Below are 132,765 nucleotides of genomic sequence, written 5' to 3' on the forward strand. Positions count from 1 at the left end.
AGCTGACGAGTTGTTGTCAGCCAGCGCCCTGGAAGCTCAGAGACCAGAAGGCATGTCAGCCTGTATCCAACCACTGGCGAACACCCAAAGTTTTCCGCAATCCGAGCTATCCGAATGCACGGATATCTCGACGAATATACCACGACATCGAAAGTTCTCAGTGTCACCAAAGTTTGTCAAAGACACCGCAAAGGTTGGGGTGAGCTCCTTTTGTGACTTTCTTTTGGGGAAGCCGTATAATCGTCTTCACTGGCGTTCTTCTGAGGTTGACACATGGCTAGTGTACAGTGGTGAACAACCTGTTACGAATCATAGACAAGAATCCGAGCAAGAATTGGCTAGATGCCAGTGATCCGTATTTAGATGCCGTAGTCGAAAGCATCCTTGGTCCACTTATCCATAGGACAGAACCAATTAACATCGTCGTTTCAGTGCGTTCGATTCATGGCAAGGACCCACAGTTCCAGCGCAAACACGTTGACAACATCGATATAAATATTGCCCATGATAGCACGAGATATTTGGTTCAGAGCGAACGGAAGTGGGCGCGAGAGTCGGACGAGAGCACAGACTACGACAGAATCCGCAGGCAATATCAGGAAAAACTGCATCCTTGAACACAGAAGCAACATTATTACTAATAACATGGGCTACACTTAGTCATTTCGACACAGGGCTTCCACATCAGGCGGTATGCTCAAATGGCGCTGGTTGGCCAGGTTGGCGAACTGCATCACTAGTCCAGCTTCCGCATGCCTGCAACGTGTTAGGGTGATATATTTAGCAGAGGCGAGGCTGGGACTTACCACGATATGTGACAATGAAAGGCCCAGACCTATATGACAACAAACAAGAGTGAATAACAAATGTCTTGCATTATAATCGAGTTGACTAACTCCAGGGTTATCCGCCGTGAATCTGAGCGCCATCCAAGAATACTTAGGTATAATCACTGTATCGCGTCTCATTGGAGATATATGGCTGAGTGCTTGACCAATATATCTCCCTGCTCCCCACTGCGTGTCATTGGAGTAAGAAGCTTGCCCTCGAAGGAAGAATCTGCAGCATTCCAAAACATACCCCGACGATGAAAAATGTATGCCCGTGTAAATGGAAAGGATGGTCCCCATCATCGAGGGAGTTGACGATGAGGTCTATTGTCTCCACACCTCGTGTTGACACAAGAAGCTGATCCGGGTGGTGGTATGACAGTGAATTTGCTACGCGGGAAATTTCAAGTAATGTTGAGGTGGATGTCAAAGGCTCCCACGAAGTACTTTTGGGGCAATCTCTCAATACCACAACAAAGTCAAAAGTGTAAAACTTGAGAGGCTCACTTATTGAAGAAGGAGCGATAATCTCCATTCACATCGTACTGCATGGAGACAGTTACACTGACCACCCTGGAGTTACAGAAAACAGTCTGAGCACTGCCCGACGATGATGAACGCCCACTGACTTAGTTGCTTTGGGAGCATCTAGTCTCCCAGCGGGTACAAAGTCTTTGTCGTCCGATAGCGACCTAGGGGACAACGGTGCGGGGGTCTCCGGAGGTTTAGTGCCAGCTGCCACACCATCATATCTAATCAAGTAAGCTCTGCCACTGCTCTGCATCAGAATTTGAATTACTCATACTCACCTCAATATCCCGAGAGTAGTGAGATTAAGATTTGGATTGTTATATCGTAGTGAATTCGTCTGAGGCGCCATTGGTCTTATAGTCACGTCTGAGAGGCGTACTTCATACTCACCTCCATCACTGCTCTGATCCAGTACGCAGAGGCTTTCCTGTCAAGGCTTACAACAGCGCTGTATCGCTGAGGTGACGGCATCAATATGCATTAGTACGGTAGAGTCAAAGGCCAACAATCTACAGATATGCACCTGGGCAATGCCCACAACAAGCCGCTCTGTGATCCTGGGCTCCACATCGACGCCATCGGCCTCGACAATACTCATGGAATGCTTGTCAATCGAGAATGCCATACTTGTCAGGCTCCCTGAGGAACAAGACACACCGCCATGCACTCCACAAATCAATGATTTGAGGCACCACCACAAGAGCAAGGATACGTACCAACGTTGATAACTCGAAAGCGGTACGATTTCCCCCCTTCTAATGGTAAAATGGGGTAATTAATGTCCGCATTTGAAGCACAATCGTTTATCTCGTTGATGACAGGCTGTTCCAGCTGACCGGGAGGTGATCGACTCGCGTCCCCGTCAACCGAAGACAAAAATCCTCCGCTTCGCCGCTCAGGGAGGGTCAAATCGGTGGCAGGAATGTAGGCGCATCTTGCCTGCGAAATACCGTTGATTACGCCACCGTCCGGAGATGGTTCGTCTCCAGGTTGGCCATCAATCCCAGTACCATACCGGAGAAACCGTTTCAAAAGGATTTCGGAACTGTGAAATGGGAAAAAATTGAGGTGCGTAACAGAGTTCAATCTCTATAAGTGAATAGTGAGAATTCGTGAAGTTGCGACGTACTAAGTCGAGTAATAATCCCCAATCATAACGACTACATCTTGGTCATAATGAACAGCACGGCGGAAAATTTCATGGGGCGAGTGCAAAATAAGTGCGCCGTACAAACCGTCTGTGCTCTGGTGCGGTGTCGTGGAATTAAGACAAGCGAGAGAATATAAAAACTTTGCCTTGCCTGCGTAGAGTAATGGGCATGCCACCAATATGTACCAACATTTTGAACGATGAAACTATAGGTGAATGTCCCCCCATTCGCAGGGATACCGCATTGCTGCATATGGTTCTCAACAGTAACCAGTGGGTGAAGGTATAGCACTTACGGTGATCGCATAGGTCCCATCAAAGTAGTTCGTCCCTAAAAATCCCACATTAGCGGCCATTGTGTCGCCTGAAGGCTCCGACCGGTGTACCATTCTGATACAGTCCATGCCAATGAATGGCCGTGACATTTCTCAGCAGATTCTTCACTTTAACCTGAACACATGCTCGTTACAGAGACATGAGGGATATGGATATATGGCTGCGCACGATGATACGATCACCAAGATTGGCTCGAATGGTGGGTCCCGGAGATTGACCGTTAACGACCAAAACAGGTTTCGGCATAGCTCCAGGTGAAGCCAGGACTTCCGATATTGCTGACAGAGACACGAGTCAATGGTTCATATCATCCCTTTCTTGAAATATTCATCCGTACTCCAATGGTAGACACGAATTGTGGGAGGTGCAGTATAGTTCCAAGCAGCATCAAGCAAGAACCGCCCGTCATCTCTTGACAGGTCTGGTTTCTTAGACGGGCCATTGTGGCCATGTTGATCATTACCTGACATCTCGTCACCATCCCTCGTATCTGTGGTCGTCCAGTCATGTCGTAACCCAAACCCAGTCCCAAAATGAATGTGCAAAACCAAAGCAAAGAACACGACAATAAAAATTAAGACAGAGCAAGTTTTTCGGATACTCCTGCGACCAGTCCCGGTATCAGAAAAGCCCTCTTCCCATGGCATGATCAATGATCAAGTTTGTAGTCTGCCCCAAGGGGTAGGCAGGTTAAGGGGGTCCAGTCGACTTGCATTCGAGTGTTGGATTGAATTTGATCCGGCCAAAGCCGACCAGCCCTTAGCCAGATCTCCAGAAGCGAGGGCTCGCAAGCATCTGACAATTGCCCGCTGGAAGGAAAAAGCCAACAGGAGAGCCAGTCACTGACCCGAATAAATGCACTTTAATTAGCACTCCATGCCTGATCACGAATTCAATTTAATTTATTGAGATCTAAGTAGAACTGACATGACATTGATTTTTCCGTCTTCAACCTGCATCGAAATGGTACAAAATGATGGCAAGGACAGCCGCATCAAGATCAGACGGGGGGGGGAGTTTACTTCCAATTGGTCTCGGAGCTATTCGCCGCGGAAGCCTTCTGACTGGACACATCCTCCTCGATCGAAGCGGACTGCAATGATAAGCCATCGTCAGTCATAGGCGCTGGATTTGAGCGTTTTTTAGAGGGGGAAAGACTTGGTCGGACTGCAGGGTCCGTTCCGTTGAAGGGCACACGAGGTGCGTGAGCAGGAACATTGAGTTCGTAGTGGTCTCGATGGGTCTCGGATTTGGTGGTGATGTTAATCGTTCCGGGGTTACCAACCTAAACGCATACATGAGCAGGAAGTAGCAAGTGAAACTGGAGGAAGATATGAACATTCACTCTTCGTTGGAACTCAACCTCAACAGGGTAACTAGATGATGTAGACCATTGGCGCCGCGCGTTCACTAAATTGATTTCGTTTCGCCGTTAGTCCTCCTGATGCATCTCGTACCGCACGTACAAGATGACATAAGACAGTTACAGTAAAGGAGACCGAGCGGGATATTGAGGATCAGATGTAGATTATTTGCCTAGGAAGAATCGGGGCGTCAAGCGACTTCTTAGTTGTTTGACAGGGGCAAATGATCTACTGACAAATCCCAACTGATTGTTGCCGAATTAGAGTGGCCATGATGGTGAGTGAGCAGCATTTCCGTAAGATTTTACACTTACATAAATCCCCAAATCCACACTCGCCCAAACTGCAGTAATGGCACCGGTTTGAAGTGTCACTAGGGAGGGTGGTTGAATTCCCCACAAATGATATCTCCGCGGAATCGAAAGAAGACTCACATCGAGAAACTCTGTCAATGATGTCGTCCGTGTACGCGAAGCCGGTTCTGTGAGTATGCTTGATCGCGATATCTATGGGGTAGGTAGGAAGGTCCACTAATCGATGTGAAATCACACCCACCAGATACCAGAAAAGGGAACCAGAAATCAGGAAGTCCGTCACAGGAGCAAGAACAAGCCATACAATAACAATGGCTAGAGTGGAGTGTCAGCGCTGACGTACTCACATCGCCCGAAGTCCGGTCTTTACATTGAAATCGCTGGAAATGAACGAACTCCTTCACCATTCCACAAGCAATACTTGTCCCCAAACCGCACACTGATACACGGTAAGTAAATTCAGCAGTGTTAGGAGTTCGTAGGAGAATGACCCACAGAATTGCACAAAGGCAGCAACGAAAATAAAACCAGCAACAATGTTCTGCCCCGTCAACCGCTTCACTCTCCTTTGAACACAATTTCGTCAAATTGCATGCCAAAAGACGTGACGCACACAGCGAGAAACGCACCATCCAAAGAAGGTTTGAACAGTGGTTGATAAAAGCACGGTCATCACTGGGTCTGATGGGGGGGGGGGGGTTGAATTGTGATAGTACGTTGTCGCTATGGTGGAGATACTGCAGTACCTGTATCGAAGACTATGTGCAACGGCAGGAGAAACGTTAGATTCCACACTTGATACCCGAACGAACAGCTCACCCCAAGTCGAAGTCTGAATAGCGATTGTGTTTCCTATCGCGAAAATGACATTTGGACTTCGCTCTCTAGCGAAAACCAGTACACAACATACCAAACTGCCGAATCCCTTAAATATGGGGACGCTTAGCTGTTCTACGAAAGCTTGCGACTAGAGGCATACGAACCATAGTTATATGTAAAGATAACGTCCATCACGGAATTCGTAACCCCACAAACGAATAGAAATGCAACCATGCCCTTAATCCAATGAGCATCTCTGACAGTACATGAGTGCCCGCAGCGGAGAAAACCAGGTCGAACTAACTCTTTCGAATTTCGAAAATATGTTTCTGCGACAATCCTCTGAGCCAAAACCACAGGGAGATAGTGGAAGCTTACTCACGCATCTGCATCAACATCGCACCGAGCTAAGAAATGATTACCGCTCAGAACGTCAGACATCCAAGATGAAGAACCAATCTGGAATCACAAGCCAAACGTTCAACCATGTTCCAATCAACATGGGCCCAACGAGCGTGTTGATTTCATGTGCTGAGATCCCAACAGGGGGCATAATCAAGAAAGCCCAAATGTAAAAGAGCGAGTATGAAAGTGAACGCAAGGAGGGGATGACACCGAGGACGAACAAAATTTTGATCACTTATAAGAAGGGGAAGCCAGTGACACCCGATAAGAACATTTTGGTCATTCATCATTTTTCCAGCATAAACACTGACGGCTATTCAACCGTCCAACTGGTGGTAACGTGCCCACTGTACTGTGTCCCATCAGTTTACCGCCATCCTGCGTGAACAGGCGGTTCATCAGCCAGCCATTCATGTAGAGATAAGCAGGCTCAGGGTAAACAAGAAGAATGCGTGGAGAACGACAATCACTATTGGAACCTATGCAGGAGAATAAGGAACAACTGTTCGGACTAGGCAAACGGAACCCTGAAACTCGAGGGAGGTGAGAAAACGTGATTGGATAGTGACCAGGGAATGCGTACAGTGGAATCCTTGTTGCCGTCTTTACCAAATCCAAAGTATTCAAAATAGACAGGATAAACGGCGACTCCAAAACGAGCCGGAACAAATATTCCTGGGGTGAGTGACTTGTATAGCCACATGTCAGGTTGCTCATCCGTGCAAGTCTCCAGTCGGGGTTATTAGGAAATCGTGGAGGCACGGGACCATAGTCATCATAGCGTTGTAGCGCTGGCACAGCGGCAGCGATTGCGGGCGCACTGTGAGGTCGACGTGGTTGGACTCCCCGCTTCAGCCGTCGTGACGCACGTCTCGTCTCTTGGGGAATGGGCCCTTGTCATGAGGAAGAGGAAGAGTCCTGATTCCGCTGCCACAACTGCCACAAGTCCGGAGGCGGAGGCGGAGGCGGCTGTCTTATTTTGCACCATATTTTGTCATCACATGTGGGTCCTTAGTTCATCTAATGTTATATGAGGGAATCTATTGACGGAAATGAAATGACAAATCATGGGAGCCCGAGAATCCATGTTACAGAAAAAGAACACGAATTAGGGTGCGTGATCAATCTCAAAGGCCTTATATATTTAGATCATCCAAGACCTAACATGCCAAATCATTACGGGTACACGGTCGTGGAGTGGATTCATGAAGGAATGAATCATTTCATAATGATACCCTGCCGGTAAATGAAGGGGAGCCGTGACCGTAGGGAGCCTTATCGAATCACAGGTTCGAATCCCAGGTATCTAGGCAACTTGGCCGTAAATATCAAGTTGCTGCGAGAAGGCTGTCTGTTGTGAGATCTAGTCAGGTGATGGCCCGGAGTTGGCGGCGTGGAGTTTACAGCCGGAGCACGAGGCAAGCCACCGTAGCAACTCGCGTTATGGGGTGAGGATACTCTGTCCAATAAGGAGCGTCCCCGGGACTCGCTCCATTCACCGCGCTTCATCCAATCACCATACGCAAAGAGAGGATTCGCATACGAGTAAGGAGGGTGTACTCTGCTCCAGGCGTTGTTCGGGACACTCATAGAAAGAAGCGGAATACGTCCAGTTGACCGAACAAAGTACCGTCGATCATTTTGGATATTGGCCTACCCATGAAGGAGTGAATTAGGAGGAAATGGACAAATAGTTCCTTGGTGGATCCAGCGTAGATGAATCGTGGTCAAACAGGCCGTTTTGACGAACGAGACTTCGTAAACCCCTCATACCGACGCGATAAGCCCTCGGCGGGCCGATCGAAACAACCAAACGTATCGATACGTTGACCCGCTAGATAGACGCGAACGCAGTCATAAGCGCATAAGTGATCGAGTAATCTTTCAGGCAGGAAATAGCAAGGCGTGCAAGCCACATACGGAGCTGCAGCTAGGATCTAATCGACGAACCCTACTCTTCATGTGATCCTTTATGGCCAAGACTGGCGAGAGTAAGAGCTTGCTACTCATATATATATATATATCTGTCTAGATGATCTTATGGAAGAATGCTTGCTTTCGTTCCTTGATCATAGGACGAAAGACCGAGCGTAACAGCAACAAGTTGAGGCCAACAGTGGTTGGTCCTCCTTTGGCTCGGGGCTCTGGTAGTCAGGGATTTCGCCAGCCAAATATTGAAAACTCGCGATATTGGACGTTCCCATGTCCCTAAAATGGCATGACATGAAGTTGTGGATAAGGTGACGACACATTGACTCGATCGAGCATAGCAACGTTATTCCAAGATGGACGTGTGCGATACAACCAAGGTGGGAAGTTGGAATCGCTCGAAACGGGGACGCACATGTGTGGATGTTTCCTAAAGAGAGGCTGGTCACCTGCCTAGATGTTTCCCATAGTACTTGCGCTCGTTCGTCGCTAGACCAATATTCTGGGCCAGAACGAGAAGCTGTGTCCACACGTGCATCGCTTCTGTAGCCAAATGCCGCGCGCCAACTACGCGAGCTCAGGGATTTAGTAGACGCTGGGATCCTGCCTAGCTCAGGAACCCATTGAAGGGTTGCTTCTCATTTATAGGGCAATTACCCACCTCTACCCTCCCCATCGTCGAGTGCCCAATGTTAGCCACGCTCATCCTACTGCTTGCGGCCCTCCCCAGTGTCGTCATTGCATCCTTGGCCATCCCTTGGGTACCGCCAGCGCCATGCCCGACTTGCTCATCTCCCAACTACGTCGGAAAAAACAGTACGTCTTGTTCAACATCATCCCTGTGTCTGCGGAGCATTGTTCTTCACTGATCAACCTGCGGCTGGACTAGATGGAACTTTGAAAAACGGGCGTTTCGTTAAAGGAAGAGCCTTTGAACGCGTCATCCAGATCTGGCTTGAGAACAGTGTGTCCCTGAATTGTTCTCTTGGCACTCTCAAGGCTTAGCATTACTCCTGGAATAGCTGACTATAACACCGCGGTCACTAGTCCTTTCTTCCAAACCCTTGTTAAGGAGGGTATCCTACTTTCTTCATACTTCGCGGTCACGCAGTACGTCCCGTTTCGTGCTTCTTCGTTATGTGACTGATTAACCATCCTCCGACTAGTCCGTCGGAGCCTAATTACATAGCGTCCATCTCTGGTGATTTCTATGGTTTGGCCGATGACAACGTATGTTGTTGCACACTCGTACATATGCCTTTGTTGACAACCGGCGCCACACTAGATCTATCATGTTCCGTCCAACATCTCGACTATCGTTGATCTCCTTGAGAAAAAGAAGGTTTCATGGGCCACCTACCAAGAGAACATGCCCACGGACGCTTACCTTCTCAACTATGCGTCCCATAACTATAAGTATGTGACTTCCTATCCCCCATCCCTGCGTCCCATTCACACCATCTGTCCTTTTTAATCCAGCACTGGCTCTGGCACATATGGCTACTATGTCCGCAAACACAATGGTCCTGTTATCCATGATGCCATCTCGAACACAACCTCGCGTGCGCACCGCATTCGTAATTTCAACGACTTTGCAGCGGATATAAATGCTAGCGCATTACCCCAATGGGTGTTTGTTACACCCAACATGGTGAATGATGGCCATGATACGACGATTGATTATATTAGTCAATGGTTGAAGTACTGGCTTGTTCCGCTATTGAAAAACAAAAAATTTAACGGTGGGCATGGGACGGATGGGACCCTTGTTGTCCTTACATTTGATGAAAATGAGTAAGTGTGTGATTTTTGAACCTCTTCATGGGAGTATTCTCATGATCCATGTCCTTTTGTGGCAGAGTTACACCGATCCGAATAAAGTCTTCACCCTTCTGCTGGGCTCAGCCATTCCGGCGCATCTGAAGGGCACAGTGTTAGTGATGGATTGAGTATTTTGTGTTTGTTCATCCCCATCTTATGTTCACATCCAGCGACCATACTTTCTACACACATTATTCCCTCCTCTCGACTGTTGAGGCAAACTGGCGTCTTGGTAACGTATGTCTATGCACAGTGGTGCTCACAAGTCGGTCTGACACCATGATAACTCTAGCTCGGACGCGGGGATACAAATCTCCCGTTGGCTAATGTCTTTGAGTACGTATCCCTTCTCCCCCAAGAGATCCATTTGTTAATAACCACGCCTCATCCCCTTTTCCCATGAAAATAGCTTTGTCGCCAAGCGAGCGAATGTCAAAAACGTACCTCCCCCCAATCCGCTCCCTCTCACAAACCTAACAGGGGTCTACCCCGGTCCGCTCAACCCGAGCGCATGGATCCCATTTGTTGCACCCGTTAAATCACACCGGTTTGGGCAAACTTATATTCGACCTGGGATGAATTTGAGTGTGACGAAGCACACGATTGGGCCACCGATCAACATTACATATGCGGTGAGTCCTTGTTTCCTTTGAATTTGAATACATGGAGGTATTGATCGTTCGAACTGGACGTTATTTAGGAGAATCCGTACGCTGGAACCGGGAACATCATTCCCTTGCACTAAACGGACATTTTTGTTGCTTATTTATTCTAGCGAAGGCGTAAGAAGAACGCGGTAACGCAAGGCACCCAGTCTGAAGACCTGGACGCTCTTCCAGCACTGGGGCTGCAGGTGCTGACATCAATACGGACTTTGAATTGTAGTATATTGCAACTACCTGTTACGTTGACGGTTGCACGAGTCGAACTTTGCTGCTCAGCAGCGAGAAGCTGGGAGGGTTCCTCAGACCGATCCCAAGAAACAATGTTGTATTTATTGCATTTTTGACTGTGGATGAGAGCCTGGGATATGAAACCTCATCAAAGAGGCTTCATATCATAACGTTACGTCCGATACTTAAGTTCAAACTGAGCCCTCACCCAAATGTGTTACATGCAAGGAATAACTCTGGTGCCTTGAGTCGGAGCGTTTCGGTCTCGTTGAAAGGTTTGCGATAGCCAGCACTGACTTAGATATCAACCTAGACCGACTCAAGGGTCCCCGCATGAACAGCAATAGCAGCACATGGAATATTGTAACCTTCCAGTTCAAGACACAATCTTCCTCAATATTTCATTTCTCGCTGTTAAAGCACCTTTTTTTGATCAGGATGTCCTGAAATTTCGGTATAAGAAATACACGAGTCAAGAAGACTCCAAGTTTTCGCTGGGGTCTGAGAAATAGCCTAACTGGTCTCGCATTGTATCGGCAAATTGGGACAACTCCGGGTCCGTCCAGCGCAAAGATCGGTTGAAGAGGGGGTATGTGGCAGACGTGTGTCCTCGGGCATTGATGCACCATCGATTGGGTTCCTCAAGTGAGTTGGACATATAACCTCCCCATAGATGTTGACGGGCACTCGGGTGTTGCACAGGGCTACGGGTAAGTTGCCTTCAATCCGAGGTCCAGCAAGCTGCGAATAAACAACGGAAGTAGATGCGTCAACATGCACGCTCGACTTCCAGCCGATGCAACTAAATCATTCTCTTTGGAATGGTTCGTCAAGAGATCCACAGTAGGTAACAATGGAACCATCAATACAGGGCTGTTGGAACGTGCACTGAAATGCGGCACCGCGGCACCGCGCCTTGCAGAGGGACTTGAAGGATAAGTCATCTATATGTTTGTTCATTTCGCTGAAGAACGCGTGGCTCAGCGTATGGGGGAGAAACCCGAGATCCTCGCCAAGGAAGGTGGTCAAGGACTTGTAAACAGGTATGTAGGAACTTGGTTGCTGTTGAACTGCCCTGCCCGGTCCCGCGCAAGGGTCAATAGAATGCGACTGATCAACTCGCCTTGATATCCTCGCTCGAGGACGGTTCTGTTGACTGTCAAATTGTCAACAACAACCCCGATAGCCTTCTAATGTACCTCCCACGATGCCATCAACTCCTTCATGGCGGGAATAGCTGGACTACCCAAACTCCTGCACTTTGCAATGATCTCTCCGGTGTATCCATCAGACACGAGCCTCGTGCCGTTGAACCCCTTCCTCATTGCATTATTGAGCCCCACAAAGCCCGCCTGTGTCTCTGAAGGAAATTTCTATCCGTGTCCAGAAGGTATATATAAGTAGCGTCCTGTCTGCATGCTCGGCGCACCTCCATGATGATTATGGATCTTCCCGAGGCTTCCCGGCTGGTGTTTATTCTTCACTTCTCGATTGTGCGGGACTCCAGCCCATTTGTATGCTTACACGAAGCCAGTTGCCTCCGTATGCTCCGGCCCACCCAAGCTGCTCCGTCATGAAATGTTCCCTTCCGCCAAGTGTAAGTCGTTCACCACGGACCTGCGCCTGGTGGTGGCACACCATGCATGGTCCTTAGGAAGCTGACAGTGGATCGTTCAGGAGGGGTTGAATATCAGAAAAATGGCCTGCTCGCTTGACGCAGATACATGTGGGATCAACTTGAAAACTTTCTCCTCCCTTTGTTCCTTCGAATCCACCTTTGAAACTTTGTTGTTTCCGATAACATGTTAACGACTTGTCAGGGAGCTACTTAACATGTTTCCATACTATCCCTCGTATTATTGTTAGTCCTATATATATGTGCTCTGATGACTTGGATCGCCTCACGTAACGTCACCACCTCAGGCATTGCGTTGAAGTTAGCTCGCGACTTCACTAGTGGGCAGTGCGGGGATTCAGCCAGGCTTTCCTGTAAGTGCCAAGGGGATATCTCTGGAGACGGGTCAAGGAGTGAGTTCCGTTACATTATGTGGAAGTATAAGTTAACCAGTGGGCCTGTCACAACAAGTGCCTTTCAGTCCATAGTCCTTCGCGGTGGGGTTTGATTCAGCGATAGGTTCAAGTTTAGCGCTACACAAACAAGAGGACCCCGAATCGGGGATATTCAGAAATGGAGCGAGGGGTTCCGTTATGTATGGAGTGGCCAGAAAGAACCCTTTTTTGGGCAAACTGAATTAGTTTCCCTCAACAATATTATTCAAGTCATCGACCCGAGGCGAGACAGCCCCACCGCACAGCGTTCCTCGTTGCCAAAGTCGTCTCCTGTCAGTTCCCATGGAACCTAGTCACCAAGCAATCTCAACGCACTCGAGGGACTCGAAGGATGAGATCAGCTTGGAGAGCCCCGAATATTTCCACATCAATGATTTGCCTGTGGAACTCTTGCGGGAAATATTCCTTACCTTGAAAGCCGGTTGGAATGGGCACTATTCTTCTGATGGCTGCACCGTGGCTCATGCGATAACAAAGATTTGTCACTTCTGGCGCTTCGTAGCACTGAACGAACCTCGACTATGGGCAACACTCATCATTAGATCCGAAGGTGGGAGTGGAAAAGGGAGGTAGCAGTGGTTTTCAGAGTGCTTGAAGAGATCCAAGGATGTGCACCTGGAGCTAATGGTGAATTTCGCAGGTCCTTCCGAGTCAATACATTCGAGAATTCACTTCGGATTTTGTGGTGGAGCATTTATCGGTGTCGTTGAACGGAAGTAATATCAGTACTCCCATCTTAAATGAGTACTCGTTGCATTTCCCTTCGAGTCGCTGACTCTGGTGGCTCTCTCCGGTCCCATTACCCAGCGAACTGAAAATTGCTGAGATAGTTTTGAGTGTGATGTCTCTCCAACACCTAGCTTACTGGCCAAGCCTTAGACCTACCAAAAGCGCCTAGTTTGCTACCTCGAGTTTATCACGCCAGATGCACCAGATCGAGCATTTATTTCCCTCGGGGTATTGTTATCGGGACGGCGGCAAAGGCAACACTTAATCTTTCAAGAGTCTGGAATTCAGCGTTATGATTCCCTCGGCCGGCCCAGTTTTAGGCACCCGGGCCCAAACATAATTCCCTCATTCATTCCTCCCAGCTCGAAGCTCTTATCCTCCGTGGTTGCAGGCCGATTTCCTCCCACATCGTGGCCCCGCGTCTTAAACACCTATCTTCTGCGCGCGGTTCACTGCTTGAAGTTTTGGACTTCTTTTCGCTCGATGACACAACAACGTCACAACATCGCGGAAGAAGGTCATTTTGCGGACCCTCATCTCTTTAGAAATTGAGGATGCCCCACGGATCTGTGCATGACCCAGCCATTACCCCATATGCTGGAATGCCTAGCACTTCATGTCATGGCAAAGGAGAGCATCAAGTTGCTGGAATTGCTATCCACTGCGAGTCCGCCAGATTCAGATCTCGCACATCTTTCCGTAGCCTCAGCATACATTGTCCCCATCTTCAGTCACGAGTGCTCTCGATCTCCGTAGAGCGAACTTCACAGATCAAACGCATCTGCTTAAACTGCTTGCTTGCCATCCGACCACGTCTCTCAAAGGCTGAAATCGTAATTGACGTGAGAGGGCACGGCGCCCGCCTGCTATATTATTTCCCCCTTTTACTAAGGATCTTCTGGAGGCGTTTCCAACTAGAAGTGTGGTTGTTCAGGATTACGGTATAAGATTTTTCGCGTTCAGGCAGCCAATCTTTTTAGAACCCATGAATAACCCCGATCCTAAGTGTTGAGCCATCGTTTCCATGCGTGCGCGATCGGAGGCCCACTTTCCTGTCGTGCAACCTCATACCACCAAATGATCGTAATAATTGGACGCTTCTTGGAACTGTATATATATATATACTAGACATAGTGATGCCCAGCAAAATCAGATGCGGTCCGGGTAGAGAAGGATGTTGCATTATGGAAGGAATGTAGAAATTAAGGACCAACTCTTCCAGGAGTCGAAAATCCATGCAAAGGAGTAGCAAAGGAGATAGAAATTGGTGACAAACTCAAAGACAACTATCGTGCAACTGGAGCCTCAGCTGAATGCATGCAGGCTCCAGGATACACTGGATCCCTTCAGTAGCCGCATGGAAAGTATTCTGACAAAGTTAAAGAGTTATCAGACGCCGGAGGACACGGGAAACGGAGATCGGGGAAGATGGCACATTGATAACAGCTGATCAGTGCAAATCCACAGTAGTAATTTAAAACAATCAGCTGTTTACATTCCCAGTGACCACATATCCGCGTCAATCCCAATGATTGTGAGATTGGAGAGCAGTTGAGTGTGTGGAATATCGTACCAGGTCACGTGGGGGTGAGGGATCGACGTAACCGACCCTTATATATAAGGGGGGTCTTTGTCCTCATCACCCATCCTGAAGTCCAGAACTGACCCGAGGTGCGACAGCCCCATCGCACAGCGTTCCTCATCTACTGTTAGTTCCCATGGAACCCAATCACCAAGCAATCCCAACACACTCGGAGGACTCGAAGGATGAGATCAGCTTGGAGAGCCGCAAATATTTCCATATCAATGATTTGCCTGTAGAACTCTTGCGGGAAATATTCGTTACCTTGAAAGCTGATTGGAATAGGTACTATTCTTCTGATGGCTGCACCGTGGCTCATGTGATAACAATGATTTGCCGCTTCTGGCGCTTCGTGGCACTGAGCGAACCTCGACTATGGGCAACATTCGTTATTAGATCCAAAGGTGGGAGTGAAGAAGGAGGTTGAAGTGGTTTTCAGAGTGCTTGAAGAGATCCAAGGATGTGCACCTGGAACTAATGGTGAACTTCGTGGGTGACAAGAGATATCCTAGTCGGCAATTTCGCAGACGTGTCAAGGAGATCGCAACACCCCATCTTCATCGTTGCACCTCCTTGTACATCATCGATTACGACTTTCGCCTTCCAAACGACTGGATCCCACTTCCCAACGAACTGAAATCGTTGAGAGATGTAGCGATAGTTTTGGATATTTCGCCCCTCCGGTTCCCACATCCTCCTCACCAAACCATGGATTTGGGCTTACCAAAGCGCTTTCGCTATCTTAAACTTTATACCCCGAGTCAATGCATTCCAGCATTCACTTCGGATTCCGTGATGGAGCATTTATCGGTGTCGTTGGGTGAAGATCAGATCAATACAGCCGCCAGCCTCCTACGCGATGTTGAACCTTTGAAGACTCTGGATTTCGAGCTTGCGACTTCCCCGAACCTGGATATTTCAGGCATCTTCCCTCGTTCATTTCCCCAGCTTGAGAATCTCATCCTCCGTGGTGGGAGGGTTTCCTCTCCCATCGTGGCCCCGCGTCTCAAACACCTATATTGCCAAACACCAAAAAGTTTAGGCCTCTTTCCACTCGATGACACAATAAAGGATTTCTGAAGGGCCTCATCTCCTTAGAGGTTAGAGCATCTAACCTGCCGCCCGATTGCCTCGTTCACTGTCACGCGCTGGAATGCCTAGGAGTTTACGTCACAGCGGACGAAAGTATCAGGATGCTGGAATCCCTACTTTCAACTGCGAGACCGCCAGGTCTAGATCTCTCGGCATACCACTGTCCCAATCTCCAGAGAATAATGTTCTCGATCCATCTAAGACCTGATCCTCAAGCAGTTGAATGTATTTCTAATCGAATCCTTGAACTCCTTGCTCTCCGACCGCGTCTCTCAAAGGTTGAAATCAGGATCCGCATAGGAACGCAGGACGCGTTGGATCTATCTCCCCTTACTAGGGATCTTCCGGAAGCCTTCCCAGCCAGAGTGGTTGTTTGGGGTCCTGATTCAACATTTGGCCGCTTCGACCCGCCAACCTTTTTAATAATAATTCTTCTGTTTTAGCGTCGAGCGCGTCGTTTCATGAAATTTCAGCTCTCGATCTCCGTAAAGCGTCATTCTCAGATCAAACGCATCTCTAACTGCTTGCCATCTGACCGCATCTCTGAAATCACAATTAACGTACACGAGTGCCCGCCTGCTAGATCTATCTCCCGGCCTCACAAAGGATCTTCTGGAGGTGTTTCCAACTAGAAGTTGTGGTTGTTCGGGATCACGGTATAAGGTTTTTCGCGTTCGATCAGGTAGCCAATCTTTTTTTAGAACCCATGAATAACCCCCCCCCGATCCAACTTCGGTGTTGGGCCGTCGTTTCCATGCGTGCGCGATATCGATGTTACTCCGAGGCCCACTTTCCCTGTTATGCAACTTCATAACACCGAATGATTGTAAAAATTAAACGTTTCTTGGGATTGTCACTGGACAATATGTACATAGTATATTCATGTTTGGAAAAAAAAATCCAACCAAGGCGTTCCTTTGAATCATTATCATTTTCTCTCTCCCCCCTAATTCTAGTTCCCAATTAAAAACCGACTGTCACCATGTTCATTCCAAGAAACCGGTATACGTCGATCGCCACGCTTCCTTCCCTCCTGTCTCGATGACGTCTTGTCATGATCAACGAACATTCGCATCAGTCCATATATCCAACAGACGGTACTTCCGTCAACAATTTACTCACTCCAGGACAAGGTATTATCCTATTAAAATCCCAGCCATCAACGACTTTCGCATCTCGGCTCATGGCTCTATACGTAGTAGCCGTAGCCACGGGTGTAAATAGAACGAAAGAAGGCGCTTGTTGGGCTAAACTCTGTTAATTTCCTTTTTCTTGGTTTCTTACTTTCCATCCTTGATCGAAGCAAGCCAAAGAAACGCTCATTGAAATCTTGTTCCGGGGCTCATGAGGCTGTGTCTGTATGCTGCATGGATAAGCGAGACAATCTTTGATCTGCTGCTATGTGCTCACCTCTCGAGCATCAGAGCCTTCCGTGACCGATCTGTCAACAGGAGAGATGCTGCAGGGAAACGGTGGCAAAGCTCTGACAAATGGGACAATCAGAGAAAGAGAGGACGAAGTTGGTGCTGATCAAGCTGTTTCAGATGCACAGGCTTTTCTTAAACGCAGGTAGGGATATTCAACCCCTTCCGACACTCCTCCTGGCCAGCTGTCAGCATAGAAACAGTGCCCATTTTCGATGGCACCAACATCGTATTCATGACTGACTGGGATGATGACGATATTGAGCTTGCACTGAATACAAGGATTTGACTTGTAGTGCTTTGCGGATGAACAGGCTCAATGAATGGCATAAGATTACTTTTTTTTCTTTTTCTTTCCTTTTCTGTTGCCAATTCGCATCATGTCATAATTATCCGATCAACTTGTATTGTTAAATGGTGCCTCTTTGTGTGCCCCCGACGGCGGTAAGGGTCTTCAGTCATCGGAGCCGATTGTTAGGAACCTGTATGATGGGTAGGTGCTTGGAAGGTGCTACAAGTACAGGTAACGTCTGATCATACACAAGACCTCCAAGTCCTCGACTCTGGAGAACTATCAGGGCTGTTCCGCGACCACAACAGGTATACGAGAACAGAAACGATGTTGGAGTACCGTTAGCGGGCGAGTTCCACGGTTCCGAGTGGTACTATGACACCTATGCAGGTATCCAGCGCAGCCGTTTGCTTATGTCGCAGGGAAACCGGTTGACCGGGCGTGAGAGGTCAAGCAGACCAGAAGGCAACTATTTGGGACATGGAAGGACGGGCCACACTTGCTGAGCAGCAGGACGCCAGTAGTTGCTCAAGGGGCCTATCAGACCAGCCCCAGGGAGTGTCGTTGCGTTCGATTGCCTTCACAATCTCAATCTCCCGTTTGAGCCAGTAGTATGGAGGGTGATCAAAGAGAATCTTCGTGATCCCACGCTGAGTTCAAATCGACGCAATCTTCTGGCGAACACCCCCACTCACTTGTATAGATGTACACCCAAAAGCGTAAACGTCACTATTTGTGGTGGGATGCGGATCCTTAGAGGCGTCTAACAATTCTGGTGCTAGGAATCGGAGCGTTCCCCCCCGGACAGAAGTTGTTAGCCCTGTCGGAAGTTCGTCAAGGATACAGGACAATCCGAAATCGCATAACTGTGCACGTCCCATGTCGTTAATTAGGATGTTGAGCTAGGCAATTCTGATCAGGGGCGTTTGCTTGGGCACTTTCTCAGCCTGGGACGTACTGGTTTAAGATCTGCATGAATGATAATAGGATTGCGACTGTGGAGGTATAACAGCCCCTGAGCTACGTCGGATACCTGCATTCATGCACACAGATCAACGGAAGCACGAAGCCGATTCTACATAAATTCTCACCAGCATTCCACGATCAGCAGCAGGGTTCTGCTGCAGGTACTTAACAACAGTGCCGTTCGCGCACCATTCCGACACCAGAGCAGCAGTAACTCCATAAACTTCGTGTTCTATCGCATAACCAATGAACCTAACGATATTGGGGTGTTTGAGACCTTTCCAGACCCTCATTTCTCTTCTTAGGTGCTGGAAAACACCGACACGGGTAACGTATCGCGGCTTGAAGAAATAAATAGACTTCACCTTTACAACCTTCCTGGTGTGTTCGATTACTGGCGCGAAATCACTAATAGGCGGACGGAGCATTTTATAACACACCTATGAGAAATCATGGATCGAGTCAGTCAGGAACGATCACAATGACGTACAGGAATTGGATCGACTCCAACGCGAGGTTTCCAATAGCTGCGGAACACTTCTGAGTACCCCCCTCTAGCAACTAGGTTGTGATCCCTTCTTGCAAATTGACCGCTGAGATTTTGGACATGGTGTTCCAGCCTGAGTTCCTCAATAAGAACAGACGCGGAGTCTGCGTGGGACGCAGACGATTTATGCTCGGGCATGGGTGGTGGTTGCGCTGGCGAGTCTATATGACTATGATTGCCTGGGCTGCCATTCGGCGCAGATGGCAAACTTTCGGCAGGGCTCCTTCTCTGCATTGCTACAAGTGCGTTCGTGCTGAAGCGAGCTACGGCCATGATTGTGGTGATCGTAATCCGCCATATACGCTGGGGATCGAAGTTCTCCCGAATAGCAATGGGAGTAGCACGCTCGGCTGAAGTCGAGGAAGACTCGTAATCCCCTTGGCGACTCATGGAATCTCCTGCTAACATAAGTGCGTTATTGAACTTTGTCTTCGTCTTTGTTAATTTACCACCGGTTGTGTCGATGTGGTTGCTTGAGCTGCCAGTTGATGGAGCTAGTGAACTTTCAACGAGGTCCCTTCTCTGTGCTGCCACAACTGCGTTCGCGCTGAAGCGACCAACAGCCATGATTTTGGTTATTGCATTCCGCCATGAACGCTGAGCATCGAAGTTCTCCCGGATACCAACCGGAGTACCATGCTCAATTGGTCCCATTTCAAGATCGTGATCTCCTCGGTGTTTCATGGAACTCACTGTCGCCATGGGAGTGTTGTTGGACTTCGATCTCGTCTTTGCTTTCATTAAGCTACCCGCAAAGTCGCCATCGGTAATAGCGACGTTATTAGGGCTACTTGAGCTATCATTTGGTGTCGAACTTCCAGTAGGGTGTCTCTGCCCTGAGACAAGTGCGTTAGCCCGGAAGGGACCTGTGGCCGTGACCCCAGCCGTCGCATTCCGCCACGAATGCCTGGATTCAAATCCTTCCCGATCACCTATACGACTCTCGTGCTCGAACGGCCGCATGTAGGGGTTGTGCTCTCTCCAGCGCCTAACAGTATCTTCTACCGTGATGATAAGAGGATCCGTTGGACTCCGCTTTCGTTTTCGCTCTCGCTCTCGCTAAACGCAAACTCACCAATGGTAGCACCGACGTGACTGCGGCCGCTTGAACCGCCATTTGATATAGGTTGCAGACTGCCGATATGGTTTCTTCTCTGTGCTGCGACCAATGCGTTCGCGTTGAAGCGACCTACGGCTATGATTTTGGTGATCGCATTCCGCCATGAACGCTGGGGATCGAAGATCCCCAAGGCATTCGTAGGAGTACCATTCTCGGGTGAAGCCATGGGGGCCTGCAATGTATTGTGCAAGCGGCAAATCCCCGACCATTTGTCATGTCAAGTTTATTGCAGCGCTAGCGCCAGGGGTATCTACTCCCTCTGGAGACTTCTGGGCGTGTGTGGGTCACTCCACTAGAAAGCCTGTTGCACTGAGGTAGTGAAGATTCGGCATAAGGGATGGTCTATGCCGCCCAGACCCACCGTAAGAAAGACCCAAGATCTGCTGTTGAGGAATATTGCATTAAATCAGCGGTCGTCCGATACTGGAACCAAGATACATGGGTTGAAGTGCATCACAACGTTCGGTATTGATCACGGCTTCAAACGGATGTCTTCCGGATCTGTGCACGCATTTATTCTTTCGTGAATATCTCATCATCTCATCATGCTATGGACCAAGCACCAATGGGCTTGATCGGCTGTATGATCCGTGATCAAACCACCCTTTTAGAACGACTCACTGCCTGTTGTTGCCAAATTTGTATACGATTGTTCAAGCACGGTTTGGTGGCAGCTCATATAGTCCGAGTGGCGCACGAAAGCCAGTCTAGAATAATATTCGGCAAGTCCCAGATGTGTCTACCCCACGCAGGGAATACAGAGCTCAGGCGAGTGTAGGGATAACGTTATTGAGAAACCCCTGATTTTTTCATAAGATCCATTCCACGACAACCTCATGGTACCGCGTTCAAGGTTCAAAGGGAAGAAACATGGGTACCCAAGATGATCGGCGGTATGCTCCACGCTAGGAGGAACTCTGTGGGTCGGACGGGCAGCGACCATGCAGCTGCTCGAACACCCGAGCCATCCGGTCCTGCGTTCGAGGAATGACAGGGAGGACCCAGATTCCTTCGGAAGCGAATGTTGGGTTCGGGAAGATAGCCTGAGCCGGGGAGACAAGTGAGGCACCAGAAGAGACAGAACCTGACTCTTGAGAGGATCCGCGTGTAGCTAACTAGATATTGCATGTTGAACTCCATTTAACGGTCGATGATCGGTAGAGACTTCATTTGAACAGTAGGGATCCGGTCCGACCGCCTCCATTTGGAATGAGGAACGATCACAAGGGAAATATAGGAATCATTATTGCCTTGGACGGCAAGCGACTTCAGAAGTCGCGACTTTTTGGAGCCTGGCATTATTCCCACGGGTGATATGTCACATGGTCAGCTTGTTAGTTCGTCGTCTACGATGTTGATTCTTGTGTTGGAAGTGGCAGCCTGATGCTGCGGGTGGCCAAGGACTGGCGGACCACGAGGTGCCCTATTTCCGACGTGGCGTCCTCGAGCCACACAAAGCTTTTTGCTACCGCGTAACCTTTCGTTGTTCATTGGGCGTTCTCTTTGCCTTATGTAGCGCCAGTGGCGTGATACCGCTTATGAGGTGTATACTTACTGGAGAGTAAGATATCTAACAAATATCGATATCTGCCCAGGCACCCGCCGATAGCATACCTCCGCTTTAGTAGAGGTTGCATGGGATCCTGCTTATAACATCTCATCCTTACGTTCCCGCTCGTCTTCAACGCCTCGCTGCAACTCAAAACCATCATTAATATGACCCCCTGGATCCTTCTTCATGGGTGCTGTGACTGCCTTGTTCAAGATTCGTTCCAGAATTCTTCATCACAAAACGTGGAACGAAACTCTGCCATACCTGTTATTGCTTCAAACCTGAGATAATTCCTTCACAGGATGGCATGAGTGCCTTACAGCATCTATGTCACTTGCATCTACATGCGTTTCGTAGCCATTTTGAGGTTTATGACAAAACGGATGGCATCTGGACTATTGCGCGCAATCGCACGCGCAGATATTTCCCACGGCTTTGTGGCATCTAGCCTCCTCCACATTTTGTCGTGTATGCATCGGTCATCGGGATGTGTCCTTTCCCTCCAAAAATGTGTGCTTATCAGTGGTTTCTCTTTCTCCCCTTGTAGGAACGATCTCCATGCCTTTGTTGGTGGGATCCAGGTTTTGTAGATGCCAAGCATGTAGCCCCGTCCGGATGAATAGAGGCATTAATCACGCTGGCGCATCTTTCTCTGATTGGATACCAAGTGAATTGAGTAATCGCCTTGTGTGGAGTGGCACGACCGGCCGTTTTTGGGGGGCTCGGATCTCAGCGGGGTGACGATTGGTTGGAGATAATTGTTTATAGATAGTTACACGCAGTTCCGAGTTGTGATCAAGCGACCAATATTACGGCGAGGTAGTCTCGTGGGTAGGGTCTGGGCATCTCTTTAGTTGCCGTTCACGATCCGAGTTACTGGACCAGATCAGACGGGCGCGTGTTCCTTAACGTGCCACTGGTGCTGGTGTTATGGATTGGTTTAATTGTCTTGATGGGGTGACCTGACTGCTTTTGCTTACGTTAATCGCTTCTCGTTGCATCCATGAAAAAGAGCGTGTTATCTAACGCATGTCCTCATATCATGTCAAGATGGCTTGCTTTTCTTCGCGACAGTGTCACTCGAGAAGTACCCATATATATTCATTTGCAGCTCGCCTCCACTAGTGACGAAACCGGCATTCATCCACTGTTATGAACCTAGGTTCTTCCCTCCGTTCTCGGGTGGTACTCCAAACCATTTGATTCTGAGGCTCCCATCTTAGTAAATGTCTTGCTTGCCTATTGGAATACTAGTTCCCATCGTCATATTGATGCGCGTGGCCCAGTCGTTGAACTACTCGCCCCGGGTGTACGGCCAGGAATAATGCAATGTCGTCTGGGTACAAGTTAATTAATACGGATCGTGTCACTGCATGGGGACTATGTTATCTCCCTGGCGGATCATTCTTACCTGAGAACTCTGAGTAATCTGACTGCTGTTGTGTAATTAGCAGCAGTAAATGAGCGGAGGAAATCTTGTTAGGACTTTGCATATTAAGCTGGCCTGGGTCATTGTTTTGTCCCTGTGACGGGCAGCAATCATTAATTTTTGATTCGCTTGCTCGATATATACGCGACGAAAAACATACTCAATAGTTGTCCTCTGTGTTTCTCATGGGAAATGACTAATGTCTAGTGGACAGTTCATTTGTGGTGGCTCTGTTTTTCGTGTCCACGCCATCTTTTCCCCCCCTCGTCCTTTCTCCTCAGTGTTCGTGCCCTAGATACGCAAAAAATTATTGTGCAAAACGAACAACAATGGATTTCGAACTGCTAGTGCGGCACTATTGCTCGGTATCCAAGATCGAGGTCACTAGTACTGTAAAACGCTCGAAGGCTCATGAGTGGGGCACTTGCCTCCACCAATTCATATGCTCCCTTACATAACCAATACTAATGCCCCGGAAGGGCAACTATGACGGAATTTATGTCAAGTAACCTGTCAACTGGGTTGTCGACACTTGCGCCACTGTATTTTTCTTTCCAATCCCTCACTCTCCTTTCAAGACTCTATTTTCGAGCAATTGGGTTTTCACTTCCCACGATCACTTGCCCTTCGGGGTCCCTCTCCTTAGCTCCACTTTCCTATTCCGCCCAAAGCTCGATCTTGAGGTCGAGATCGAGTCGATGACTGAATGGATATCAACACCATGGTATTAATGGATAAAAAAAAATGAATTCTGATGAGAAGACGAGGGGGAACCGTTCTTTCAAGTTGATTGGATGTTTGATCACCGGCGATTGGGCAGTATTTGGTCGTCTCCCGGCTTTTGCGGCGATGGACCCACACGAACACAATTGGTTATTGACCTAGTGAAGAAAAGCGCCCACAGCGTTCTTCCAGGCGAATCCCCATGGACTATCTATCTTTTTCAGATGCGATGGCATCTATGAGAGTGCATGCGCATACACGATGAGAATCTAGACCGTATCAGCACCGCGTTGATGCGCTGAATTCTTGTATTACGGTCAGTTACCCACCCCCATTTACTCCTCTGCAATGCCCCCCTTCTCCCAGGTACTTTTTGTTAAACAGATCGTTAACAGATATAGGCAATGCTTCTTTTCAACTGTTCGATATGCGTCTGTGCACAGGGTTGCTATCGTACGTAACGTTTCCACCGGCTCCTCCCCCTTTGAGGGTTCCCGATGCGAACCTCCCTCCTTAACGGGAGTGTCCACATGCGCCTGGAATGACCAGGCCACGGATGGGTGGTTGTTGGTCAGCGAAACGGTCTTTGTATTTGATATGTGTCTATTGATGTGGTCCCGCCGCTTTCGCATCAGTCCCTGAGCTATGATCACGCTAAGTGCGGGGGAGAGCGGGTGTACGTGGAACCGTTATCAGACGATGCTATCGCTATCCCTTTTCTCTTTTTTCACCGTCGTCGGGGATCCGATAACGGTTTATCTCTTTGCGGAGTGCGCTTAACACGGCCTCATCCCCGCCATTTGGATATGGTTGAGAAAAAAAAAACCACCACCCTTGAATGATCATTCGGTGATTAATACAGTGCAGAGTGAAACGAACATGAAAAGAGGTACACGGAGCTCCATGATGATCAGCCGGACCGAAATATCACAACGAGGAGCGTCGGAAATAGAAAGTAATACAGGGAGAAGGGGAATACAGGATCTGAGGCGTAAGGGATGTGAATACGGCGCTGTGGAATCGCATTAGGATTGATTAAGGCATTTCTAATCATCATGAGTATCAGTCAAGAGGTTCAAGGGTGTATTTCTGTACTGACCTCAACGAACCAAGAAGTGAAAATGAAAAGATTAGTTCACTTAGGTGGAGCTGGTACGACGGTGCTATCACGTCTCCGGCGTGCGGATGTATTGCCACTGGTGTTGGTGGTGTGGCCTGTGAGAGGGTTGGAAGCGGCATATCGAACCCGATTGGCAGCCTCGAGCTCAGCTTGTCGCCGTGCGTTTTCCCAAAGTCTGTGTTGGTCAAAGAGATCTTGTCAGTCACCCACGTTCCGCCGTCGGAAGGGACAAAGAAGATAGGGGATAACGTACTCTTGTGTGTATTCGTACACCGCTTGAGAATAATTGATCACTTTCTCCTCAGTTGTGTAGGCGGCTGGGTGTCTAGATGAAGCCCCGAGGTTGTTTGGGATACCCGTGGCCGATGAACGACTCGATGATGTAGTCGAGGAGTCGGATGAGGATGAAGAATCGCGCGAAGAGGTGGGAGGAAGTGAGGATGGGTTCTTAGACATTCTGGATGAGTTTAATCCGTGAACAGGTGTGTCGTTGATGAAGTCGATCGCGTTGGCAAAACAGAGCAAAGTCGATTTGGAGCGCCTGTAGGAGTTGCGAGTGAGGGGAGGATCTCAGAGATTTCAGAGTACACTAAATAGGCTCTTTGGTGGCGGTGCCTAACTGCAAGAGGGAGGTCTGATGAGCTGCTAGGCTAATCAATGGTTTGATTCTAGTGAGGAATGATTCGGATGGACCGTTTTGCATCTGCGTTTCTTCCATTCCTTGAACATGAGGATACTTACGGGATGGACCACATTTCAATCAACTAAAGGAAGTGCGGGATTAGCGGTGGGGTAGGAGGGGACAGTTGTATGCAGTTGGGTTTCGAAAAGTCGCTCGAATCGCAGCGGCAAGGGCATATCGGAACGCAGTTCATCAAAGAACATGATTGGAGGCCTGCGAAACCCGTCGCGTGGGACCGATTGTTACTAATACTAAAGCTGCCCATGCTGCATAGGACAACCGGAGCAGAAGCCGCTCTGCATTTACAATCCGGGTCCGCTGACACCAGGCATGTGCTTGGGCATGGCCTAGTACGGCGTGTTCGGCAAGAAATAGCCACCCGATGACTGATCATGGATGGGAGAAGCAGCTCTTGGAAGAGGATTGAAGGAAGCTGGGCCCAAAAGTTGGCCCGTTGTTAGCAGCCGTCCTCGAGGCTTACCAGAATGCTGGATACAGATCAACATATCGGATGCTGTGGTGCACAGTAACCGTATGGTTGACTGGTTTCGAGAAGATAAGATTGGGATATTTCCTCACGATCGTCCTGAGCATTGAGATTTGTCCGACAATGGAAGTGGCAATTTTGGGTTACCGCAAACCCACGTTGGGATTTAAATTGCTCATCATGTGACCAGTCACGCTCACAGATCCTCCCTCGTCTGTTCACATCCCACACGCTAATTTAGCAGTATACCCTCGTTACTTTGCCCCGTTCCCCTCCCGCCTTGTTTTCCCGTCGGACTCAGCAATCGCCCTTATAGACGCCCTCCAAGTTAACGCAACAATGATTATTCCGCACTCACTCCGTCGAAGCCCCCGTAACAAAAACCGCATAACGACCCCTATTCTTTCAACTTACAGTACGACGACAAACACACACTCCCTCAACAGTCTAGCTACGGCGAGCCTAAAGGCACCAAACTTGCCGAAATCGCCCAAGAAACGCGCCAGGAAGTCTATCAGTGAGATGCACAAGTCGGACTTATCAAGTCCTACATCCAGTGGAGGGGGCCCCGGTGAGTAACACGGTCCACAGCGTTCCCTGACGCGTCTCTTATGATCCTGACGATGCGACCCTATTTGAACTCAGCATCGCCCTTGAAAACATCGCTCCGAACGCGCAAATCCTCTCGCATGTCAATGGACGCGTCGATGAGGGCGAACTTGCTCGCATCTTCACCCCCCAACTTCTCAGCGAAGCCTGACGCGTATGATTCTTCCCCTCCCGCGACGCCTACGCCTGTTCTGTCGGGTTCTTACCCGGAACTCCACAAGGAGAGTTGTTCTGCACCGGGAGGCATGCCAATGCCTTCCCCCCTGAGATTCGACTTTACCTTTCCCAGTGACGACTCAAACCCCAGTGAAGGCGAAGCCGGTGAGTCATTTTACTGCACTCCCTAATTTTGATCGCGTGGCTTAATGATAAAACCCCTGACACGCTACGTCATAGTCAATCCGATCATTCAAGTCAGCGGCCCGACATCAAGCGTTAGTCAAGCATCGGATCCCCCATCATATCCCCAGACACGCTCTCAGACGCGTGCCAAACCGAATTTGAGTGTTCGCATTCCTCATCCCTCAGCGTTTTTTATCAGTCGTCGTTCTTCCAATTTCACCAAATCGAAGCACGGTACTCCAACCACAAGCAGATGCAGTACTCCCTGCCCTTCGCCCCTTCTTAATCCTCAGTTCAAGCATTTAATCCCCGTCTCTTCGGACCTGTCGCTCTCTGACTTGCCATCAGCCGCCGAACTTGGTTCTCGTGTTGCTAATACCCCTCGTTCCCTCACACCCCAGCTCCCAATAACGCCTTTGGAGCAAGTTATGCGTCCCCCGTCTGCTCCCCCTCCCTTGAACCCTGCTCCTGTCGTCCGTGCTCCACGGGGAAGGAAGGACATTGGGATGATGCCTGCTCCAGATGTCTTTACACCCATGGAACTCACATTCGCCAATGTCTCAGGGATGGAGGTTGAAGTGGACATTACCGTCTCGGGCGCCCTTCAATCACCCACTGAAATGGATATAGACGTTGACTTTGAGCCTTCTCTCCCTTGCGCCTCAAACGTCACGGATCGAGAACGTTCCGATCCCCATCCAAGATGGGGATCATCCCTGAAGAATAGCTCGCTTTCCTCTCTCCCTGAACGTTCAAAATCCTTCTCACACGCCTCGCGCAGTTCGACTCCCACTCAGATCCTGTCGACGCATTCCGTCCTTTCTCACACTCCTCACCATTCGCGTCTCGGGATTCCTTACTCGGGTCGTGCTCAGACCCCTCCTAGCAGCATGTACCTGTCTCCTCTCGCGTCGCCCTACGAAATCCCCTCGCCACCCTCGCACTCCCGCTCACATACGCTCGCTCAGTCCCCTTCCATGCCATTCATCAAGAAGCTGAGTGGCAGCAGCTCCTCTTCAGTCCACTTCTCGCCTAATCTTCGCGCGAGTGCAAGCGTTCGGCCCAGTCCGCTTGTGAGAAGCATGTCTCTCTCAGCGCTTGAGCAGGATATTGGTGAGGGAATGGGGATGATCAGACAGGAGATGGGATTGGGTCTCGGCTTGATTGTTGAAGGTGAAGGCGAGAGAACGCCGAATTTGAGCTCCGAGAGCGAGAAGGGGTATTTTGATTTGATAATGACAAACAGGGGGAGTACCTATGCCGAGGCAGAGCAGTAAAGGCCACATTGGTTATAAGCGTCTGTTTGGCGCTTCGGTTGTTGTAGCTCTGTTCATCGTCACTAGGCCTCATCGTCCACTGATTCCCAGCATTTTTAGCTTGTATTTTTCGTCTTCTCCCTTTTTGACTTTACTGAACCCTGGACTTAACTGACGTATTGGTTGGCAGAATCATTCTTCAAGTATTATTTTTATGGCCATCACTTCTCGCTCACTGGTTTACTGATCACAAAATTTTTCTGTACGTCTAGCAACGTTCCTAAGCGTCACGTTCACGGCGTACCTTGGTTTGGATTTCTTGTCTAACACCCAACGACCTTCATTTCCATTTCTCGCCCACTTTCAATGTTCTTATGTCATTCATTCCGGTTCCGCAAACGTTCACTCGTCTAATCTTTGTATTAACCGGCATTCTTTGCACCTATGTTTCTTTGTATCACATATGTATAACTACTATGATGAACAAGGTCGTGTGGAAGTGATGATAGATCGTCCACTATTCTTATGATCCCCAAAACGATTCTAAAATTATCCTGAGCATGATGATTCCTTTAGCTTGGCCCAAATTGTCTCTCGAGCTCTTCAACGATGTGCTTCACCATCTTGTGTCAAGATCACGTCAGTTCCCAGCGCACTGAAGTGAGACCACGGGGACATTTACGAGGTTCATTATTCTAACCCGCTCCTGAGCAGCTGCAAGCTGACGCTTCTCCTCCTTTTCTATGGCTAACCTCATGTGTTCATCGTCTGCTCGCTGTTGCTCCATATCCTGGTGTATCCGTACAGTCTTGAGGCATTGTTGCGCCAGTTGCACAACTTCTGGGCTAGGTTCTCGAGATGTAGTGCTCTGGGAGTTGCATAAAGGGGTGCATGAATATGAGTGGCATGTGTGAAGGCGGTATTAGGGGTGAAATAAACTTACGTCGAAACCTTGCGTTATAGTCATACTCCGTACACTGTCCATTCTGAGCATAGGTGGTACGTCGATGCGCGTCTTTAGAGGGATGGCGAGGGATGGTGTGGCAGTCATGGTTTTCTTCTTTAGGGGAGTGCGAGCGTGCGCGCAGCGGCGAATAAAAGTAACCCGGTTTACCCTAAGGAAGGGGGGTCAGGGACCAACTGCCGCATGCGCACATTGTTCCCGTAGAAATAACCCGCTGAAGAATGAGGAGTTTCATAATTCGACAGGTTCCGTCCAAAGCGGAAGATCGAATCAGAGCGGTTCAGACTCGCGGAACCCCTGAATCGGGCGGCAGCAATGGAGAAGGAGGGTTCTAGGCAGGTCCGCGGTGTGGGTGCGGCTATTCCACGGCTGTGTGGCGCTCGTCATTCGAGATCGCATCCGAGCGCAGCTGCAGCCAGGGAGTGGAAGAGCGGGCGATCGAGTAGAACCACCAGGATATTGTGGATGTTCAAACCAAAGCTTTGAAACAAAAGTGTGGCAGGGCGTGTGGAGCATATTAAGACCTCGCCACTCAAAAAAATGATGTTCTTCGGTGAGACAAGACACTTGATTGGGGAGGTGACATCCCTGACATGACAGCCTCTTTGCTTCCGGAGAACGCTCAAATTCATAATTGAGATTCGGCGCCTCAAAATCACTTGATGACTTCGCGGAAAGTCTATCCAGTGCATACCATATTTCGTCATGAGAAATTAGGCAGCAATCGTGCGATCCCTATCAGCGACGTTAGGCTTTATTGGGTGCGAAATGGTGCAACTGCATCCCTGGAGGACGTCGACGATCAGCCTCTGTATACTGACGAGAAAGAACTGCCCGAGTCGACGGCATGTGCTCAGGGACTGGTGGATGTGCCTATTCATTGGATCTCTCCGGCTGGAAGAGAAATCCTCTTCAATGACAATGTTCTCAGTCGATGGACGATTAAGGAGACCTCTGGCCTTCGCCTTTATGTCTCGTTCCGATACTGGATTTTTCATTTTCGAGGTGAGTTGTTAAGTATTATTTTCCCTTTACCCGTGCCTTATCCGATCTTAGATGATAGACACGGTTCGGAGGACTCCCTCATCCTTCATAGCAGGGAGTGTTATCCAGATTTCCAAGTTCGCAAATACAGAGTAATGAACATGGAGATTAATACGCTTTATGCGTCGCTCCCGTGCCTCAACCGGGCTGAAATTTTTAGTGCAATAAAAAACGTGTGCTTAAGAACGAGGGACGATGACATTAATCGAACACCTAAGTGGCTCATAGATGAGGCAGGCGCTTTCCATTTTATTCCACACCAGACCACTTTCAACGCTCTCATAGTTGTTTGATAGAAGAGAGCTTGGATTATCCCCAACGAGAGACGTTGTGGAGCTCCTCATCGCGTCCTATGCGTCTCACATTTCAAGATGGCTGAACTCAGATGTCCGACAAAAGCCACACTTTCCCAAGCGTGGCTTGTTTGATAATTGGACTAGGGACATGGCACCGTACATTCAGCGGAATGCAGGTAACAATGGTCGGCCTCGCCTTCCGGCTATTGTTTGGAGTCTAAGACATTGGATGGAAGAGCGCCGTTGGAATACAAGAGAAGTAAGTGATATGCACTAAATTTATTTGTGCTTGTGTGTCATTGCCAAGAGCTCCACAGCTCCAACGCATGGCTGACAGAGGTCCGTTTGTCCCTCAACGCCCACCGGGCAACCGACCAAAACCACGGAACCCGACCGCCCCCAGGGATGATGCCATCATCATTGATTCAGACGATGAAGCTGAGGCCAGAAGGGGCTCGCAAGGACCGGGACCATCGAATGTAGGCAAATGCGGTTTGACTTGGGAAGTTCCACTGACTGTGATCGAACAGGACGCTACAATGTATGAATTATTTGGGACACCATCACCATCACCAGGCCCAGATCCTAGAGTAACATTGCCCCCAGTTCCCGTGCCCCCTCCGACAGATCCTGAGACTCGGACGCGAAGGGCGAGTAACATCTATCAGTGGGAGTGCCGAAAACGACTTCCAAAGGTTGGACATTGAGAACCCTCAAGCTAACTTCTAAATGGTTGACGAGGAACTCCTTAAGCATCTACAACAGTGGTATGAAACCCCTCCATCGACATTGGGTCGCACCTGGTGGAAATGTCCGCTCCTCAATCTCGAGTTAGCACAAGTAGAGGCTCAATGCCACTTACGGCTAGACTTCACATCTAACCGATTCACAAATGATTTGTATGCTCTTCTTCATCCGACTACGGCCTCCCATCTTCGTACTGCCATCACCAACCCTCCTGGCTTCTTTGAAATGGATTTCTTGAAGAAAATCGGATACAATGTTTGGGATCGAGCACTTCAAGAAGTCACTCGACATCACAATCGGTGGCACCTCTGGGGCTATAGAGTTGGTGTACTCTACGAGTCTTCCGACTGGGTAGGTAACCGGCTAAGAGAAGCACTTGAGCTCGGCTTATCATATGCAGGGTAAAGGCGAAGAGTATGTGAAGCTCGAAGAGTTGTCAGAGGCTGAGTTGGCTCATGTTAAGTCACAGCTTAGTTGAGTGGTTGAAACATCGAAACAATCTTGCGTCCTGATGGTATTGCCTTGATAGAATCATGTACACTGTTCTACCGTGATGAGAACGATGACCAGGAAGTGATTGATGTTGTCCCGCGGTTACCAGCCAGTTTCTGGGACGTAAAGCATTCTGAGTGGAGTCGGATTTGATACGGGAAAAGAAATTCCAGACATGTAAAATTCAAATTGTACGTTACACGTTCGGGAAGCAGTTGTGTCAAGTTCAATGGTACGATGCGAGCGCCCTGAAAGACCCACGCGTGTCAAGCGATCGAGCGCGAGCGGATCGCCCAAAGTGCGGCGTCGAATGTGTCCACCCGCCGAAGCGTGTGACATTACAAGGCGCTTCAATGCATTAAACACGGTTCTGCGGTTTCTCGGCAACGTATCGCGGTTTTTGGGGGGCGTGTCGATCAAACAACTTAGTTTTTAAAGTCAGACATGGGGATTTTGTTGAGTAGCCGTAGCCTCGCTCGAAAACGAGGCCGGAGTCCGCTGCAGTGATCGCCCAACTAAGATTGATGCGCAGGACGGCGACCTCAAGGCGTAAGGCATGGGATGTGCACGGGGATCTGGTGGAGGGCTCGCGACGCCATGATCGATCGATCAATCCGCATGCCAATGCTTCTTGAATGCTCCCGAGGACTGCAAAGGAATTCAGCTTTGAACCTCACCTCCAAACGAAGGGTGCATGATTCTCCTTACTGTAACCCATATTGATGGCCCTAAACACATTATCCTATTTCTGCCTCGCTAACAATTGCGTGACAAGTCTGATCCGAGTCCAAGGTGAAATACAGTTGGCTTATGGAAGTTCGATGCAAGACTCGTGGTATCTAGCTCTCGCGACACAAGCTGGTAGCATAGCCCAGGCTTTCAACATGCATAACTATACAGGCAAGGAGAGATGACTCGACCATCAACCCCACTTCGTCTGTTTCCAAGAAACACAACACTGAGTTGAAAATTTCCAAAAATATGGAGATGTGCGGACCTCTGGATTGAGCTTGAACGCTTCGTAATCCTTCCGATTGAAGAAGCTTACTTCAGACTCGTTTTCTGCAAAGTCGTACAAAGGTTAGTTGCCTGTTACAATAAGCATTGACGCAAGGAACGGATGATGGGAGGAGAGGTGTGATCCATGCGTCATGAAGATCATGGCTCCACATGGGAGGGGAGAGAAAGATAGAAAGTGACGGGGAGACGATCATGAGAAGCTTTTTTGCGCAGAATAGGAGATGGATCAGGAATTGACAACGCGGACGATGTCGCGACAGTCGTGCGTACGAGTATAGGGAGCGAAGAAGGTCGGGTTTTGCACAGATGGGAAGATGCTAATCAGGGAGAAAGATGAAATGCACCTAGACCGTGTGATGCTAAAACTACGGTGTTATCATCCAATATCCAGTCGTCGTGGTCCAGATTAATAATCAGGTTTGCTGTCTATAAACACGCCCAGACAAGAGTAAGCACTTCGAAATTGCATGGAACGATATTGAAAAGTGCGATCGACTCAGGGGGTCTGGTAATACGGCACACCTTCGCACCATGAGCTTTTGTGTAAAGCTTGAGAGTGTCTGAGGCAAATCGCCAACGAGTGATGGGGACGCAGATGCGAGGGGCGTATGGTATGAGCTAGCAGCAACTAAATAGAGAAACCCGTTTCGCACCCAACTCCACGGTCTTGTAAGCTTTCCAGGCAGGTTGTGTCTTGATAGCTGTCATTGGGAACGGTGTGGGTTAATGGTTCCAAAGCACGGTCAGAGCCAAAGATGCACACTCTGCTTTACGCGCTCCTTGAGCTGGCCCACGGTGATCTCCTCAAGATTGACGTGGTGAAGTACGAGCGATTTCTCGGTACGATACGTGAAGCTCTTTATCACCCGAACTGTGATGGTTGCGTCTATTTGATGTGAGCAACAGGGGAGTGGAGTTTACGGAATGGCAAAGAGATGTGAGTGGTGTGAAGTAGTAAAGTATAGATATGCCATTGCCTGTGGGCGGTCGTATTTCTGTAGCCAGCGGCTCGTAATTCGTCTCAGTTGTCGCAGAGGTCATCGAGCAAGTGGCTGTACATGACACATGGAGCTCCATCAACTGAATGTCTTATTCTCGTCACTGTAGGCACAGTCCTACATAGTGCAAACATCCCATGGATCTGTTTCGTGCAATGGCTTGCATTGGGACCCAACTTTAGGTTGCGAACCCACACAATTATAGTCCACCTTCCATCCTCCCGAGGGCATTCTGGGCAGTGGCAGACCCATTCGCTTGACCCTCTTTGTTATTAATAAATTGGAAAGCGAATCCTGTTACCCCAAGATGGGCGCCACCTTCTGTATGGGCTTTCTGGCGAGCTTGGTCTGTAAGATGTCATTCCCTCCCTGATGGAGCACAACGTCTATCGAGGAATTTATATGCTACACGAGGGAATACTGTATGTTCCCAAATCCACTCAGTTAGTCGAACTGAAGTGATTCTAAGCTTCTCCGAGTGGCAGTCGTGCCTACTGCATCCTGGTGAATGTCGTGTCAGGGCCCTGACAGCTTAGAAACGCTCACATCTCGCATCGTTCCCAACAAATGTCGGACTTTCCGCAGACGGGAAGCAGCTGGATATCCAGAAGGCGTGACTAGGCAAGTCCCCACTGTGAGTTATGTATGAATACTTGGTGAAGCTGATCTGTCGCTCCGAACTCAGGTCATCATAATACCTGTAAATGTAGCAAGCCGTTGTGTCATTATTTATATATCTGGGTCCCTGCGACCATGATTCCTGGTCATGCTCATCGAATAATGGGATGCCTCTAAAAATAACTCAAGTTGAAGGATGGGCCACTACGATACATGCCACAGTATTGTACGGTACTAGCAGGTGAAAATTGAAAGCCAGGCATGAATAATAAAAGGAAAAAGATGCGTCGCGGATTTCGTGGCAAGTAGGAGTTGATGCAGAGCAAGTGTCCGGGTAATGACTAAATTACTGGTTGGCGCACTGCACCCGTGGTTCACCACCGTCTTCATCCATGCCGTCGTCAGTGTCACCGTTCAGCCCTCGTCTGGCCTGCTCCTTTTGCTGCCGAGCATCTAAATCTGACAATTCGACTTCTTCAATGTGTTTGGCCTTAGGTGTTGGTTGAATAGGCCTTCGAGGGGGGAGAGCGGCTTCTAAATGGGGAATGGCTGCAGGTGGAATATGCTCCGGGAACGCGACTTTGAGGTTGACGTAGAGATCGCCCATCTCGTGGTGCCGATACGAAGGCATTCCCTGACCCCGAATAACTTTAACCACACCTGGAGAGACGTCGTGTGGGTGTCTGATAGTCTGTAAACGGACAAATTGAAACGTTGCTACTCACCGTGTTGTAACACCTCTCCAGGAGGGATGACAACTTGCAACGCATGATCATCCAAGTGCTGTACACTGAACGAACCGCCGGCAAGCGCCGTCAGCAGATCCACTTCAGCTTCAATAAACAAATCATTTCCGTCGCGTCGGAAAACATCGTGCGGTTTTTCTTCCACGACGATGACGACATCCCCGGTAATCGTTCCGGGCTGCTCATCTGCGGCCTGAGAGAATGTAATCGTTTGGCCATTCTTCATTCCCTTGTCAATATTGACCTCGAGGAACGTCCGCTCGTTCACGACTTTCTTGCCGTTGCACTGCTTGCACCGGTCCCTGGGGTTGATCACTTCGCCCTTCCCTTCACATTCATTGCAAGGTTGCTGGATCTGCTGGATCATAGGTCCCAGCTGTCTCATAATGATCTTGACGCCCCGACCATTGCATCCATTGCAAGTTTTGACTGCGCCTTCCTTCCCACCTTTGCCATTGCACTTGGTGCAAATGACAGTTTTATTGAGGGCTAACTTCGTAGTTTTCCCCTTGTACAGGTCTTCTAGAGACACTGCAATGCGGTGCACCAGATCTTTGCCTTTTCGTGGCCCTTGCGACCGGCCGCCGCCGCCAAAAAACCCACCCGCGCCGCCGCCGAAGAGTTGTGAGAACAGGTCCTGTGGATCCATTCCACTCATTCCACCCTGCTCTGAGAGGCCTGCCTCACCAAGCCGGTCGTAGCTGTTGGTGGTGGCCAGCGCATCGCGAAAGTAGACAAAAGCGGTAAAAACCAGTGTCAATGGTAGTTCTGGTGACAAAGGAAGGAGCACCTACATCCCGCGTTTTTGAGCATCGGACAGAACCTCATAGGCATGGGTCACTTCTTTAAAGAGTTCAGGATCACCACCTTTGTCGGGATGTAGTCGCAGTGCCCTAAAAGTTGGATGGGATTACCAATAATGAGTGATGGTTGCCGACACGATTGCTTCAACGGCTGACAACGCACTTTTTACGATAAGCTTTCTTGAGATCTGCGTCGGAGGCATCAGGGGAGCATTCTAGTAGGTCGTAATACTTGCTGTTGAATGATACGCATACAGGAGAGCACGGATTATTTCTTCAAATCCTTGCAGAGGTGACCGAACTTACGTTTCTTTAACCATATTGCTCGAAGATTAATATATGAGGTGTAGGAGATATGGGAGTCTGGTGGTAGTGGTGGTTTGGAGCGGAGGAGTGACGAGGCGCTGCCAATACTTATGTACGGGGCCAGGGGAACCAAGTAGAACAGTGTAGAAGAAAGTTTCGGAAGCAACCGTTCCGTTTTCGGGAACTGATTCACCAGCAGGCGCTTGGGCGCTTGTTCAAAGAGATAATATAAGTAATGGGTGTCTCAGTTGCGTCATGATCAAAGGGCTCAGGATGAATCTCAAGTTTGCGTTGTGCCATCTAACCCAAATGGGTTGTCTACATGAGTTTGTAAAGGGATTTGTGCTAGCTAACTTCCCAATACAATCGAGTCCTGCATGCACAAACTATCAGAGGAAGCGAAAGCTTCTCCAATGCGAAGATTGGTGGATGCACCAACTTGTGTTGTAGAAAAGGAAAATCCTACGCTGCAAGCATGCCTCTCCCTAGCTCACGTACCCTCATGGACGGAACGTGGTTAGTACTCTGTTGTGCATAATACGACGAATGTTAAGCACACTTCTGTGAGAATGATAAACAGCAATGACAAGTGCCTCAGAATCTAAGCCGCGTAATCACTCATCACTCACCGTTTCTGCAATTCCCCTCACCTTCGCTTCGCGCTGAGATCATACTTCCATCTGCCTTCTGCCATTTCCATGACAGATCTTGGACGGTTCCAAGCTCAAGAGCTGTCATCCCATTGGACTTCGCACACAACAAAGCGATCCATGACACCGAGTACAGTTTTGGCTTTTTGGACGCATTTGATCGTCAGGTTGAGTGTGTGACCCATAGGTTTGATGTTAGGACAAAGTTTAATCCCGATGAAGATGGGTGTCTACCTGGAGAAATAATCGCACCAGGAAGGAGAGTGTCTTTGCACTGAGGTGCAGTCTAGCGACCCTTAGCGTTTGGGTGGACCAAAATGCGGATCGCAGAGTCCATAGTATTTGCTTTCGTTAGTTGTAATGGCGATGTCCTTCCAAGTAAGGGTCCTGGTCAAAATAAAATAAAATAGTTGGTGTAGCCCATCGAACCTTCCATGAGAAAGGAATTAACCGCAAGGGCATCAGTGTGGAGAGCTAAGGTGCTAAACATTGCGCCCGACAGCAAGGTCTGGGTAACACCAGCTCCCACGCTAGTCTTGGCTTTTTTGCGTCTGTGAATTCTTCTTGCAGTTGCACCGCTTGCATGGAACCGCCGCTCATCCAATCCCGAAAGTATGAGGCCCGCTCTGGGGCGGTGGCTACGGCCTTACAAAGAATATATTTGCCCCTGTGGATACCATCCAACCGCTCGCCCTCGTAGATATACTCTCAGGACTCCTGCAAGACCCGCTTATGGGCGGATTCGGTTTGGAAAACTCCTGGTATGGGAAGCTCCATTACATATCTTGTCACCAGAAGGAGGTTATTCTGTATATGAACACGCGTGATATTTGATTGTTTAAATGGGAAACGTGCCAAGGACAGCAGAATTTCTGAACCAGGTGGCATGCCCATTGCAGAGTATTTACCGAGTGCGAGCATCTACACCAGCCTTGGTGCGTGAATTGGCAATGCAAGTCTCAAATTCATTGGTTCACAATCGTCTCCTGCCACACTCCTGGGTATAATATTGACCTGAAGACTTCGAGACCCCCCAGGACAGATACACGAATTTCTCAGGACGCGCTTTCTTTCGGTGCATTCCCGCCCGTCGGAGATGGTTTAGGAGACATATGCATTAGGCGCACAAAGGCGATAATAAATATCACAAGCAAGGACCAAAGAGAAAGCGCTATGCATTGTCGTAACGTTGCCTTGCCTAAACATAAAAACTTCATCAAGATTTGCCCATGACAGCTGATCCAAGAATGCTTGCCCACCGTTTCCTTGACAATAGTTGCGTAGTCCATGTCCATGGACTGCTCTATCGGTCTAGCTTTACTAGCACCGATTCCAGCTCCAGCAGAATACAGAGCAGTTTTGCTTCAAACAGTGGGTAAGTGCCTCGTGGATAGGAAACAGCGACGAGTTCGTACATAGGATCCACCCTTCCTTCGCCGCTGAGGCCCAGACCAGTCCCGGCAGACCATCCCATCTTTTTGAGAAGCTTATTACCTACATTGTTTTCATCCTCCCCCGGATTCAGTGCTGGTGGCGGCGTCGATGCTTTGGGAGGTGGTGATGGTCCTTCGGCCTGTCTTCTCTTGCCATTGGGTGCTGCTCCCGAGTCAGTTGGAGAAACCGGTACATCTGGTTGACCATATATAACACGTCTCTCCAACGCACGGTCACGGTACTTTGGCGTAGAGGTGTCCGCATTGGTCGCGCCGGGTACATCAGTCTGACGGCTAGCTACGGCTTTCTTCTTGGCAGATTCGACAAGTGAAGTGTCGGCCAGATTTTTCTGTTAGTTTTGGAGTGCGTCGTTTTGGAGAACATTATGCAGAAATATTCAATGTGGGAAAAGAATGAGCAACAATTACGCGATGATGGAACGAGATATGCGAGCCTTGTGCAGGCCTGATTCGGCGTTGTGTCTCTTGAGCTGATCGAGACTCTTGAATTGGCGACTGCAGAGAAAGCAAGCGAGTTTCTTCAAATCGGCATATTCGAGGTTATCAACCACGGGCGATTTTCCCCTTTGGTCATCGTTAGAAGAGTTCGGTGGTGGAGCCTGTGGATGGTTCGGGGAAAGAGCAACGGTAAGAAGCTACACTTTCAGGCCTTCAACGGCACTATGAATGATCGAGTGATCACCAATGACGAAGGATCTGTTTCCTGAGCAACTTCAATCTTTGCTGCGGCTTGAAATGCATTCCACTTTGATATATCCTTAGCCACCTATGAAACGATGGTCGTGAGGCTGATATTACCGAAAAATAAATAAACGGGCGAGCGACTAACCTTTACGCTGCTCGCCATGGGAGCCACTTTGGCATATGAATTAGCTGTCAAAGAAGACGTTATCCCACACGGTCATTTCGAGTGCAACGAAGGCCCCTGACCTCGGTTTGCTGATTGACTATTGCCGTTAGCATCCCCAGGATCACCCTCTTCAGTAGGATCCTCCGAAAAACCCAATGCGCTCGCTAGTATACAACAAGTGAAATCAGATCTCACGGGAAAGTACAAGACACATACTTTTGGCAACGATTCCTGGGGGCTTGTCACCTCCACCGCCAGCCTTCATGCTCTTAAAGCTCAAAGTGATCGGAGCGCCGGTGCCTTTGAGAGCTGTTGGAGCAGGTGCCAGCTGAATTCCGGGGACAAGGCCTTCTGAAGTGATATTACGTCATGTACCGCACGATCCACATATGGCCATACCTGATGCTGTGGGATCCCTCGGTTTCTCCTTTTTCTTCTCTTTGAGCCTTTTGGGTTGTTGACTTGTGGGCTCCTCCACCTTGAAGGTAAGCTCGCTGACGCAGGCATTATCATCCCAATACTTGGCGATGCCGCCTTCCTGTCCTCCCATGGAAAGGGAGGCTTCCACACAGTTTTCGTCGCGATAGCCGCCCGGCTGGAGCATAGTGAAGGAATGAGGGTGTGCAAAGGAAGCGGCCACCGGTTTGTCGGAAATACGAAAACCGCTGGGAAACAACGTTGGAGACATCGTATTCGCCAGGACAATGGAAGCAGACTACGGAAAGGGGAGTTGACCGTGTCCTAGGACCCAATGGAACGAACAGGCGCACCTGAACATCAACAAACTCTACAAAAGCAACTCCCCGACTGATCTTGGAAATACGATCTTTTATGAGAATGATTCGTCTCATGCCCTTGGCAGACTGCCGTCCGGGACCCTCGGAACCACGTAACGCCTCCGCAATGGTATCTAACGTGCTGCCTATATCCATGTTTCGGAGAAGGATAACGGGGACATGGGCGCTTCCAATATCTCTGGTTCCATCAGTCGCTCCTTCAATAAGGCGGGGGCCACTCCGCCTCGGTGGCGCATCAGGATTTGCGCTCTGTGAATAATCAATTTTTACGCGCCGGGTGCGTGAATCGTCCGCGTTCAGAGGAGTTGATGAGACATGAGAAGGTGGTGGAAGAGTGATATAAGGGAAGTTTGGCTCCAAGAAACGCTGGGCTTCGTTTAGACTCAGAAATTGCGCAAAACCGAAAGATTTGGACATCCCTTGGACAAAAAGCGGTGAAAGAAATTCATCAGTCAGTGGAAGAACAATCTTACCTGTTCCCCTATCCCGGATGATAGTGACATTGGCGATCCCAAAGCCTGATCCAGTTAAGTATGCATGGAGCTGGTGACCGAGAAATCCGTTAGAACAATTTATAGACATTGCAATAATCAGGGGTGATTCAGACATCAGATTCTGTGAAGTCTGGGTCGAGTCCAAGGAAGATGACATGTTCACTGGGTTCACTTGCTACCATACGGGGACGGCGGTGGCCATAGGAGTCACGGTCGCGATGGGTGTGATCCTCATATCGTTCGTCATAACTTTGTTGGTTGGAAACTGAATAATGCTGTGACCGAAATTAGAACACTTTTCATGGTGGAGCGTTTGTCGAGGGTTACTCACTCCGTCACCATCTGTTTTTCTTCTTTTCCAATCCCCTTCACTACGTTGGTGCTCATAGCTATTTTGGCGCCAATCCCGGTCAGAACCGCCTCCGCGAGAGTTGTGATACCCATTCCCATCGTAGTCATCATAGGTCTGTTGTTCGTAACCGTCATGACCCCACTGGCGGTCCGACATAGTCGCAAGAAACGAAATCGAGAAGTGATAGAGAAACGAAGTTGTGGAGGAACTGGATTGACGGGAGAGTCCGAACTAAAGTCCGTTTTTGTCCGTTTCTTAACGCCGCAACCCCCAATTTACACCATGGCTGCAGGGAACAGTCGTATGTCCTCTCCCTCTTTTGGGCCTAGCACAGATAGACCAAACCCTCATTACAGCCATGCTCAGAGTCCGTACTACGCAACGTCGTTCGTGCCGTTGAAGAAGCTTATGTGGTTTCGTTTGTAGACAGACCCAGCCATTGAGCGCTGGGTCTCAATGGTAAGCACCTGCAAACGGACGTGCTATCCGTGGGTCTCCTCGTTAATGGCATTACAGCGTGAAAATGTCTATCAACACTTTAGGTTCACCCCAGTCAAGACCCGTCAGGTCGTCGGTCTCATGGTTATTGTCCCCGCATTTTGTGGCCTTCTCGCGTATGCAACAGACGTATGTGCCTTCACAATCTTCGAGCGTGGGCGTCGTGCTCAGTATGATACACTGTTCCAGAACAAGTTTGATTGGGCGGGGAAAAAGAAGAACGATTCGCTACTGCGGACACCTGCATCCTCACAAGACTGACATTGTTACACTATTCAAGCATTATAGAGTGTTTGTACGACGATGTCTGCTTCTAATTCTATATTCGTTTGCAGAGTTGGATGGCAACGTTGCACCCAAGCTCGATAACCGCTGACATCAATGCGTGTGCAGGTGCTCGTTGAGAATTTTCTGCCACCGCCGTACCCAAATGCTCCAATTCATCATCCCTTAGCTCCTTTATGAGATCTTTCAGCTGGCTGATTCCCTCATTGTTTGGCGAAATGGTTTCAAGCTGCTGGAGCTGGCTGTTGGAAGTTGATTCGACGTCAGGTGTCGCCTGGGGACCGTGATACCCCAAAATTATAAACTCACTGTTCGTAGTGCTCGCCAATGGCAGTCTCAACGGCTTCCGTGCATGCCATGGCTGCTTCTTTTCCCATGAGCGCTGTAACGGCACCAAGTCCGAAACCCGTTATTTTCGCCACTTCCATGAGCAATGTTGGCCGGGCTTGATACTCGATCTGAAGTTTGTCCATAACCCGTAGGTGTTTCTTTTCCTGATCCCACATTTCCTACGATAAACATTAAGCACATATTATCTCTACGAATGGAGCTGATGAATTGCCGAACTTGTATTATTGGTCCCAAAACCTGATCCTTGCCAAGAACAGCCATCTGGCCACGATATATCCAGTTTGCGGCAACCTCTCCCGCCTGGTCAACGCGTATGACTTCAGAAACGACATTGCGCCCGGCTTGAGACAATGCTTCATATCGTGGGACAATCCTTTGAGCAAGGTACATCGAAGATAGTTTATGTACACTTGATGGTCCTTCTTTCAGAGTCCTGAGAGATGCATGGAGAGTGTGGGGTGGTCTGGCCAGCATTGCAGCTGACGTTGCCATCTTTTAGGATTGTCGCCACGCTACCTCACTGTTCCGGGTCGCACAAGCCCAACATTTAGGCGAAACCGGAGCAGGCGTGGGAAATGCCGAGTTCGAAGTGAACTAACATTATACAACGAAAATAGTTCATAGTACCAATATTACGAACTAGCCAAGTGAGCAGCACGCTCACTAAGCAAGAACGCAACAAAGTCAGTTACACGTCTCACTAAATCTCGATATACAGGAAGGCAACGTCCAGAATATATGCAGAGAAAGAAGGTATAGAGATTTATGTGGTTCTGTAAGATGGTAGTAAAGGAGAATGACGGTGAGCGTAAGGAGCGGAGCAGGATAGCGATGGAACGCGATCTTTAGTTTGGGAAATCGAGTTAGATAGGTGACTAGCTTAATGTCCAAACGGACTCAGCGCCAGCCCATACTCACCGGAGAAACCCTGAAGAGGTGAGCAGGGAAGAGGAAGGAGTGCCTGTGCCGAGGGGAAAATGATCTACTAGAACGTGTGAAACTTTCCATCCGGTGGAGGCAACAGAGCCTGGTCGCCCACCTATGGAGGAGGCTCATCAGTGCTTGTAGAGCCAAAGTGAAAAAAAGCAGCCCACAATTGCGTCAAGGCACATCAACAAATGATGCAGCCCAACGAGCCACGATAGCTACTCTCCTGGTCAACAGGAGTAGAGTCGATAAGGCCATCGGTGTCGACACCGCAAATGACGTCAGAAAGATTGGAGAGGGTATGAGCAAATGCATCCATAGTTGGTCGAGTGGCAGAGTATATTCCCAAAGGTCTTCTAGCAGAACGTCCAATCCTTTATATGGGGCCGGCAATGGAAAATCCGGAATGCAACAAGTCAAGGTAACAAGGCACAAAGCTGGGCGCTATTTGAGCGGAAGAAGTATCCATCGAATAGTGGTGCCACTCGTTGCACTCCAAACATGCCCCCGGCCGGTAGAAAAACAACACAAACAAAGCGGAGTTGTATACGGACAAGACAACGAAGATCTATCTCTTGAGATAGAGCGGTGTGCCAAAAGCCTTTTCCAGGGCGACCATAGGGCACCGTCTGATCTACAAATAGCATGTGAGCCTGCGAGCACTCTCCCCAGCTCTTTGCGTTTCTTGTGCTGGACTCCTGCCCTAGAGGTAGCTTTGTTTGTTGAGCCCGTGCCCATGGTTTGCTTCAACACTGGTGTGCTTCCTCGGCAAACAAAGCACATATAGTGCTATTCCTCAGCTTGTGCTTCCACATGGATAGGCAACTCCGCGCCTGGTTGTTACTGTACTTGTGACAAAGAAGATTCGGACGGAATGTGTTGAGCGTCGTTTTGCCTTCCCAATCGTTACTAACGTCGTTAGGACCCATGACTACCGTTCACGTGACGTCAAGACCCGGGTGATCTTGTTGTTTTGATGCATGCCCCACGTAGCCAGTCGAATATGCTGCCGCATGCCCGCAGTGGACCTTGTTGTTACCTGTGATGGTAACTGTCTCTGCCCGCGAAACCGTGGCCAAGGGCTGGCGGCGCATTCTAGGCTCCAGTACTCCAGTATGCATACTCTCGACCGTGACATGCGTCTGTTTTTGGGCCATTCATGGGCAATTTCTTTGTCACTTGGTGTACAAAGCCTATGCGATCCCCCGCTTCTTGGGAAATGGATACCATGTACTAAGGTCCAACTCTGAGACCGCTCTGCGACTGCTGCTTGCTGGCGCTTGCACACGTAATCACTTCACAGGCTGCTAATCGACATGGCTTCGCTCGAGGATGGCGCTCTCATCAATGTTTCGATGATCGAAGATCTCCAGCGTTCTCGACGGAATGCGATCACCAAAATCAGTGCGATCTGATCGCAGCGCCCGAAAAGAACTCCAGCGGCATTGGCGGGTTTAGGTTCAATGTTCGCGAAAGCGAAAAATGAAAGCAAAGTCCCACGAACGCTCCCATCGTGACGGCAAGGGATTTCTTTAAGCGTCGGAGGGTGTACAACCCTACATAGCGCTGCTCGAGCACGAAAGTGGTATTGGGGTTCAGGAGAACTTCAATTCCTGCATGGAGGGATGCGATGGCCTGGGCAAAGACGAAAGCGAAGGTCCAACGACACCCCCACGACACTGCCTGCTGCAACACGAACACACTTATGGCAGCGCAGAGAAGGAGCTCTACCGAGAGTCTGCCATTACGTGGAATGGTGGCTGAAACAGCCGAATGGACTCGCTGGTGCAGATCCTCACACATCCTCGCCTAAATCGCCGAACGTCTCGCGTCCTGGCAGCCATCGTTCCCTCCTGAGCTGCCCGGCGAGAGCGTCATGGGTGGTTTTGGCAAACCATATTTGCGCTTTCTCGATGCAAAATAGGTCACCGTTCCTGTCAAAGTTTGGGTCCCAGTATGATGTTTCAATAGGACAACCAGTCACATGTGTGTTTATTGCCGTCACTAGTACAGTGCGTGTTGCAATGTTAAAAGGCCTGTAGATTGTAAACCGCAACGCAGTGACTTCCCAGTAATGCAGCGGAAGAACGGAGGTAGCAGGTAGCAATAGCATCAAAATTAGAACGAAATGGGGATCCCAATGAAGACCCAAGCCCAAACACAAAGCTAATGCAGAAGAAGAAAAAAGCAAAGTTAAGCATTCACTGAAAGTTTGAAATCTTTGAACCACACATATTGGTCGACAGGGGAAGCCCACGATGGGTCATGACCACCAAAGAATGTGCTAAAGAATATGCCAGAGAAACCGAAAGCAGGTTCTGGCTGGGGTAAGTTACTGCTTGCCGATGGAGCAGCTAGGTAGTTCTCTTGCGGAGAAATTGTGGAAATTGCTAGCGGGCCAGCGGAAGGAGTGGGAGCTAGCGAAAGAGGGAGGCCTGGCGATGACAATGAGCTTGGTGTAATGGCGGTGTAGGTGTCCAAAGCTACCGGGGAGAGAGTAGCTGTGGGGACAGAAGGACGAGGTGTAAGGCCGTCCACTTGGTGAATAGAGGATAAGGGGTGCGACATTGTTATTGATGAGGCAGGGCCCAATGACAGTAGCGCATTTGCTACGTCACCATTAAATGCAGCTGTGTCGCCATTAATATCTGACACCTGCCCTACCAAAAGGTGCGGCTGGCCGTTCTTCGACATATCAGAACTCGACGAAACCACATGAGTGAGGGGAGCAACCAGTACAGTAGCCTCCCCTCGCGCGGCATCCCGCTTCTGAGGCTGGGCTGAAGAACGACGAAGAATACTCCCAAGCAGTGCTCCACCTGGTGGGTCATTGTCAGAGGGCCTGGAACCGAGGACACCGCCAAGTAAACCACCTAGGAGGCCGCCGAGCACGTCCGCTGAAGTCGTTGGTGTTGCCGTAGGAGCGGGCTGAGGCTTCTGAGAGGCGTCGGGTGGTATCGTCTCTCGGATTGGAGAGGGAAATGAGGACGGCTTTACCTCAGGGAGCGGAGGCTGTTCAATACTGCCCTTCACGCCTCGATAAAATATTCCGTCTAATGTCAAGACACGGACACCGTTAGCATCCAGCGTGAAGCCGCCATCCTGAACCCCAGGAGTGTTAAGTCGGACTGTCTGCTTCAGGTGAGTCCATGCACCAGGCGTAAAGTTGAAGGATCCCCGAGCAAGGGACAACCCGTACTGGGGGTTGCACTCCGAAGTGTAAGGGGTGCTAGTGCATAGGTTTGGTCGTTGCTTAGACTTATCCACATACTTGAGGAGGAGATGAGCAAAGACAGATATGGGACACAGAGAAGGGACTCACAAGATAAAGCTCGCCCATTCCGTTCGCCCTCCACATGATCCTTGTGCTGAAGCATGTGTCCGCAACATTCCCTCCACTGCATCCCGTATGGCCGCCGAATAATCCAGGGAGTTTCCCACCCTTCATCCATAGGAAGTCATTCGGAAAGAAGGTGCTATACTCGAAGGTAACATTTGTGGCATTCAGCATCCCAGGAAGGGGGCTGGCGTAGAATTCAGCACCACCCTGGGGAAAGTTAGCGGGGTTTATTGAGTTTCTGGGATAAAAGAGCTGAAGAATGTGTGTATCGTTTGACCGTGAGGGAGAAACATGATCGGGAGTGGAAGCGGCTGTGGAGGCAGGGGAAGAAGTTGTGGCGGAGGCACTGAAAGGAATACCCCGAACAACTTGGACTTTGTCTTTTCCATTTGGGAACTTTGTGACGTTCCAACAATCAAGATCCGAGGACTCCGCCGGGGGGGTCCAGGTAGCCAAAGGAGTGGCCTGAGGTGTGGACGATGGAGATGGCGTTAATGACATTAAAGGCTCGGAAATAGAGGATTCCACAGGCGGAGGCATGACAGGCATTACCACTTCAGTGGTTCTGGGGGCAGCGATGGTGGTGAACGCTGTTGTAACATCTGTAATTATCGTGGGAGGAACAGGACCAATGGAGGGGGATTCAGAGTCGGAAGTGTAGGTTGAAGACTGGTCAGCCACGATAAATGGAGGGCTAGAGGGAGCGAACAGTGGTGTGAAGGCTGGAAAAGGCATGACTCTGGTGAATGTCATCATAGGCGGCACGGTGGTAGTAACAGTCAAAATCTCCAGATCTAGTGCAATTTTCCCAGGGAGAGGTGCCGCACGAGAGAAGTAGCCATAACCGACAAGAAGGAAAGTGATGAGATGAACCTCCATATTAAGGCTCCAAATCGTTTGCCGTTGTGAGCCTATAGCGATTGAAAGAGGAAAACGGTAGATGGGCAATTAGCAGTACATTATAAACCTCAATGGATTCTGACTACACTGCGAATTGCTCTCCGGTCGGAACTGCAATCCGTCAAATCAAGATTCAACTCATATATGTCTTACCAGGCGTGCCCGGGACCGAACACAACTGTGTCTTGGGTGTGATTTCCCATGAATTCCACCAAAGTAGTCATCATTGTTGCCGCGCTTACTTCCACTCGGTGACCTCGTTGTTTGGCTGCGAAATTACCCTCATCAGTGCATGAAGTCCCACCCAGGCGTTGCAGAGTACCTGGGATCGATATCCGCCCTTTGGCACCATTAACGCTATTCTTCCACTGTTGGGGATCGGGGATACTGGTGCCAGCAGAGCATGAGAGAGAAGTCAGAATGAAATCTCGGCTCAAACCACCTTTATTTGCATCCGACAACATACAATACAGATTGACTATCTTATCAACACCAACCTTATGATATAGGTTGACACGCACATTGGGGCAGCAGGCGAACGAGAAGCTGGCTATCATACGGCCGAAGACTAGTCTAATAGCATTGTGCAAGAACAGAACGGACACGACGAGCAGAGCGGCGTTGAGGGGCAAGTGCTAATTATTCTGAGCTATGAGGGGCCAAGCAGACCAGAAGCAACTATCTGAGACATTAAAGGGCGGGTCGCACTTGCTGAACAGCAAGAGGCTAGCAGTTGCTCTAGGGGCTTATCGGACCAGGCCCAAGGGGCAACTTGGTGTTCGATTGCCTTCAAAACTTCAACGTCCCTTTTCAGCCAATGGTATGGTGGATGATCAAAGAGAATCTTCGAGATGCCACGGTAAGTTCCGATCGACCTAAGGCACTCCCACTCACTTGTACACACGTGCACCCAAAAGCGTAAACGTCGCTCTTTGTAGTAGGATGAGAATCTTCCTCAGAGCTCTCTAATAACTCTGGCGCCAGGAATCGGAGTGTTCCTCCTTGATCAGAAGTTGTTTGCCCTGTCGGAAGACCGTCAAGGATACGGGATAGTCCGAAATCACACAATTGGGCACGCCCCGTGTCGTTGATTAGGATATTGAGCTATTCAACTCTGATCAGGAGCGCTTGTCTGGACACTTTTCGGCTGGGACGTACTGGTTTGAGATCTGCGTGGACAATAATAGCATCGTGATTATGGAGGTACAGTAGCCCCCGAGCTACGTCGGATACCTGTGTTCGTGCACATGTGTCGACCAACGTGCAAAGTCGATTCTATACAGATACTCACTAGCATCTCACGATCGGCAGCAGGATTCTGTTCCAGGTACTTCACAACATTCCCGTTGGCGCACCATTGCGACACCAGAGCAGCAGTAACTCCACCAACTTCGTGCTCTATTGCATAACCAATAAACTCAACAATATTGGGGTGTTTGAGATCTTTCCAGACCTTCATTTCTCTTCTCAGGTGCTGGAAACCAGTGTCATGGATAACGTAACGGGCATTGATGGTGTAATTAGGCCTCACCTTGACAACTTTCCTGGTGTGCTCAATTGCTGTCGCCAGACCGCTAATAGGTGGACGAAGCACTTTATAACATACCTATGAGAAATCATGAACTGGGTCAGCCGGAAACAATCACAATGACCTACAGGAATCAGATCGGCTCCATTGGGACGCCTCCAGTAGCTGCGGAACACTTCTGAGTACCCCCCTCTAGCAACTGGGTTGTGCTCCCTTTGTGGGAATTGGCCGCTGAGATCCTGGACAATGTGTTCTTGCCTTAGTTCCTCGATGAGAACGGATGCAGTGTCTGCTTGTTGCATGGACGCGGGTTGCACTGCTGAGTCCGACGATTTAGGCTCTAGCATGGTCGATGTATGAGGATCGAGTGTTTGCGCAGGTGAGTCTATATGACCGTGATTGCTTGAGTCACCACTCGATGCAGATGTCGAACTTTTGACAGAGCTCTCTCTGTGCACTGCTTCAAGTTCGTTTGCGTTGAAGCGCCCTCCTGCCATGATTTTGGTGACCGCATTTCGCCATAAACGCTGGGGTTCGAAGTTCTGCCGAACACCAATGGGAGTAGCACGCTCAATCGAAACCGTGGAAAACTCGTGATCCTTCTGGCGGTTCAGGGGATCTCCTGCTATCAAAAGAGCGCCGTTAGAATTTGTGTTCGTGTTTGCTCGCCATGGCTATTTTTAAGCTCACCACTGGCAGTGTCGATATGGTGGCTCGAGTTGCCATTTGATGCAGACAGTGAAGTCCCGAAGCGATCAGCGACCATGAGCTCAGTAATTGTATTCCTCCATGAACGCTGGGAATCGTTCTCCGGATTACTGATAGGAGCATCATGCCCGATTGACTCGGAGGCCGTAGGAGACCCGTAATCCCTCTGGCGATTCACAAGATCTTCTGCCATCATGAGGGCGTCGGTGGAGATTTTACTTTCGTCTTTGCCTGTTTCTGAACTCACTATTATTGGTGCTGGTGTGACTCTGACTGCTCGAGGTGTCATTTGACCTAGATAGCGAACTTCCACCAGGGCTCCTCGGCAATACTGCTATCGCTTTCGCGCTGAACCGACCTACATCCATTATTTTGATTGTTCCATTCTGCCATAAACGCTGTGGACTGAAGTTCTCCTTGATGCCATTGGTAGTATCTTGCTCAATTGGCGCCATTTCGTTTCCCTGACGTCTCATGGGGTCTTTTTCCATCATAAGAGCGTTGTTGGGCTTTGCTTTCGTCATTGCTTTCATTATGCTATCCGTAAATCCACCAACGGCAGTAGTGATGTAGCTGTGGCTGCCTGAGCCATCATTTGATGCAGGTCTTGAACCTTCGGTGGGATCCCTTCTCTGCACCGTGGAAAGTGTGCTCGCCTTGATGCGACCTTCAGCCGTGACCCCCGCCATCGTATTCCGCCATGAGGATTGAGAATCAAAGTTCTCCCGGATTCCAATACGACTTTCGTGCTCGAGCGGTGCTGTGTAGGTGTTGCACTCGTTCCAGTGCTTGATAGAGTCTCCTACCGTCGCGAAAGCGTTCGTTGAACTTTGCTTTCGCCAACACTACAACTAAACTCACTAACGGTATCAGCAGTGTCTCCGAAGCCGCCATTTGGTGCAGATTGCAGACTGCCAGTAGGGCTCCTTTTCTGTGCTGCGATCAGTGTATTCGCCTTGAAGCGGCCTACGTCTCTAATCCTGGTGATCGCATTCATGAGAGTACTATCTTCGGTTGAGGCCATGTCGATCGGGAGTCTGTAACGATGTATGCAAACGCTGGAAAGCGGCAGCCTAGGAGTGATCTCAGAGTTGGACCTATACTATCCCTCCGTAGCTCCAACGTTAAATATACACGCGCGCGCACAAAGATCTCAGATCGTTGTTAGAATCGACAAAGGGCACTCTGTATCCATTTCCCAATAAATGGAGGTTGGCAACGTCGCTTAGTTTTTGTATTGCCACGGTGAGGCCGCGGGGTAATAAGACGGTCCTGCCACCACCACCACTACCATCACGATGGATGCAAAGGTCCTTTTGGTCCGGATTATGTAACCTTCTATCGGTTCAACTGTTGACATCCCGGGATATCCCGGTGGTGCGGACAACGGCGCAGAAATTCTGGATCAAGCACAAAGGTCAAGTCTGACAGTGATTCATAGAAAGTCATCGCTATATTTTGACGCGTATGATTCGAGAGTCATAACCGGATTCAGCTTTGTCAACAATAGGAAGATTCTTGGTTGCAATGCACCATCAGTCAATAATCTCAAGAGCTTCTAGTATAGATGGGATGCAACGGATTTGTCGTCGTGCCCAAATTTGCACCTTTACTCCCAACCCGGGGATGGTCGGACGCAAAACAAACGTTGCGATATTGGGTCAAGCGCTTGGAGCGCACCAAATCATTTCTGCTTATCAGACAACCTTGACACTTAACTCCCCATGGCCCGCTTCGCCCCATTAATGGTGCTTTGCATCAAAACCCTCGGACATGAATCTCCTCATAGAGACGCCTGTCCCTGCTACTAGCTCCAACCCAAATGCCATACTTTCCCCTTGGAACTCCCCACCGCTGCTCAACACTGTTCCAAACGGCAAAACTATACCGACTCAAACACATCTTCACGAGGGTTGATTCGCCTTTTCGAAGGAAGACACTGTCAAAGTTGCGAAGTTGTTTAGGTGGAGAGTTGGATGAAGGCGAGGGGCTATGTATAACTGAGGGATCTGCGACGACATTGAAACAGTATTAGATTGCTAAAATTGTAGTTTGGGGGTCGGAAGGTATGAACGACGGACCTCAGTGCCATCCACGAGTCCAGTGTTAGTGAGCTCAAACGTGACTGTGATCCAATCGTTGTGTAGCCTTATGCGAGTTGGAATAGCTTCAGGATTAAGGTTCGCTGAACTGTTGAGTAAAAACACACCACGATGATAAGGACCGCTCAAGGCCAATGGGGCCCTGAGATTTGTCACCCAAGCCCCCACGCAAGTATACGATCGCCAGAGCGGAATAAGAGAACGAAGTATAGCTGAGTCCATATCCAAACTCGAACCGTGGCGTAATATTGTTCTACGGATCAATTTGTTAAAAATATAGTCCATTGTGTCAAAGTGCTGAGAAATTCGGGCACGCAGGGGTCGTACCTGGTCAAACCATCGATAGTCGATATACAATCCCTCAGTGTAATCGACATTATATCCGCTAGATATGTCAGCACTGTAGTCGGATGGAGACTTTGCGATTGTGTAAGGCAGCCGACCGGAGGGTTAACATCCCCCCACAAGATGTCAACGAGGGAGTTTCCAGCTTCTTGACCTTGAAGTCCAGCATGTACACTGCATAGTTGAGCCGATTGAGCCGAAGCGGGAACAGGATATAGAAAAGTGACCTACACCGCGGTAACATTCGGATGATCAATCCATAATTCCATGTTGATCGCCTAATCAAAAAGCGGGGCTCGGTACATGTTGTCAGTAAACCTCAAAAGTCTCACACGACTCACCCCAACGGCATGAATGATCACAACAGTGTTCTTGTTCTCCCCCGCCACGGCCTTTACAAGCTCGTTCCCACCATGCCATGCGTTCAAATCGTTCCTGTCACCTAGATTCCCCTCGACGAGAATATGTCCCTCACTTGCTTCACCTGAATCAGCGGTAATGAACACAAATGCGACATCCTTCCCAGATGAAGCATTTTTCGCTGCAATCAGATCAGCATCGCTTAGGCTTGAAAACACAGTGGCATTGATAGAGTTTGCCTTTGCGGTTATGGCGGAGAGCGGGTCGATGAGGTATGTAAAGTCGGCGGTACCTAGCGTGTTGACGACGGCCCTAGCAGTGAGCGACGGAATTTACGGAAAGAGTCTAAAGCTCACCACTTCCCCATCCAAGAGCCAAGATGCCAACATTACAGCGGCGTCCTAGACAACCTATGACATTTCAAGTCAATCTCTCCATTTCTAGACCCCTAACACCGCCCAGCCCGAACTCACTGTTAGGTCCCTCTGGATTAGGCCCCGCATCACTCCCAACAACCGCAATACTTCTCACGCTATTCCCCAATGGCAATTGGCTTCCATCATTCTTCAACAACACGGTACTAGCAGCCCCCATGCTCCTGATCAGCTTCTTATGATCACCCTGAACATCCATATGCTTTCCCTCGAAGAATTCCAACTATCAAAATTCACGCTAGGATAATCTCCACTGTCCTGTCCTTGCACATAGTACGCCGCCAGTATACGGGTTGCCATATCGTCGAGACGGGAGGTGGGTACCTGCCCTGTCTTGACTGCATTTACCAGTGCGGTTCCAAAGTACGAGGATTTTCCGCCGCGGGAGACTTCGCCTGGCATGACCATCTATTTTTGGACAAATCCAAGTAGGTAGTTCACCAGGAACAAATCAGTACAACTGGGATCCATTCTGGATGGCGACTTACGTCGAGCCCTTTGTTCACAGCAAGTGTTCCAAATTCATCCAAACGTGCCCACCAATCCGTCATGACATCTAAACCGGCGTTCCGCTCAGGGGCCTCGGGAGGGAAATAAATCGCAAACAAATAGGAAACTCACAGCCTTGAAATCCAAGCTCTGTTTTGAGCAGGTCATTGAGGACATGCTCATTTTCGCATGCGTAGGTTCCATTCACTTGGTTATATGAACACATGAACGAAACTACACCAGCTTGAATGGCTTTGAAGAATGGGTGGAGATAGATCTCATGTGTCTATGGAAGGGAAATGTACCCGTGAGGCGAGAATGTCATCAACCGTAAAGGAAGGAACATACAGTGCGATCATCAACATTAGAAGAGGATGACGTGCGATTTGTCTCTTGTTCACTAGGAAAATCCCAGTTTCAGCCTCATCCCACGATAAAAAAAAAGTAGATCGTACTTATTAATGTAATGCTTCACACTGTATCGGAAATGTCTCAATACAAATCTAACCCGAATCTAAAGAAAATTCACCAAGCTTGAAGTCCGTTAGCCTGCAATCCTTTCACAGTCTCGAAGCTGGCTTCCCCAGTGAGATATGGATCAGCTGTACAGCCCAGTAAATTATAAATCATTAGGAAGATATTCTTATCATGAAGAGCAACATACCTCCAAACGTTTCCCAGTTCCTCCCTGCTCTGGGAGACCGAACGATGTTGATATCAGGACCCAATGCGACATTCACACCCTTCCCTTTGAACTCAGCGCCCTAAATGGCAAGAATGTCACAAAATGAACAAGGATCGCTCAGTTGCACGGTGTGAACATACCATTGCAAGGCCACGAGCCCGCATCATAGTCCTATTGAACGTTGCAGCAATGTTGATTCCTCTAGATACGCGTTGCGTAAACGCATCAGAATCCCTTAAGTTGACGTCATATGAGTACGATTCCGGAATAACTCACGCCGGGAAGACGCTAACAAAATCCGCAAGCCGGACCCCGGTTGGGGAATCTTGCAAGCAAAGACCCGGGTAGTCGATGGATGGGACAGCGGGGGTGTTACCAACACAAGGACTGGAAAACCCAACATGGTATTGAAATGATTAGCTTATGGATGCATTGGGGCGCAACGTCGAGCTTCTCACCCCTTTTCCCTACCTACACCAGTGGCTATCATATATGAAGGTACAAAAAAAACATCAACAGGCTGGCACATGCGTACAACACTTAGTAACGAGCATACCAAGCGCAACTTTATCCTTCACAGACATACTTGCCACGACAGCTTTCGCCTTCACAATGGCAGCAGGCCAATCCCCGACATGCTTAGTACCGATAGGCGTGGGTGTAGTTCCGCCAGTATTTTGATTCCGAGTAAGCGCATGATGGTAGCGACTATTATGTTGGCGACTCGCTGTCAATGGGCCCAAGGCGGTGCGCGTAGATATAAATAACGCCATGGAGCATAGTGGACAAAATGGCTTGAGATGCCTTGCATGTATGGACGTACTTACCTTTCAAGAGAACGGCTTCAATGGAAGAGAAAATGAAGACTCCCAAAGACAGAGCACAAGAGCAGAGCAACAAGACAAGCAACTTTGCCATGATGGTGCTAAGAACGTGAAGGGGCCCCTCGTTCAGCAAGATAAAGGGGGTGCGTGAACGAAGAAGAAGTTTGCGAGCTAGGGTGGCTTCAAACCTGGAGGAAAATAGAGGCTGGTATCCTGCTTAGAGACAGAGTGTAAATAGAGTCGAGCTCTGAACGAAGATGCAGGGTTGGGTGATCTATGCCATCAGCGGGGGTAGTTTAGGGTGGATGTTTACACAACCTGGTCACGCGGTCAAGTGACAAAGCCCCTGTCAGACGAAGGTCAACGGTCTCAGGGACTGTACTACCCCTTAGCGGCGTCATTGCCGCACGGCTATCAGACCCCTATGCCATGTGTCTCAAGTATCCATTTTTGACGCTCGAGAAGTGAGTCAGTGCCAAGAGCATGATGTCTTTTTTTGTACTAGTCTGATTTGTTACCCCCCCGGTCGCGTGACGACACAACACTGCGGCTCTAATCTACATCGAGTTTACATGTGACGGTCATCAAGACGGGAAAATAACAAGGGCGGGTGTCATTGTTGGCCGGGCTTGCGAGGCGTTTGTTTACAGTGGGAGGTCCGTGTGTTTGATCGACGCGCTACTTGCCGACTCGCGGGAACTCTTCTGCGTTTTCTGCTCAAGCACTCAATAATTGAATAAAGCAAGCAGGCAATCAGTGCTGTAGTCATTGTTGGGGGGGGGGGGGGGGGGGGTAATCCAGCTCAGGACTGGGATATCACCACGGTATAGGGATGAACCGGATTAGCGTGCATTGATGTTGCCTTTGGCCAAGGCGCGCTCCCATGCATGCGTACCACCGTGGCCAATTGATGCAAGATCGAACCGCCGATGCCAATATTCTTATTCCCTATTTGCAGGCATCAGGAAAGCTCTTCCCCCGGCCCTGGCCACAAACAAAACAGATCACAAGCGGAACCCCTAGGACACTTATATACTTTCCGCGGCCCACTCCACCAATGATCCTCAGACATCAATCTCTCCATAGAGTCGCCTATCCCTACTACTAGCTCCAACCCAGACACCATACTTTCCCCTTGGAACCTCCCACCGATGCTCAATGCTTTTCCAAACGGCAAAACTATACCGACTTAAATACATCTTGGCAAGGCTTGATTCACCTTTTTGGAGGAAGACACTGTCAAAGTTGCGGAGTTGTTTAGGAGGTGAATTCGCCGAAGGCGGGGGACGATGTATAACTGAGGAATCTGCAGGACATACAATAATAAATTAGATCGTTAAACTAAGATTGGGGTGGCGGTATGAATCACAGACCTCAACACCGTCCACAGATCCAGTGTTAGTGAGCTCGAATGTAACTGTCATCCAATCGTCATGCAACCTTGTGCGTGCATGGTAGACGGACATTAGAATTAGCTTTCGCTGAACTGTCGAGTGAAACGCACCACGAAGATAAGGATGATCCAGGGCCAGTGGGAGCCTGAGGTTCGTTACCCAAACCCCCACCCAAGTATACGATCGCTAGAGCGGAATAAGAGAACGAAGTATAGCTGAGTCCGTATCCGAACTCGAACCGTGGCGCAATGTTACTCTACGACTCGTCACAATACGGCGTGTCAAAGTGCCTCAAAATTTGAGCAAGCAGAATTGTACCTTGTCAAACCATCGATAATCGATATACAAACCCTCAGTGTAATCAACGTTATACCCATTGGAGATATCGGCACTGTGATCAGATGGAGACTTCGCGATCGTGTACGGTAGCCGACCTGAGGGGTTAATATCCCCCCACAAGATGTCGACAAGGGAGTTCCCAGCCTCCTGACCCTGAAGTCCAGCATAGATGCTACGCAATTGAGCTGATTAAACCGAGGCAAGAGCACGATATAGGAAAAAAGACCTACACCCCGGTGACATTCGGATGATCGATCCATGCTTCCATGATAATCGCCTGCTCAAAGCAGTGCACCGTGCATGTTGTCAATGAATCTCTTAAAACCTCACACAACTCACCCCAACGGCATGAATGACCACGACCGTGTTCTTATTCACCCCCGCAACGGCCTTCACAAGCTCATCCCCACTATGCCATGCATTCAAATCATTCCTGTCGCCCGGATTCCCTTCAACGGTAATATATCCTTCACCCGAATCAGCGGTAATGAACACGAATGCCACATCCTTCCCGGATGAAACATTCTTCGCTGCACCCAGATCAGTATCGTTTAGGCTCGAAAACACGGTGGCGTTGATCGAGTTTGCTTTGCCGTTATAGCAGAGAGTGGGTCGACGAGGTATGGGAAGTTGGCGGTACCTAGTGTGTCGACGATGAGCCACGGAATTAATGAAGAGTCCAAGGCTTACCGCTTCCCCATCCAACAGCCAGAATGCCAACATCGCAACCACGTCCTGGACAACCTACAATATTGTTAATGTCTCCATCTCCCGCATCCCAACACCGCCTGCCCGGACTCACTGTTTGGTCCTTTTGGATTAGGCCCCGCATCACTCCCAACAACCGCAACACTCCTTACGTTATCCCCCAATGGCAATTGACTTCCAGCATTCTTCAACAGCACGGTGCTAGCAGCCCCAATGCTCCTAATCAGCTTCTTATGGTCACTCTGAACATCCACATGCTTTCCCCTCGATGAAGTCCAACTATCAAAATTCACGCTGGGATAATCATTGCCGTCTTGTCCTTGTACGTAGTATGCTGCTAGTATACGAGTTGCCATATCATCGAGACGGGAGGTGGGTACCTGCCCTGTCTTGACTGCGTTCACCAGTGCGGGCCCGAAGTAGGAGTGGTTTGCACTGGGAGAAGCTTCGCCTGGCATAACCATCTATTCAGATAAACCCAAATAGGGATATCAGCACAGCTGGAATCCAGTTTGATGGCGACTTACATCGAGTCCTTTGTTCGCGGCAAGAGTCCCAAATGTATCTAAACTCGCCCACCAATCCGTCATGACATCTAAACCGGAATCATCCCTTCTGCTCAGTACCTCACGGGGGCGAATAGATACTAAGCAAACAAGGACTCACACCCTTGAAACCCAAGCTCCCCTTTGAGCAGGTCGTTGAGTACATGCTCATTTTCGCAGGAGTAGGTTCCATTCACTCGGTTATATGAACACATGAATGCAACTACACCGGCTTGAACGGCTTTGAGAAAGGGGTGGAGGTAGATTTCATGCGTCTATGGACGGGGGAGGCATGGGGCGAGAACGTCAAGGAATGAACATACAATGAACATACAGTTCGATCATCAACGTTAGAGGATGACGACGAGCGATTCGTCTCCTGTTCACTAGGAAGACGCCAGTTTCGGCCTTATTCCACAATTGAAGGAACATAGATCATACTTATTAATATAATGCTTCACGCTGTGTAGGAAGTGTCTCAGCACAAGTGCAACACGAACACAAAATAATCGACTTCACCAGGCTTGAAGTCCATTAGCCTGCAATCCCGTAACAGTCTCGAAGCTGGCTTCCCCACTGAGGTACGGATCAGCTTAACAGTGAAGTGCAATGGAATCAACAAGAAGATACTCCCATCACGAAGAAAGAACAACACACCTCCGAACGTCTCCCAGTTCCTCCCCGCACGAGGAGACCGAACGATGTTGATATCAGGACCCAAGGCAACATTCACACCCTTCCCCTTGAACTCGACGCCCTAAATATCCGAGAAAAAGGAGAATGTCACGAAAAATCGCGTCGTTCCATGGTATGAACGCACCATCGCAAGGCCACGAGCCGCATCATAGTCCGATTGAACGTTGCTGCAATATTGATTCCCCTGAATATAAGGGAATGCGTCAGAATACTTCAAGTTGATGACATACGAGCGGCGATTCCGAAATAACTTACGCAGGAAAGACGCTAACGAGATCGGCAAAGCGAACTCCAGTTGGAGAATCTTGCAAGCAAAGACCTGGATAATTGATGGATGGGACAGCGGGTGTATTACCAACGCAAGGACTAATGAAACCAACACGCCAAGCAAGGGGTTGAAATGATTAAGTTGAGGGACGCGTTGGGACGCCAGCATCATTGAGTCCCTCACCCTTTTTTCCAACCTATCCCAGTAGCTGTCAAATTAAAATCAACAGAAGCTTGACACACGCGTGGTTATGCTTCGGAATAGGACGTACCAAGTGCAACTTTATCCTCTACGGACATATTTGCCACAACAGCTTTCGCCCTCACAATAGCCACAGGCCAATCTCCCGCACGCTTCCCATGACGAATACTCACAGGCATCGACGCAGTCCTGCCGGTATTACGATTCCAAACGAGCCCACGACGGTGATGACCATGCTGTTGATAATTCGCTGTGTTCAAGTGATAATAAATAACGCCATGAAGCAAAAAAAAGAGAATGGTCAGCAAATTCCGTCGGTTTAAAGAGCACTGCATACTTTGAACACAGAACCAAACGGACGTACATTTCAAATGAACGGCTTCCACAAAAGAGTGTACGAAAATCTCTAAAGCCAGAGCACAAGAGTAGAGTAACAAAACGAGAGACTTCATCGGCGATGACGAGAATGTTTAACGAACGTATTGAGAGAGAGGACAGCAAATGTGAGTGAGCCTTGGGAAAGCTTTTCTGGCCGGATACCTCGTTCAACGACGCCGAGGCGTGAATGAGACAGCCCGAACGGCAAAAGCCTCAACGGGCTCAACTCCACTGACCGGGTAGATCAGTGTCAACTCGGACCCAACCCTATTCCGAAGAAAAGAATTGAACCCTATTATTCTCTGAACGAAGCTCAGGGTTGATGGGCCATCAGCATCATTATGTAATATCATCCCGTTCTCTGCGGGGATTTTGCGGAGAGCTAGACGGGGACTCGCGATGATGTGAGAGCCGAATGGCTTCCCACGGTTTGGCACCTGGGCGGAGAAGCAATTCCGCGACTGGGTAATGTGTACGAATTTACAATTGAGCATCTTGTGTCAATGTATGGCGAACAATTATAAGTTGCATTTAGCGTAACACGCGCCAAGTTATTTTGACTCAAGAAACATAGCTCAAGGACCTTGCCACATTATTCTCCTACAAGTACCCTAAATCTCGATCGATCCAGAAAGCTTCCCGTCCCTGCTACTGGCCCCAATCCAAACACCATACGTTCCCCTCGGGATCTCCCACCTCTGGTTTGCCGCATTCCACACAGCAAAGCTGTATCGACTCAAACACATCCTCACAGGGCTCGAGGCGTATCTTGGAATGAAGACGCTATCGAACCCACGGAGTTGTTTGGGTGGTGAGTTGGACGAGTCGGGCGGGGCCAGATAAAGTTGGGGGATCTAACGAAATTGAAAGGAGGTTTTATTAAAAATCGGAGTTGGATGGACAATGCAGGACGAACGAACCTCTGTCCCGTCCACGGGCCAATATTGTTTACAGCGAACGTTACTACGATCCAATCGTCATGCAACCTAACGTAACACCAAGAGAACCAACTTCAATCGCCAGTTTGAACACCGCAGGAAAAGCACGTACCACCCAGATAAAGATGAACCCGGACCTGTAGGAGCCTCGTAACCATCATCGCCTCCAAGCTTATTAATAGCTAGCCCAGAATAAGCGAACGTCGTATAACTGAGCCCATACCCAAATGGAAACCTCGGGGAGATATTTTGCTGTTGAAAGAAATCGTCCCCATCAATATCAGTGTACCCCAATATCCTCATCAACGAGAGGGTCGGAAAACAGCGCTTACCTTATCGAACCACCTGTAATCAAGATATAACCCCTCAGTGTAATCGACATCATGATTCGTGCCAATATCAGCACTATAATCAGATGGAGACTTTGCGATGGTGTAAGGCAATCGGCCGGATGGGTTGACATCCCCCAAAGGATGTCGACGAGGGAGTTCCCAGCTTCTTGACCTTGAAGGCCTGCATGAATGCTAACAGACGTGAGAGGTTTATAAAGATAACAAAGCGAATTACGAGGGAAGCTTACACCGCCGTGACGTTAGGATGATCAATCCAAGCTTCCATGATGATGGCCTAATGAAAGTCACACTCAGCAAGCTTGTCACTGTCTATCTTTTCATGACAACTCACTCCAACAGCATGCACAACCACGATCGTGTTATTATTCACCCCTGCAACAGTGTTCACAAGCGCATCCCCACCGTGCCAAGCATACAAGTTATTCCTATCCCCCGGGTTCCCCTCAACGGTGAGGTAGCCCTCTCCTGAATCGGACGTTATGAACACTAGTGCAGCATCCTTGCCCATTGATGCGTTTCTCGCAGCAACAAGATCATAATCACTTAAACTGGACGCAACATTGGCACCGATGGATCTGGCTTTGGCAGTAATAGCAGATAAAGGGTCGACGAGATACGTAAAGTTGGCTGTACCTGAACACGGACAGAATCAATGGGTCTGGAAGTCAATAAACCCCTGCCACGTACCACTGCCCCATCCTATACCAAGAATCCCGATATTGCACGAGCGATCCGCACAATCTTCAGAAAAAAACCAGTTTACTCGACCTGACAGACACAAAGGTTATAAACATACTATTAGGTCCATCAGGATTAGGCCCAGCATCGCTCCCCACAAGTGCTAAACTCTTCACTCCATCCCCAAGCGGCAAAGCCCCACGGGAATTCTTGAGAAGAACGGTACTAGCGGCTCCAATTTTCCTTATTAAATTTCCGTGGTCTCCTCGTACATCCACGTGCTGCCCATTCGCTGGATTCCAACTATCAAAATTCACTGCTGGGTAAGCCTGATCTTGACCTTGTACATAGAAAGCTGCGAGAATTCGGGTGGCCATGTCGTCCAGGCGGGAGCTGGGACTTGTCCTGAATTGACGGCGTCGATGAGAGCGGGGCCGAAATAAGAGACATTGCCGCCGTAGAAAGATGCACCGGGCATAACCATCTATAAACCACGCAGAACACGAGAAGTGAGCGTGTGGGTCAGGCGAGTAGACAAATGCTTACGTCAAGACCTTGATTTGCGGCTAGAGTTTTGTACTTTTCCATATTGACCCACCAATCAGTGGTAACATCTAGGATTATCGCAACACCAATGCTTCCAGATCGTGAGATTACAAGTGGGGGATACTTACAACCTTGGAACCCAAGTTCAGTCTTGAGCAGGCCATTCAAAATATGATCGTTCTCGCAAGCCCAAGTCTCATCGACTTGGTTATACGAGCACATGACCGAGACAACGCCAGCCTGGACTGCTTTCAAGAATGGATGAAGGTAGATCTCATGTGTCTAAACAGGAAGAAGCTGAGCGATGAGCTTGGCAACAATGCAACGTAGTGTGACACACAGTGCGATCATCCACATTTGAAGATGATGATTGACGATTGGTCTCCTGTTCGCTGGAAGGAAACATTAGCTCGAACATACCACTTAGTTCAAGAAGTTAGTACATACTTGTTGATGAAATGCTTAGCACTGCAAAAATACCAGCAACCGTCAAGGAGCGGTCACTCAACCCAAACTCATCACCGCACTTACCAAGCTTGAAGCCCATTGGCTTGCAAACCCATAACGGTCTCGAAGCTGCCCTCCCCAGCAAGATACGGATCCGTTCCGAACATTTCCCAGTTCCTCCCTGCTCGAGGAGACCTGACCATATTCATTCCAGGTGCAAGCGCAACATTTACACCTTTAGCCTTGAATTCAGCGCCCTATTTATGCGTAGAGGGACAAGTGCACGCCGGCTTAGTGGAAGGGAAAAGAGGAAAACAAAAAGATGAGAAACGTACCAGAGCAAGAGCGCGGTCACGGATGAGGTTTCGATTGAACGTCGCAGCAGCATTGATCCCTCTGATAATTAAAATATACATTCCTCTAATTTGAACTCAAGGCCTTGAGAAATTGCAACTCACGCAGGAAACACGCTAATCAGGTCTGCAAACCGAACACCACCAGGTCCGTCTTGCAAGCAGAGGCCTGGGAAGTTGATAGATGGAATGGCAGCAATATTTCCAACGCATGGCCTGAAAAAGCAGAAAGAGCAAGGGTCGAATGTTGAATGGTGGATGTATGAACATCACTACTGACCCTTCCTGCCACCCAATACCAGTGGCTACAACGACGAACAGACGGAGTGGAAAATGAGTTATATTTCGAACATGGGAAATGGCTAGACATACCAAGGGCAACCTTATCCTCAGTGGACAGGGTGCTCACGACGCCCTTCGCCCTGTTGGTGGCAGCAGCCCACTTCCCGGGCGGGTTCGTACTGTCAGTTCGAGGAGTATTCAGCCTAGCAGGGCCGTGATGGCCACGGCGATAGTAAGCTGTAAGGAACGGCAACCGGGGCATGGCGCGTCACGTTGGGACCACGATCATTATAAACAAGTGAGCCACGGCGAGGTGGAGAGCGAGATAGGGTATCAACGTACGCTTATGTAAAGCGAAAACTGAAGTTGAAAGAATGGCAAGCGCGACGGAAAGCGCGAAAAAGAACGTGTTCATGGTTTAGGATAGGAAAAGAGTGTGAAGAGGCAAATGAGAGAAGGAAAGCCTTCCTATCAGTTCTTGGGCCTTGCTCGGACAGAGACGGTCGAGTGCAAGGAACTGGGGGAGGGTACGAGAGAAGGAGAATTTCCAAAGATTTGAGCTGTATTTATGTGATGAGCATAACTGAATTCCCACTCGAAGAAGCTCGAAGTCGAAGGAGCTACTCAATTTGACACAGAAACAATTGATGATTGTCTAAAACCATTATGTAAGCAATATGAATGGAATTAGCTCACGTGTGCACCGGATATTCCATCACTGACTGAGTGTTTTCGGTGAAACATTCTCAGGCTTGACTTGTCCGGATCCGATATTATTCAACTCAGCTTCAAATGAGTATGTAAAGAACCTCATTTCAAATTGCATGACAGGATTCTGTTTTTCTCGCACTTTACACATCAGCAGGATACACTAATGGCCATGGCCTGCTCGATTGTTGAATTTCGTATTTCCACACAGGGCTCCAGTGCATAACTGGGAGAGGTGACATCCCCCAGCCAACCGCTCATTAATCGAGAGCGGAACAATAATGAAGGCCTTCGCGCTTGCTGTTCTTCCGATTGCATCTTCGCTTGGTCCGCGCTGGCCATTGGACCCTCTTTCTGGCTGGGACGGACAATGTCCCTGCGGCCACTCTCAGGCTCAACCTCGACATCACGGTGCGTGTGAACAATATTAACGGGGCTGTAAACGTACGGCCCAGGCCCAGCATCTACCTGGATGACATGGAATGGCGAGTCATCGTGGGGACTTCAAGCACGACACTTTCCGATTCGGGCAGTAATTCGAAGAAGTGGATGCTGCGAGACTTGTGGATTCTGCAAGTGTCAGGGTCATATGTTGTTATCAGCCGGTGGTGAGAGTCTGAGCTCGATACCAAGTCAATTGTTAGATATCGTGCTCTAGTCAAGTCGCAGTCCCTTATGTACCTATTTGGGTGGCCAGAATATTACAAGGGCTTTCGTAAGTGCTGTCACAATCTTGTGTATCCGTGTCTTGCACAATACCGATTGAATGTATTGTGGTTCACTATTAAAACAGCTGAACAGTTGGAGCTACCTAGCAGGCTCAGCTGGTACCGGGCCAACCCATTACCGTTTGCCGAAGCTATATACTTCCCACTGTGGTATCATTTGACATTCAATCTCTTGACCTACGCTATTCGCTCTGATCAAATTCTGCTCTCAGGGGTGTTCGCGTGAGGGCGGCAGGACATTAATGTAAATCGACAACAGGATGAGAAGGCAAATGTTTGTTGTGCTGATTCATAATTTGAGCCCAAATCGACTTTGCTTCCATCCAATAATCACTTCTCCGAGAATCCCAGGGAGCCATGAAGAACGACAATCCGTGTAATGCCAGTTTCAGAGAAGGCGTTTGTTGTATGGACGCACCCAGCCTACCATCTCCTACCATACGCATGCAGAAATATTTCCCTCATGTGTGGCCATAGCGACAGATAATCACAGTGGAAAGTAACCCCGGTATATGGTATTGAGTTGCCCTACCAGCCTGTTAGGTAGCTCCGTTACTAGTTGACGGGTTAGCGATCCCATCCCGATGCGAGACTGGGATCTCCTATCAGATATTCGCAGTCTGACGAGGTGGGTATATATATAGTGTATTGGCGGGCAAATGCGCCGATGAATTGAATTGAAACTTGGCCATTGACATGACGTGGCTTGTGCCAAGAGGCTGGTAACTTGCCCAGAGGCAACACCACTTTTTTCAAGTCCTCGTCTGTCTCCTGTGTGTTTTGAACGCTATGATTTTTGTTGGAAAGCGGCTCGCATGTTGGGATAAATATAATGGGCCTGCATTTGATCAGTATGGTAGTTGTGCGTGTAGCTCCGGTGGTTTTCATGTGTGTTGGTCTGTGCGGTGCTGACACCGCGGGCCCCGACGGACGAGCTACTATACACGGCTTCTCAAATGGTTTCCTCACCCTGTGATGTTTGCCTGATGGACTCACGCGTCATTGATATTTTTATGTTTCTGGGGAAAATCGTATTAGACGATCTGTGGGAGCCATACAGCGATGGTTTGCGGAGACGCGAGGATCGTGGGCACTGGGAGGCCGTTGCTTTGTTCACTCTGGGTGGCAACAACATCCAGAAATTGTTACATATGGCATCAATGACGCATGCATCAACCAGTGGACCTCTCGGAGTATTGGCTCTGCCAGTCATTTCCCAGTCCAGTCACATACTAGCGGAACCGGTTCTTGCTCTCTCCAATTTGGCTCCTGGGCCCAGCCGGTCTCTGCCGATTTGGGCGCGTTTCATCTCAACGTATGGGTCACCTCTCCAAGTTCAGAATGGGGCGATTATATAACAACAAAGCAGCGACGCAAAGGTAGTCGAGAATCGAAGAGCGTGTGAGATGAGCCGCCGTTGGGAGGCGAACGGAGACCGAGTGGAGTTGAAACGAGATAGATCGGAAATGAGGTGCGATTTGGGTTCAATGACGCAGCTGCGTCGGACTGTATCGTTATGTGGTCAGCTACCCAATGCGCACGACTTAGCACTGCGCTGGTGATGGTCGAAATGTAATGTCTTTGATATAGAATTAGCCGTACAGAAGGTTCGGAATTAGTGCTGCGCTTTGAGTATGGAAGGCGTGCTAGGCTAGATCCACCGATCACGATTCCGTTCTGGTGTCATCACTGGGGTTATAACAGGTGTGCAGAGTGGGCCCCTAATCGTCCCTTCCGGGCTCAGATTACCATCAGTCTCGACAGCTGGTTGATCACCTTCAGCAGCTGGTGCCATATCCACCAGCCCCATCGTCAAGGCTGCACCTTCCCCTCCTAAGGGACGCGAAGGCGGAGATTGCCACCCGCTCAGTGGAGGAGGACTAAGGGGACCGACCGATAGTTCAGGGGCCCAGGTTGTAGTCCCGTGTAAGTGGCGCATGATTTGAAGGAGCTCTTCAAGGTGCTTTACGACATCTTCCATTAAAGCGTTTTCGGCTGGGAGACGCGCAGGAGGCAACGAAAAGTCTTCAAGTTGTATCATCTCAAGAGTTGCAGGAATTTATCATACCCAGAGCGTACGATGCGGCAAGAGTTCTGCGCGGTCTGTTTCGTGCAGAGCCATGCCTGGGAGCGTCTCTCGAGATTGAAGCTGTCCCATCGCTACCACCTGGGGAAGTGGCCCATGCACCTACACCCGTCAGCTGATACATTTGCATCGCCAAGTGCTTCTCTCGAATCAGAGCATCAAGCGCGTGTTGGGGTGAGGGCAAAAATTGAGGGAGGCTCTCTGACGTTTCGAATGCCATTTCGGACGCGTAGAGAGATACACAAATGCATGACACCTAGTCAAGGGTGAGTATTCGATTCTCATGGGATAATCCGGAGCAATCTGACATACAAGATCTTTTCTGTACGAGAATACATCAGTCACTGTTTCCTTTTTGGGGATGTTTTCTCTTATGCGCCGTAAACCGATGAAAAGGTCCAATATTCTGTGGAGTATAAAAATAATTTTCCTATAGGTTCGTAGAGGTTTCTGTGCAATTCGATCCAGATTCTCCCTACTACCATCGAAGGGGGAGGTACTTACAGGCAGCAAACTGATTTCCATCCACATCATATCAATTAGCGAATTTGCACGGAAGAGCGAATCATGTATGTCAGTCTCCAATTCAACCCAAAGCCTCGACTGCGACGCGCTACCCGGATCCATGGACAGAGTCAGCCTGTGCGGGAGTACCAAGCCTAAGAGTCCCATCGTTCGACAAAACAGCACGGCGTACTTAGTCAGTAAAATATATAGTTGAGTAAACTTCCGAAGAGTCTTAGCGGTCTGAGATTCGAACATGCGTCGACAATGCCGTGGGAACACAAAATGATTCACTAAGCTGTGAAAATGGATTAGGAATGTCTGAATATGTACAGCACACCTCGAGAACTCACACTGCAACTATAATACCTAGTGCAATTGCCATGGCTCGATTGACAGATATGGCTTTGGAGGAATGCATCAACATCAAAACTTCACACTCTAACAAGGGCCTATTATTCACGTACGAAGAATTGATCCGTGTGTGGCCTTGTTCCGGGTTGTAAATATAATTGGAGGTATCGTGATGGATGCGACCACTCCAATGGGAGCTACAGATGTCCGTAAGATCAGCCAAGAAATCGGGACTTCCGCAAGCTACTCAAATATAGCTTCTATAAGCAGTAGTCTGGCTAAGATGAACCAAAAAAATCACCGTATATAGTAGTACGAATGTATATGGAGTGCGATGAGCAATCAGCCATATCTACCATTTGGTTCTTATCAGACAATATTGTGAATAAACTGGGACTGGGAGACGCTTACCAGGCATGCCATGACAGCCCCAAGCAACGTCCCTAGAAGACGAAGTCCCCCGACTTGAATCGTGGCACCAGTGTTTGTTTCAAGAACGAAGATGTATGTCGCAACCATCTCAGCATCGACATGAGCACACACACCATGAAATATATATGCCCAATAACCTCTTACCCATTGAAGGTGATATTTACGGAACAAATGACTCGCTAACTATCCATTTAATAAGTCCACAATGTGGATAAAATTCATCTGTTGCTTGCCTTGATTGCTACTCGGCAAGAATGCTGGAAGGCTGAGTAGGAGGACTCCAATGCCATTCTTAAGCGCATATCGGAGGTTGCTGGAATGCTTGACACCGCGGATGGCGCGAGACAATCGCACGCGCGAGCCCGAAAGAGATGACCATCTATGCAGCACGTAGACCGGCATGCGCGCCAGTCGGGAAAAAAGCGACCAGTACTCCTGCTCACTGCCAAGTGTTCGATTCCTTGGAAGCGCAAATCCTTGATACTCTCCTTCGACCTCCATTTCATCACTGCGAGGGCTCGGTGGTATTGAACTTACAGCTCTTGCTGAGTGGAAGTGAAAACTGTAACCGAATTTTGGACGGAGATTTAGGATGTTGCCTTACCGATAGAATCTACTTTGGCTCCAGCATCGCTCCACTCAGCCGAGAGTGACTCGTTAAACCATCGACGCGTCAGTTTCGGGAGCCATAAACGACGTCGTTTGTGTTCCTGAAGCTTAATAGAGATGCCTCGCCCAATTCGGAGGATCAAGTCCGTATCCTCCGCGATCTATGCCCGCCGGGACGGTCCCAGGAGAGCAAACGGTCAGATAGGGTTAGTTCCGATGATATAACGTCCTCACTTTTATAATGGAAACTGCCAGAAGAGACACCGAGAAGAGTCCCTTGGAGAAGGGTTCAAGCGCATAGAGGGCTGCCACAGGGGGACCGGATCCACTCTTTGGGCTCTCTACCGAAGCTTGTGCTGTCCCGAGGTTCAATTTGAGCAGTCGAGCGGCATCTGCCAGCTCCCGCATCTGGATTGCATAGTCCTCCGGAGTCGGGATGGAGAGGGATGAATTGTCTTTGGATTGTTTAATGTCGAAAGCGTCTTTGATTGTGCGCTCCACTAGTATGAAGGAGGCGTAAATCTTTTCTGTAGTCACCGTGGAGGGGCCATCAAAGGACTCGTGGATTTGGGATTTTTCTGACGTAGATAAACGCATAGTCAAAGAAATGGTCTCTCCCCCTAGTCGCAACTGCATCGGAAAAGGACATATTTGCCGGCTGAATTGCTTACAAGATAATTCCGTCCGAATCCTATCAACTATGTTTGGAAAAGCCTGCAACTCCTTTACGTGGAGTCGACCGTATCGAGGTTCGAGAAAGGCGTGCGCATATGATCTACGCAAGCGGGACCCCAAGTCCAAAGCGTTGCCGTATGAACGATCGGAGAGATTTGTGGAGCCTTGCGGCCGAAATGCTCTTTCTACTCGTTCGGAGAGCGTGCTGCGCGTTGACTCCATGGCGCGGAGCAGTCGATGCGTGTATGATCGAGAAGATCCCCTAAGGAAGATGAGGGTAGAAAGCAAAGATGAAGATGCTGCCAGAGATGATATGATAACGAAGGTCGTCCAACTTGATGCCGGGACCTGTTCTCACGTCGTGAACCCCCATCCCTTGCCATGAATCAAACAACGCACACTTGTTTCTCCAATCCCATCCGTAAGTGAAAACACGGCAGTAATGGCTGCCATACGGCATGCCTGGGCTAGTCTGGGATACGCACTCTTGATGACACCAGCTGATAAAAACGTGTTAGACGTCCTGAACCTTACGGCATTATGCCATCCGCACCAGCTGTTGCACAGAGGAATAGAAAAGTTATAGGGATGGTGCGGGCGGACGCCGAGTCAGGGCCTCGCCTTCTGCTGGCTACAGAGGCTAATGTCTTCCCAACATTGCAGTGGACCACTGATAGACATATCGCAGTGAAATTGATGACTTTGACAGAGGAAAAGTTCACTCAGTATCATGTCCGTAGCGTCAATTAGACAATACTAACGAGATCCTTCGATGTGAGTCCCGATATTGGGCCCTGGAGGAAAGGCCAGCTCCCGGAAAGTCAAAATCAGAAACGCGGAAGATGCAGCGAGTGGCCTGTTGTTCTCGTTCGAAGAAATGACTGTGACTATAATCACGCAAATAAATGTTGTCAAAAGTCGTGCAAAGCCGTGTCTGGCCCGCTCTCCAGAGATGGAAGAGAAGAAAGCTCGACAGTTTCGTTTATTGATTAATCTCAGTCTCATCAGTCACGACCTATACAGCCACCTTTGGCACCTTACCACGAGCGGTGGGGCTGATTTAGAACGCAGGATGTTCTAGGGCCTAGGCAGGACTCCAGCCTCTATGACTAGCTGGAGCCAGCAGATGACATCACTACCTAATTTGTCGTTGTTGTACTCTATTTTGTTACCCCCGTCATCACCCAACAAAGACTTCCACCAGTACTGTATATTGTTGGGCCCTTAGGTCTGAGCAGCAACCATTAAGTCTCTGGCACAGCAGGACACAGATTACGCCCGTACTGCACAACGTCCACGACACATGATGTAAGCAGGCTAATGATTAGGGTGGCATACATATAGGGTGTTTAAGCTTCCACTGATGAAGAAATTTCGCTGAGGAAGCACATGCGAGACTTTTGGTGTGCCCATTCTGCTCTGGTATACCCTTGACCGGTGGTGGTGGGGTCGCGGGAGTTCGCCTCTCGCTTGCAGCCCCACTTCGGCAGTGCCAATACACTCGCAGAGTCGCAGCCCTCGAAAGCACCCTTACCCAAGAAGGCAATCTACGGACGTTCTGGACGTCCTCGGAATGCCTCCATTCTCAAGACCCGTTGAGAATGAGATTTCTACGATGTCATTGCTGTGGCTCTTGGCCCTCCTCCGCGGTATAGCTGGGGTTGCTAGCCTCAGACAGTTTATTGAGGGTTCGTCCCATGCTCTGCGCTTTGGCGCGGATTGCCGTGATGGACAATGAGCCATTCGATGTCATGTTGACGAACTCCAACCTCTTACTGTTCCTGCCCCGAGGCAAGAGTCCCTTACGCGATCCCGAAATGTTTCAAGTAATTTCATTCGTTGGTTGGGGTTCAGCTTGTTTGGTGGCCTATCAACCAGTCATCTACCAAAAAGGATGTGTTAAAACTCTTCTCATCTGCCAAACTACCTCGTCAAACATCATTTCAAAGTTCAACGATAAGATCTCCGACAGTTCTTGCGAGCGAGCTATCGCCCTCCCCCTCAGCGGTCGTCGTGCGGGCTTCGTCCATCAGCGTGAAAGCTTCCTGGAGCACTTCAGGCAATTCCGTGTATCCGCCAACCAGCTTCTCGAGCGTCCCTGTGCTCTTTGACAGTCCATACACAGAAACGACATCCACTTTACCCGCTTCGGTACTAGGAATCTTGAGTTTGTGGATGGGAAAGTCCGTCCTCGGATGGAAAATCCTCCACTGATTATTGTATCCTCCAGCTAGAGGGATCTTGTCGGAAGTAGCACGACTGAGAATCTGGTAGATGGCCCCTTTTTCCTCTTCTGAGTTAAGTTGGAAAACGCGTCCTTCAGTGTCTACGACGAAATCGGGAACGAAAAAGGCGGCGACGAGTTGCCGCGGATAAAGATGAGTGGAGCGAATGACGCCAGCTATGAGTGTTTCGCTAGAGGGCGTAAAGGTTCCTCGGGACGGGTGGGGATGGGAACGAGTATGCCACCCTGACAACCCTGACATTGGGAATAAGATGTTTTCTCAGATGAGGCAGATCCGCTACAAGATCAGGAATGGCCCGCAATCAGCACCGCAGGGACGACAGGAACAAGTATGAGAGCAACAAGCCGTTTGACTGACAATATTTCCTCTGGGAGGGAGTGACGAAGTGGTGTTAGTCAAGAGAGGTTGTTGGACTCCGTCCTTTAACGTTCCCAGAGGGCTCAAGATCGATACCGCTGTGTGTTACTAGGAAAGGGGACTGTGCCCTCCTGTAACTTGCGCTACCTCACGCGCTGCGGCTGTTATGATCGCGGCATTGCAGCCCGATCCTCTGAGTACGATATCACAGTGTCATTAGATATATTGTCATCCAGCTCTACACATCGTACTTATATACAGTTCTCCAATAAACCGTTGCAATGTTTTGCACTTTTGACTTCATGACCTTATAGCATGATGATAATGTATTCTAAAATTTCAAAAAAATGATCGAAACATGTGATAGTATCCCATTTAAATATGTATCAATTATGTAAGCAATATGTCCATTTTTGGTAATGTTATGTAATTTACAAACCACCCAGGTCATTGCAACGGAGTACATTTTTGGGAAGGGAAAATGGCATTAATTAATACTTTGTATAGCCACCTTTTGCTCTAACCACTGCCTCAATCCTCCTAGGCATACTCTCAATCAGATTCTGGCAAAATACTTGGATCTATCCTATCCCACTCCTCCTGGAAGCGATCCCACAGCCCCTGAACACTACTTGGAGGTTCTTCATATTCCCCAAGCTTCCTCTTCACATGATTCCAGAGATGCTCGATTGGATTGAGGTTTGGAGACTGTGAGGGCCACTTCATGACCTCAATACAGTGGTTATTGAACCAGTTTTGGGCTTTTTTGCTGGTGTGTTTGGGGTCATTGTCCTGTTGGAAGAGGACATGGGCTGGGTTTTTGTGATAATATGATATGATTTCCTATAGTTCCTCATCCAGAATTTGGCAGTACAGGTCCCCATCCATCTTCCCATCAATCTTGCATGCCATTCCAACCCCATCCCAGGTCATACAACCCCATACCATGATGGAACCTCCACCAAACTTTTTTGTGCCTTGCACCAACCTGTCAGTGAGAGGTGTCAGAAACTGTATTTGAGGTATTCACAGGAAGCAGAGCGGAGTATGGCAGCGTGAGTGGACACTTAGCTAATGAGCTACTCCATTGCTGTCAGAGACCAGATTTGAGATGAGGGAGAGTCTCCGTAGCAGAGGGCTTTGGCCTCAGCGACTTCTGCCAAGAGCACTGTGCCTAGTGACACGTCCGTGCCCTAACTTACTGACTGGCAATCAGAACCAAAGGGGGGTAACTCTAGTTGATTTTATTACTGGAGTGTAACCTATGTACAAGTTGGATATATATATAGTTACAGCGAAGATGGGTCCGCAATTGGTGGAGCCGAACAGAGCAGAGCTAACAGGGTTAAACATTAGCTGACTGAATATTACCGATGAGTCGGGTCGCGGGGTTAGCGGAAAGGCAGGTGATAACCCAGAAACAGAAAGGAGGGATAGGCCCGAAGGTGGGCTCTGCAGGGCAGGCGAGTGTATTGCCCAGCGGAGGCGGGAGTGCGCTAGCGGACATCGGAGCTGTCCGGAAGTCTTCAGGGCTCTGTACTTAGGGAGGCATAGGTAATAAATTGAAATGGGGGGGTGGTGACTATCGAGGGGTACCGAGAGGGTTGCAGAATACGGGAGCTCCGAGGTTAGTGAGGAAGGAGCGGAGTTAGACCAGAGGGGTCGGAGGGACCGGAAGTCGATGGCCGGGGATGGATATGACAGTTGCAAGGCATCGTGGTGGTTGGGACTTCGGCTTCAACAACTTGGCTGGAGCATTGCACCATGTGTTCTAGGCTGTCCCGTATTTCATGTTAGCGGGGGGTACCTTGCGGCAACATTGACTTAAGCGGAGATGGAACTGAGAGGCGAACTTAAGATGAGAGTACTTGGGGGGAATTCTAGTCGATATTCGAACTGAGGTACATCGACAGTAAACTACAAGTATAAATAGGAAAGGAGAACAGAGAAGGGGCTGGTCGGTCCGGCATGGGACAGGAGCGGGATGGTAAGTACAACAGAACTAAAAGAGTGATGAGGACCAGGGAAATGGAACAGAAGAAATGAATGGAACAGAGGACGGCGAAGTTGGGAGGCAGAATGAATAGGCCGACAATCTAGGTGCCAATATGGTGGCAGATCAGAATGTCAATATATGAATAAATCAAATGTCAATAAAGGAATAACCAAGTGTCAATAAAGGAATAAACCAAATGTCAATAAGGAGCGGATCAGTGGCGACCATATCAACCGCTAGTTAGTTAAGCGAATGAATAAGAATAAAATGGTATTGGCCAAATGGCTGAGGAACTCAAGTGGTGGCGGGAGAACGAAGGAGGCGCTGCTATGGGGCCGTAGAACGGGAACCACTATCGGCGCCGCTAAGTGATGGGCAATGGTGTGATTAATGGGCATGAGTAATGGGCGCAAGAATGGGGGTGCAGAAAGTGGTAGAAGGGTGGGGACTTTGCAGGGCCATGACAAGAGGCTCCCCCACCCGCTTCCACACCCATTTCCTCCCATCTGAGCCCAGACAATTCACCTTAGTCTCATCAGACCATACAACTCTCTGTCAGGGCACACCCGCCTGACCCGGCTCCACCCGGCCCAACCTGACCCGGTACCCCGCTGGTCCACCCTTCCTTACCTCCTCCCCCTTTTCCTTCTTCCCCCCTCATCCTCCCCTCCTCAGTTTCTCCTTATCTTACTTCTTCTTTATTCTCCCTTTATTCCACATGGACGACTTTCTCTGTATCATTGTACAATTGACCCATCTGCAGCGCGCCCACCATGCACCTGGCCCAGGCACCTCAGGCGACCTCCCGCTGTGCCCAGCACGCGCGCCTGCACCGGATACCCTCGGGATCTCCCACGGAGACACCCGGGTGGTTACGGCTGTGTGCGAGGGTGACGTGGCACCCGTCATGTGATCCAAGCCGCATGTATATAAACGAACCTGAAGTGGGAACCGAAGAAGTAGCCTTCTTCTCAACCTTCCACTTCAGGTAAGCAGTACAATATCTCTCCTTTAATGATAATAACAACCTTCCACTTCAGTCTAAGTGGCCAGGGACCACTGTCCCACATCGGGCCTGTCAGTACGCACGCCCGATCTGCCCCCCGCCAGGCTCTCGGTCCCGGACGCTATACCCGGACCCCCTCGACCCCGGACGAGTCCCTGACACTCTCTTCCAGTCCTCTAGAGTCCACTCCTTGTGGCTGAGGGCAAAATCCATCCTGTCCTCTTGTGATGCCTGGTGAGCATAGGCCTTTTTTTCTTCACCACTGCTTTCCAACCAGCTTTTTTGAGCCCTTTACATACAGTCTCAATGGAGAGGGATGTGTCATTGATGTTTCAGAGTATTTGGGTGACTTGGGATGAGTTGTCAGCCTTCCCAGAGTTGATGAGATGACAAGCTGGCGAATATCAGTATCAGAAAGCTTGGCTGGATGACCACCACTGGGCTTGGGAACATCAGAATGGTGTTTAGACCATAGGTGAGTGACAGTGGAGTAATGGTGGCCAGTAAGAACTGAGATTTGGTGAGCACTATGGCCAGAATCAATGAGGGAAAGGATTTGTTCAACTTTTGAAGTGGCTAAAGGGTGCATTTCAGATTTGGGGCCTTATCATGTGAAGTCCTCTGGTATTTATGCTTTATTAATGTCATTTTGTTTACTAGTGTGTCCAGTAAACAATATCACATGACATGTCACATGATATTCCTATTTTCTGTTCAGCCTGGGGGTACTCCAATAAACCATTGCAATGACCTGGGTAGTTTATAAATTACATAACATTACCAAAAATAAAAATATTGCTTACATAATTGGCAGATCTTTAGATGAGATACTTTCCCATGTTCTGAATATTTTTTTGAAAATTTCAAATACATTTTCATTGTGCTATAAGGTCATGAGTTGAAAAGTGAAAAACATTGCAACGGTTTATTGGAGAACTGTACATTTCTGTGTGGCACAAATGAACAAAGGCTAAAGCATTATGACAACGAAACTTCCCATAAAAGGGAACAATAACTGTAACAACAAGGACACTGGAATGCCACTTCAACACTTCCCCTCATTCGGATGACCATACATTCCTCCAATTTTCTTGGCAGGACATGTCAAAATCTTCATGAGTGCAGAGGCAGAAGTCATGTCAGGAACAGATAAACAAAGCAATGGGGCACAGGGCAGTTACAGAGGCTCAATCCTCAAGTGCCCAACATTCCAGCAAAATTTTGCAAGCCCAATGGCAGGACACTGGGTGGTTACAGAGGCTTCATCCTCAAGCACCCAGCTTGCAGGCCAACAACAGGGCACAGGGTGGTTACAGAGCCTATCCTCAAGCACCCAACTTGCAAGCCCAACAACAGGGTGCAGGGTGGTTACAGAGCTTTATCCTCAAGTGCCCAACATTCCAGTGAGATTTTCCAAGCCCAATGACAGGGCACAGGGTGGTTACAGAGCTGTCAGGGCACACACCCTGACTAGCCTGGACCTGGACCCGCATCCGGACCCGCTTCCACCCACCACGCTTCCTGCACGCACGCATGCTCTGTGCGCCACATGCTCCGGGCCCGGTTCCTACCCCTTCATGTGACTTCCGGGTATCCCCGGAAGTTTTGCTGATATTGTGGCCACTGTGGGAAGATGAGAAGTTAGCTTCGTTCTCATCTCCTTACCCACAGTAGAGTTGTGCCCTGGACAGGGCTGGTTACACTACAGGCTGTGGACCATAGGGGAGGGTCATGGGGACCCAGGAGTCATCCCCTGACAAGAGCCTATCCTTGTCAAAAACCCTGAACGAAGGCAATGTGCATGAGTCTGAATGCAGGCAGGGCTCAACTAGAGGGGATCCAAGAGCTCTGGTAGTGAACCAAAGCTTCTCCAGGAAGCCCAAGTCTGCTGGGTGGTACAAGAGGCTCTAAGAAGGATGTGGCCTCAGCGACTCGGAGGGAGCGCTGTGCCTCCGTTATGTCTCAGTTAGTCCTTTCATTTCATGTGTCTGAGGTATCTTGTAGGGAGGAGGTCAGGATTCACTCATAGAGGGACTTGGGGTAACTTTTAGTTGAGATTAGAACTGAGGTACAAAGGGTTCTAATCTACAGGTATATATAGAGGGTGGAAGAGAAGGACTTTAGTCAAAGTCTGAGTGATACTGACAAACACCAAAAGGTGCTGAATGATACCGAAAGGTACCAAATGGTCCCAAACGATATCCTTAATGGGGAACCGAGGTGTTGGGTTGAGGAGGGCGGAGTAGAAGGCCAGAGGATGAAATGGGAACAAGAAATGGGTAAGGGAAAGTTAGCTGACTGAATGGAAAGAAGACAACAGTCATACTACAAATGGAAGGTGTCTAATTTATGATGATGTGAACAGGATCACTGGAGGATGCAGGTAGCTCCGAAGCCGGAGTTACATATCCGAAGGATGTTGGGTGACTCCACTAAATGAAATGGGAGGGGGAACGGCTTAGAGATATGTCACACTATGTCGGAGATCCATCGGGAGGTCGGAGCAATCCAGAGTCTCTGAATGTTCTGACTTGGGGCCGAGCTTCTGGGATGGGAGTGGCCAAGGGTGAGTGTGCTGAAATCCAGGCTGGAGCTGAGACAGTTGGGGAGTAGGTGACGTTGGGAAGTGGGGGGGTATGGTGTAGGGGATGATGAGGTGGTTAGGAAGGTGTAGTGAGGTGTCAGGGCACACCCGCCTAACCCACCCCCACCCGGGCCCACCTCACCCGGTACCCCTTCTTCCACCCTGCACCCTTCCTTCATATCCCTTCCCCCTCTATCCCTCCCCCACTTCTATTTCTATTTCCCTTATATCCATGTATTATCGACCTGCCCGCGACACGCACACGACATGCCTAGCCCCGGACGGCTCTAGGGTGCAACCTAGTGCACGCGCATGCAGCATACACCCTTGGGATCCCCCATGGGGACACCTGGGTGACTGCGGCTGTATGCAGGGTGACGTGGCGGACCTCATGTGACCCAAGCTGCATGTATATAAACACACCTGGGGTGGGAACCGAAGAAGTAACCTTCTTCTCAACATTCCCACTTCAGTCTAAGTGGCCAGGGATCGCTGTCCCACATCGGGCCTGCCAGTACGCATGCCCGATCTACCCCCCGTGAGGTCCTTAGCACCGGACGCTACGCCCGGACTGCCTCGACCCCAGACGTGTCCCTGACATGAGGTGGGAGAGTGTGGGGTTGGGATTCCGGGACATGACAATCCTCAAGTGCCCAACTTTCAATCACAAGCCCACACAGAATAGTCCAGGGTTACAGGACACTCCAATTGGTGTGAGCAGGGCAGCATAATATGTCAGTGCATCATCCACAGCGCATTTCAGTTTTTTCTCTTCAGCAACATTGGGTTGCTACCAACTCTTCCCCTCAACCCGACATCTTGGCCTTTCCTACTTCAGCAATGTTGGGTTGCTATATCAACCCTTCCCCTCAACCCAATGTCCTGGCCTTTCTTGGCAACATTGGGTTGCTACTGTCATATCCATACCAACTCTGCCCAACCTCTGACCTACTCTGCCACTGATCCAGTTCACCCTCACCCTCACCTCCTGTCAGGGACACATCCAGGGTAGAGGGGGTCCAGATGTAGCACCCAGCAGAGGGGCCCTTGCAAGGTGTGAATCGGGCATGTGTACTGGTGGGTCCGGAATGGGACAACAGTCCCTGGCCACTCAGACTGAAGTTGTCATATCCATCCATGGCCATGGCCTTCCACTACCTCCAATCCTTCCAGATTACCTCTGCTCCTTCTTCACTAACCTCAGAGCCCCCATATTCTGCAATCACCTCTGACTCCCTTGATGGTCACCACCCCCTCTTTTCAATATATTACCTATGCCTCCCTAAGTACGGAGCCCTGAAGGCTTCTGGACAGCTCCGATGTCTGCTGGCACACTCCCACCCCCACTGGGCAATACACTTGCTTGCCCTGCAAGTCTACCTTCGGGCCTATCCCTCCTTTCTGTTTCTGGGTTATAGCCTGCCACTCTGCTAACCCCGTAACCCAACTCATTGGTAATATTCAATTGGCTAATGTTTAACTCTGTTAGCTCCGCTCTGCTCGGTCCTGCCATTCATGGGCCCACCTCACTGTAACTATATATACTTAACTTGTAGATAGGTTACACCCCAGTGATAAAATTGACTAGAGTTGATCCCCCCTTTTAGTTCTTGTTGCCAGTAAGTAAATTAGGGCATGGACGTGTAACTAGGCACAGCGCTCCTGGTCTGAGTTGCTGAGGCTGAAGCCCTCCATCATGGAGACAACTCCTTTGTCTCACTTCTGGTCTCTAACAGAAGTGGAAAAGGTGAATTGTTATTAATAGGGAAAACTATGCTACTTACCTGAAGTGGAAGAAGGTTACTTCTTTGGTTCCCACTTCAGGTACATTTATGTACATGTGGCTTGAGTCACATGATGGGTGCCATGTCATCCTTGGAGACAGCCATGGCCATCCGGGTGTCCCCATGGGGGATCCTGAGAGCATCTGCTGCAGGCGCTGTAGGAGAAATAATGGTCACCCTATGAAAACTCATTATGGAAATATGTCAGATAAACCACGAAAAGCCCCATACATCAAGTAGATATCAGAAAATAGAAGAACCTGAATTTTAACGAATTTTAACAAATTATTACGACTACATACGATAAATCAGAAGAAAGAAAATTAATAAAAATACTTCAAGCTTAGCACCAACATGATGGAATGCTCAGGGGAATTTATAGCGAATATTGAACAAGGGACTAGAACAATTGAGCAAGATTTGACTATAAAACCAACCAGAGAACCTCCACAGAAACTACTTTCCCATGCCCACACATGTAGCCAAGGCTGGAAGTACCATGGAACAAGGATTCCTTAGGAACCAATGCAAAATTCAAAGTCGTGTTTATAATAGGGAATGTAGATGTCTCCCAAACGGACCCAATGAAAGTAATTCAGGGAAAACTACCCATAAACGACGGAGATATGGCTGAAACTCTCAGAAAATGAGGACAGCGTTTAAAAGGCAAGCATGAAGAACAAGCAGTAACGACCGAGATGAGCTTGATGGCCCACTAGAAAGGAAGGGATCTATTCTTAATCCACCCAAATTTTCATAATAAAAGGTTCACGCATCAATGAGATATTCATTAATGGGATGAGCGACATCAAAGTCATGGCTCAGGGAAAAGACGATGTTCACGCAAGATCCATATTTAAAACACATAACGAAATTTACACGGAAAATATCATAAATTGGAAACTATCGTTATGCAAAGTTTCAGCCCAAATGGTCCAGCTGTTGTGAAGTTACACCAATGACGGGAATATAGAAATCTGCATCATGCTTAAAGATATGTGAGGGTGGCGATGCAAAGGGAACTGGCTGTCGGAACCAAGATCCACACTTCAGCAGATCGTGAAGACCAATTTCTGTCCAAATAAGGAAGACCCCAGTCAAAACAAAGCACAGAAAGTGTCATATCCATACAATCCTGACCTCCACTCCAGGCTCCTGGAACTCTGAAACTGACTCCGGAGCCCTACTTCCCTTTCCGTCACCTTCTCCTTGCCGACTCCCAAGAGGTTATCCCACCTCCAGCTCTGACATCACCTTCGGTCCGACTCCGGAACATTCCGGGTCTGACCCCAACCTTGACACCTTCCAGACGAGCATGCAACCCTATGCTCCCAACTCCAGACCTCCACTCTGGAATCCTGTTTGCATCCCTGTCTCCGGAACCTCTGGTCTTAGCTCCAACCTCGGACTTTGACCCCACCTCTGCTTATACCCATTGTATTGGTTAGCTCATTCCATTTCATTACCTTTGCCAATATTCCGGAGTTTAACTTCTGAGTTCGGACTTTCTGGACTTACTTCAGACCTTGCAACTATTGCATTGCTCCATTCAATTCCGCTATTCTCCCTCATTCCTATTTGGGCCGCTGCTTCCTTTCTATTCAGTCAGCTGGCCATTCCTGTCAGGGACGTGTCTGGGGTCGAGGGGGCCTGGGTATAGTGCCCGGCACTGAGGACCTTGCAGGGGGTAGATTGGGCATGTGTACTGGCAGGCCCAATATGGGACAGCTGTCCCTGGCCACTCAGACTGAAGTGGAAAAGGTGAATTGTTATTGAAAAGGGAAACTACACTAACTTACCTGAAGTGGAAAAGGTGAGAAGAAGGTTACTTCTTCGGTTCCCACTTCAGGTACATTTATGTACATGTGGCTTGAGTCACATGACGGATGCCACGTCATCCTTGGAGACAACTGCAGCCATCTGGGTGTCCCCGTGGGGGATCCTGAGGGCATCTGGTGCAGGCACATGTGCTGGGCACAGCGGGGAGCCATCTGGGGAGTCTGGGTCAGGCAGAGGGACTCAAGGGGACAGGTGTTGGCTATGTGTAGTGGTGGTCCTGTCGTGGGGTGAGCGTCCCTGACCACTTAGTCTGAAGTGGGAAGTTGGGTTATCATTAAAGGGGAAAAGCTATGGTACTTACCTGAAGTGGGAAGTTGAGAAGAAGGCTGCTTCTTCTGTTCCCACCCCAGGTGCTATTATATACATGTGGTCAGGGTCACGTGGAGGAAGCCACATCATCTCTGCACACAGCCGCACCTCCCCGGGTGTCTCCATGGGAGATCCCGGAGGTGGCCGCTCCGTAGGCGGGAGTGTGCGCGGCACGTGCGGCGATCAGGGGAGCAGGGTTAGGTATGTAGTGGTACATGGAGAAAAGGGAAATCGACTGTAGAATAGAAATAGAGAGAAAGGGGGAAAATGAGAAAGGAGAGATGGGAGGTGATAGCGGGGGAGGTGGAGTAGGACAGTACGGTGCGCAGTGCAGTGCAGGGTCAGGCAGGTGTGCCCTGACACTGTGGCACCAGCAGGAGTTGAGGACCTTCTCGAATTCATACTCTTCTCCTCCGTCTACAATTTTGGGGCCTGGGTGGGGGTCGGTGGGTTGTTCAGCGATCCCATCTGGGTGGTAGGGCCGGATGTTCATTACCAATACCACTGGGTGGACTCCCCTTTGTCGCACTGTGAGCTGGAGTTTGACAGCAGTGGGGGATACGACCTTGAGGATTTTGAAGGGGCCGGTCCATTTGTGGTCTAGCTTCTTGGTAGGGCGGTCTGTGGTGTAGTTTTGGGTGCTGAGCCAGACTTGATCGCCTTCTTTGTACTTGGGCGCTGTAGGAGAAATAACGGCCACACTATGGAAACCCATTATGGAAATATGCCAGATAAATCACAAAACCTCATATGACAAGTAGATATGAGAAAATAGAAGGACCTGAATTTTAACGAATTTTACGAATTTTTACGAATTATTATGACTATACACGATAAATCGAAAGAAAGAAAAATAGCAAAAATACTTCAAGCTTACCATCAATGAGATGGAATTCTCGGGGGAATTTATAGCAAATATTAAACCAAGAATTAGGACAATCGACCAAGATTTGACTATAAAAATAATCAGAGAACCTCCACGGAAACTACTTTCCCACATCCGCACACGTAGCCAAAGATGGAAGTACCACAGAACAAAGATTCCTCAGGAACTAATGCAAAAGTAAAAGTCGTGTTTATAATAGGAAATATAGATGTCCCCCAAACGGAACCAATGAGAGTAATTACAGGGGAAACTACCCATAAACGACGGAGATATGACTAAAACTCCTGAAAAACGAGGACAATGTCTAAAAGGCAAGCGCGAAGATTAACTAGTAACGACCGAGACAAGCTTGATAGCCCATTAGAAAGGAAGGGATCTAATCTTAATCCTCCCAAAGTTTCATAATAAAAGGATCATGCGTTAATGAGATATCCAATAACGGCAATAGCGACATCAAAAGTCCGAGCTCAGGGAAAAGATGATGTTTGTGTAGGATTCATAATTAAAACATACAACGAAATTTACACAGAAATTATTAAAAATGGGGAACTATAGTTATGCAAATTTTCAGCCCAAACGGTCCAGCCGTTGTGAAGTTATACCCATGACGGGAATATAGAAATCCGCATCATGTATAATGACACGTGAGGGTGGCGATGCGCAGGGGACCAGCCGTCGGAACCGAGATCCGCACTTCGGCAGATCGCGAAGACCAATTTCCGTCCAAATAAGGAAGAGCCCGGTCAAAACAAAGCACAGAAAGTGCAAAACAACCTTAGATCATGAGGGAAAAATCTGAAATAAATCACAGAAGCCCATATGAAAGAAATAAACACCCACACATATCATAAATCCCGAACAATTAAATGAAAATGGCTCCTGCATATGAACGACTATGGGAACGATGCACATGATTACCGAATGTGCGCGCAAATCTTTGCTAACTCAACGAATACCAGGAAATAGGACACAACCTTAGTACCATTGGAAAGGTGGGAATAAATAAAAATTTATGATACCAAGAACGTGAGAAAACATCCAGAAATGAATGAGATACAAGGACATGAAGTTAGAAACCTGAAAACGCGCGGGAAGACAGCTTCAAGAGGTCCAGAGTCCTAAATAAAATAGATAAAAATATGATATCTTCAAGGACAACCTACTATAACAACCAACAATACATATGGAGGATTAGGATGTGATAATACAAAGGGGAATCAGGGAATATGAACAAAATTCACGAAAACCACTAAACTATGACGGACCATGGCGGGAATTTTAGGGAACAATGTTCTAATGAAGTGGAGAGCTATAACACATTCGTTTGAGTAATTCTTGACTACTAGCAACTTTTTCTTTCAGTTTTAAACCTGAATAATTCACTCATTTATCATTTCAGTCTCATTTTAACTAAACGTCACTAAATAAAAATTGGAATAAATCAGCTGAAGGTCTCAGCACAGCCGTATGCATAGTAATGCGAAGTTTGAATTCAGAATCATCGAGTCATAGCAAATTTAATGGTATATATAGGGAATTTGAAATAGGTAACTGCGACAAATACAGCGCAGCCAAGTTCCAATTAACCATTAAAATAGCTTAGGCGAGGGAGGACAATAAGAATTCTAGGTGCAGTCTGACTGCAGTAGAACCGCAGTTCAGTGCAGCACAAGCGCAGTAGAACTATAGCATGAAAATTTCATTTTTTATTCAGTTTGAGAAAAATACACTGTAAATAAATCCTGTAAATAGAAGGTAGAGCGTGAAAAAGGAAGGCGACCCAAGGAGTATAAAAGGGAGACCCTTTCTGCGACTTTTCGCCCCCCTTAGAGAAGTAAGAAAATAGAGTATTATTTTTCTCAAGCATTTCTGGTTGTCACTCCAGTGTGAAAAAGTGATATACAGTTAAGATTGCCACTGTAGTAAAAGGCAGCAATAAAGGAGAGAAATATTAAGTAGATATTTCAACAGGAGAGCTGGTTAACACTCCAGATTTCAAAGTGTAAACACAAAACAGTTATTTTGCTACTGTTAAAACAAGCGATAAAATAAGACAAAAATAAAACAAACTCAAGGGACACTCCAGACACCATCCAAATCCATTAACTGATTAGAATCTTTGAAACTTCACCAAGTAGAAGATTAAATCCAAATTAAACAACGCTACACAGAATTACACCTAGACAAATTAAGAAATTTCAATAAGAAACAGCTCCGCAGGGCTCAGTTTATCTGTAAGTCAATTCCCAGGAACTTTAAAACTAACCCATAAAAATAGAATTAGCCAAAACACTCGGATTGGTACTATATTTACAATAAATAACACTAGTACACTTCCCCATCCTAACTAAAGAACCAGGGAACAGCTTGGTGGTGGTCTCGTTTGAACTTCCCAACTGACCTTCCTTCGTTCTCTCCTTCAGCGCTACTTCTCGGTTTTGGTCATAGTAGCGGGCCATCTCTTCTGCTGCATGCTCTAGCACTGCCTTTGCCTCTTCCTGCATTTTCATCAGTCTTGAGGTGAATGCATCTGCAGCTTTGACTTCTGATGCACAAGTGGGTTGCATCCCCATCCTGGGGTGTTGGCCTGTGTCGAGCTCAAAGGGGGTGTGGTGGGTTGAGGCATGGATGTGGTTATTGTGGGAGAACTCTGCTAGTGGGAGCCAGTCCACCCAGTCATCCTGGCAGTGGTTAACAAAGACTTGGAGGTAGGCTTCTATCTCCTGGTTTACCTGCTCCATCTGTCCATCCATCTGCAGGTGGTAAGGTGCCGAAGGGGTCAGCTTGACTGCTAGTAGGGCCGCTAGCTCTTTGGAGAACTGAGAGACAAAGGCACTCCCTCTGTCGCTGAGGATCTCTTCAGGGAGCCCATGATGCTTCCAGACATGTTCGAGGAAGAGTCAGGCGATCCCAGCCGAGTCTACTGCTGTGACTGTAGGGATTGCGTGGATGCGCTTAGAGAGGCGGTCCACCACCACTAGGATGGCATTGTAGCCCTTTGACTCGGGGAGTTCTCCAATCATATCCACAGAGATTACCTGCCAGCGGTGGGTGGGGATCTTGTTTGGCATGAGCTTCCCCACTTTCTGTGAGGGGAATGACTTGACTTGATTGCAGGTGTCACACCCCATCACATAACGGCCTACATACTCCACCATCTGGGGCCACCAGTAGTCGTGGGAAATGAGCTCCTGGGTTTTCCATCGCCCTGGGTGTCCCGTTGCCTGCACATCGTGGTGTAACTGCACCAGGTCATGGCGGAGTTGTGGGTCCTTCAGGACATATACTTTTCCCCAGTAGAGGACCAACTCTGCTCCATTCATCTGTCCTGAGGGTTCCATCTCCCAGCTCCTTCAGCGCTTTCACTACCTTCTCATCATGGTCTTTCGCCATGCATATTCTTTCCAGGATGGCCACCTCTTCTCCCTCCACTGTGATGGCCTCGGTCGTGTGGGCTTCAAACCATTCTGGCTGTAGGAGGGTCAGGCTGTCATTGTCATCCCTTCCCTTCAGGTGGTTGGCGCGGCAGGAGAGGGTGTCCGGTTTCCCCATGAGCTTCCCTGGTTGGTGGATGAGGGTGAAGTGGAAGTGGGACAGGAATAGTGACCACCGCGCTTGGCAGCGATTCAGCCTCTGTGCAGTGTGGAAGTAGCCTAGGTTGCGGTGGTCTGTGTAGATATTGACCTTCTCCTCAGCCCCTTCTACGAAGTGACACCACTCTTCTAGTGCTCGGACTATTGTGAGCATTTCTTTGTTGTAGATTTCGTAGTTGCGTTCTACTTTGGTGAAGCTCTTGGACATGAAGGCGATAGGGTGGAACTCGCTGTCGGTTTGGAGCTGGGACAGGATGGTGCCAGTGGCAAAGTTGGAGGCATTGCATTCGAGTTTGTAGTGGCTGGAGTCAGTGGGAAAAGCAAGGATGGGGGCGGAGGTGACGGCAGCCTTGAGGGCACTGAAGGTGCACTCTTCATTCTCCCCCATGTCCAAACCTTTGCTTTGCGGGTCAGGGTGTGGAGTGGCCACATTGTCTCGGAGAAGTCCTTGATGAAGCAACAGTGGAAGTTTACAAAGCCTAGGAAGGATTGTACCTCCTTCACCTTCATCGGCATTGGCCAGTCAAGGACCCCTTGGACCTTCACTGGGTCCATGGTGACACTACCCTTGGAGATGACAAGTCTGAGGTATTTGATGCAGCACTGCTCAAACCTGCATTTTTCCGGTTTGAGGAAGAGCTTCCTCCTTTGCAGCATTTGCAGCACTTCCCACATGACCTTCCGATGTTCCTCTAGGGTGGACATGAAGATCAGGATGTCACCCATGCAGCAGATAACAACCTCTCGGTCGATGAAGTCCCAGAGGATGTCGTTCATCATGGTCTGGAAGGTTGCCAGGGAGTTGCATAGCCTGAAGAACATCACCATGGGTTCGAACAGGCCCTGGTTGGTCGCAAACACTGCTTTCCACTCATCACCATCTTTGATCTGTACGTTGTTGAACTGTCAGGGACTCGTCCGGGGTCGAGGGGGTCCGGGTATAGCGTCCGGGACCGAGAGCCTGGCGGGGGGCGGATCGGGCGTGTGTACTGACAGGCCCGATGTGGGACAGTGGTCCCTGGCCACTTAGACTGAAGTGGAAAGTTGTTATTATTATTAAAGGAGAAATATTGTACTACTTACCTGAAGTGGAAAGTTGAGAAGAAGGCTACTTCTTCGGTTCCCACTTCAGGTTCGTTTATATACATGCGGCTTGGATCACATGACGGATGCCACGTCACCCTTGCACACAGCCGTAACCACCCGGGTGTCTCCGTGGGAGATCCCGAGGGTATCCGGTGCAGGCGCGTGTGCTGGGCACAGCGGGAAGTCGCCCGAGGTGCCCGGGCCGGGTACATGGTGGGCGCGCTGCAGATGGGTCAGTTGTACATTGATACAGAGAAAGTCGTCCATGTAGAATAAAGAGAGAATAAAGATAAGGAGAAACTGAGGAGGGGAGGATGAGGGGGAAGAAGGGAAAGGGGGAGGGGGTAAGGAAGGGTGGACCGGCGGGGTACCAGGTCAGGTTGGGCCGGGTGGAGCCGGGTCAGGCGGGTGTGCCCTGACAGAAGTAGGACTCCGGAAGTCGGAGTTCAGAGTTCCGGGAGCCCGGAGCGGAGGTCGGGATTGTATGGATATGACATCTGACATCCTTGCACGCCTTTGAAATGCAAAGTATTTCTCAGCACTAGATCTGTGCTGGGGGGTTCATGTCAGGGCACACCCACCTGACCCGGCTCCACCCGGCCCAACCTGACCCGGTACCCCGCCGGTCCACCCTTCCTTACCCCCTCCCCCTTTCCCTTCTTCCCCCTCATCCTCCCCTCCTCAGTTTCTCCTTATCTTACTTCTCCTTTATTCTCTCTTTATTCTACATGGACGACTTTCTCTGTATCAATGTACAACTGACCCATCTGCAGCGCGCCCACCATGTACCCGGCCCGGGCACCTCGGGCGACTTCCCGCTGTGCCCAGCACGCGCGCCTGCACTGGATACCCTCGGGATCTCCCACGGAGACACCCGGGTGGTTACGGCTGTGTGCAAGGGTGACGTGGCATCCATCATGTGATCCAAGCTGCATGTATATAAACGAACCTGAAGTGGGAACCGAAGAAGTAGCCTTCTTCTCAACTTTCCACTTCAGTCTAAGTGGCCAGGGACCACTGTCCCACATCGGGCCTGTCAGTACACACGCCCGATCCGCCCCCCACCAGGCTCTCGGTCCCGGACGCTATACCCGGACCCCCTCGACCCCGGACGAGTCCCTGACAACTTCCCTCCCGTCACCTTCTCCTTGCCGACTCCCAAGAGGTTATCCCACCTCCAGCTCGGACACCACCTTCGGTCTGACTCTGGAACATTCCGGGTCTGACCCCAACCTCGACACCTTCCAGACGAGTACGCAACACCTATGCTCCCGACTCCGGACCTCCGCTCCGGAATCCTGTTTGCGTCTCTGTCTCCGGAACCTCCGGTCTTAGCTCCGACCTCGGACTTTGACCCCACCTCCACCTATACCCATTGTATTGGTTAGCTCATTCCATTTAATTACCTTTGCCAATATTCTGGAGTTTAACTTCTGAGTTCGGACTTTCCAGACTTATGTCGGACCTTGCAACTATTGCATTGCTCCATTCAATTCTGCTATACTCCCTCATTCCTATTTGGGCTGCTGCTTCCTTTCTATTCAGTCAGCTGGCCATTCCCCACTCCCATCCTCCCTCCTTCCTCCTTGGGCCTTTGTCATATCCATCCCTGGCCATCGACTTCCGGTCCCTCCGTTCCCTCTGGACTAACTCCACTCCTTCTTCACTAACCTCGGAGCTCCCATATTCCGCAATCCTCTCGGTACCCCTCGATGGTCACCACCCCCTCGTTTCAATTTATTACCTATGCCTCCCTAAGTACGGAGCCCCAAAGACTTCCGGACAGCTCCGACGTCCGCTAGCGCACTCCCGCCTCTGCTGGGCAATACACTCGCCTGCCCTGCAGAGCCCACCTTCGGGCCTATCCCTCCTTTCCATTTCTGGGTTATTGCCTGCCTTTCCGCTAACCCTGCGACCCGACTTGTCGGTAATATTCAGTCGGCTAATGCTTTAACCCTGTTAGCTCTGCTCCGTTTGGCTCCGCCAATTGCGGACCCATCTTCGCTGTAACCATATATATATCCCGCTTGTACATAGGTTACACTCCAGTAATAAAATCAACTAGAGTTACCCCCCCTTAGGTTCTGATTGCCAGTCAGTAAGTTAGGGCACGGATGTGTCACTAGGCACAGCGCTCTTGGCAGAAGTCGCTGAGGCCAAAGCCCTCCGCTACGGAGACACTCTTTCATCTCGAATCCGGTCTCTGACAGCCTTGGCCCTTCATTCCTCCTTTGAGAAACTGTCAGGGCACACCCGCCTGACCCGGTTCCACCCGGGCCCACCTGGGCCCACCTCACCCGCTCACCCGCTCACCCGCTCCCCGCTACCCATCCTTCCTCCCTCTTCCCTCTTTTCTCTTCCTCCTTTATTTCACTCTCCCTTTCTGTTTATTCTTTCTATTTACACGGACCACCTTCCCTTGTATCATTGTACTGTTGACCCGTCCGGCTCGGACACCCCGGGCGACCTCCCGCTACGCCCAGCATGCATGGACGCCCTCGGGATCCCCCGCAGGGATACCCGGATGGCTGCGGCCCTCTCCGCAGATGACGTGGCACCCGTCACGTGACCCAAGCCGCATGTACATAAATGTACCTGAAGTGGGAACTGAAGAAGTAACCTTCTTCTCACGTTTTCCACTTCAGTCTAAGTGGCCAGGGACTATAGTCCCAGATCGGGCCCATCAGTATGCGCGCCCGCTTCGTCCCCCGAGAGGGTCCCTCTGCCGGGCGCTACAGCCGGGCCCCCTCCACCCCGGACGCGTCCCTGACAGAAACACCATTGAGTCAAACCCTTGACCCTCAGTGTTGTCCCTCCTTTCAGCTCCCTTTGTCTCCTTTCAGAGTACCCTCACTCCTTTTGATTCCGGACCCCTCCTTATATACAATGTACATAGTAACTTGTAACCTCAGTCTGAAATCGACATGAAATGCCCCCAAGAGACTTTCCCTCTGCTAGATCCGAAATTAGGGACCCCCAGGACAACTAGCAATGGCACAGCGCTCCACCTGAGTCGCTGAGGCCGAGGTCCTTCCACGCTAAGTCTCCGATTCCACTCCGGAGTTGTCCGAATCCGCCCATTCTAACATCAGAAATGAGCAGGAGGGGGTACAAGTTCTTGACCGTTATTTTGTTGAGCTTTCGGTAATCCTGGACCAGGTGCAGGGACCCATCCTTCTTCTTGATGAAGAATATGGGGGTGCCCATCGGCAACTTCGATGGGTGTATGTGCCCATTCCGCAGGTTCCCGCATAGGAACTCATCCAGCTCTTTCTGTTCCGGTCGGGATAGGGGGAAGGTTTTGCCTCTAGGGAGTTTGGCATCTGGGGTTAGATCAATAGCATGGTCCCAGGGCTTCTGAGGGGGCAGCACATCGAAGGCTTCCTTCGAGAATACATCCTGGAAGTTGTAGTGCTCAGGCACCAGCTCTTCTAGTGTCAGTGGTTTTGCCTCCGCATCTTGGGCTTCCTCTGCTAGGCATTGGGACGGCGTGGCCGTCACCCTTAGGTCATGCCCCCACTCTGGCAGAATTATGGCAGCGTAGATCCCATCCCCAGGCTCCACTTCAGGGGTCTGCTCAGCTGTTGTTTGCGGTGACCAGCAGGAGGAGGGGCAACAGGACATGATGACCTTCTGCCGTGCCCAGTTGACCTCTGGGTTATGGTGTAGCAGCCATGAGTGCCCGATGATAAGGGACTGCTGCCCTAGCTTTGCCATGGCAAAGCGGGCCTGCTCCGGGTGTTGGCCAAATGTCGACAGGGCTTCCAGCTCTTCAGTGATGGCCCCATTCTCGTTTGGCATTCCATCCACATTGTGCACTGGGATGGGCTGGGGGAGCGGGGCTGTCTCGAGTCCGTGCTTCTGGATGAAGTCTGGGCTTACGAAGTTCCCAGTCACACCGGAGTCTAACAGTGCTGAAACAGCGACCGCGGTGAGGGGCGGTAATGCAGTCACCTTTACTTTCATGTTGAGGGAGCGGGGGGACTGTTTGGCAAGCATGTAGATGGCAGGTGGGGAGACGGTCACCTCCAGTGGTGGGCCAGCAGTTTTCGTGCCTTTCTTGGTTGAGGATGCAGTTTTCCTCTGTTTCTTAGCAATTACCCAGTGGAATTTGGATGACAGTGCGGACTCGTGTGCATCTCAGTATTTACACTGGGTGTTAGAGACCAGAAGCGAGACGAAGGAGTCATCTCCATGGTGGAGGGCTTCAGCCTCAGTGACTCAGACCAGGAGCGCTGTGCCTAGTTCCACGTCCATGCCCTAATTTACTTACTGGCAACGAGAACTAAAAAGGGGGATCAACTCTAGTCGATTTTATCACTGGGGTGTAATCTATCTACAAGTTAAGTATATATAGTTACAGCGAGGCAGGCCCATGAATGGTGGGACTGAGCGGAGCAGAGCTAACGGAGTTAAACATTAGCCAACTGAATATTACTGACAAGTCAGGTTATGGAGTTAGTGGAATGGCAGGCAATAACCCAGAAACGGAAAGGAGGGATAGGCCCAAAGGTAGACTTGCAGGGAAAGCAAGTGAATTGCCCAGTGGGGGCGGGAGTGTGCTAGTGGACATCGGAGCTGTTTGGAGGCCCTCAGGGCTCTGTACTTAGGGAGGTGTAGGTTGAATTGAGGGGGTGGTGACCATTGAAGGAGTCAGCCGAGGCTAGTGAAGAAGGAGCAGAGGTAATCCGGAAGGATCAGAGGTAGTGGAAGACGATGGCTGTGGATGGATATGACACTGGGTACTATTGCTCGTAGGCAGCCAGGATGCATCCCTCACCAGTCGCCTTCCAGAAAATCCTCTGGGGGGTCTGCTTCCTCTCCCTCTTCATCTCTTTCAGGCGTCCCCATCAGCTGGCTTCTCAGCCCTTCTGCAAGTGCTCGAAAGTCCTCTGGGTGCATGCAGCATATTCAGCGAACTTTTGGGAGGGGGCAGTCTCGTGCAAAGTGCCCCAGGGCGTTGCAGTTGTGGCATAGCCCTCGTCACTGATCTGCCTTCAAACGGTTGAGGTCCATTGGCTGAGGGAGCGGAGCTGGGGGGCGCAGGGCCATGGCTGTGGGGGTCACGGGGTGGCGGCAGATCGTGGCAGGGGTCTGGGTGGTGGGCATGCGAAGGGCTGGGGGGTTGGTGGTGGCAGTCTCACAGGGGGAAGGGGCGGTTTAAACAGGGGGAGTCGGGGTTGCATCGCCTGGAAGCGCCGCCACTGGTTGTCGAGGGGGTGGCTTCTTGTTTCCATTCTGCCCAAGTCCTTGGCATGGGATGCAGGCGATAGATGCTCTTGCAGAGCCATGTGTTGATCACTTGTTCAAAGCAGTCTACCAGTCCCTGTCAGGGGACGACTCCCAGGTCCCCATGACCCTCCCCTATGGTCCACAGCCTCCGGTCTGGCCAGCCCTATCCAGGGCACAATCCTACTGTGGGTAAGGAGATGAGAAGGAAGCTAACTTCTCATCTTCCCACAGTGGCCACAATATCAGCAAAACTTCCGGGGATACCCGGAAGTCACATGAAGGGGTAGAAACCGGGTCCGGAGCATGCGGCGTGCGGAGCGTGCGTTGTAGGAGAAATAACGGCCACACTGTTAGAATGCGGGGATTCGGACGACTCCGGAGTGGAATCGGAGACTTAGCATGGAAGGACCTTGGCCTCAGCGACTCAGGTGGAGCGCTGTGCCATTGCTGGTTGTCCTAGGGGTCCCTAATTTCGGATCTAGCAGAGGGGAAGTCTCTTGGGGGAATTCATGTCGATTTCGGACTGAGGTTACAAGTTACTAGGTACATTGTATATAAGGAGGGGTCCGGAATCAAAAGGAACAAGGGTAGGATGAAAGGAGACAAAGGGAGATGGAAAGAGGAACAACACCGAGGGTCAAGTGTTTGACTCAATGGTGTTTCCCAAAGGAGGAATGAAGGGCCAGGGCCCAAGGAGGAAGGAAGGAGGTTGGGAGTGGGGAATGGCTAGCTGACTGAATAGAAAGGAAGCAGCAGCCCAAATAGGAATGAGGGAGAATAGCGGAATTGAAATGGACAATGCAATAGTTGCAAGGGCCGGAGTAAGTCCGGAAAGTCCGAACTCGGAGGTTAAACTCCGGAATATTGGCAAATGTAATTAAATGGAATGAGCTAACCAATACAATGGGTATAAGCGGAGGTGGGGTCAAAGTCCGAGGTCGGAGCTAAGACCGGAGGTTCCGGAGACGAGACGTGAACGGGATACCGGAGCGGAGGTCTGGAGTCGGGAGCATAGGGTTTGCGTACTCATCTGGAAGGTGTCGAGGTTGGGGTCGGACCCGGAATGTTCCAGAGTCGGACCGAAGGTGGTGTCTGAGCCGGAGGTGGGATAACCTCTTGGGAGTTGGCAAGGAGAAGGTGACGGAAGGGAAGTAGGGCTCCGGAAGTCGGAGTTCAGAGTTCCGGGAGCCCGGAGCGGAGGTCGGGATTGTATGGATATGACACACACTATGGAAACCCATTATGGAAATATGCCAGATAAATCACAAAACCTCATACGACAAGTAGATATGAGAACATAGAAGGACCTGAATTTTAACGAATTTTACGAATTATTATGACTATACACGATAAATCGAAAGAAAGAAAAATAACAAAAATACTTCAAGCTTACCATCAACGAGACGGAATTCTCGGGGGAATTTATAGCAAATATTAAACCAAGAATTAGGACAATCGACCAAGATTTGACTATAAAAATAATCAGAGAACCTCCACGGAAACTACTTTCCCACGTCCGCACACATAGCAAGGATGGAAGTACCACGGAACAAAGATTCCTCAGGAACTAATGCAAAAGTCAAAGTCGTGTTTATAATAGGAAATGTAGATGTCCCCCAAACGGAACCAATGAGAGTAATTACAGGGGAAACTACCCATAAACGACGGAGATATGACTAAAACTCCTGCAAAACAAGGACAATGTCTAAAAAGCAAGCGCGAAGATTAACTAGTAACGACCGAGACAAGCTTGATAGCCCATTAGAAAGGAAGGGATCTACTCTTAATCCTCCCAAATTTCCATAATAAAAGGATCATGCGTTAATGAGAAATCCAATAACGGGAATAGCGACATCAAAAGTCCGAGCTCAGGGACAAGACGATGATTGCGTAGGATCCATAATTAAAACATACAACGAAATTTACACGGAAATTATGAAAAATAGGAAACTATAGCTATGCAAATTCTCAGCCCAAACGGTCCAGCCGTTGTGAAGTTATACCCATGATGGGAATATAGGAATCCGCATCATGTGTAATGACACGTGAGGGTGGCGATGCGCAGGGAACCGGCCGTCGGAACCGAGATCCGCACTTCGGCAGATCGCAAAGACCAATTTCCGTCCAAAAAAGGAAGAGCCCGGTCAAAACAAAGCACGGAAAGTGCAAAACAACCTTAGAACATGAGGGAAAAATCTGAAATAAATCACAGAAGCCCATATGAAAGAAATAAACACCCGCGCATATCATAAATCCCGAACAAATAAATGAAAACGGCTCCCGCATACGAACGACGCATGTGATTACCGAATGTGTGTGCAAATCTTTGCTAACTCAACGAATACCAGGAAATAGGACACAATATTAGTACCATTGGAAAGGTGGGAATAAATGAAAATTTATGATACTAAGAACGTGAGGAAACATCCAGAAATGAATGAGATAGAAGGACATGAAGTTAGAAACCTGAAAATGCGCGGGAAAACAGCTTCAAGAGGTCCAGAGTCCTAAATAAAATAGATAAAAATATGATATCTTCAAGGACAACCTACTATAACAACCAACGATACATATGGAGGATTAGGATGCGATAATACAAAAGGAAATCAGAGAATATGAACAAAATTCACGAAAACCACTAAACTACGACGGACCATGGCGGGAATTTTAGGGAACGATATTCTAATGAGGTGGAGAGCTATAACACATTCGTTTGAGTAATTCTTGACTACTAGCAACTTTTTCTTTCAGTTTCAAACCTGAATAATTCACTCATTTACCATTTCAGTCTCATTTTAACTAAATGTCACTAAATAAAAATGGAATAAATCAGCTGAAGGTCTCAGCACAGCCGTATGCATAGTAATGCGAAGTTTGAATTCAGAGTCATCGAGTCATAGCAAATTTAATGGTATATATATAGAATTTGAAATAGGTAACTGCGGCAAATGCAGCGCAGCCAAGTTCTAATTAACCATTAAAATAGCTTAGGTGAGGGAGGACAATAAGAATTCTAGGTGCAGTCTGACCGCAGTAGAACCGCAGTTCAGCGCAGCAAAAGCGCAGTAGAACTATAGCATGAAAATTTCATTTTTATTCAGTTTGAGAAAAATACACTGTAAATAAATCCTGTAAATAGAAGGTAGAGCGTGAAAAAGGAAGGCGACCCAAGGAGTATAAAAGGGAGACCCTTTCTGCGACTTTTCGCCCCCCTTAGAGAAGTAAGAAAATAGAGTATTATTTTTCTCAAGCATTTCTGGTTGTCACTCCAGTGCGAAAAAGTGATATACAGTTAAGATTGCCACTGTAGTAAAAGGCAGCAATAAAGGAGAGAAATATTAAGTAGATATTTCAACAGGAGAGCTGGTTAACACTCCAGATTTCAAAGTGTAAACACAAAACAGTTATTTTGCTACTGTTAAAACAAGCGATAAAATAAGACAAAAATAAAACGAACTCAAGGGACACTCCAGACACCATCCAAATTCATTAACTGAATAGAATCTTTGAAACTTCACCAAGTAGAAGATTAAATTCAAGTTTAAATCCAAATTAAACAACGCTACACAGAATTACACCTAGACAAATTAATAAATTTCAATAAAGAAACAGCTCTGCAGGGCTCGGTTTATCTGTAAGTCAATTCCCAGGAACTTTAAAACTAACCCATAAAAATAGAATTAGCCAAAACACTCGGATTGGTACTATATTTACAATAAACAACACTAGTACACTCCCCCATCCTAACTAAAGAACCAGGGAACAGCTTGGTGGTGGTCTTGTTTGAACCTCCCAACTGACTTTCCTTTGTTCTCTCCTTCAGCGTGCATGCGGGAAGCACAGCGGGTGGAAGCGGGTCCGGACACAGGTCCGGGTCCAGGCTAGTCAGGGTGTGTGCCCTGACAGTCCCATGTCACCTAGCTGCAAGGCAGGGCCATGGATCTTGAACTCCTGGATAATCTTATCCACAGAGTCAGTACCTTGCCACAGGGCGGTGAGCTTCTGTCAGGCAGTGGCTTTGCAGTTTGGATCTTGGAACTGTCAGGGACAGCTCCGAAAGCGGCGAGGTCCCTGCATGTGGGACTCGGTGGGACGGATAGCGGCTGTGCGTAGCGGCGATCCCGTCGCAGGGTGAGCGTCCCTGACCACTTAGGCTGAAGTGGGAAGTTGGGTTATCATTAAAAGGGAAAAGCTATGGTACTTACCTGAAGTGGGAAGTTGAGAAGAAGGCTGCTTCTTCTGTTCCCACCCCAGGCACTATTATATACATGCGGTCAGGGTCATGTGGAGGAGGCCACGTCATCTCCGTGCACAGCCGCACCTTCCTGGGTGTCTCTGCGGGAGATCCCGGAGGCGGCCGTTCAGTAGGCAGGAGTGTGCGCGGTGCATGCAGCGATCAGGGAAACGGGGTTAGGTATGTAGTGGTACATGGAGAAAAGGGAAGTCGACCGTAGAATAGAAATAGAGAGAAAAGGGGAAAAGTGAGGAAGGAGGGACGGGGCTGATAGCGGGGGTCGCGGAGTAGAACAGTATGGCACGGGGCGCGGTGCAGGGTCAGGTGGGTGTGCCCTGACAGGAACATGGCATCAAGCTCCACCATGAAGTTGTCCATAGTGATTGTGGGAGATCCCACTGTCAGCAGCGTGATTGTGCGCTGTGTCGCCCATGCTCCTGCAGCTCTGTTAGAATGGGGCGGAAACGGACGACTCCGGAGTGGAATCGGAGACTTAGCGTGGAGGGACCTTGGCCTCAGCGACTCAAGCGGAGCGCTGTGCCATTGCTGTTTGTCCATTTGGTCCTTAATTTCACAGTAGGTGAGCAGGAAGTCTCTTGGGGGCATTTCAGGTCGATTTCGGACTGAAAACCAAGACGAGTATGTACAAGCGCCGATATATATATAAAAGAAGGGGCAAAAGCACAAAGAGAACAAAGGGTGACCGAATCGGAACGAAGACGTCCGAACGGGAACAAAGGGTAGAGGGAGCGGAGCGGTACTGAAGGTCATAGGGCAAGACCTGTGATACGTCCGAAAGGAGGTAGGGAGGGCGAGGCCCAGAGGGGCAGGAGGATGAGGGGAAGTGGGGATGATGACCAACTGGCTAGAATAGAAAGAAGCAGTAGTCCAAATAGGGATGAAGGGAAAACGCGAGAAATACATTACAGGTGGCGAGAGTGCCGAAGGCGGTCCACGAAGCTTGGGGGTTGCGGAGCTTACGGAGGTTACGGAGGCGGGGTTGGAAGTCCGAGGAATATTGGCAATGGTGTTGACGTAGTATGAGGTCACCAATGCAATGGACTAAGGCCGAGGTGGAGTCAAAGTCCGAGGTAGGGACTATGACGGAGGCTCGGAGTAAGGTACGAGCGGTGTCCGAGTGCGAAGTACGGAACAGCGGTGGAAGGTCGTAACTTGGCGGAAGGGTGGCAGAGGAGTAACGGAGGGAGGAGAGAGGGGACAGGTAAGGGCAGAAGGAGTGGTGGAAAGGAGAGTAGTCGGGTCCGAAGGTGAGTATCGGAGCGGACGGGGGAAGTGTAGGAGGATAACGGGAGGGTGGAGGTGTTGTGAAGGGGGAGCGGAGTAGTAGGAAGGGTGGCAAGTGGGGCGATGTTCGGTCCGGGATGAGTATCGGAGCGGACAGAGATAGGGTCGGAGAGGTAAGGGGGAGGTGTGTTTGCCAAGACCGAAGGTGAGTATCGGAATGGCAACGGTAGGTTATGACTCCGGAGGTGAAGAGGGTGGAGGTCCGGAAGTCGGGTTGGGGTCGGGTATGCACGGATATGACAAGCTCCTCCTTTCATGTACGACAAGACAAAGAGGATCTGGGACAGAGTGTTGGGGAACTCTGCCATGCGGACATGGAAATAGACCCCGCATCCCACCTTGAAGCGGTCAAGGTCCTCACTCGCACCAGCGAAGGTGGTGGGTGTGGTGACCTTGGGTGCTTTGGGTGTGGGTGTGGGTGTGGGTGTGGGTGCAGGTGTGTGTGGTGGGTTTTGGATTCTGCTCTTGAGGATCGCTTGCAGTTCCTGGTACTGCTCCTCGGTCACCATGCTGGAGGAGGTGGGGGAGACTAGGTTGAAGCCTTCTTCTGCTGTCAGGGATGGTACAGGAGAGGTGGGGGTAGCAGCCCGGGTGGTGGCAGAGTAATGGGAATGTAGGGTGAGAGGCCCTCACTTGGGCTCGCATCCCTGTCTGGCTCCTTAGGCTGAAGCAGTAGTGATTGTTATTAGGATGAAAGGCTAAACTAAACTAAACTGAGCTAGAGTAAGATACTTGCCTGAAGCAGTAGTGAGAAGAAGGCTACTTCTTCAGTTCTGCTTTGGCTCGGTTTGTATACAGGCAGGAACGGGTCACATGGGGGTGCCACATCAGCCTGGGTGGAGCCAGGCTATCGCAGATGGCTCTGTGGGCAATCCCAAGTGTCAGAGGAGAGAAGTACAAATGAGGATGTGCAGCATATCTGGCAGTGCAGTACCCACATGGAGTACTTGGCATCAGATGCATCTGTGCTACATGGGTAAGAGGAGAGGTTGTCCATATAAAGAAAGAAAGGGAAAGAAGAAAGGGAAAGAGGAGCAATGGGAGGGTGTGGTGTGGAGCAGAGCCGCATGCCCTGACAGATGTCTATCCCAAAGAAGGGGATATGGACTACGCTTGCATCAATCCACAGAACTTCTGACTGGTCTTCACTTTGGAGCAGCTCACTGCGTCCTTACGAGCCATGTTCCTAGCTGCCACAGTAATCCAGGCAGCCATACTCATCGACACAGAGGCCCTCCATCGAAACATTCTGTCCTCCCTCTCCTCCGATACCACAATCTCTTCTCATCTCGCTTCCCCCAACCTCCCCAATTCCCACTGGTCCGTTGATGCTGAAGGCCTGTTAAGGCTGGACAACCACATTTGCATTCCAGACTCCAATGATCTTCGTCTCCACGTTTTGTGAGACAAACACGACCACCAGCTCTCTGGACACTTCGGTCAAAACTGGACCCTGGAGCTAGTCCGTTGTGATTATACCTGGCCAGGTATCCGTCACTTTGTCAAGAACTACATGTCCTCTTGTACTTCTTGTGCCTGCACCAAAGTTCCTCGTCACAAGCCTTACAGCTTACTCAAACAACTCCCCATCCCTGATCGCCCTTGGAACTCCATCTCAATGGACTTCATTGAACAGCTACCCTCCTCTTCTGGATTCACTTCCATCTTGGTTGTTGTGGACCGCCTGTCCAAACAGTGCATCTTCATTCCTACCCACAATACCATCACCTCTCCGGAACTGGCCAAGCTATTCCTCCTCCATGTGTTCTCCAAGCATGGAGTTCCTTCCCACATCACCTCTGACAGGGGTCCGGAGTTCGATTCTCACTTTTTCTGTTCACTTGGTAAAGCCCTTGACATCCGCCTCCACTTCACCTCCGGTTATCATCTGGGAGGAGATGGACAGACCGAACAGATGAACCAGATGCTTGAGCAGTACCTGTGCATCTATAGTAACTACCAGCTGGATAATTGGTCCGAACTCCTACCTCTTGTGGAGTTCACATACAATAACGCTCCAAATGCCACCACAGGCATCTCTCCATTCTTTGCCAATAAGGGCTACCATCCAAACATCACCGTTCACCCAGAGCGAGACCTAACATCAGTACATGCCCAAGAGTACTGGGTAGATCTTGACTCCCTCCATCACTTCCTTTGCAAGGAAATGCACCTTGCTCAGATCCATTACCAGGGCCCAGCAGACTCCCATTGGAGTCCTGCTCCAGCTTTTGAGGTAGGAACTTCAGTCTATGTAAAGGCCAAGTATTTCTGCTCCACCCGACCTTCCAAGAAGCTCTCTGAGAAAAACCTCAGCCCCTTCAAGATCATTGCCCGTGTTGGAACCCACTCCCTCACTCTCCACCTGCTGGAAAACATGCGAGCCATTCACCCAGTATTCCATGTCTTGCAGATCGAACCCTCCATCCTGAACGTCATTCTGAACCACCACCAGCCACCTCTGCCTCCAATAGAAATCAAAGGCAAAATGGAGTTTGAGATCGAGGAGATCCTCGACTCCAAGATTGACTGATGTAGATGCAACAAGTTGCTCTACTGTCATATCCATCCATGGCCATCATCTTCCACTACCTCTGATCCTTCTGGATTACCTCTGCTCCTTCACTGTCAGGGTCGCGTCCGTGGTCGAGGCGGTCCGGGCGTAACGTCCGGTGCTGAGGACCTCATGGGGGATGGATCGGGCGTGCGTACTGGCAGCCCCGATGCGGGACGGCGATCCCTGGCCACTTAGACTGAAGTGGGAATGTTGAGTTATTATTAAAAGGGGATATACATGCGGCTTGGGTCACATGAGGTCCGCCACGTCACCCCGCATACAGCCGCAGTCACCCGGGTGTCCCCGTGGGGGATCCCGAGGGTGTATGCTGCACGCGCGCGCACTAGGTTGCACCCTAGAGCCGTCCGGGGCCGTCCGGGGCTAGGCACGTCGTGTGTGCGTCGCGGGCGGGTCAATAATACATGGATATAAGGGAAAGGTCGTCTGTGTGAAGTAGAAATAGAAATAGAAATAGAAATGGAAATAGAAGGGGAAGTGGGAGAGGGATAGAGGGGGAAGGGGTATGAAGGAGGGGTGCAGGGTGGGAGAAGGGGAACCGGGTGAGGTGGGCCCGGGTGGAGGCGGGTCAGGCGGGTGTGCCCTGACAACCTCCCAATTGACCTTCCTTCGTTCTCTCCTTCATTGCGCATGCTGGGCACAGTGGGAAGCTGTCCAGGGTGTCTGGGCCAGATGGGTCAATAGTACATTGATACAAAGGAAAGTGGTCCATGTAGATAGAAGGAATAAACAGGAAGAGAATGATGGGAAGAATGAAATAAAGAAAAGAGAAGAAAGAGAGGAAAGAAAGAAGGAAAGAGGGAGGAGGGAGGAAGGAGAGGGATGGGCAGCAGGGCAGTGGGTGAGGTGTGACCAGGTGGGTCTGGGTGGACCCAGGTCAGGTGGGTGTGCCCTGACATCACCCCTCCTTAAGCTGCTTTGCCTCAAAGCGGCCAGGTGGTTCTCCCTCTCTCTCCCTGGGGCTAGGGGATGCATCCTGTGGAATTCCTCGATCCAGTTGGGCACATGGGCTAAGTGGTCCCACTGGAGCCATTGGTTCTCTGTCAGGGCACACACCCTGACTAGCCTGGACCCAGACCCACATCCGGACCTGCTACACTTCCTGCATGCATTCCTGCGCTGCATGCTCCATGCGCCACATGGTCCGGCCCCAGATCCTGCCTTCATGTGACTTCCGGGTATCCCCGGAAGTTTTCCTGATATGGTGGCCACTGTGGGAAGATGAGAAGTTAGCTTCCTTCTCATCTCCTTACCCACAGTAGGTTGTGCCCTGGATAGGGCTGGTTACACCACAGGCTGTGGACCATAGGGGAGGGTCATGGGGACCCAGGAGTCATCCCCTGACATTCTCTGAGCTTGGCCAACCAACAAACTTTACCAGATAACCAGAGTTTCCAGCATAGCCACTTAGAGTCCAATACCTTCTCGACCTCATATTCCTCTTCTCCATCTATGAGTTCTGGGCCTGGGCAGGGGTCAGTGGGTCATTCTGCAATATTGTCCAGGCAGTGTGGCCTGATGTTCGTTATGGACATGACTGGGTGAACTCCCTTCTGTCATGCAGTAAGTTGGAGTTTGACAGCGGCTGGGGAAACAACTTTGATGATCTTGAAGGGGCCAAGCCATTTGTGGTCCAGCATTTTGGTTGGATGGTTGGTCATGTAATTCTGCAGACTTGGTCACCTTCTTGATATTCTGGGGCCATTTCACAGTCTCGGTTGTAGTAACAGGCCATCTTGTCCGCTGCATGTTCCAGTGCAGCCTTCGCCTCCTCCTGCATTTTCATCATCCTTGATGAAAACACGTCAGTGGCTTCCACTTCAGACGTATGTGTGAGTTCCATCCCCATTCTGGGGTGCTGGCCGGTGTCGAGTTCAAAAGGGGTTCAGTGGGTGGATGAGTGGATGTGGTTGTTGTAGGAGAATTCCGCTAGCGGGAGCCAATCTGCCCAGTCATCCTGTTGATGGTTGATGAACACCCGGAGGTAGGCTTCGATCTCTTGGTTGACCCACTCAGTCTGTCTGTCCTTCTGGGGGTGGTAGGGCATTGAGGGGGTCAGTTTGATGCCTAGGAGATCTGTGAGCTCCTTCGAGAAGCGGGAGACGAAGGTGCTCCCTCTGTTGCTGAGGATCTCCTCAGGGAGCCTGTGATGCTTCCAGACGTGCTCTAGGAAGAGCCGCACGATGCCCTCCGAGTCTACAGTTGTCACAGTAGGGACCACAGGGATATGTTTGGACAGGTGGTCTACTACCACCAGGATGGTGTTATAGCCCTTGGACTCTGGGAGTTCTCCCACCATATCCACTGAAATCACCTGCCAGCAACAGGTAGGGACTTTGTTCGGGGTAAGCTTCCCAACTTTTTGTGAGGGGAAGGATTTGACACGGTTACAGGTGTCACACCCACATACGTACCACCCAACATACTCTGCCATCCGGGGCCACCAGTAGTTGCAGGAGACAAGTTCCAGGGTTTTCCACCACCCCAGGTGCCCTGTCACCTGCGCATCATGGTGTAGCCATACTAAGTTGTGGCAGAGTTGGGGGTCTTTTGGGACATATACCCTCCCCCAGTACAGGACCAGCTCACCTTGCCTTTCCCATTCATCTGACCTTAGCATCTGTTAGAACTGGGCAAGGGCGGACGATTCCGGAGGGGAACTGGAGACTTAGCAAGGAGGGACCTTGGCCTCAGCGACTCAAGTGGAGCGCTGTGCCATTGCTGTTTGTCCATTTGGTCCTTAATTTCATAGGAGGCAAGCAGGAAGTCTCTAGGGGGCATTTCAGGTCGATTTTAGACTAAGGACTAAAATGAGTATGTACAAGCACCGATATATATAATGGAGAGGGTGAAAGCACAAGGAAACAAAGGGGATCTGAATCGGAACGAAGGGGAACAAAGGGATGATAGAAGTGGAGCGGTACTGAAGGTCATAAGGCAGAACCTGTGGTACGTCCGAAAGGAGGTAAGGAGGGCGAAGCCCAGAGGGGCAGGAGGATGAGGGGAAGTGGGGATGATGACTAACTGGCTAGAATGGGAAGAAGCAGCAGTCCAAATAGGGATGAGGGGAAAATGCGAGAGATACATTACAAGTGGCAAAAGTGCTGAAGATGATCTGTGGAGCTCAGGGGTTGCGGAGCTTACGGAGGTTATGGAGGTGGGGTTGAAAGTCCGAAGAATATTGGCAATAGTGTTTATGTAGTATGAGGTCACCAATGCAATGGACTAAGGCCAAGGTGGAGTCAAAGTCCGAGGTAGGAGCTATGATGGAGGCTTGGAGCAAAGGTACGAGTGGTGTCCAAGTACGAAGTATGGGACAGCGGTGGAAGGTTGTAACTTGGCAGGAGGTCAGCAGAAGAGGACCAGAGGGAAGAGAGAGGAGAGAGGGAAGAGGGGAGGAGTGGCAGAAAGGAGAGTTGTAAGGTCCGAAGGTGAGTATCGGAGTGGACAGGAGAAGAGTAGGAGGATGATGGAAGGGTGGAGGTGTTGTGGGGGGAAGCGGAGGAGTGGGAGGAGGAGGAGTAGGAGGGTGGTGAGAGGGGTGGTGTTCAGTCCGAGGTGAGTATCAGAGTGGACAGAGATAGGACAGGAGCGGGATGGAGGAGTGGAGGTGGCATGCAAGGTGAGAGGAGGTGTGGTGTCAGGACCGAAGGTGAATATCGGAATGGACAGCGGTAGGGTAGGACTCCGGAGGTGGTGGAGGAGGAGGTCCGGGAGTCGGGTCAAGATTGGGTATGCATGGATATGACAGTGTCCCCTCTCCCAGCTCTTGCATGGCTTTTACTACCCTCTCATCGTGATCTTTTGCCCTGCATATCCGATCTAAGATGCCTACCTCCTCACCTTCTACCGAGAATGCCTCTGTCATGCGGGCCTCAAACAGGCTGGTTGGAGGAGGGTTAACCCTTCGTTGTTGTCCTTCCCTTTCGGGTGGTCAGCACGATGGGAGAGTGCATCCGGTTTTCCCATAAGCTTCCCAGGATGGTGGACAAGGGTGAAGTGGAAGTGGGAGAGGAAGAGGGACCATCGAGCCTGGCATCGATTTAGCCTCTGGGCCATCCGGAAGTACCCCAGGTTGCAGTGGTGGGTGTAGACCTTGACCTTCTCTTCAGCACCCTCTAAGAAGTGTCGCCATTCCTCAAGAGCTTGGATGATTGCGAGCATCTCTTTGTTGTACATTTTGTAGTTACGCTCCACATCCATAAAGCTCTTGGACATGAATGCCACTGGGTGGAACTCCCCATTGGGTTGGAGCTGGGAGAGGACCGCACTGGTTGCGAAATTGGAGGTGTTGCACTCAAACTGGAGTCAGAGGGGAAGGAGAGAACTGGGGCAGTAGTGACAGCTTCCTTGAGGGCACAGAAGGTGTCGTCTTCGTTCATGCCCCAGTTCCAGGTTTGGGCCTTTCAGGTCAACTTGTGGAGCAGGTGTGCCTTCTCAGAGAAGTCCTTGATGAACCGGTGATAGAAGTTCACAAACCCCAGGAAGGACTGCACCTCCTTCACTTTCGTTGGGGTTGGCCAGTCAAGGACTCCATGGACCTTTATGGGGTCCATTGCAATGCTACCCTCCGAGATGATGAGGCCGAGATACTCAATCCGGGTCTGCTCAAACTTGCACTTTTCTGGCTTCAGGAAGAGCCTCCTCTTCTGCAGCGTCTCCAGGACTTCTCAGACGACCCTCTGATGTTCCTCCAGGGTGGCTGTGAAGATAGGAATGTCATCCATGTAGCAGATAATGACTTCCCGGTCGATGAAGTCCCTAAGGATGTCGTTCATCATGGTTTGGAAAGTTGCGGGGGAGTTACACAACCCAAAGAACATTACCATAGGCTCGAACAGCCCTCGGTTGGTTGCAAATGCTGCCTTCCACTTGTCCCTGTCTGTCAGGGACGCGTCCGGGGTAGAGGGGGTCCGGATGTATCGCCCGGCAGAAGGGCCCTCACAGGGTGCAACCGGGCACGCATGCTGGCGGGTCCGGGGAGGGACAGCAGTCCCTGGCCACTTAGACTGAAGTGGAGAATGTGAGAAGAAGGTTACTTCTTCGGTTCCCACTTCAGGTACATTTATGTACATGTGGCTTGAGTCACATGACGAGTGCCACGTCGCCCTCGGAGGCAGCCGCAGGCATCCAGGTATCCCCATGGGGGATCCCGAGAGCGTCCGCTGCATGCGCGCATGTTGGGCACAGTGGGGAGCCGTCCAGGGTGTGTGGGCCGGACGGGTCAATAGTACATTGATACAAAGGAAGGTGGTCCATGTAGATAGAAGGAAATAAACAAGAAAAGGAAGATGAGAGGAATGAGATAAAGAAAAGGGGAAGAAAGAGAGAAAGGAAAAGGGGAGGAGAGACAGAGGAAGGAGGAGGGAGAGGGTTGGACAGCGGGGAGCGGGTGTGGTGTGGCCGGGTGGGTCCGGGTGGACCCGGGTCAGGCGGGTGTGCCCTGACACTGTCCTTGATCCGGATGTTGTTAAACCCCCAGCGCAAGTCCAGGGCAGAGAAGTATTTGGTGTTCCAGAGGCAGGTGAGGATGTCCAAGATAAGTGGGAGCAGTGAAGGAGCAGAGTGTCATATCCATCCCCGGCCATTGACTTCCAGTCCCTCTGATCCCTCCAGTCTACCTCCACTCCTTCTTCACTAAACTCGGAGCTCCCGTATTCTGCAATCCCCTTGGTACCCCTCAATGGTCACCACCCCCTCCTTTCAATTTATTACCTACACCTCCCTAAGTACGGAGCCCCGAAGGCTTCTGGACAGCTCCGATGTCTGCTAGTGCACCCCCGCCTCCACTGGGCAATACACTCACTTGCCCTGCAAAGCCCACCTTCGGGCCTATCCCTCCTTTCCGTTTCTGGGTTATCGCCTACCTTTCCGTTAACCCCATAACCCAACTCGTCGGTAATATTCAATCAGCTAATGTCTGACCCCATTAGCTCCGCTTCACTTGGCTCTGCCACTTGCAGACCTGCCCTCATTGTAACTATATATATACTCAACTTGTACATATGTAGGTTACACCTCAGTAATAAAATCGACTAGAGTTTACCCCCCTTCAGTTCTGGTTGCCAGTTTAGTAAGTTAGGGCACGGATGTATTACTTGGCACAGTGCTCCTGGCATATGTCACAACCATGCATTCTGACCCAGATGCCGACCCTTGTTCTGTGTTCTTTTGTTAATTCATCACCTGTCCCATTCAGTTCCTCTGACTATATATACAATTTGTAATACATTAGTAGCTTTAGTCTGAATATCGACTAGGTTTGTCCCCCCTAACAAGGCAGCCTCAAGTCACCTTGAAATGTGGGCACTGAGACAGTAGGTGGGCACAGCGCTCCTTCAGAGTTGCTGAGGCTGAAGCCCAACCCCCAGGGGCCTTGTTCCTTGGGCCATTGATCCAGTACCTAACAGCATAAGTCACTGAGGCCAAAGCCCTCCACCATGGAGACACTCCTTTGTCTCAACCTGGTCTCTGGCACGGAGCTGGATCACCTTATGTAACCAGTTTCCTATGTCCAATAACGATATTAGAGTTTGTGCTGATTTGCTTACTGACCATGTTTTGGTTGCCAAATATATAATTGTTCACTGTCTAAACAACAATAAACACCTCCCAACGATCTCACCTGACGTATAGATTGTCTACAGATAAAATTCTATATTGACTTTACTATGACCTCTAGTCAATATTACACCTAGATATACCACTTTTCAGTAGGACGTGATTTTCCTGAAAGTCTACTGAAGGAAATCTACTAATAAAATAATTCCGCAATAGATGTTACTCAATACAGGAGTGACCAAACTGCTCATTCTATCGCTTAGAGTGCATGCTAGTTATCTAGCAGGTTCAGGATCGCTCACTTTTCTCCTGTGGTGTGATAACCAAATATTACGGAGAGATTATTCAATTTGTCATATCCATACAATCCTGACCTCCACTCTGGGCTCCCGAAACTGACTCCAGAGCCCTACTTCCCTTCCGTCACCTTCTCCTTGCCGACTTCCAAGAGTCCTACCTCCAGCTCTGACACCACCTTCGGTCTGACTCCGGAACATTCCGGGTCTGACCTCAACCTTGACACCTTCCAGACGAGCATGCAACACCTATGCTCCTGACTCCGGACCTCCACTCCAGAACTTTGTTCGTGTCTCTGTTTCTGGAACCTCTGGTCTTAGCTCTGACCTCGGACTTTGACCCCACCTCCACTTATACCCATTGTATTGGTTAGCTCATTCCATTTAATTACCTTTGCCAATATTCCAGAGTTTAACTTCCGAGTTCGGACTTTCTGGACTTACTTTGGACCTTGCAACTATTGCATTGCTCCATTCAATTCCGCTATACTCCCTCATTCCTATTTGGGCTGCTGCTTCCTTTCTATTCAGTCAGCTGGCCATTCCCCACTCCCATCCTCCTTCCATCCTCCTTGGGCCTTGGCCCTTCACTCCTCCTTTGGGAAACACCATTGAGTTAAACCCTTGACCCTCAGTGTTGTTCCTCCTTCCAGCTCCCTTTGTCTGCTTTTGGAGTACCTTGCTCCTTTTGATTCCAGACCCCTCCTTATATACAATGTACATTGTCATATCCGTGCATACCTGATCCCGACCCAACTCCCAGACCTCCTTCTTCACCACCTCCGGAGTCCTACCCTACCACTGTCCATTCCGATATTTACCTTCGGTCCTGGCACCACACCTCCTCTCACCTCACATGCCACCTCCACTCCTCTGTCCTTCCCCTGTCCTATCTCCGTCCGCTCCGATACCCACCTCGGACCAAACACCACCCCTCTTGCCACCCTCCTACTACTCCTCCTCCCACTCCTCCTCTTCCTCCTCACAACACCTCCACCCTTCTGTCACTCTCCTACCCTTCCCCCATCCGCTCCGACACTCACCTTCAGACCTGACACCTTTCCTCTCCTCCACACCTTTCCCCCTTCCTCTTTCCTCTCTTCCCTCTGGCCCTCTTCTGCCAACCTCCTGCCAAGTTATGACCTTCTGCCGCTGTCCCGTACCTCGTACTCAGACACCGCTTGTACCTTTGCTCCGAGCCTCCATCATAGCTCCTACCTCGGACTTTGACTCCACCTCAGCCTTAGTCCATTGTATTGGTGACCTCATACTATGTAAACACCATTGCCAATATTCCTTGGACTTTCAACCCCACCTCCATAACCTCTGAGCTCCACAGATCATCTTTGGCACTTTCACCGCTTGTAATGTATCTCTCACATTTTCCCCTCATTTGGACTGCTGCTTCTTCCCATTCTAGCCAGTTAGTCATCATCCCCACTTCCCCTCATCCTCCTGCCCCTCTGGGTTTCGCCCTCCTTACCTCCTTTCAGACGTACCACAGGTTCTGCCCTATGACCTTCGGTACCGCTCCGCTTCTGTCATCCCTTTGTTCCCGTTCGGACGCCTTTGTTCCGATTTGGACCCCCTTTGTTCCGATTTGGACCCCCTTTGTTTCCCTGTGCTTTCACCTTCTCCATTATATATATTGGCACTTGTACATACTCATTTTAGTCCTTAGTCTAAAATCGACCTGAAATGCCCCCTAGAGACTTCCTGCTCGCCTCCTATGAAATTAAGGACAAACAGCAATGGCACAGCGCTCCACTTGAGTTGCTGAGGCCAAGGTCCCTCCTTGCTAAGTCTCCAGTTCCCCTCTGGAATCGTCTAGGTGTCATATCCATCCTCTGCCACCACCTTCTGTCACCTCCAGCCATCCCTGATTACCTCTGCTCCACTCATACCAACCTCAGAGGCCCCCAATGGTCACCACCTCCCCATTTCCATATATATTACTTACACCTCCCTAAGTATGGAACCCCAAAGGCCTCCAGACAGCTCCAATGTCCACAAGTGCACCCCTGACTCCGTTTGGCCATTTAGTTGCCTGCCCTGCAAGTCTGCCTTTGGACCGCCCTCTCCATTCTTGGGTTGTTGTCTGTTAAACCTGTAACCCAAGTTGCCAGTAATATTCAGTTGACTAACCCTTGACCCTGTTATGTCAGCTCTGCCTGGTTTCTGCCATTTATGGGCCCTCCACCTAGACTTCCCATGTATCTGCAAATTAGGGCCCCAACATGCTACTGGGCACAGTGCTCCTGGCTTGAGTTGCTGAGGCCAAAGCCCTCTGAACACTGAGTCATACCTCCCTTTCAAATCCAGTCTTTGACAACAGGAGTCTGTATAAATGTTAGAACTGTGGGGCTGAATTGGTCCATTTCCATAGGTTTTGGGTGCAGCATAGGGGGTCAGCATAGGGATGATTCTACAGATAATGTGGCAGAGGTTGTGAGAGCTGGGTTTACAATAACATGGTTGGGTCAGGTTTTGTGTGATGATAGTTGTTGGATACTAACTATTTACATGGCATGGGATACTGTACTCCACAGAGCCTGTAAGAGGCTAAAAATGGGAAAATCCCATTTCTATAATAATAAATATGAACTTTGATTTTTGTGCCACAACTGCAAGTGTCCACTGAATATGTTGGTGTGCTTGTTTAAGCACTGGTGTAGCCTCACACTCCCAGTCCATCAGTACATGCCATAATGAGGCTACATATATGGTCAAGGGTGGGGAATACAATCCTTACAACCAATCACAGGTGCATCATACATGTGAGGAGCCCAGGGAAAAACATGCATACATCTCCATCAGTTTTGATCACAGAAAAATTTATGTAAATAGTATTGGTGAATATAGACATGTCAGTGCTACCTGTCTTCAGTAACTTTCATCATTAATTATGGCAATATGTATTTGCTTCACACTTGATTGAACAATGGAAACCCCCCCCCCTGCTCTGACCATCTGCACATCACTGTGGCAGCATTGAGTGTCAAATCCTTGCAACAGAGCAAAATAACAAGCACATAAATGGCCTTTGGGAGTTCATGAGCATCCATGGGTGTCCATGAGCACCCATGAGTACCCATGAGAGTCCATGAACATCCACAGAAGCCCATGACCACCCATGGGAGGCTGTAAAAGTCATGTCATTTGTCAGAAAATCCATGGAACTCCATGGAACTCCATGAAAATCCATGAAATTTCATGAAATTTCAACAAATCCCATGGAATCCCATCAATTTTCATGAAATTCCATGAAGCCCATGGAGCATCTATCACTTTTCACAAGTTACTGATAGCTGGCCATTCCCTGACAGTTATTACTGTATACCGATGCAAAAACAAACTTAATTCATTGTACATACATGTGCCAATTACCATAAGATGCTGATTGATATTCAATTCAATCCCTAGCTCCGATCCTGACCTCTCAGCATGGTGGAGCAACACCTGAATGTCCTGAGGGTGTTGCTAGATACTGCAAGCGAGTTGAATGGGTTTTTTAGTGGGAAATCAGCCCCTGGATTACTCTGGACAGTGATGAGCATGAACATGGCAGGGAACTGTCAGAATTAAGATTATTCATTTGATTTTTGTGTTAGCTCCAAGATACCTAATTATGCTACAGAAAATGAGTTGAACGGGGAATGGCATGCTAAAACGATGTTAGATGCAACTTTTTTTCTTCAAACACCATTTAACATGTTATGTCACATGGCTGCAGCATGCACATTGATAATTCCGACACATCTGTGTCATGAATATTCCCTAGACACTACCATCCTTTCATTGGGGGTTCAAATTTGTTCATATGGCCAATGATGGTGTACCAACAATGTTATAGCTGATATTGAGGTGAAACAGGGTCATGGTTGTACTGAACTTGAGATGAGTGCTGGGTGGCTAATGCAATACATTAATGTTATCCATCGGTGGGACTCAAATAATATGCAATAGCTATGGTCATTAGAGACCAGATGCGAGATGAAGGATATGTCTCCATGGCGGAGGGCTTCAGCCTCAGCGACTCAGACCAGGAGCACTGTGCCAAGTTACATGTCCGTGCCCTAATTTACTTACTGCAGTGGGAACTAAAAGGGGGATTAACTCTAGTCAATTTTATCACTAGGGTGTAACCTATCTACAAGTTATGTATATATAGTTACAGCAAGGGCAGGCCCATGAATGGCAGGGCCGAGTGGAGCGGAGCTAATGGAGTTAAACGTTAGCTGACTGAATATTACTGATGAGTCAGGTTATGGGGTTAGCGGAATGGCAGGCTATAACACAGAAATGGAAAGGAGGGATAGGCCCAAAGGTAGACTTGCAGGGCAAGCAAGTGAATTGCCCAGTGGGGGTGGGAGTGCACTAGCAGACGTTGGAACTGTCCGGAGGCCTTCAGGGTTCCGTACTTAGGGAGGCATAGGTAATATATTGAATTGAGGGGGTGGTGACCATCAAGGGAGTTGGAGGTGATTGCGGAATATGGGGCTCCAAGGTTAGTGATGAAGGAGTGGAGGTAGTCTGGAAGGATCAGAGGTAGTGGAGGATGATGGCCATAGATGGATATGACAATGGTGCACTGAGCAAGGGTGTGTATAGTGTCTAATGGACAGTTGCGCTGGGTCTAATGGCCTCAATCGGCAGGTGTTTCACAGATGGGAATTGGGGCCTTCACAATTGGCAATTGGAAGCCCATTCTGTAAACTCAGAATCAATTCTAATAGGGGTAAGATATAGTACAGGTAGAGGGCATCAAGTGATGCATGCATTCATGACCTTAAATACCTAAGTGCCTGTTTTGGGAGACATCCATACCCATTATTGAATGGATTCCCACAGGGATAAGAGTGATCAAATGGGTCAATATTTAGTGGGTTTGGTTCTGATTTGGTTCTATGTGGTTTGGTCCGGTTCTGAATGTTGGGGGATATTGTGAACCAGTTCTGAACTGAACTGAACCACAGAACCATCACAGGATTTAGCTGGTGTGGGTGAGACGAGAGAAGAGGCATGCAGAAGAGGCAGGTGAGGACTTGGCACCTAACAAGGTGAGTAGGCTTGTTCTTTTTGAAAAATTTTGTTACCTGAACATTACTGATGATCTCCCCTCAGGGTAGCACCAAGTCATTGAGGTTGAGATACCCAGTGTTGGACAGACCATGGTCACAAACGGTCACATGGTCAGACATTGACTGGTCAAATTCATGTCAGACATGTCATTCCCACGTCAATGCCGGTCAATTGGAACAGCCCAAACAGGAAGTGCATGTACGATTGATGTCATCCCCCTGACCCGCTTTTCGAGGTTAAAACTAGGATGGAATGCGCATTTAATGCAGTGTGTAAGCCTGCCTAGCTAGCACCACCCAGCCATCATGTTTGTTTTATGAAATCAAGCGACTGATGCAACCCTAATTCGCGATGTTTGAGACTCGGTTTGAATGTGTGAATTTTTTAGAATTGTCCATCCACCTTCCTGCCTCATACTCAACCAATAAATCCCATTATGCTGCCAAATGCAAAGGATGCGTTGCATTGCATGTTACCACACTCGAAAATGAAGACATGGAAAAATTGATAAGAGGGATTATATCAGAGAGACGTAGTGAGGCAGAACTTAGGATGGCTGGTATGTGCTCAAGCACAAAATATGGCTTGGCAATTCCAATGATGTTAATAATTACTACTCATTCCAGCGAGTGAACACTCTCCTACAATTCAGGGTTCTACTGAGAGGCTCGTGCAACACTTAGCAGCATGCAAAAATGCTTCCACTGAAGGCCAGGAAGCAGGTAAGGCTTGGAAGCGTGCACGAGAAAAGTGGCTCTCACCCCTTCCCTCCCTATCTATGGATGCCACCACTGAATCTCCTACAGGCCTCACCTCACCTTCTCCAACTCCAATGCTACTTATCCCTCCCACTGTTAACATTCCAACTCGTCGGCAAAGCTTCTCACAACTTCCCCCCCATCTCCCGGACCAGGATCAGACTGCAATTGAACAGCAACTGCTTTGCGTGACTGTATCAGGTCCTTTCTCTCAGTCGATGACCCTGAGGTCACTAAGTTGTTCTCTATGCTGAATCCTGGATTTAAGCTCCCAACTCGGAAGCATCTTTCAGGAAAGATTTTGGATGTTGAATACAACTTGTGCCAAGAGGGATTAACTCAAATGATGGATGGTGCATATGCAACCGGGCAATGTGATGGATGGAAGGACACATCCAAGAATCATATCATTGCATTCATGATCTCAGCTATGGGAACAGTAAGTTACGGTTTCTTGCATTAATACTGTTCATAACAACTGCTCAATGTTTGTAATTTAGGTGCATGTGACACATGTCCACAACACCTCGGGTGAACGAAAGACAGCTGAATGGTTGCTGGCCCTTATCAAGGAGGAGAAGAAATATATCGAAGATAAACTTAATCTGAAGCTAATCAGCTGGGTTTCAGATGCATCAGGAGAGTCAAGGGCAGCGTGCATTCGGTTGTGGGAGCAGTTCCCACATTTAATAGTAGCAGATTGCTATGCACACCAGGTAGGTTTTCATAGATTATCTTATGATTATGTTCATTGATTTATTGCTCACTGCACAGATGCAACTAGTTCTTGGGGATTACATTAAAAAAAATGAACAAATGTCGTTGAGATTGGCCGAAGCTAGTGACATCATAAACTGGTTCAATAATCATTCACTCACACTTCACTTACTATATGCAGAGCAACGCTGAACTGTAGACCGAGCAAAGGCACTTATTAGGCCTTGTATTACTTGCTGGACATCACACATAATGGCCATTGGCCGATTAATTCAGCTGGAAATTCCATTTAAAACTATCACAGTCAGGAGTAGACATGAACTCGAGACAGCAGCTGGAACGAGGTGCGATGCAATTTCAAAAGCACGGCAGATCCTTGCAACAATCCAGAAGGCATCTGGGATGACTTGAGAGAGTGAATATGTGTACTTTTGATCTTCCTCTTCCTGTATGTACTAACTCCTTTCCAGGATTAAGAAACATATTGAGCCACTGGCTGTTGCGGTCAATGTTTGTCAAGATTCCAACACTAGGGCAGACCAGGTCGTGCTCATTTTTGGTCGCCTCTGCAAGTACTACACCGACATTTCTGCTGCTGCACTGGTCACAGTCATTGATAACCATTCATCACCCATTCAAGCCATTCTCAACAGCCTTGATTTCCACTGGAAAAAGGTTGATCATGATGTCTTCATTGCTGCGGTTGCACTCAATCCCTTCATCAAAACTGCTCTTTTCACACCAATGGTCTCTACTGCACTCCTAGTCACTATGATAGAATGGGTGTATTGTCGTGTGTTCAGAACTGACACACCACCTGAGGAGGTGGGTCCGTGCAGCATTGCATATCTGACGGATCCACATGATGCTTTTGGTTATGCTGATGGGGACTGGAATCGGAATAACCTCTGCAAGCGGATTCCAGTAAGGGCCTGTGCAACCTCACAAATGCAATTTCTCAGTTCCTTCTAGGACTTCAATCCCTTCAAGGCATGGCGATGTGCACGCACCACCGACCCTCTTGCAAAACTTTCAATCCTTTTGTTTGTAATTCCGCGAGTTCTGAACACTTCTTCTCTATTACTGGTGACACTAAAGACCCTTCGCGAAATCGGTTAGCTGTCGAAAAAATGGTCAAAATTTCTGCCATCAAGTTAGACCTCAATCGCAAGCATGCAGTTGAAGGAACACACCGGAAGTGCATCCAATGATCATTTGGCTATGCTTCATCAGCAAATGACTGTGATCCAACAGGAAGTCGCCTAGAGCCAGAACATGGACACCCATCTTCAATTCCCGATGACATTAACCACTCATACTTTTCATTCCGCACCAATCTCCTTGATGATCTCAACAAGGATTTGGACATTCCTCATTTATGCCGGAATGTCCCTGTCTACCATGACTCCCCTCATGACTCTCAGTGTGTAAGTGCTTCCTAGTTTCCGGACTCTGTCATTAATATTTAAACCACTTCTAATTAGCATGCTAGTCTACAAGGCAAAGCAATATGCAACATTTTTAATATGACCTTGGATGGGCCATGGAATCATTATTGGTTCCAGGGTACACAAAACTTCGCATTGGAGCTGGAGATGCAAGATTTTGTTGCCAGAGATATGAATCTAGATGTGGACTTGAGTTTGGGTCAGGTTGCGGGATGGTCAGCGTTGCTATAGATATTGTCAGAGACCAGATTCGAGATGAAGGAATGTCTCCGTAGCGGAGGGCTTCGGCCTCAGCAACTTCTGCCAAGAGCACTGTGCCTAGTGACACGTCCGTGCCCTAACTTACTGACTGGCAATTAGAACCTAGGGGGTAACTCTAGTTGATTTTTCTACTGGGGTGTAACCTATGTACAAGTGGGATATATATATGGTTACAGCGGGGACGGGTCCGCAATTGGCGGAGCCGAACGGAGCGGAGCTAACGGGGTTTAAACATTAGCCGACTGAATATTACCGACGAGTCGGTTCGCGGGGTTAGCGGAAAGGCAGGCGATAACCCAGAAATGGAAAGGAGGGATAGGCCTGAAGGTGGGCTCTGCAGGGCAGGCGAGTGTATTGCCCAGCGGAGGCGGGGGTGCGCTAGCGGACGTTGGAGCTGTCCGGAAGTCTTCGGGGCTCCGTACTTAGGGAGGTGTAGGTAATAAATTGAAATGAGGGGGTGGTGACCATCGAGGGGTGCCGAGAGGATTGCGGAATATGGGGGCTCCGAGGTTAGTGAGGGAGGAGCGGAGTTAGAACGGAGGGATCGGAGGGACTGGAAGTCGATGGCTGGGGATGGATATGACAGATATAATGAATACATTTGGCTAACACCATGGGATCACATGTCCATGTGCCATTTTGTGACCAATACATTAGTCCGTGAGACCAGAGACCATGATCAGACCGGGTGTCTGACATTTGACCATGTGACCAGGTGGTCTGATGCTGGTCAGCCCAACCCTGGAGATACCTGGACAAGAGAGGTTCTCTCGTTTGAGGTGCCTCAAATGCAGAGTCCACAGCATATGTGGGCCTGGTAAGGCCTGTCAGGAGTGCTCCCAGGTAAGGCAGAGGTGTGACCTGGTTGAGCATGGCATGGAAATGACACCCAAGCAACACCGGGTTGGGTCAAAAGACCCACTATGAGGGTTGGGAGAGATGGGGAGGGATATCTGTCATATCCATCCCCGGCCATCAACTTCCGGTCCCTCCGACCCCTCTGGTCTAACTCCGCTCCTTCCTCACTAACCTCGGAGCTCCCGTATTCCGCAACCCTCTCGGTACCCCTCGATGGTCACCACCCCCTCATTTCAATTTATTACCTACGCCTCCCTAAGTACGGAGCCCCGAAGACTTCCGGACAGCTCCGACGTCCGCTAGCACACTCCTGCCTCTGCTGGGCAATACACTTGCCTGCCCTGCAGAGCCCACCTTCGGGCCTATCCCTCCTTTCCGTTTCTGGGTTATCGCCTGCCTTTCCGCTAACCCCGCGACCCAACTCGTCGGTAATATTCAGTCGGCTAATGTTTAACCCCGTTAGCTCCGCTCCGTTCGGCTCCGCCAATTGCGGACCCATCTTTGCTGTAACCATATATATATCCCACTTGTACATAGGTTACACTCCAGTAATAAAATCAACTGGAGTTACCCCCCTTCGGTTCTGATTGCCAGTCAGTAAGTTAGGGCACAGACGTGTCACTAGGCACAGCGCTCTTGGCAGAAGTCGCTGAGGCCAAAGCCCTCCGCTATGGAGACTCTCCCTCGTCTCGAATCTGGTCTCTGACAGTATTTTATTACTCCCTGACTAGTACATGTCTTGTATGGCACCAAAAGTCCTTCGCACTCGTTCGCAATTACGCACATTAGTTCCCAACTCCGCCTCACCTTCCCCAGAACCCTCTCAGCCTGGTCCTAGTCGATTGGCGAGAAACCCAGTTGAGTTTCGAAGCTTTTCTAACCTTGAAACCCCTCTCCCATCGACTCTGATCATGTGCCCCGTTAGGAATCGATCACCAGTTGCAGACTCCGACTTCGGAGACACCATGGAACAACCCATAGACCCCATCCACTTCTTTGGACTCAGTTCTGAGGTCCCCAACTTCGTCGATCCTCCCCCTGCTGATCCTCCCATCCCCACTGTCCCAACCACCGACAATGCCGAACCCACCTCCAACGTGGCTATTGCACAATTGGCCCAAGCCATTGCCAGTCTGGCTCGTCACACCAGATGATGACGACCACCACCATCTTCTGCTCTCCGGACCAAGGTCCGCAAACCCAAACAGTTCGACAGAAAGGATCCCCGAGAACTCCGAGTATTCTTGGTCCAATGCGAGCTCAATTTCCAGGACCGTCCCCTCGCTTTTGCTAGCGACCACGCTAAAGTCATATTTGCGCAGTCCTACCTCAAGGGAATGGCCCTCGATTGGTTCGAGCCGGACCTGTTATTCGACCAGAATTCCACGCTTCATCCGCGATGGATGAACGACTATCAAGAGTTCGTTAATGAACTTCAAACTAACTTTGGCCCTCACGATCCTGTGGGCGACGCCAAGGTTCAACTGATGACCCTGGACATGAAGGATGGGCACCACATCAATAAATACGTCGTCGAGTTCAATCGACACGCCTCTCAACTTCACGGTTACAGAGAAGCTGCGCTTCGTCGTTTCTTCTACAACGGATTGCCGGAACGTATCAAGGACGATATTGCTAGAGTAGGTAAACCCTCTACTCTCTCTGAACTTCGCACCCTGTCCCAAACTCTCGATGCGCGCTATTGGGAGCGTAAATTGGAAGTTACACGTCATGTGAAACCCTCTTCCTCTAACGTTTTCAACAAGTCCACCACTGCTTCTCGTTCCAACCCTGTCCCTTCTTCCTCCTCTTTCAACTCCGCTTCCGGTAGTAGGCCTCCGAAGGACAATAAGAAGTCCGAGGCCAGCTCCATTAAACCGGACCTCTCGTCTAAACTCGGAGACAACAGCAAGCTCATGCCACAAGAGCGTAAGCATCATCTCGACGAGAAACTTTGTATGTTCTGCGGTCAGTCTGGCCACATGGTCAAGGACTGTCCCAAGTCTTCTTCTCGCGCGTCTAAGGCCCATTCGGCCCAGACTGAGGAGCAAGGATCCGCTTCTGCAGAAGCAAAAAATTAGTCCGCACCCCCGTGGACTCCGCACGGACCGGGGGTTGCGATCCTTCCTTCCATGCACTCAAAGAAGTGCGTTTAAACGCATCTTCCATTTCCGACTTATCCTCCCTCCACATTCCCATTTCCTTTTCTCTTTCAAATGGTCTATTTTCTCCTCTCAATGTTGACCCTTCGGTTAATGTCCTACCCATTGTAGATAGTGTTGCTGATGTACCACTCTCTCCTCCGCCCCTTCCGACTACTTCCGTAGATCGATCCACCTCTCTCTGCTTCTCTTCTGTTTCTCCTCCTGTTTCTCCTCCATCCAATATAAGGACACAAAATAAACTTTGCCGCTCCTATGAGAACGTACCTGCACTCGTAGATTCTGGGTCTTCGGACTGCTTCATCGACGACACATTCGTAAAAAAGTTGGCCTTGAAGACATACCAGATTAAACCCCTACAACTACGCCTATTCGACGGTAGCACCAACTCAATCATAACCCGCACTGTTGATATTCCCCTCCGCTTCGCTTCCGGAAACATCACCCCTATGACTTTCTTTGTCACATCGCTGGATGGATCATGTTCCCTAGTCCTAGGACACAACTGGCTTACCCGCTACAATCCGTTGATTGACTGGGTCTCAAGCAGTATCACATTCCGAACTTCCGAACTGTCATATCCATCCCCGGCCATCAACTTCCGGTCCCTCCGTTCCCTCCGGTCTAACTCCACTCCTTCTTCACTAACCTCGGAGCTCCCGTATTCCGCAATCCTCTCAGTACCCCTTGATGGTCACCACCCCCTCATTTCAATTTATTACCTACGCCTCCCTAAGTCCGGAGCCCCGAAGACTTCCGGACAGCTCCGACGTCCGCTAGCACACCCCTGCCTCCGCTGGGCAATACAATTGCCTGCCCTGCAGAGCCCACCTTCGGGCCTATCCCTCCTTTCTGTTTCTGGGTTATCGCCTGCCTTTCCGCTAACCCCGCGACCCAACTCGTCGGTAATATTCAGTCGGCTAATGTTTAACCCCGTTAGCTCCGCTCCATTCAGCTCCGCCAATTGCGGACCCGTCTTTGCTGTAACCATATATATATCCCACTTGTACATAGGTTACACTCCAGTAATAAAATCAACTAGAGTTACCCCCCTTAGGTTCTGATTGCCAGTCAGTAAGTTAGGGCACGGACGTGTCACTAGGCACAGCACTCTTGGCAGAAGTCGCTGAGGCCAAAGCCCTCCGCTACAGAGACACTCTTTCGTCTCGAATCCGGTCTCTGACACGAACCTACCAAGACAGTTACTCTGAGCTCTCCCCCGTCTTCTCCGGCACCACTGCCGTCGTCCGACATCCAACCATCTGATGTTTTGCCAGCACCTCAGTCGCAGGCTGTTACTCCTCCGTTACCATCTATCGAGTTCGTCAGCCGTTCTGCATTCGCGAAGGCTTGCCAACTTGAAGGATCGGTATCCTTCAGCCTAACCATCCCTTCCGAGGAAAGCCGCTTGAGGGCTGCCTCATCCCACACCAATTCCGTCGACCTCTCGGCCGTTCCACAGGAGTATCACGAGTTTGCGGATATGTTCAGTAAGAGCAAAGCCTCGACGCTGGCACCGCACCGTGAGCACAACCTAAAGATCGACCTTGAGGAAGGCACCTCCCCACCCTTGGGTACCATGTACTCTCTCTCTCCTTCGGAACTCGAGGCCCTCCAGGCGTTCTTAGATGAACACCTGGCCTCCGGTTTCATTTGCCCCGCTACTTCCGCTCACACAGCACCGGTCCTCTTCGTCTGCAAGAAGGACGGATCCCTCCATCTTTGCGTCGACTTCCAAGGGCTGAACAAGATCACCAAAAAGGATCGCTACCCACTTCCCCACATCTCCGACCTCCTTGACGCACCTAGCCGTGCCACGGTCTACACCAGACTCGACCTCCGGCATGCTTACCACCTGGTTCGCATTGCAGCAGGCGACGAATGGAAGACCTCTTTCCGCACACGCTATGGTTCCTATGAGTGGCTTGTCATGCCATTCGGTCTCACGAATGCACCTGCGGCTTTCCAGCGATTCGTCAACACGATCTTTGCCGACCTCTTGGACGTTTCTGTGGTAGTCTACCTAGACGACATCCTTACCTACTCGAAAGACATGGCTTCGCATCAGGAGCATGTCTGAGAAGTTCTTAGGAGACTCCGCAAACACGGCCTATATGCCAATCCTGTTAGAATGTGCGGATTCGGATGACTCCGGAGTGGAATCGGAGACTTAGCATGGAAGGACCTCGGCCTCAGCGACTCAGGTGGAGCGCTGTGCCATTGCTGGTTGTCCTAGGGGTCCCTAATTTCGGATCTAGCAGAGGGAAAGTCTCTTGGGGGGAATTCATGTCGATTTCGGACTGAGGTTACAAGTTACTAGGTACATTGTATATAAGGAGGGGTCTGGAATCAAAAGGAACAAGGGTAGGACAAAAGGAGACAAAGGGAGATGGAAAGAGGAACAACACCGAGGGTCAAGTGTTTGACTCAATGGTGTTTCCCAAAGGAGGAATGAAGGGCCAAGACCCAAGAAGGAAGGAAGGAGGATGGGAGTCGGGAATGGCTAGCTGACTGAATAGAAAGGAAGCAGCAGCCCAAATAGGAATGAGGGAGAATAGCGGAATTGAAATGGACAATGCAATAGTTGCAAGGTCCGGAGTAAGTCCGGAAAGTCCGAACTCGGAGGTTAAACTCCGGAATATTGGCAAAGGTAATTAAATGGAATGAGCTAACCAATACAATGGGTATAAGCGGAGGTGGGGTCAAAGTCCGAGGTCGGAACTAAGACCGGAGGTTCCGGAGACGAGACATGAACGGGATACCGGAGCGGAGGTCCGGAGTCGGGAGCATAGGTTTTGCATACTCATCTGGAAGGTGTCGAGGTTGGGGTCGGACCCGGAATGTTCCGGAGTCGGACCGAAGGTGGTGTCCGAGCCGGAGGTGGGATAACCTCTTGGGAGTTGGCAAGGAGAAAGTGATGGAAGGGAAGTAGGGCTCCGGAAGTCGGAGTTCGGAGTTCCAGGAGCCCGGAGCGGAGGTCGGGATTGTATGGATATGACAAATCCGAAGAAATGCGAGTTTCATACAGACACTACGGAATATCTCAGTTACTGCCTCTCTCCTTCCGGACTCACCATGTCCATCGAGAAGGTCAAAGCTGTCCAAGATTGGCCCAAGCCCCGTAAAGTCAAGGATGTCCAATCCTTCCTTGGCTTCGCTAACTTCTATCGGCGTTTCATTCACCAATACTCCGACATTGTGGTCCCCTTGACACGCCTCACGCGTAAAGGAGCCCCCTGGCTATTCTCTGACGATTGTCACTCTGCTTTCAACACCTTGAAAGAAGCCTTCACTTCCGCTCCTATCCTCACACATTGGCTACCTGACACCCCCCTCATTGTAGAACCCAATGCCTCCGATTACGCGATCTCCGGAATCCTTTCCATTCGCTGTGATGATGGAGAGATTCACCCCGTTGCTTTCTGCTCTAGAACACTCTCGGCACCGGAGCTCAATTACGACACCCATGACAAGGAACTGCTCGCCATTCATGATGCGTTCCGATCATGGCATCATTACCTCGAAGGCTCAGGAACCCCAATTGACGTCGTCACCGACCACAAGAACCTCGAGTATTTCTCCACCACCAAACTCTTGACCTGGCGGCAAGCCCACTGGTCAGAGTTCCTCTCCCAATTCCACATGACTGTCCGATTCCATCCCGGAAGACTCGGAGTTAAACCAGATGTGTTGACAAGACGTTGGGTCGTCTATCCCAAAGAAGGGGATATGGACTACGCTCGCGTCAATCCGCAGAACTTCTGACCGGTCTTCACTTCAGAGCAGCTCACTGCGTCCTTACGAGCTACGTTCCTAGCTGCCACAGTAATCTGAGCAGCCATACTCATCAACACAGAGGCTCTTCATCGAGACATCCTAACCTCCCTCTCCTCCGACACCTCAATCTCTTCTCATCTCGCTTCCCCCAACCTCCCCAACTCCCGCTGGTCCGTTGATGCCGAAGGCCTCTTAAGGCTGGACAATCGCATTTACGTGCCGGATTCTAACGATCTCCATCTCCGCATTTTGCGAGACAAACATGACCACCAACTTTCCGGACACTTCGGGCAAAACCGGACTCTGGATCTAGTACGTCGTGAGTATACCTGGCCGGGCATCCGTAACTTCGTCAAGAGTTACATATCCTCCTGCACTTCGTGTGCCCGTGCCAAGGTCCCCCATCATAAGCCTTACAGCTTACTCAAACAACTCCCCATCCCCAAACGTCCTTGGAACTCCATCTCCATGGATTTCATCGAACAGCTACCCTCCTCTTCTGGATTCACTTCCATCTTGGTCGTCATGGACCACCTGTCCAAACAGTGCATTTTCATCCCTACCCACGATACCATCACCTCTCCGGAACTGGCCAAGCTCTTCCTCCTCCATGCGTTCTCCAAGCATGGAGTTCCTTCCCACGTCACCTCCAACAGGGGTCCGGAGTTTGTCTCTCATTTTTTCCGTTCACTTGGTAAGGCCCTCGATATCCGCCTCCACTTCACCTCCGGTTATCACCCGGAAGGAGATGGTCAGACCGAACGGATGAACCAGACGCTCGAGCAGTACCTGCACATCTACAGTAACTACCAGCAGGACAATTGGTCCGAACTACTGCCTCTCGCAGAGTTTGCATACAACAACACTCTGAATGCCACCACGGGCGTCTCCCCGTTCTTCGCCAACAAAGGCTACCATCCGAACATCACCGTTCACCCGGAGCGAGACCTGACATCAGTACGCGCCCAAGAGTACTCTGTCGATCTCAACTCCCTCCACCACTTCCTTTGCGAGGAAATGCATCTCGCTCAGATCCATTATCAGGGCCTGGCAGACTCCCGTTGGAGCCCTGCCCCCGCTTTCGAAGTAGGAACCTCGGTCTACGTAAAGGCCAAGTACTTCCGCTCCACCCGACCTTCCAAACAGCTCTCCAAGAAAAACCTCGGCCCATTCGAGATCATCACCCGCATTGGAACTCACTCCCTCACTCTCCGCCTGCCGGAAAACATGCCAGCCATTCACCCGGTATTCCATGTCTCGCAGATCGAACCCTCCGTCCCGAACACCATTCCGAACCGCCACCAGCCACCTCCACCTCCCATAGAAGTCGAAGGCGAGATGGAGTTCGAGATCGAGGAGATACTCGACTCCAAGATCGACTGACGTAGATGCAACAAGTTGCTCTACCTGGTCAAGTGGCTAGGCTATGAAGGGACCGACGAGGAGACACAATGGCTCCTTGCCGGCAAACTCGATCACGCCTCTGACCTCGTCGAAGCGTTCCACTCTCGGTACCCAGCGAAGCCTGGACCCGAAGCTCCTTAGGAACCCCGACTCCTCTCCCATCTCTCCTTCTCCCTCCACCCCTCACTTCCGTTTTCATTTTCCCATTTTTTCTTTTCTGTAAGTACAGCTCCCCTCACCTTACTAATTCTGGGCCTTCAAGGGTTCAGGCCTAAGAAGGGGATACTGTCATATCCATCCCCGGCCATCGACTTCCGGTCCCTCCAACCCCTCCAGTCTAACTCCACTCCTTCCTCACTAACCTCGGAGCTCCCGTATTCCGCAACCCTCTCAGTACCACTCAATGGTCACCCCCCCTCATTTCAATTTATTACCTATGCCTCCCTAAGTACGGAGCCCCAAAGACTTCCGGACAGCTCTGACGTCCGCTAGCACACTCCCGCCTCCGCTGGGCAATACACTCGCCTGCCCTGCAGAGCCCACCTTCGGGCCTATCTGTCAGGGGACGACTCCCGGGTCCCCATGACCCTCCCCTATGGTCCATAGCCTGTGGTGTAACCAGCCCTATCCAGGGCACAACCTACTGTGGGTAAGGAGATGAGAAGGAAGCTAACTTCTCATCTTCCCACAGTGGCCACAATATCAGCAAAACTTCCGGGGATACCCGGAAGTCACATGAAGGGGTAGAAACCGGGTCCGGAGCATGCAGCGTGCAGAGCGTGCGTGCATGCGGGAAGCGCAGCGGGTGGAAGCGGGTCCGGATGCGGGTCCGGGTCCGGGCTAGTCAGGGTGTGTGCCCTGACACTATCCCTCCTTTCTGTTTCTGGGTTATTTCCTGCCTTTCCGCTAACCCCGCGACCCGACTCGTCGGTAATATTCAGTCGGCTAATGTTTAACCCCGTTAGCTCCGCTCTGTTCAGCTCTGCCAATTGCGGACCCGTCTTCGCTGTAACTATATATATATCCAACTTGTACATAGGTTACACTCCAGTAATAAAATCAACTAGAGTTACCCCCCTTCGGTTCTGATTGCCAGTCAGTAAGTTAGGGCACGGACGTGTCACTAGGCACAGTGCTCTTGGCAGAAGTCGCTGAGGCCAAAGCCCTCTGCTATGGAGACTCTCCCTCATCTCGAATCTGGTCTCTGACAGAGGGATATCAAAGGGCTCAGGGTCACAATGGAGTGGGTTGGTGACCTCCTGGACAGGATTGCAGGGTGACTTGGTGAGGGGTTGGAGGGTGTAAGGTCGGTGCAGGTGCTGACCTTGTATCTCCTAGTTCCTCAAGTCTGTCAAAGGGATAAGCTGTATAGAGCTATATTTTGACAGGTGTGGAGGAAAGGAGTTAAACTCCATTCATCTCACACTCTGTTATATAAATATGTAATTACATTGTTGTACATTATTTATAGCAAGGGAATAAAGATGGTCAGCCTCAAGGAACACCATTCCCTACAGAGGGGAATGTGAGGAGGAGGAAGAGGGTGGTCGAGAGCGAGGTGGATAGAGCAGAGGGGGCAGATGACAAGGATGAGGAGAAGATAGAGGGAGATTCAGAGGAGGTGGCAGGTGGGCATGGCAGCAATGTCACCAATGTGGCCATGGACATAGAGGCTTCTACTGTTGCTTTGCCCTCGTTGTAGTCTAAATCCTACCTACTTTTCTCTCTTTTTTTTTGAATCCTATTTCCTTGACCCCTTCACAAATTAAGTGTGATCAGGGCCCAGCTTGCCCAGGTAGCATGAGTGAAAATCAGTAATCAACTCTGAGGCATGCCCCAGCTCAGTAGCCAGCAGCCAAGAAGTTTCATCATCTGTCCCTTCATATCCTAACCAATGTACCAGATAGAGCAACTTGCAATTGCAGTGGCATTGGTCGATTTTGGAGTCCAGTATCTTGGAGATTTCATACTCAGGTTCTCCATCATCCTCAATTGGTGGTGGTGGCATTTGTATGTGGTTGGGAATGATGTTGGGGACAGACGGTTCGAGCTGAGAGACATGGAAAACAGGGTGAACGGATTTCAAGGTCTTAGGAATTTGGAGGGTGTGGAAATGTGTACTGGGCTGCATGATGATCTCAAAGGGCCCAAGGTTCTTTTCTGAAAGCTTTTTCGAAGGTCGAGTAGAGCAGAAGTACTTAGCTTTGATGTAAACTGAGCTACTGACTTCGAATAGTGGGGCAGGCATTCGGTGAGCATCGGCAGGGCCTTGGTAACATTCTTGAGCCTGACACATTTCTTTGCAAAGAAATTGGTGCAGGGAATCAAGATCCACAGAATACTCCTGAGCATGGGTGGAGGAGAGGTCTCATTTGGGATGGTGTCAGGGACTCATCCAGGGTTGAGAGCCTGGTGGGGGGTGGATCGGGCATGCATACTGACAGGCCCAATGCAGGACAACAGTCCCTGGCCACTTAGACTGAAATTGTTATTAAAATTGGAATGCTATACTACTTACCTGAAGTGGAAAGATGAGAAGAAGGCTACTTATTTGGTTCCCACTTCAGGTATCTTTATGTACATGTGGCTTGGGTCACATGATGGATGCCATGTCACCCTCGCACACAGCTGTAACTGCCCGGGTGTCTCTATGGGAGATCCCAAGGGCATCTGGTGTGAGCATGCATGCTGGGCACAGTGGGAAGTCACCCAGGGTGCTGTAAGGGGTTGGTTGTAAGGAATGGTGTTCCTTGAGGCCGACCATCCTTGTTCCCTTGCTATAAATAATGTACAACAATGTAATTACATATTTATATAACAGAGTGTGAGATGAATGGAGTTTAACTCATTTCCTCCACACCTGTCGAAATATAGCTCTATACAGCTTATCTCTTTGATGGACTTGAGGAACTAGGAGATACAAGGTCAGCACTTACATTGGTGTAGGTTCCAACCCCAGTTAGCCTCAGTCCTCAGTTCATTGAATATTAAGCTGTATAGAGCTATGATTATTCAACAATGGGGAGGAAAAAAGCTTCCTTGCCTTTTCCCAAATTCCCATGTTATTGTAATTACATTGTTTGTACATGTTTACAGCAAGCCAAAGAAAAATCGGCATGTCCGATTTGGATAAATGATCTATGGAGATTGTGTGGGAATCCAAAAATGGCATAAATTCCACAACAAAAATTAGAAATCAATATAATACTTGTTCAGTGCCTGTAAACACTGTAACTATATATGGCAATGGCATCCTCTGCTGGGGTCCCAGCTAGCATCAAAAGTGCCTTTGCCATGTTCCACGTGCAGCAACTCGATGTTTGTTGTTGTTGTTGTTTATACAAAGCATAGATCTAATGTCAACAGCGCTTCTAAGTAGTCCATGGCTATCAGTGATGATGGCCAGATATAAAATGCAACGTTCCATAGCTCTTTCCCCCCGCACTGGCTCTGAGGTTCAGTATTGAAGTCCCACTGCTTTCTCACTGTGATGAACAAATTAGATATTAAATTCTGGGCAGAGAACAGTGAGAAACGTTCTATATGGCCTGCTGCATATCTACTTGGGGCAACGGATCTTATCCCACTACCCAAAACTTGTGAGGATGCTCTCTCGAAATTACTTGTCAATGGACATGCAAATTATTTACCAGACAATTCCACAATTGTGCTGGATGCCCTCATTGATGGCAAGGGCCGAACTGATCAGGTGTCCTTGTGGGTACCTGATGATTGTGCATTATTTCTTGTTTACATCTGTTCCAACCTCAGCTTTCTCTATGTTCTACAGGGGATCATGTATTGTCTTTGAATGGTGGCATCTGCAAACGCATTCAAAACTATCTTACTCATAACCCAGCAACATCAAATGTGCCAACCATGCTAGCCGAAATCATCAGTCGGGTCGAAGGCATGATCACTCAGCCTTCTACCTGTCAGGGATCGGCCCCTGACCCCGCTGTCAGGGCACCCAACCACACCCCAGAACCACCTTCCCAGACTTCCCCCACTCCCCAGACCTCCCCATCCCTACATACCTCTCACAGCTTCAGCCCGCATGTGAGCCCGCAGGAAAAATCACGTGGGTTAAGGCGAGCAACTCGCCTTAACCCATGTGACACCTTTTCCGAGTCGCGGGAACACGCTCGGCTTCTACCCGGAGTCACGTTATGAACTGTACAGTACACTTCCTTTTTATAGTAGCCAAGCGGGGAATAGGGAAACTTACCCTTCTTCTCAACTCAATCCCCGCTTAGGCAAGTTGTAGTTACCCTCTGTAATACATGACAACTCAATCCCCGCTTAGTCCCTTCAGTGAGTTTGAGGAGCTGAGGACAGGGTCTAGCGCCCAACCACCTGGAACACCGCACACACCTAGGACTGAGGTCGGGCTGTCCCTGATCGAGGACCGAGCCCTGACACTACCTCATCTGGCACTGCCACTCAGACTGCATCATCAACCAATGGACCCGATGTGAAGACAACCAGCAAATCCTCTGGAGCCAAGCTCCACTTTGGTGAGTCAAACTGATTTTCATTAGCAACTATTTAATTATACAACACGACTCCCAGGCCTTCAAATCGACCTACCCCTCCACACCATGGACCCTTCCAAGGACACGGTTTCCCATGTCTTGGATGTCCCCAAGTCCTGGACTCCCAAACATGCACTATTGACGATCGCATCTGAGATGGGTGTGAACCTTGAAGTTCACAGAATTGCGTATAAAACATCTAAAATGAAGGTAAGGGATGACCCTGTCCCCATTGACTGTGCAGGTACCCTTGCAGCCGGCCTGGAGCACCAGCGCTGCATTCAGTCCTGCACTTTCGAGCAAAAGCACCTGAAGATCATCAACCTTGTAAGTCATTTATTTTCAATTCCATACGATTACTCAGTAATCAATCCCTAGTCTGCTGTCGCTCTAAAACTACGAAAAAGGCCAAGGGAAAGAAATCATCTACTGACTCTAAAGCTGGCCCAGCCACTGCCTTGCGTTCAGAGAAATTCTGCCAACTCTTAGAAGCCACTCTGTGCAGTAGGCATTCTTGTCACTGTTACCCCCACCCGAAGGCAGAATGGGGCCATCTGCGTTTGTCAAATGAGGCCCTCAGTCTATGGGCTAACTGTCTGGTATGCCTCGCATTTTTTATCTATCTTCCTTTCCAACCATTCATACTTATTCTATCATTACATTTTATTTGTATATTCAGAGCGAAGGTAGGGCAGGTGTAACGTTGGACAGGCCACCCCATCACAATCTATTTGACCCATCACACATCAAACATGGGAAACGCCCTCAGTCCCACTCGCCCCCTCACACTTTCAAACACGCAGATGTCACCTCAGCAACTGCAAAAAAATACTCTCGGTCTCTCTCACCCCTTCACAACCCCAAACACATGAAGACTGCTGAGTCACCCCATGTTGACTCACCTGCTGGCCCAACCCCAGGGCCCAGTACATTCAAGATCACTTCATCTTCACCTGCCACCCCAACCCTGAAGCCAAGGACACTCAAGGTCGCCATCAACTCAGCAAGATTGAGCATACCAATCTGTGCCCCACTCATCAACATATCCTCATCGTCGCCTGTCATCGCGTCATCATCACCCACTCATGGTCAATGCCAAGTCAAACTCAATCGCCATTCAACAACTGTCATCAACATCACATCATTGCTGTCATGCACTCATGGTCAACGTCAGGTCAAACACCGGGTCAAGCACAACTTCCATTTGACAACTATCGTTGACATCCCATCATCACCGACTGATCACCTTTCGCGCAAGCATGTCAACTCCCCTCCAATCGCCTACCTTGGATCCAACTCCGAAAGCGAGGATGACGTTGGGTTTGACATTGAACGGCATCTTGGTGCTACCTCCCATTCTGGGGTTAGGCATGATCTGGTGGAGCTCAGCAATGATGAGCTTGATGAGGCCGTCAATGAGCTTGATGCCAACGATGCAGACTCAGATGTTTTCCTCTGAGCCACGGCCCACCCAATCAACCTACCCCTAGCTGTCATATCCATCTACAGCCATCGTCCTCCACTACCTCCGATCCTTCCGGATTACCTCCGCTCCTTCTTCACTAACCTCAGAGCCCCCATATTCCGCAATCACCTCCGACTCCCTTGATGGTCACCACCCCCTCTTTTCTATATATTACCTACACCTCCCTAAGTACAGAGCCCCAAAGGCCTCCAGACAGCTCCGACATCCACTGGCACACTCCCACCCCCACTGGGCAATTCACTTGCTTGCCCTGCAAGTCTACCTTCGGGCCTATCCCTCCTTTCCGTTTCTGGGTTATAGCCTGCTACTCCACTAACCCCATAACCCAACTGGTTGGTAATATTCAGTCGGCTAACATTTAACTCCGTTAGCTCTGCTCTGCTCGGTCCTGCCATTCACGGGCCCACCCTTGCTGTAACTATATATACTTAACTTGTAGATAGATTACACCCCAGTGATAAAATCGACTAGAGTTGATCCCCCTTTTTAGTTCTCTCTGCCAGTAAGTAAATTAGGGCATGGACGTGTAACTAGGCACAGCGCTCCTGGTCTGAGTCACTGAGGCCAAAGCCCTCCATCATGGAGACAACTCCTTCATCTCACTTCCGGTCTCTAACAATGTCTACATATTTTGACAGCAGTGAACATGGTGATGCTTACAGTGAATGTGGTCAAAGGGCCTGCCATATTTGGTCTGAGTGAAGTGGGTCCCATTGGGACACACTGATGGGCACCCATCATTTCCCTAAATTGTCCTTTACCGAGTTGATCCTGATATGTGTTGGAATTTGCACGTGGTCTTTTTAGGGAAAACCTAAAAGTTAGACATACTGGGAATTGAACTCCAGTCTTCTGGATCGCGAACTCAGTGTGCACTGCCATTACACCATACACCCTGTTAGGCTGAGGTGGTTATTTCAACACAATATGTGCTGTAAAATTAGATGTGCTGATTTTTCTTTGGCTTGCTGTGATGCAAGACGAATGAACGATGAGATAAGAAAGTAAAGGGTGGGGTTACCACTCCTTACAGGTGCCTGGACTGGGTGTGTCGTGGGCGCGCTGTGTGTCAGAGACCAGATTGAGATGAAGGATTGTCTCCGTGGCAGAGGGCTTCGGCCTCAGTGACTCAAGCCAGGAGCGCTGTGCCAAGTTACATGTCTGTGCCCTAATTTACTTACTGGCAACAAGAACTAAAAGGGGGTCAACTCTAGTCGATTTTATTATTGAGGTGTAACCTATGTACAAGTTGAGTATACTGTAGTTACAGTGAGGGTGGGTGTCAGAGACCGGGTTGAGATGAAGGAGTGTCTCTGTAGCGGAGGGCTTCGGCCTCAGCGACTTGTGCCAGGAGCACTGTGCCAAGTAACACGTCTGTGCCCTAACTTACTAACTGGCAACCAGAACTGAAGGGGGGTAGATTTTATTACTGAAGTGTAACCTATGTACAAGTTGGATATATATATAGTTACAGCGAAGATGGGTCTGCAAATGGTGGAGCCAAGCGGAGCAGAGCTAACGGGGTTAGACATTAGCTGACTGAATGTTACCAACGAGTCGGGTTATGGGGTTAACGGAAAGGCAGGTGATAACCCAGAAATGGAAAGGAGGGATAGGCCCAAAGGTGGGCTCTGCAGGGCAGGCAAGTGTATTGCCCAGCAGAGGTGGGAGTGCACTAGTGGACGTCGGAGCTGTCCGGAAGTCTTCGGGGCTCCATACTTAGGGAGGCATAGGTAATAAATTGAAAGGAGGGGGTGGTGACCATTGAGGGGTACCAAGGGGATCGCGGAATACAGGAGCTCCGAGGTTAGTGAAGAAAGAGTGGAGGTAGACCAGAGGGATCGGAGGGATTGGAAGTCATTGGCCGGGGATGGATATGACAGTGGGCCTGTAAATGGTGGGGCTGAGCGGAGCGGAGCTAACAGAGTTAAACATTAGTCAATTGAATATTACCGACAAGTTGGGTTACGGGGTTAGCGGAATGGTAGGCGATAATCCAGAAACAGAAAGGAGGGATAGGCCCGAAGGTGTGCTTGCAGGGCAAGCGAGTGAATTGCCCAGTGGAGGCGGGAGTGCGCTAGCAGACATCGGAGCTGTCCGGAAGCCTTTGGGGCTCTGTACTTAGGGAGGCATAGGAAATATATTGAAAAGAGGGGGTGGTGACCATCGAGGGAAGTGGAGGTGATTGTGGAATACAGGAGCTCTGAAGAAGGAGCAGAGGTAGTCCGGAGGGACCAGAGGTAGTGAAGGACGATGGCTGTGGATGGATATGACAGTGAATGGGTCAATGGTACATTGGTACAGAAAAGGTCATCCATGTAAAGTAAAGAGAAAATAAAGAAGAAGTAAAATAGGAAGGAAGTGAGGAAGCAGGATTGAGGAGGGAGAAAGGAAAAGAGGGAGGAGGTGAGGAGGGGTGGACAGTGGGGTACTGGGTCAGGTGGGGCTGGGTGGAGCTGGGTCAGGCAGGTGTGCCCTGACAGATGGACAGAGATGGTTGGGTGATAACCCTTGTTGGCAAAGAACAGCAAGATGCCAGTGGTAGCACTTGGTGCATTATTGCAGGCAAACTCGGTGAGAGGGAGCAACTCAGACCAGTTGTCCTGTTGGTAGTTACAATAAACATGTAAGTACTGCTCCAATGTCTGATTTGTGCATTCCATCTGACCATTGCCTTCAGGGTGATAGCCAGAGGTGAAGTGGAGTTGCATGTCAATGTCATATCCATACAAACCCAATCCCGATCCAACTCCCAGACCCTCCACTTCACCATCTCCAGAGTCCTACCCTATCCCTGTCCACTCCGATATTCACCTTTGGACCAAACATCACTCCTCTCACCACCTTCCTCCTAACTCCTCACACCACACTCCTCCTCGATCCTCACATCACCTCCTCTTACTCCACCCTTCTGTCCCTCTCCTACCCTACCTCCATCCGCTCCGATATTCATCTTTGGACCTGACATCATTCCTCCTCTTACCCCCCTTCTCATTCCTCCCCTCACTCCTCTCCTTCTGTCATAGTTCCGACCTTGGACTTTGACTCCACCTCAGCTTAAGTCCATTGCATTGGTGACCTCATTCTACATAAACACCATTGCCAACATCCCTTGGACTTTCAACCCCGCCTCTGCAACCTCCGTAAGCTCTGCAACCTCCAAGCTCCACAGACCATACTTGGCACTTTCGCTGATTGTAATGTATCTTTTGCACTTTTCCCTCATCCTTATTTGGGCTGCTGCTTCTCTCCATTTTAGCCAGTTAGTCATCATCCCCACTTCACCTCATCCTCCTGCCCCTCTGGGCTTTGCCCTCCCTATCTCCTTTCAGATGTACCACAGGT

The 132,765-nt window shown here is 49.5% G+C and overlaps 29 protein-coding genes and 1 non-coding gene across 30 annotated transcripts; 10 read left to right on the plus strand and 20 right to left on the minus strand.

Moving 5' to 3' along the window:
- Positions 1-444: 444 nt before the first annotated feature.
- On the minus strand, positions 445-3,684 carry EI90DRAFT_3156766 (Cupredoxin). The gene is made up of 16 exons (XM_039066073.1): positions 3,185-3,684; positions 3,016-3,125; positions 2,898-2,961; positions 2,808-2,842; positions 2,663-2,758; positions 2,491-2,606; positions 2,078-2,406; positions 1,885-2,000; positions 1,752-1,817; positions 1,640-1,698; positions 1,460-1,582; positions 1,338-1,403; positions 1,081-1,276; positions 897-1,016; positions 807-835; positions 445-756 (listed from the first exon to the last, which is right to left on the minus strand). Exons 1-16 carry the CDS (start codon positions 3,492-3,494, stop codon positions 657-659), a joined length of 1,935 nt encoding a protein of 644 aa, XP_038912704.1. The 5' UTR covers positions 3,495-3,684; the 3' UTR covers positions 445-656.
- Positions 3,593-6,047, minus strand: EI90DRAFT_1995185 (uncharacterized protein). The gene is made up of 17 exons (XM_039052417.1): positions 5,814-6,047; positions 5,727-5,751; positions 5,649-5,673; positions 5,509-5,600; positions 5,436-5,450; positions 5,345-5,377; positions 5,272-5,283; positions 5,155-5,206; positions 5,021-5,091; positions 4,896-4,964; positions 4,767-4,840; positions 4,646-4,703; positions 4,526-4,584; positions 4,448-4,456; positions 4,314-4,383; positions 4,187-4,257; positions 3,593-4,132 (listed from the first exon to the last, which is right to left on the minus strand). The coding sequence occupies exons 1-17, from the start codon at positions 5,895-5,897 to the stop codon at positions 3,866-3,868; spliced, it is 1,086 nt and encodes a 361-aa protein (XP_038912705.1). The 5' UTR covers positions 5,898-6,047; the 3' UTR covers positions 3,593-3,865.
- Positions 6,048-8,000: 1,953 nt separating this feature from the next.
- On the plus strand, positions 8,001-10,573 carry EI90DRAFT_3071441 (phosphoesterase family-domain-containing protein). The gene is made up of 11 exons (XM_039061306.1): positions 8,001-8,494; positions 8,568-8,642; positions 8,701-8,788; positions 8,845-8,908; positions 8,964-9,094; positions 9,158-9,472; positions 9,540-9,611; positions 9,670-9,736; positions 9,792-9,835; positions 9,909-10,131; positions 10,200-10,573. Exons 1-11 carry the CDS (start codon positions 8,368-8,370, stop codon positions 10,242-10,244), a joined length of 1,251 nt encoding a protein of 416 aa, XP_038912706.1. The 5' UTR covers positions 8,001-8,367; the 3' UTR covers positions 10,245-10,573.
- A 537-nt stretch (positions 10,574-11,110) lies between these two features.
- Positions 11,111-12,233, minus strand: EI90DRAFT_1994756 (uncharacterized protein). The gene is made up of 3 exons (XM_039052416.1): positions 11,822-12,233; positions 11,592-11,765; positions 11,111-11,541 (listed from the first exon to the last, which is right to left on the minus strand). The coding sequence occupies exons 1-3, from the start codon at positions 11,825-11,827 to the stop codon at positions 11,200-11,202; spliced, it is 522 nt and encodes a 173-aa protein (XP_038912707.1). The 5' UTR covers positions 11,828-12,233; the 3' UTR covers positions 11,111-11,199.
- Positions 12,234-14,745: 2,512 nt separating this feature from the next.
- Positions 14,746-16,049, plus strand: EI90DRAFT_3071453 (uncharacterized protein; the record flags this gene model as incomplete). The annotated part of the gene is made up of 3 exons (XM_039061307.1): positions 14,746-15,161; positions 15,203-15,809; positions 15,845-16,049. Coding segments are annotated over exons 1-3 (1,064 nt in total), but the record flags the coding sequence as incomplete, so codon positions are not given.
- Positions 16,050-16,757: 708 nt separating this feature from the next.
- On the minus strand, positions 16,758-17,485 carry EI90DRAFT_3071456 (uncharacterized protein). The gene is made up of 4 exons (XM_039061308.1): positions 17,276-17,485; positions 17,150-17,221; positions 16,988-17,054; positions 16,758-16,913 (listed from the first exon to the last, which is right to left on the minus strand). The coding sequence occupies exons 3-4, from the start codon at positions 17,048-17,050 to the stop codon at positions 16,818-16,820; spliced, it is 159 nt and encodes a 52-aa protein (XP_038912709.1). The 5' UTR covers positions 17,051-17,054; positions 17,150-17,221; positions 17,276-17,485; the 3' UTR covers positions 16,758-16,817.
- On the plus strand, positions 16,994-17,534 carry EI90DRAFT_3071457 (uncharacterized protein; the record flags this gene model as incomplete). The annotated part of the gene is made up of 2 exons (XM_039061309.1): positions 16,994-17,221; positions 17,276-17,534. Exon 2 carries the CDS (start codon positions 17,356-17,358, stop codon positions 17,530-17,532), a length of 177 nt encoding a protein of 58 aa, XP_038912710.1. The 5' UTR covers positions 16,994-17,221; positions 17,276-17,355.
- A 319-nt stretch (positions 17,535-17,853) lies between these two features.
- On the minus strand, positions 17,854-19,070 carry EI90DRAFT_3071461 (kinase-like domain-containing protein). The gene is made up of 5 exons (XM_039061310.1): positions 19,038-19,070; positions 18,673-18,987; positions 18,540-18,614; positions 18,277-18,483; positions 17,854-18,216 (listed from the first exon to the last, which is right to left on the minus strand). Exons 2-5 carry the CDS (start codon positions 18,973-18,975, stop codon positions 18,031-18,033), a joined length of 771 nt encoding a protein of 256 aa, XP_038912711.1. The 5' UTR covers positions 18,976-18,987; positions 19,038-19,070; the 3' UTR covers positions 17,854-18,030.
- A 5,693-nt stretch (positions 19,071-24,763) lies between these two features.
- EI90DRAFT_1995773 (uncharacterized protein) lies at positions 24,764-25,954 on the minus strand. Its single transcript, XM_039052418.1, has 5 exons — positions 25,780-25,954; positions 25,659-25,706; positions 25,292-25,579; positions 25,018-25,213; positions 24,764-24,930 (listed from the first exon to the last, which is right to left on the minus strand). Exons 1-4 carry the CDS (start codon positions 25,791-25,793, stop codon positions 25,054-25,056), a joined length of 510 nt encoding a protein of 169 aa, XP_038912712.1. The 5' UTR covers positions 25,794-25,954; the 3' UTR covers positions 24,764-24,930; positions 25,018-25,053.
- A 1,258-nt stretch (positions 25,955-27,212) lies between these two features.
- On the plus strand, positions 27,213-28,883 carry EI90DRAFT_3071472 (uncharacterized protein). Its single transcript, XM_039061311.1, has one exon. The coding sequence runs from the start codon at positions 27,587-27,589 to the stop codon at positions 28,433-28,435; it is 849 nt and encodes a 282-aa protein (XP_038912713.1). The 5' UTR covers positions 27,213-27,586; the 3' UTR covers positions 28,436-28,883.
- Positions 28,884-28,933: 50 nt separating this feature from the next.
- EI90DRAFT_3071475 (uncharacterized protein) lies at positions 28,934-29,985 on the plus strand. The gene is made up of 2 exons (XM_039061312.1): positions 28,934-29,037; positions 29,097-29,985. Exon 2 carries the CDS (start codon positions 29,422-29,424, stop codon positions 29,677-29,679), a length of 258 nt encoding a protein of 85 aa, XP_038912714.1. The 5' UTR covers positions 28,934-29,037; positions 29,097-29,421; the 3' UTR covers positions 29,680-29,985.
- Positions 29,926-31,175, plus strand: EI90DRAFT_3071477 (uncharacterized protein). The gene is made up of 3 exons (XM_039061313.1): positions 29,926-30,383; positions 30,435-30,977; positions 31,036-31,175. Exons 1-2 carry the CDS (start codon positions 30,041-30,043, stop codon positions 30,713-30,715), a joined length of 624 nt encoding a protein of 207 aa, XP_038912715.1. The 5' UTR covers positions 29,926-30,040; the 3' UTR covers positions 30,716-30,977; positions 31,036-31,175.
- EI90DRAFT_3071479 (uncharacterized protein) lies at positions 31,036-32,187 on the plus strand. Its single transcript, XM_039061314.1, has 5 exons — positions 31,036-31,197; positions 31,249-31,413; positions 31,472-31,816; positions 31,866-31,938; positions 31,995-32,187. Exons 1-5 carry the CDS (start codon positions 31,045-31,047, stop codon positions 32,108-32,110), a joined length of 852 nt encoding a protein of 283 aa, XP_038912716.1. The 5' UTR covers positions 31,036-31,044; the 3' UTR covers positions 32,111-32,187.
- Positions 32,188-32,847: 660 nt separating this feature from the next.
- Positions 32,848-33,894, minus strand: EI90DRAFT_2976090 (uncharacterized protein; the record flags this gene model as incomplete). Its single annotated transcript, XM_039055873.1, has 6 exons — positions 32,848-32,894; positions 32,955-33,019; positions 33,322-33,403; positions 33,500-33,537; positions 33,631-33,678; positions 33,741-33,894. Coding segments are annotated over 6 exons (402 nt in total), but the record flags the coding sequence as incomplete, so codon positions are not given.
- Positions 33,895-34,761: 867 nt separating this feature from the next.
- On the minus strand, positions 34,762-36,585 carry EI90DRAFT_3071484 (uncharacterized protein). The gene is made up of 5 exons (XM_039061315.1): positions 36,449-36,585; positions 36,306-36,377; positions 36,134-36,232; positions 35,319-36,040; positions 34,762-35,253 (listed from the first exon to the last, which is right to left on the minus strand). Exons 1-5 carry the CDS (start codon positions 36,460-36,462, stop codon positions 34,940-34,942), a joined length of 1,221 nt encoding a protein of 406 aa, XP_038912718.1. The 5' UTR covers positions 36,463-36,585; the 3' UTR covers positions 34,762-34,939.
- Positions 36,586-38,048: 1,463 nt separating this feature from the next.
- EI90DRAFT_3281756 (uncharacterized protein) lies at positions 38,049-41,270 on the minus strand. The gene is made up of 12 exons (XM_039066843.1): positions 41,025-41,270; positions 40,673-40,968; positions 40,173-40,618; positions 39,802-40,117; positions 39,619-39,753; positions 39,483-39,566; positions 39,382-39,425; positions 39,235-39,318; positions 38,987-39,151; positions 38,514-38,881; positions 38,358-38,460; positions 38,049-38,296 (listed from the first exon to the last, which is right to left on the minus strand). Exons 2-12 carry the CDS (start codon positions 40,848-40,850, stop codon positions 38,270-38,272), a joined length of 1,950 nt encoding a protein of 649 aa, XP_038912719.1. The 5' UTR covers positions 40,851-40,968; positions 41,025-41,270; the 3' UTR covers positions 38,049-38,269.
- A 57-nt stretch (positions 41,271-41,327) lies between these two features.
- EI90DRAFT_3128234 (uncharacterized protein) lies at positions 41,328-41,804 on the plus strand (the record flags this gene model as incomplete). The annotated part of the gene is made up of 5 exons (XM_039064073.1): positions 41,328-41,346; positions 41,402-41,412; positions 41,472-41,504; positions 41,562-41,672; positions 41,733-41,804. The coding sequence occupies 5 exons, from the start codon at positions 41,328-41,330 to the stop codon at positions 41,802-41,804; spliced, it is 246 nt and encodes an 81-aa protein (XP_038912720.1).
- Positions 41,805-41,862: 58 nt separating this feature from the next.
- Positions 41,863-42,569, minus strand: EI90DRAFT_2930888 (COQ7 protein; the record flags this gene model as incomplete). Its single annotated transcript, XM_039055029.1, has 3 exons — positions 41,863-42,070; positions 42,138-42,337; positions 42,396-42,569. 3 exons carry the CDS (start codon positions 42,567-42,569, stop codon positions 41,863-41,865), a joined length of 582 nt encoding a protein of 193 aa, XP_038912721.1.
- A 2,730-nt stretch (positions 42,570-45,299) lies between these two features.
- Positions 45,300-46,947, minus strand: EI90DRAFT_2930998 (uncharacterized protein; the record flags this gene model as incomplete). Its single annotated transcript, XM_039055036.1, has 3 exons — positions 45,300-45,428; positions 46,140-46,376; positions 46,429-46,947. 3 exons carry the CDS (start codon positions 46,945-46,947, stop codon positions 45,300-45,302), a joined length of 885 nt encoding a protein of 294 aa, XP_038912722.1.
- Positions 46,948-48,156: 1,209 nt separating this feature from the next.
- On the minus strand, positions 48,157-48,811 carry EI90DRAFT_2930965 (kinase-like domain-containing protein; the record flags this gene model as incomplete). Its single annotated transcript, XM_039055035.1, has 3 exons — positions 48,157-48,450; positions 48,505-48,579; positions 48,638-48,811. Coding segments are annotated over 3 exons (543 nt in total), but the record flags the coding sequence as incomplete, so codon positions are not given.
- An 811-nt stretch (positions 48,812-49,622) lies between these two features.
- EI90DRAFT_3071501 (uncharacterized protein) lies at positions 49,623-50,323 on the minus strand. The gene has a single exon (XM_039061316.1). It carries the CDS (start codon positions 50,269-50,271, stop codon positions 49,798-49,800), a length of 474 nt encoding a protein of 157 aa, XP_038912724.1. The 5' UTR covers positions 50,272-50,323; the 3' UTR covers positions 49,623-49,797.
- Positions 50,324-51,031: 708 nt separating this feature from the next.
- EI90DRAFT_3156780 (glycoside hydrolase superfamily) lies at positions 51,032-55,115 on the minus strand. Its single transcript, XM_039066074.1, has 21 exons — positions 54,825-55,115; positions 54,554-54,724; positions 54,456-54,480; positions 54,274-54,384; positions 54,138-54,198; positions 53,977-54,076; positions 53,842-53,914; positions 53,768-53,788; positions 53,661-53,712; positions 53,445-53,598; positions 53,312-53,379; positions 53,061-53,231; positions 52,863-53,010; positions 52,746-52,799; positions 52,371-52,681; positions 52,261-52,307; positions 52,150-52,203; positions 52,012-52,084; positions 51,792-51,937; positions 51,664-51,730; positions 51,032-51,591 (listed from the first exon to the last, which is right to left on the minus strand). The coding sequence occupies exons 1-21, from the start codon at positions 54,913-54,915 to the stop codon at positions 51,487-51,489; spliced, it is 2,103 nt and encodes a 700-aa protein (XP_038912725.1). The 5' UTR covers positions 54,916-55,115; the 3' UTR covers positions 51,032-51,486.
- A 770-nt stretch (positions 55,116-55,885) lies between these two features.
- EI90DRAFT_3146593 (beta-glucosidase) lies at positions 55,886-59,424 on the minus strand (the record flags this gene model as incomplete). The annotated part of the gene is made up of 18 exons (XM_039065433.1): positions 55,886-56,127; positions 56,191-56,261; positions 56,326-56,471; positions 56,534-56,726; positions 56,785-56,831; positions 56,894-57,141; positions 57,245-57,298; positions 57,357-57,726; positions 57,790-57,857; positions 57,929-58,082; positions 58,142-58,193; positions 58,327-58,399; positions 58,465-58,564; positions 58,642-58,687; positions 58,759-58,869; positions 58,955-58,979; positions 59,043-59,124; positions 59,146-59,424. The coding sequence occupies 18 exons, from the start codon at positions 59,422-59,424 to the stop codon at positions 55,886-55,888; spliced, it is 2,361 nt and encodes a 786-aa protein (XP_038912726.1).
- A 537-nt stretch (positions 59,425-59,961) lies between these two features.
- Positions 59,962-63,209, minus strand: EI90DRAFT_3018819 (glycoside hydrolase superfamily; the record flags this gene model as incomplete). The annotated part of the gene is made up of 18 exons (XM_039057263.1): positions 59,962-60,204; positions 60,271-60,313; positions 60,401-60,540; positions 60,621-60,801; positions 60,869-60,915; positions 60,973-61,274; positions 61,329-61,382; positions 61,438-61,622; positions 61,667-61,803; positions 61,866-61,933; positions 61,994-62,147; positions 62,206-62,257; positions 62,313-62,333; positions 62,397-62,569; positions 62,648-62,708; positions 62,771-62,881; positions 62,946-62,970; positions 63,038-63,209. 18 exons carry the CDS (start codon positions 63,207-63,209, stop codon positions 59,962-59,964), a joined length of 2,169 nt encoding a protein of 722 aa, XP_038912727.1.
- Positions 63,210-63,875: 666 nt separating this feature from the next.
- On the plus strand, positions 63,876-64,933 carry EI90DRAFT_3291557 (uncharacterized protein). The gene is made up of 3 exons (XM_039067285.1): positions 63,876-64,066; positions 64,314-64,370; positions 64,449-64,933. Exons 1-3 carry the CDS (start codon positions 63,937-63,939, stop codon positions 64,607-64,609), a joined length of 348 nt encoding a protein of 115 aa, XP_038912728.1. The 5' UTR covers positions 63,876-63,936; the 3' UTR covers positions 64,610-64,933.
- Positions 64,934-64,999: 66 nt separating this feature from the next.
- EI90DRAFT_1998669 (uncharacterized protein) lies at positions 65,000-65,692 on the minus strand. Its single transcript, XM_039052420.1, has 2 exons — positions 65,380-65,692; positions 65,000-65,331 (listed from the first exon to the last, which is right to left on the minus strand). Exons 1-2 carry the CDS (start codon positions 65,594-65,596, stop codon positions 65,171-65,173), a joined length of 378 nt encoding a protein of 125 aa, XP_038912729.1. The 5' UTR covers positions 65,597-65,692; the 3' UTR covers positions 65,000-65,170.
- A 90-nt stretch (positions 65,693-65,782) lies between these two features.
- Positions 65,783-70,087, minus strand: EI90DRAFT_3291558 (Fusaric acid resistance protein family-domain-containing protein). Its single transcript, XM_039067286.1, has 16 exons — positions 69,805-70,087; positions 69,597-69,743; positions 69,443-69,543; positions 69,040-69,391; positions 68,603-68,988; positions 68,364-68,529; positions 67,993-68,304; positions 67,904-67,938; positions 67,739-67,846; positions 67,629-67,679; positions 67,441-67,570; positions 67,327-67,378; positions 66,974-67,271; positions 66,782-66,919; positions 66,452-66,725; positions 65,783-66,378 (listed from the first exon to the last, which is right to left on the minus strand). Exons 1-16 carry the CDS (start codon positions 70,046-70,048, stop codon positions 66,035-66,037), a joined length of 3,138 nt encoding a protein of 1,045 aa, XP_038912730.1. The 5' UTR covers positions 70,049-70,087; the 3' UTR covers positions 65,783-66,034.
- Positions 70,088-70,718: 631 nt separating this feature from the next.
- Positions 70,719-71,945, minus strand: EI90DRAFT_3291559 (uncharacterized protein). The gene is made up of 2 exons (XM_039067287.1): positions 71,647-71,945; positions 70,719-71,565 (listed from the first exon to the last, which is right to left on the minus strand). The coding sequence occupies exon 2, from the start codon at positions 71,527-71,529 to the stop codon at positions 70,987-70,989; it is 543 nt and encodes a 180-aa protein (XP_038912731.1). The 5' UTR covers positions 71,530-71,565; positions 71,647-71,945; the 3' UTR covers positions 70,719-70,986.
- A 54,944-nt stretch (positions 71,946-126,889) lies between these two features.
- Positions 126,890-129,393, plus strand: EI90DRAFT_3128251 (uncharacterized protein; the record flags this gene model as incomplete). The annotated part of the gene is made up of 6 exons (XM_039064074.1): positions 126,890-127,133; positions 127,190-127,458; positions 127,847-127,916; positions 127,972-128,261; positions 128,342-128,533; positions 128,614-129,393. 6 exons carry the CDS (start codon positions 126,890-126,892, stop codon positions 129,391-129,393), a joined length of 1,845 nt encoding a protein of 614 aa, XP_038912732.1.
- Positions 129,394-130,242: 849 nt separating this feature from the next.
- Positions 130,243-130,316, minus strand: EI90DRAFT_t191. Its single transcript has one exon. It is a non-coding gene; the product is annotated as a tRNA-Ala (tRNA).
- Between the last annotated feature and the right edge of the window lie 2,449 nt (positions 130,317-132,765).

Source organism: Cantharellus anzutake (genome assembly GCF_015039405.1).
Source record: "Cantharellus anzutake strain C23 chromosome Unknown EI90scaffold_48, whole genome shotgun sequence".
Taxonomy (NCBI): domain Eukaryota; kingdom Fungi; phylum Basidiomycota; class Agaricomycetes; order Cantharellales; family Hydnaceae; genus Cantharellus; species Cantharellus anzutake.

Excerpts from the sequence above, each read along its gene's own strand:
- EI90DRAFT_3156766 (XM_039066073.1), bottom strand. The coding sequence starts at position 3,494 with ATGCCATGGGAAGAGGGCTTTTCTGATACCGGGACTGGTCGCAGGAGT. Across the intron at positions 2,843-2,897 it reads GCATGGACTGTATCAGAATG|GGACGAACTACTTTGATGGG; the intron begins GTACACCGGTCG and ends TGGGATTTTTAG. Across the intron at positions 1,017-1,080 it reads ATACATTTTTCATCGTCGGG|TGGGGAGCAGGGAGATATAT; the intron begins GTATGTTTTGGA and ends AATGACACGCAG.
- EI90DRAFT_1995185 (XM_039052417.1), bottom strand. The coding sequence starts at position 5,897 with ATGCCCCCTGTTGGGATCTCAGCACATGAAATCAACACGCTCGTTGGG. Across the intron at positions 5,674-5,726 it reads TGCGATGTTGATGCAGATGC|AAACATATTTTCGAAATTCG; the intron begins GTGAGTAAGCTT and ends GGATTGTCGCAG. Across the intron at positions 4,133-4,186 it reads AGTTCCAACGAAGAGTGAAT|GTTGGTAACCCCGGAACGAT; the intron begins GTTCATATCTTC and ends GTATGCGTTTAG.
- EI90DRAFT_3071441 (XM_039061306.1), top strand. The coding sequence starts at position 8,368 with ATGTTAGCCACGCTCATCCTACTGCTTGCGGCCCTCCCCAGTGTCGTC. Across the intron at positions 8,495-8,567 it reads CAACTACGTCGGAAAAAACA|ATGGAACTTTGAAAAACGGG; the intron begins GTACGTCTTGTT and ends CGGCTGGACTAG. Across the intron at positions 9,737-9,791 it reads CAAACTGGCGTCTTGGTAAC|CTCGGACGCGGGGATACAAA; the intron begins GTATGTCTATGC and ends TGATAACTCTAG.
- EI90DRAFT_1994756 (XM_039052416.1), bottom strand. Across the intron at positions 11,542-11,591 it reads AGTTGATGGCATCGTGGGAG|AACCGTCCTCGAGCGAGGAT; the intron begins GTACATTAGAAG and ends GACAGTCAACAG.
- EI90DRAFT_3071456 (XM_039061308.1), bottom strand. The coding sequence starts at position 17,050 with ATGAGCCGAGATGCGAAAGTCGTTGATGGCTGGGATTTTAATAGGATA. Across the intron at positions 16,914-16,987 it reads GGATAATACCTTGTCCTGGA|ACGTCATCGAGACAGGAGGG; the intron begins GTGAGTAAATTG and ends GATCATGACAAG.
- EI90DRAFT_3071461 (XM_039061310.1), bottom strand. The coding sequence starts at position 18,975 with ATGCTCCGTCCGCCTATTAGTGATTTCGCGCCAGTAATCGAACACACC. Across the intron at positions 18,615-18,672 it reads CTGCTGATCGTGGAATGCTG|GTATCCGACGTAGCTCAGGG; the intron begins GTGAGAATTTAT and ends GCATGAATGCAG. Across the intron at positions 18,217-18,276 it reads TTGGGTGTACATCTATACAA|ATTCTCTTTGATCACCCTCC; the intron begins GTGAGTGGGGGT and ends GGGATCACGAAG.
- EI90DRAFT_1995773 (XM_039052418.1), bottom strand. Across the intron at positions 25,580-25,658 it reads CATCAGACCTCCCTCTTGCA|GCGCTCCAAATCGACTTTGC; the intron begins GTTAGGCACCGC and ends CAACTCCTACAG. Across the intron at positions 25,214-25,291 it reads GTGTACGAATACACACAAGA|ACTTTGGGAAAACGCACGGC; the intron begins GTACGTTATCCC and ends TGACCAACACAG.
- EI90DRAFT_3071472 (XM_039061311.1), top strand. The coding sequence starts at position 27,587 with ATGCGTCCCCCGTCTGCTCCCCCTCCCTTGAACCCTGCTCCTGTCGTC.
- EI90DRAFT_3071475 (XM_039061312.1), top strand. The coding sequence starts at position 29,422 with ATGCGCGTCTTTAGAGGGATGGCGAGGGATGGTGTGGCAGTCATGGTT.
- EI90DRAFT_3071477 (XM_039061313.1), top strand. The coding sequence starts at position 30,041 with ATGACTTCGCGGAAAGTCTATCCAGTGCATACCATATTTCGTCATGAG. Across the intron at positions 30,384-30,434 it reads CTGGATTTTTCATTTTCGAG|ATGATAGACACGGTTCGGAG; the intron begins GTGAGTTGTTAA and ends ATCCGATCTTAG.
- EI90DRAFT_3071479 (XM_039061314.1), top strand. The coding sequence starts at position 31,045 with ATGGCTGACAGAGGTCCGTTTGTCCCTCAACGCCCACCGGGCAACCGA. Across the intron at positions 31,198-31,248 it reads AAGGACCGGGACCATCGAAT|GACGCTACAATGTATGAATT; the intron begins GTAGGCAAATGC and ends GTGATCGAACAG. Across the intron at positions 31,817-31,865 it reads TCTACGAGTCTTCCGACTGG|GGTAAAGGCGAAGAGTATGT; the intron begins GTAGGTAACCGG and ends TATCATATGCAG.
- EI90DRAFT_3071484 (XM_039061315.1), bottom strand. Across the intron at positions 36,041-36,133 it reads GATGCTCAAAAACGCGGGAT|CTACGACCGGCTTGGTGAGG; the intron begins GTAGGTGCTCCT and ends CACCACCAACAG. Across the intron at positions 35,254-35,318 it reads TGGAGAGGTGTTACAACACG|GTGTGGTTAAAGTTATTCGG; the intron begins GTGAGTAGCAAC and ends ACGTCTCTCCAG.
- EI90DRAFT_3281756 (XM_039066843.1), bottom strand. The coding sequence starts at position 40,850 with ATGTCATCTTCCTTGGACTCGACCCAGACTTCACAGAATCTGATGTCT. Across the intron at positions 40,118-40,172 it reads TAGAGTTTGTTGATGTTCAG|TCTGCTTCCATTGTCCTGGC; the intron begins GTGCGCCTGTTC and ends CCCTTTCCGTAG. Across the intron at positions 39,754-39,801 it reads GAGGGATCCCACAGCATCAG|AAGGCCTTGTCCCCGGAATT; the intron begins GTATGGCCATAT and ends ATATCACTTCAG.
- EI90DRAFT_3071501 (XM_039061316.1), bottom strand. The coding sequence starts at position 50,271 with ATGGCGGGGGTCACGGCTGAAGGTCGCATCAAGGCGAGCACACTTTCC.
- EI90DRAFT_3156780 (XM_039066074.1), bottom strand. The coding sequence starts at position 54,915 with ATGGCAAAGTTGCTTGTCTTGTTGCTCTGCTCTTGTGCTCTGTCTTTG. Across the intron at positions 54,725-54,824 it reads TGAAGCCGTTCTCTTGAAAG|CGAGTCGCCAACATAATAGT; the intron begins GTAAGTACGTCC and ends GCCCATTGACAG. Across the intron at positions 53,380-53,444 it reads AGAGCTTGGATTTCAAGGCT|ATGTCATGACGGATTGGTGG; the intron begins GTGAGTTTCCTA and ends ACGCCGGTTTAG.
- EI90DRAFT_3291557 (XM_039067285.1), top strand. The coding sequence starts at position 63,937 with ATGAAGGCCTTCGCGCTTGCTGTTCTTCCGATTGCATCTTCGCTTGGT. Across the intron at positions 64,067-64,313 it reads GGCTCAACCTCGACATCACG|TCAAGTCGCAGTCCCTTATG; the intron begins GTGCGTGTGAAC and ends ATCGTGCTCTAG. Across the intron at positions 64,371-64,448 it reads AGAATATTACAAGGGCTTTC|CTGAACAGTTGGAGCTACCT; the intron begins GTAAGTGCTGTC and ends CTATTAAAACAG.
- EI90DRAFT_1998669 (XM_039052420.1), bottom strand. The coding sequence starts at position 65,596 with ATGACTGGCAGAGCCAATACTCCGAGAGGTCCACTGGTTGATGCATGC. Across the intron at positions 65,332-65,379 it reads CATAAAAATATCAATGACGC|CCGTGTATAGTAGCTCGTCC; the intron begins GTGAGTCCATCA and ends CCATTTGAGAAG.
- EI90DRAFT_3291558 (XM_039067286.1), bottom strand. The coding sequence starts at position 70,048 with ATGAGACTGAGATTAATCAATAAACGAAACTGTCGAGCTTTCTTCTCT. Across the intron at positions 68,989-69,039 it reads GATTCGGACGGAATTATCTT|GGGGAGAGACCATTTCTTTG; the intron begins GTAAGCAATTCA and ends AGTTGCGACTAG. Across the intron at positions 68,305-68,363 it reads AGCCAAAGTAGATTCTATCG|CAAGAGCTGTAAGTTCAATA; the intron begins GTAAGGCAACAT and ends ACTTCCACTCAG.
- EI90DRAFT_3291559 (XM_039067287.1), bottom strand. The coding sequence starts at position 71,529 with ATGTCAGGGTTGTCAGGGTGGCATACTCGTTCCCATCCCCACCCGTCC.